The sequence below is a fragment of the Capricornis sumatraensis genome, chromosome 9, assembly GCF_032405125.1.
Source record: "Capricornis sumatraensis isolate serow.1 chromosome 9, serow.2, whole genome shotgun sequence".
In the NCBI taxonomy this organism is placed as follows: domain Eukaryota; kingdom Metazoa; phylum Chordata; class Mammalia; order Artiodactyla; family Bovidae; genus Capricornis; species Capricornis sumatraensis.
In genome coordinates this window covers 5,674,037-5,778,132 of record NC_091077.1, presented here as the reverse complement: position 1 = coordinate 5,778,132, position 104,096 = coordinate 5,674,037, and the positions used below count along the sequence as shown (strand labels likewise).

The 104,096-nt window shown below is 51.1% G+C and overlaps 1 protein-coding gene across 5 annotated transcripts; it reads left to right on the top strand.

The window, feature by feature from the left end:
- Window positions 1–3,189: 3,189 nt before the first annotated feature.
- On the top strand, window positions 3,190–101,695 carry GATAD2A (GATA zinc finger domain containing 2A). Of its 5 annotated transcripts, none has more exons than XM_068979376.1 (13): window positions 3,190–3,317; window positions 43,551–43,639; window positions 65,614–65,882; window positions 88,399–88,531; window positions 88,632–88,763; window positions 89,995–90,084; window positions 90,726–90,857; window positions 90,996–91,163; window positions 92,669–92,948; window positions 95,193–95,491; window positions 96,126–96,200; window positions 96,511–96,706; window positions 98,362–101,695. In XM_068979376.1, the coding sequence occupies exons 2-13, from the start codon at window positions 43,625–43,627 to the stop codon at window positions 98,490–98,492; spliced, it is 1,920 nt and encodes a 639-aa protein (XP_068835477.1). In that variant the 5' UTR covers window positions 3,190–3,317; window positions 43,551–43,624; the 3' UTR covers window positions 98,493–101,695. The 5 variants fall into 5 exon arrangements, with proteins under 5 accessions (XP_068835477.1, XP_068835481.1, XP_068835480.1 ...); XM_068979379.1 differs by lacking the exon at window positions 3,190–3,317 and adding an exon at window positions 17,614–17,677 and having other exon boundaries at window positions 65,619–65,882; XM_068979377.1 differs by lacking the exon at window positions 3,190–3,317 and adding an exon at window positions 17,614–17,677.
- The last annotated feature ends 2,401 nt before the right edge of the window (window positions 101,696–104,096 follow it).

Here is a 104,096-nt window from a genome sequence, read left to right as displayed (position 1 = left end):
TCAATCTGGAAATTACATAGAGTAGCTCTGAAATATTAATAACCTCACTTCATTTGCAATTTCCCTTTGATAAAGTTAATTTAGGTAGTCTTGACCCTGGTCAAGGGCCCCACTTGCCCTTTGCTCTTGAGTCTGGGGACTCTATTAGAACTATTTTCAGAACCTTCTCACAATTGCCTGAGAGAGAGATTAGGCCCAGGGATTTCTGGGTTCTTACATGACTCTGCCTTGCACAACGGATCAGGGGCACAGGTCTCCCTCCTTCTCATCTTTCCTGCACAGAGGCCAAAACTGAGATTAAGACAATGCAAGTTTAGGATTCAGCCGTAAAGTACCAGTGGGATGTGAACAAGTCACAGTTGCCCTCTGGGCCTCTCAGTTTCTCCTGTATAAAATGAAGGGGTTGGACAATGAACTGCTCTTTGATCCCAGTTCAATTCAGAGCTATAAAAGCACTGAGGGATTACTTAAATGAATAAGGCTGTATTCTTGCTCTCAGAAAGCATCCTGGTTAGTGACTGGAATGAAACAAAAAGCTCCCAAGTCCTACTGCACACCAGGTACCACACAAGGCACTTTGAGCTCACAAACCTCAGTGCAACCTTTAGAGAACTTGTGTTCCCTTTTTTGATATGGCTAAGGGAAGTAACTTGGAGTAGGAAATGGTAACCCACTTGAGTATTCTTGCCTGGAGAATCCCATGGCCAGAGGAGCCTGGTGGATTACAGCCCACGGGATCGCAAAGAGTTGGACACGACTGAGCGACTAAGCATGCATGCAGGGGAAATAACTGGCCTAGCTAGAGAGTGACAGGTGTGGGTTCGACCCCAGCTCTGCCAGTCACCATAGTCCAAGGGTTTACTGTCCACCCAGACTGCCTTAGACACTTGTAGAATGTGGCAAGTGCTACAACAGAAGTACAAACAAGGCACTCTGGGAACACGGTGTCTTCATGTTTCCAGAAGTTTCCCTTCCTAGCCAAGGATTCTGTCAGCCTTACCACTTAGATCCAGGCTGAGCTCACTCAGGGAATCAGGCTCCACGGGGCTCTCTGCCAACCCTCCCATCACTCTCTCAGCGTTTTTTTTTTTTTACTTTTCTCCCAGGAATGTCAGCTCACTTGTAACAATTACAATAATCCTTTCTACCAGGGAACAGTGCTTCAAGGTTTACAAAGCACTTTCACATCCATTATTTCATTTAATCACTTCCTCCTCTATATTCCTAGAACCTATTCTTGGTATCTCTTTAGTATAACAGTCTGCCTTATCCAATAGGCCTATTTCCCTTTATTGTGTTCATACCGGCTCCCAAGTTCCATCCTACAGTTCAGGTATCCCAGCATCTTGCATATTTCTGTGTATAGGTTGGTGGGGGTGGGGTGGGAGTGGTAACAGGTTGCCATATTGAATCCTGAGTGTTGTGGATCTTTCTCATGCCTGCCTTCTTCACCCCTTCAATTCAATGGATGTCTGGTTGCATGCAAAGGGTATAACTGGGGTCTTTGGGGATAAATCAGGGGAGGAGTTCGGAAGGGCTGAGGGAAGACAGAGGCGAAAGCCTCAGACACCTGGTAGGCCATGGTGCTGCTACAGCAGAGTTTAGTTACTGCTTAGTTTTGTCTGGGGACAGGTGAGAAAAAAAGGACTGCTTCTTGGAAGGGCCCCACTCAGTAGAGCAGAAAAGTGGAACTGAAGAGCCCAAGAGGGGACAGAATTAGGAAGCACCACAGATTCGACCCTTGAGAAAGAATTGATAGCTGCTTGGAAAAATTCTCATAAAAAAAGAAAAAAGGGAAGGAGAGATAAATGGATAACTCTTCTAGGGCAGAGGAGTCCAATGGTTGCAGTTCTTAGGAAAAGAGGAACTCTTTCTCCAACACTCAAACACTGCTTAGAGAAAACGCAGGGAGCACAGCTCCTCGGCAATCATTTAGTAAAAAGGATGAGGGGCCATCAGTTTCCTGCAATTTCTCTCTGGAGAGAGGAAGGGTGCTTTAAGTTCCAAGTTTCTTCTCTGGTGGAAGGAAGGACTTGCAAGTTATGAATTTCCCGTTATCTTCAGAAATGAAGGCCAAGGACATGCAACACCCACTGCCCCTCACACCAGGGAGGAAGAAGGCCAGTGGCCACCACTAGGGCTCAGAAAAGAGGCGGGGTATGTTCGCTAAATATTCTCCAGGAAAGGCAGTGGGCCCCCAAATTCTCCTTAGTAAAGGGGGCAGGGGCCCGAATCCCTACACGTTTTCTTATAACAAAATCATTCTTATCCTGGCAATTCTCAGAAAAGTGAGCAAGGCAAGAATCGCTAAAACTCTTCTCAGAAGAGGGGCCAGGGGCAAGATTCCTCAAAGTTCTCCTCAGAAGAGGGTCGAACCCGTGACTCTAGTCAGAAGAGAGCCCAGGTCAACGAATCCCCTGGGGAACAAGAGCTGGCCACAGTTCGCCCAGAGTCCTTAGAGCGCGCCTCATGCGGCCCCGCCCACTGCCCGGCGTAACCGCTCCACGCCCGCCCGGCCTAAGCCGCCTCCGGTGCATTGTGGGTGGGGCGCCCCTGCTGAGCACTGCGGGGAACCCCCTGCCCAGACAGTTGTCGGCCGCCGGGTAGCCGGGCAGAACCCCCCGCCAGTGTCCGAGCAGCCGACCACGGATTGACTCGTCCTCACGCCCCGCCCCTCGCGGTGTTCCTGCCCCGAAGCTAAAGCCCCGCCCCCGAAGCGCCCTGACTGGACCTGAGGTCCGCTCCACTCTCCCATTGGCATATCGCATGTCATTCATCTTGTCCCGCCTCCTCGGGCCCGCCCAAGCCCCCGGCGCGATCCCGAGGGCCAGCCGGCCCGTATGCTCATTGGCCGCCGAATGCTGTCCGTCACGAGGCTGGCCACGCCCCCGCCGGGGCGCGGATCCCGGGAACCCTGGCCAGACCTCATTGGCCTGCGGCGCCGCCACTCGGTGAGACGTGCCTCAACCCGGAAGTGTGAGAGGCGAAATCTGCCTAGCAACCGGGGAAGCCGGGCTGCGAAGCGGGCAATTTCAGTGTGAGACGGAGCGGCGAGACCAAGCGGCGGCTTCGAGCGCTGCGCGGCGGCTCCTCCCGCCCGGGGTCAGCGCCCCGGCGCGCGCACGCGCACCCCCGCTGCCCGAACGCGCTCCGCGCCGCCCGCGCAGTCAGTCGGTCGATCGTCCGTCGTCCTGTCGCCGCCGCGGGCGCCACCCGAGGGAGCTGCCGCCGCGAGACCCAAGCGGACGGGATCCGACTTTGCCACCCGAGGCCGTCTGGGGCCCAGCAGCCGCCCGCAGAGGCGCCGAGCAACTTCGGTGAGTGAGGGGCGGACGCCGCTGGTGGCGGGTCCCTGGCTTCCGGTGCCCCGGGCTTTTCTGGGGCTTCCGCTTCTGCGAGGGGGCCGCTTCCATGCGTGGACCCTCTTGTCGCGGAACCTGCTTCTCTAAGGGACCCTGCCTGTCTGAGGGGGGCCTCCCTTCCCTGAGGGTGCCCCATCTCTTTGAGGGACCTCCTGCTTCGTTAACGGGCCCGTTTTCTGAGGGCCCCGCGTCTCTGAGACACCTCCTCTGAACTTCTCTAAGGGGACCCCTGCTTCTCCGAGGGGTTGCTTTTTATGTGGGACCGCCTCCCTTTCTGGGACCGACCCCCATCTTCACTGAAGGACCGCCACTTCTCTGAGGCGATATCCCTGTTTCTAGAGGACCCTGCCCCTCAGTTCTTTGGGGGACCCCCACCTCTGTAAGGAGATCCCTGCTTCTCTGAGCTCTTGTCCCACTGTATACTGTTCCTTTTTTGCCCTTGCTTTTTTGAGGCGTCTCCTACTTTTCATGGGTTCCCCTTCCCCCCGACCTTTCCGCGTTGCTCTCCCTGCTTCTCTGTCCCACTTCTCTGGGTGGCCTCCTCCTTTCCCCATGTGGCCCTCCTCAACTAATCTGAGGTGTTCCTACTTCTGTCAGAATCCTTCTTGGAGGTGTTCCCCACTTTTTTGAGTTGTCCCCACTTTTGATGGGACCCCTAACTTTTTGATGAGTACCTCCATTTTCTTGAGGGGGCCCACTACTCCAAAGTGCTCATATTAATGACTGGACCCTTATTTGTCTGAAGAAATGTCCCCCACTTTTCCAAAACAGTTTCCATTTTGTGGGGGACTCCTACTGATCTATGGGTGCCGCAGGGTTTGGAGGGGTCCCTGGCTTCTCCAGAGGTTCTCTTCCTAAAATGAAATGTCCCACTTTATTAGGCTCCTCACATCCCTGAAGTGTGCCTCCACTCTTTCAAGAACCCCCCTCTCTGATTGAAGAGGGAATGAGTTTCTTCACTTCTCTGAAGGGTCCCCCTCCATTCCCAGGGGTTCTCCTTCCACTTGTCTGAGGACATTTCCCCTTTCCTAAGGTTTCCCTCCTGATTCTCTAATGCAGAAACTCTTCCCTCACTTTTCCTTTGAGACCCCAACTTCAGACCCCTGTTTCTGTTTTTGGTACTCAACTTCTTTCTGTTCTGGAAGGAGAGATCAGAAATATGCCCCTCCCATCTTCAGTCTTCTTTCTGGCCAGATTAGGGGTATTCTCTGAATTTTTACCTCAGCTTCAGGGGACCTGGAGGAATTTGTGGCTGGAAGGGAACTTGGGAGACAGGCAAAAAACAAAACGCTGTTTTCTCTTATCCTTTAAGGCCTGCTAGATTTTGGGGAGCAAGAGCTGTTGTCAGATGACAACTGTGGTTACTCCATGTTTGAGTCATGGGGCTACTACAGTGTTGTCAGGCCAGTGCAGAGACAGGATGGACAGGCCTGGAGCACTGTACCCCATTATCACACCTTCATGTTGTGGGACTGACCCACTTCCGGTCCCATCCTCAGTCCTCCTCTGCACGCTAGAACTCACCCCCCACCCCTGCAAAAGGAGAAGAAAAAAATAACCGCTCATTCAGGTCTTCCTGCTGTGTTTTCTCTCCTGAGGTCGACTCATTTACCCCTTGATCTCTAGTGGATCTTCAGTTTGTGGGACACTCTGGTTTGAAAGGCAAGGCAAGAAGCAGGAAATGGGTCACCTTCGATCAAGGAAGGGAGGAAGGGAGGCAGAGAACAGGGGATTTGAATTCATTTCTCTAAGTTAGGTGACTTCAGCTTGGCTCAAAGGAAGTTTTTACGTGGCTTTTACAAATCTCATGTGTACTTTATTTTAGTGGCCCACCCTGAATTCCAAGTTCACTCCAGTAGCTAATTTTATCTGTTTTGCCGAACGCAGAGCTCTCTGGAGCCCAAGTTGATGAATGCTGGCATTGAGAGATGGTCCAAAGGACAGGAATGAACTCAATTTGAAACCTGAGTAACTTGTAACCACTTCGTGTCCATGCACAAGTCTCAGGCTAAAAACATGGGGAGAAATGTTCCTGAAGTTCCGAAACATAGGCTGAACTTGTTTGGTTTAGCATTTCAACCAGCTCTTCCCTCTGACTCTGCTAGAACTGTAGTTCACTTTACAGTTTGACTTAAGACTGTCTCTCTCCTGTTCATTTCCATCTGGGTCTTGCTTAATTTGCGTCCTTTGTGAAGACTCCTGCCGAGGCTATAATTTGAGTTCTAAATCTGTCGGTGGACCATGTGGACACAAGTTTCAACTCGAGCTATTTTCTTCTGTGGAGAAGGGCTTGGAGAGTTTCCTGGGCCCTCTGCTCCTGCAGTAGTCAAGTCCAGGCAGGAAGCTGTCCCAGACCTGGTTGCTTCTCTGCTGCCTCTTCCTGGTCAGCTGTAGGCACTGCCCTGAAGGGAAAAGGAAGATGGTGGGGAACTCGGGGCTTAAGATGTCCTGAGATAGGACAGAGAAGTGCTGGCACACGTTTATTATTTGAAATGAAGCCCACAGGACCAGCAGGGTTGGGGAAGGGAGAGCTTTGAAGTGAGAAGGACCTGATTCAGATTCTGGGTCTGTCCTTCCTAGCTGTGTGGCCTTAGATAAGTTTTGGCACAAGATCAGCACATTACTAAATATTTGAGGGGGGTCACATCTCCATGAATATGTGTGAAAGTGCCTACAAATGGGGAAGTGCTTCCTAGATGTGTGAATGAATGAATCTAGGGTAATGCACCGGAGGCAGCCAGCACAGCACCTAGCACATGGTTGGTGTGCAATAAAGGTTGGTTGTTGTGCTCAGGAGACTATGGTTCTGGCCTGGACTCTCAGACCAGGAAGTGTTTGATATTTTGCCAAGGCTAAATATGCCTGAAGAGCAAAGAGAAAGAAACTTGTCTCTTGCAAAATCCACTGCCTATCTGGGTCTAGCATATTTTCTGTGTTCAGATAGCAGTTGTGAGATAGATTGGCTTTGTGGCAGGGGTTTGTGTTTACCTTGGCCTTGCTTTCTCCCTCTGTAAAATGGGGTAACCTGTGAGTTAAGGACAAGGAGATATAGTACTATAATTAGACCACAGGCCGGATAGAAGATTATTACAAACTTGAATTGTGGGAAGAAAAAGAAAGTGACCCATATAGGATCCTAGGCCTGATTTTGGGACTGCTTGACTGAAGGATATGCAACCTGATAAGTGATCTCTTCTTACATTAGAACCTTGGAAGATGAACCATTCTTTTTGGGTAATGGATCAGATTTGGGGACAGACGACTGCAAACGTGATGTACAAAGGCATTTGTTGCCACACAATAATAGTACATTGAGTGTATAGCGTAGTGCCCATGAGATCAGAATTCACCTTGAGGTCCCAAATATCCAGAGAACTGTGGAGATGCTAACTCAGCCTCTGCAGATGGGGACTGGAATGAATGGGCAGGATACTTTTTTTCTTCTGAGAAGCTGTTTTTCTTAGCAATTAGTGGAAGCCTTAAAATTGGGCCTGATGAGTTGGGCTCAGCCTTTTTCACTTATTCATGTGGGGACAGATGGCACTTGTCCCTGATAGCTAAACCTGGGTTGCCGGGGAATAGTGAGTGAGAAATCTGAGCTAGGCCTCCACTGCATTGCCCCCAAGTTAGAAGAAAAGAGTTCCCTCCAAAAAATATCCCCTCGCCCTTCCTCTGCCCTCCACTCCCTCTCTCCCTCTCTCTTTCATACACACACAGTGAATTTAACTGTTGAAGCTAAGAAATATCTGCCAATCTTAAATTTCTCTAAATTCTCTTAAGGACATTTATTCCATTATATGGGAAAGGAGCGAAGTTTATTATTTTTAAAATATAAAACACAAGGTTAAGAACTTTAAAGGGATTATTATCCCTTCTGAAATTATGTCTCTTATGTACCACAGACTTCACTTTGGTGGATGGTGGCGCCACCATCTCATCTCTTTTATCTAACAGGAAGTTTTTTAAACCTTTTTTTTCTTTTGAATTGAAAGATCCTTACAGCAATCAAAACCCTTGGATAGTTAGAAATGATATTGATCTAGGTACATTTATTAGATGTAATGTAACGTGGTTATCCGTTGGTAGGCTGCTCTAAAAGGCATGTGGGTCCCAACACTGCCCAGCTTCTAACTCTGGACGATAAACTGTTGATTTATATAACTGAAATAGCTGGGGAAGTCAGGGTTTCCTTCCTGTTGGAGACAGCACTGGGGGCATTAAATCCCTGAAGGATTTTGATGATAAGAAAGAAGCTGACCTCTTTCGAAATTGGGAAGTAACTACTCTGTGGAGTTGTTCCATTCAAATGAATGGATGTTATTTTGAATTTCTAGTTTTAAGTTTGACATTATCCTCTCCGCAGACTGTCTGCCTTTGTCTGTATGGATGTGTTGCTTGGATATGAATTTATCCCTCCAAACTGGCATATAAGGGACGTTTGAACACTCAAGTAAGGGCTTAATTTGCTATGAGTTTTCCTATGTGGCCCTAAGGTAGGGTTTTTGTTTTTTAATGTAACTTAAATTGGATTGGAAAACAGAAAGTGTTAGAACTCCTGGCTCATATAACTTCCTATGCCAGCAAATAATTCAGCAATAAGTGGGCGCCAGTGATGCACCAGGCACACCGTGCTGGGTGCTCGAAGTCTGGCAGTGAGCTGGCTAGAGAGGTGCAGTCAGGCCTCTAGGACCTTACGTCTCTGTCACAGACAAATAAACAAATGAATGAAAGAATATCTTAGGGCTTCTCTGAGACCATCCCTGGATGTTGAGATTTTGGGGTAGAGTTTCTTGAAGGTTTGGAAATGAAACCTTACTACCCTTCTAATTTCCTCACTGGACTCTTGTTTTCTGTTTCCTCCCTCTGAAAGGAGGCAGAAATTATGGTGTTTTCCCAGTTGATTGCTGGCTTTTGGCACTAGTTGATCCAGGATGACTGGGGCTATAGTCTTGGAGAAACAAAAGAGATTTTGGAATGGTTATTTCCCAGAGCATTTTCAGCTTTGCTTCTCCTGAAGCTGGTGGCAGTGTGTTTTTGGAATCCCGTGGTATTTCTTCATGGCAGTGCCTATTATGCAAAGAGATGCATGCATGCATGCTAAGTTGCTTCAGTCGTGTCCAACTCTGTGCGACCCTATGGACTGTAGTCCACCAGGCTCTTCTGTCCGTGGGATTCTCCAGGCAAGAATACTGGAGTGGGCAGCAGTGCCCTTCTCCAGGGGATCTTCCCGAACCAGGGACTGAACCCTTGTCTCTTCTCTCTCCTGCATTGGCAGGGGTGTTCTTTATCACTAGTGCCACTTGGGAAGCCCAGATATGCAAAGAGATACACAACTCTAAATGTCCTCTTGCCTCATTTGGAATCTCTTAAAAAAAAATCAGACAAGGGTAGTACTTGGCTGTTGTTTATGGCAATGGAAAGGTGAGATTTCAAAGAGCTAAGTTGCTTTTTCTTGTATTAGTATTCTTGGCGCAGAGTTCCCTCTGCCCTATGGTTCCTTCTTATACTGGGACTGGGGAAGCACTAGTTTGATTTTCCTGTGTTGTGGTCCAGATTTTATGTTAGTCCACGTAGAGCAGTCACGTGACAGGTGTCTTTCTTCAGTAAGTGTATTTGTGAGAGGTGGAGCCAGAGAGCAGGGGTGAATACTCATTCAGGGCCCAGGTTCCAGGGGAGAAGGAGCGTATTACAAGGAGTTCCTGGTAGTCTTCTTTTCCTTTCTCTCCACCCAAGTACTGACTCCTGAGGTGAAGAGGAAAGCCGAGGCCGGAAGTGGGCGTGGACAAGTATTGCAACTGTGCACGTGATCAGACTCCCACCTCTGGGCTCTGCTGCCCTTGGGAAGTGGATGCTTGTTCTCTCTTCACTTCCTGTTCCCCGCCCTCCAGGCTACATTCTTAGGCTCCACTGTGAGCATAGAAAACATGTTAGGCTCTCACTTTTTGCTCAGTAAGCCGCTGTCAGAGCTGGGAGCTAGTGGACCTACACTTAGCAGGGCTGGGGGCCCAGCACATGTACCCACAGATTCAGGACTGGCTGGCTGGGTGGTTAACAGGACAGTTTCCTGTTGCATTATCACAGGGTTCCCTGCAGTAGCTTGCCTGCAAAAGGCTGCTCTGGAGATGTGTATAGAACTTACGGAAGCAGACAGTAGATAGATCCTTCTACAAGAGTGTGTTCTTGGATAACTGTTTGCTGTTATTTGTCTTTACTGCTTGGTTAAAAGTGCCATGGGAGGCCCTGTGTGCAATAGAAACTTTAGAGCCAGAAAGCCAAATTCTGCCACTTGCTGGCTCTGTGCCCTTAGGAAAGTGGCCTAACATCGGAGCCTCAGTCTCTTCATTTGCTGGTGGGGATGGTAAGCACGAAGCAAGCAGCCAGACTGTTGTAGGTGCCTAGTAAAGGTAGCTTCCTAGGTGGCTCAGTGGTAAAGAATCCGCCTGCCAATAAAGGCTATCCCCTGGAGGAGGAAATGGCAACCCACTTCAGTATTGTTGCCTGGAAAATCCCACGGACAGAGGAGCCTGGCAGGCTACAGTCCATGGGGTTGCAGAGAGTCGAACACGACTTAGCAACTAAACAACAGTAAAGGTAATTGTTATAGAATCATATCAAGGCTGGCTGTTCCTCTTGAGGTTGGCACCCGATGGCTACCAGTGGCAGTTAATACTGCCCAAGAGCAAACCAGTCCGTGTTGGGCCACAGGCTGCTGTTTATGACTGAGGGCCAGTGACCTGGAGCCGCAGTTCTCGTTTTTTTGGCACCAGGGACTGGTTTCACGGAGGACAGTTGTACCACGAACCGGAGGGAAGGAGGATGGTTCTGGCATGATTCCAGCACATTACATTTATTGTGCACTTTATTTCTGTTGGTACATCAGCTCCACCTCAGATCATCAGGCATTCCCAGAGGCTGGGGACCCCTGATCTGGAGGTTCCTGGATTGGCTGACTTTTCCCAATGGGCTCCCTTAGTTCACTATAGCCCTATACTGCCCCTGCCCCTGCCACCACCATTGCACCACCCTGGTATACCCTACGGACTTGCCGTGCCTTCTGAAGCATGACAGGGTAGGGTGACTAGGAAAAAGGCTCAAACTTACACACTATGTGCCTGCAGTATGTTACAGCAAAAACCTTACCTTCAAGTGTGATGGGAGTGCTCATTCAACTTGTTAAGGGTTAGGCGCCTGGCTGGATACAGTGGCCCTCATGTGCCGCTAGGAAGAGAGAGGTTCATGAACTGGAGAGTGCAGCGAAATGCCGCAGCTGGAATGTGGAAGGAGGATGGATTGGGGAGCCTGTGAGGGAAGGGGAATTGGGGAGAGCTACTCTTCAGGTGACTGGGCATTCAGGAGAGGAGCGGCACGGGCATCATCGGGGACCTGGATGTGAAACAGTCTGGTGACTTCTCTTGACCTGAGGTGGCCATGCTCACTTAAAAATCAGTGTTTGAATGGAGCGCCTTTGGCAAGAAAAGCTCAGTTACCTTCAAAAGTAGAGAAAAATGTGTCATAGTAGGATTCAAGATTGAACTATCAAGCTGTATTTAAATTGACCTCTGACTAAGCATTTTCAATCATAAACCAGTGGTGGCTAGTGAAATCAGACTGTGCAGACGCTCTTTGTAATAGTATGCAGTCTACATGGGGGACAGAGAATGGGGGCTGCTTCTGATTGTTTTTTAATATTTATGTGTTTCAGCTGCGCTGAGTGTTAGCTGCAGCACGCAGGAGCTTTAGTTGTGGCATGTGGAATCGAGTGCCCTGACCAGGAATAGAACCTGGGCTCCCTGCGCTGGGAGCGCAGTCTTAGCCACTGGACCACCAGGGAAGTCTCTGCTTTTGAATTTTTTCTTTCCTTTGAGAATTGTCATTTAAAATTTTTTTAAACAAATTGTATTGATTTATTTCTGACTGTGCTGGGTCAGAAACTGCCGCGCAGGCGTTCCTCTAGTTGCAGGGAGTGGCGGCTGTGCTCGAGTCGCAGCGCTCTGGCTTCTCACCGCGGAAGGCGGCTTCTAGGCCCGCGGGCTTCATTGTCGGGGCATTTGTCCCAGTGGTTGCAGCTCCCGGGCTCTAGAGTGTGGACTCAGTAGTTGCGGTGCTCCGGGTTAGTTGCTCTGTGGCATGTGGGATCTTCCTGAGTCAGGGATCGAACCTGTGTCCCCTGCACTGACAAGTGGATTCTCTACCACTGAGCCACTAGGGAAGCCCTAAGCTGGTCTAAAATTCTTAACATGTAGAACAAGTTTTTCACTTGCATGACATTTTCAAGGTTTAGGCTTTCATATGTATAAAGGTTTCAAGTTTGTATTTATCCTCTTAAAGTATCTATACTGAAGGTTGATTTTTTTTTAATTTATTTTTTTTATTGAAGGATAATTGCTTTATAGGATTTTGTTGTTTTCTGTCAAACCTCAACATGAATCAGCCATAGGTATACATCTGTCCCCTTCCTTTTGAACCTCCCTCCCATCTCCCTCCCCATCTCACTCCTCTAGGTTGATACAGAGCCCCTGTTTGAGTTTCCTGAACCATACAGCAAATTCCCATTGTCTATCTATTTTACATATGGTGAAGGTTTATTTTTGACCCAAATTTGAAGAAAAGATTTTACTGCTCTCAGACCAGGAGTTGGTGAAATAGTAGGCCTGACTAGGTTAGCATGGAATAGGGCAAGCTGTGAGGGAGAAAACTAGAAAGACCCACCTCATATATTTTCTACAGTAAAATGCTGGGCACCAGTGGAGGTGGCAGGTACTCATCCTATTAGGAAAACTTTCGGAGGAATGTTTTCCTCCTTCCTATGTCAACTTGGAAGATCAGCCATTTAATAACTGAGAGAGGGAGGTATGAACTGGATAGCAAGGTTTTAAAATATGTTTTTCTTCATGTCTAAACCAAGGATGTTTATTAGCAAATGAACGATGTGACTAACACTTTCTTTGTTAAGCGGGTTTGAATAGATTTATTTCTAGACTTAAGACTGTCATATAGCACTTTTTTTTTTTCCTGGTCGTCTTCTGATTTTTTTTACCTTTTAATTCTTTAATTCATAGAAAACATGGTTCACTGACTAACTTTTCAAAGACTTAAAATAGATCTAAATTAGGTGTGCGCTTTTTTTTTTCTTTTGTCAGCCATGTATAGATACAAAAGAGATACTCCTTGCCAACTGGTGACACATGCAGATGAAGACGGAGTGGGAGATACACTTCCGGTTCCGGTTCACAGTAATACTTCTTAGCAGTTTGTATTTAACCCTTTAGGGAGGCGTTTGTGCTCAGAACCCTGTAATAGAGGGATATCATCAGGGTCACAGAGACTAACTCCGTGTTGCATTGACACTAAGTGTTCAGAGTCGTGGTTAGAAAGGATACTTAACACATGTTGACAAGGTGGCTCATCTCCAGAGAGCTGCACTTCAGAGAGCTTTCCTGGGATGAGGCAAACAGGAGTTGCTATCTCCCACAAACTCCAAGTCTAGTGTAAAGGTGTTGTGATTGTTTTTAAACAGTGACATTTGTTGTAGCAGCTGTAATGTGCTGGGAGTATAGTATTTTCTTAAAGTGCATCCTCTTTTAACTCTTCTGGTCCTTGAAAAACGTACCAAAAATATCAAAGTACTAGGGAAATGGAATTCACATGGAAACGAATCTTTTCTGTTCCCAACCCAATTGCTTTGTATTCTCACCATCTGAATATGAATTTGGGGTGAAATAAGAAACTTAAAAATAATCCTCTTAGAGACTGTGGTTATATTGTCTCCAAACTCAATGAAAATAGTTTTAGACTTTAGAGTACTAAAAATGCAAAGTGTGGAAAGCAATCAGTGCTCTCTTTCTTTCTTTTTAAATAATCTTTTTTAAATTTTATGCTCACATTTCTATTTATGTGTGTTAATTTTCGGCTGCACTGGGTCTTTGTTGCTGCATGCGGGCTTTCTCTAGTTGTGTGGAGCTAACGCCTCTCTAGTTGCGTCGCATTGGCTTCTCCTTGTGGTGGCTTTTCTTGTTGCAAAGCCCAGGTTCTAGGGTTTGTGGGCCTCAGTAGTTGTGGTGCACAGGATTAGTTGCCCCTCAGCATGTGGAATCATCCTGGACCAGGGATAGAACCCATGTCCCCTGCACTGGCAGGTAGATTCTTAACCACTGGGCACCAGGGAAGTCTAGTGTTCTTTGTCATAAGGGTACCTTTTTTAAAAAAAATATATTTGGCTGCACTGGGAGTTAGTTGCAGCATGCACAAACTTTAGTTGCAGCATGTGGGATCTAGTTCCTTGACCAGGGATCCAACCCGGGCCCCCTGCGTTGGGAGCTCAGAGTCTTAGCCATTGGACCACGAGGGAAGACCGCCTTTAAAAAAAACGTTGGCGAGCTTCTTAGAATACAAGTTGGAGCTTAGTATCACTGTTTGATTGTGGTAATCTAAAAACTGGTTAAAGTCTTCATAACTAGGTCTGCTTAGCTTGTGAATTTAAGCATTCTGAGAGAGAAAGCCAACTAGGAAGTTTAAAGGATAATGAATCCACCCCTTTTCAGCCCTTCCTGCGCCAAAGCCACTCCAGGAGTAGCTAGCTCTGGCCCCTTGCCTCTGCTATTCTCGGTGCCTAGGATGTCCATCCATTAAGAGCTGGCTCAAATGTCACATCCGCAGAGATTTCCCAGAGCCCTTCCCAAGGAGGGGAGCAGTCCTTTCCTGTGGGTCCTGTCTTTTCCTACGAATGCATTTTCTGCATTGAAATCATTCTGTGTCTTTCTGTGCCACCAGCCTGTGAACTTGTGGAGCTGGTGCCTCTGGGCTCCCCAGCTTACAAAATCCAGTTCTTACTTATCACATAAGACATCTTAAATTTTTGTCCACCAGAAACTTCAAAGAAATTTTCTGGTGAAAACCCAAAAAGTACAGTACCTTAAACATTCAGTAGGTGATGCTACTCCTTTTCAGTCAGTTTCACACTGCTTTGGAGCCTTTGACCAATTTCTGCTGTATAAACGAGGACACGAACATGGAATTTGGCCCAAATTTCTTTTCGTCAGTCCCTCTGTTGTACAGGAATTTAGCTCAGATGGTGTTTGGAAGTTTATCTAATAGTACATTAGAGAGATAATTAGAATATTTCTTCAGTGGTTAGGGTGGAAGGAGGCTTGGCTATTATTAGCAAGGATCTGAAGGATATGAAGTGAATTTGGCAGAAAATTTTGTTTAACGTAATACCAGAAGTGTTTTTATGTTAACTGGCATCTATAAGTATAAGTGACTGCCTTGTTCTTAGGGCAGAGGGGAAAAACTTCGAGAGAAACATAGCTCTAGCCCTACTTGCCTGTTAGTGTTTTCAGTTTTAGAATGGCATCTGAAGGTGATTGCAGCGTACTTCTTAATCACCAGCTGAACTGTTTGCTGTTAAGTCCAGTACTGTGGCACAAGGCCTCAAAGCCAAGCAGCATCAGCATTCACCCACCTGAGCATCTGGGACCCCAAACAGGTCTGGATTCACTATCACTTTTTCCGTCTACACACTTGGTCCTCTCTTCCTATCACAAAATAAACCATTTCACCCTTTGCCGGCCAGAGAAGTTGGCACTATTCTTTGGAGGACCACCTGTCACCAGTTCCCATCTCAGTCCCTGCGGCCATGTCATTACTGCGTCACAGCTGATGCCTTCCTCTTTAAAACAGGATGGTTGTCACCTGGGTGATTTACGCAGGGTTTGCTCAGATTCTGGGATCCCTGTGTCAGGCTCAAGCCTTGGATCTCCCACCTGACCACACTTTGCTGTGTCTGTGTTTAATCAAGTAGGATTAATCACGACCCAGTTGAGGAGCATTGAGGTAATATTTTGCTTGTATTGCTTTAATATACATCATCTGATTAATTGTTGAGTAAAGCAGTTCTCAAGATACAGAGCTGCCAAATTAGAGTGAAAATCATATTTGCTTTAAACTACCTTTGCCTCTGGGATCAGGGATTTTTCTGCATTCCTTTACCCAGTTACCTGTTTGAGAATAAACTGTTTTTGTTTGGTTTTTGAATTTGAACATTTAAATTTCTTTGTAGCAAAGCAAATTGTTGACAAAACTGAGTCAGGCAAGGTGTCTGCTCAACAACTTGTATTTTGTATCATTTTTAGTTTGAGGAATGCTTCTCTTTTGGCCCTGGAGAGGTTGTACCAGATGTTGGCTTTAAGCCCTTGGAAGATCTTTTGGGTAGGGTTGCGGGTGGAAGCAGCAACAAAAAGTTGCCAGTTAGGTATGGAACTCACAATTAAAGTGGGCTTTTTTGAACTTCTTATTGAGGTGGTGGGGGGGGGACATGGCAGAAAACTTTTTATTTGTAAAACTTACTCTACATTGTTTTTAAAGTTTGGGGTCAAGACCAGTCGTGGGTCAGAATTACATTGATTCTTTTTAAAAAAATGAAGTAGAAAAATATCACTACATTTCAAGTGGTAAAGGTATGTTTGGTGAAACTTTGTTTCACTTGATGAATATGTATCAGGATGTGTTATCTAGGTGTCTCATCATGAATTATTTGTATTAATGCCATAAAAAGAGCTTCCCTGGTGGCTCAGAGGGTAAAGCGTCTGCCTGCAGTGCAGGAGACCTGGGTTCGATCCCTGGGTCAGGAAGATCCCCTGGAGAAGGAAATGGCAACCCACTCCAGTATTCTTGCCTGGAGAATCCCATGGACAGAGAAGCCTGGTAGACTTACAGTCCACGGAATCACAAAGAGTTGACACGACTGAGCGACTTCACTTTCATAAAAAGAACTTGGGAAGGGCCTTTTTTGGTGATTCTTCAGAACTTCCTCTTGGCAGAGAATTCGAATTCTGGTTCTGGTCTGGTCTGATTTCTGGTAGGGCTGAGTTCCAGTCCTCCCTTCTCTGGAGGCCCAGGGAAAAGTCCCATAACGCCTGGGTATCTGTAGGTGGCAGGAGACGTCTGTAAGGCCACCCCTTTCGCCGCCCCCCCCTTCCCGCCTCCTCCCCCTTCTTTCAACCTGGCTTCCTTTCCTCCCTTGAAATCTTTGATGTTAGTACTTGGATCTGAAGTTCTGTGTCTCTATAGGAGGTTTTCTGAGAGACTGTATTCTTGTATTTAAGGGCAGAGGTTAAAGCGTCTGCCTGCAATGTGGGAGACCTGGGTTCGATCCCTGGGTCAGGAAGATCCCCTGGAGAAGGAAATGGCAACCCACTCCAGTATTCTTGCCTGGAGAATCCCATGGACGGAGGAGCTTGGTGGGCTACAGTCCACGGGTTGCAAAGAGTCGGACACGACTGAGCGACTTCACTTTCACTTTCAGAACCTAACCTTGATATTGAGAGCTTCTTGTAATACAAGATATTTTATTTTCTCTAGGAAAATTGTGTTTTGCCTTATGTAGTTGAATATCTCCAAAGCCCATCCTCTTGGGTTAGACTGTTTGCCGTGTTTCCTCCACATCACTGCAGAAGGAAGGGTGCAGATTTGTTTTCTTGGGAGGTTTCACCTTCTCCTCGAAGCACGGGGCAGATTGGGAGGTAACTGGAGAAGAGCAGTCATCTCTTAGGTGTTTTTAAGTGGGTGGGTCTGGCGCTTACTTTGTAGAACTCTCTTTACTGAGCTGGAGGAATTATGGTTTCGCCGATCCCCTGGAGGGGAACTTCTGTGTGTCGACCCCGCGGGGGTGGCATTCTAACCTCGGTTTTCAGAAGCAGTTGCTCGATGTCTCGCAGCCCAGTTGGAGCGAGGTCAGCAGTGAGCGCGCCATGAGTCAGCCCTGGGCGCGGCCCGCTCGGCTGGGCCGCGCGGGTGAGCTGGCGACGACCCTTCGGCGCTGCTACAGGAGCACGCCCCAGCCCTCGTGGGAAACCGGCGCACGGGGCAGAGCGTCCCGTGGAGGGCGGCCGGGAGGGGCGGTGCTTCCGGGGCGGTACCGGTGAGCTGACCCCGCCCACCACACCAGACCCCGCCCACCAACAGCCTGGCCCCGCCCAGCCGGGCGCGGGCGGGCGGCGTCGCCTTTAAGAGCTCCCCGGTGTTTTGGGGGCCGCGGGCCGGGCGCGCTGACCTGGTGCGCATGTCCCGGGCGGTGACGCCGGCGCCGGGCTCCATGTGTGCGGCCGAGGGGCGCATTATCTGGCCGGCGGCGCGGGCGGGCGGGCGGACCGGCGGAGCGAGCGCCGCGGGCCCGGGCGGCCCCACAGGCGGAGCGAGCGCGCGCGGCCCAGCGCCCCCTGCCCCTCGGCCGCCCGGCCCCGCAGGCGACCCCGACCCCGGCCCCGCGGCCCCTTGAATCCGCACACTGTCCTAGGGCCCGGCCGGCCCGCGGCCCGGTAAGTTCCGGACCAAACTTGGCGGGGGGCGGGGGCTGGGGTCATGGCCGGGGTCGCATGAGAGAGACTGGAGCGGCAGGGGCGGTGTGGGCTGGGCAGGGTCGGAAGGTCTGGGGGCTGTGAGGGACCCCGATGCGAGCGTGGAAAAGTAAGAGCGAGCGAGTTCTACTCCTTGTATTCCGGGAGCGTCTTCCTTGCGCTGCCCTGGAAAGTTCCGCGCTACGACGCCGCCCGGGCACGTGGGGGCCGGGCCGGGCGGGGGTCCCAGAAAGTCGCGGCGTCGCCCCTCTTCCTCTTACGCTTCCTCTGGAGGTCAGAGTCGGGGCCAGGTCGTGAGGTGCAGCTTCCGAGCGGCCCGGACGGGGATGGGGGTAGTGGCACGTGGGCGCGCGGGGCGGGGGTCCCGGGCGGGAGACGAGGGTCGCGGGCAGGCCGGGCCGCGGCGCTGAACCCCGCGGCGACGGCGACGGCGGCTGCGGATCCCGTGTCAGAATAAGAGTCCCCGCGCGCCCACGCCTGCAGGGCTGGCCCTCCCCCCGGCTCGCGCCCTTCCTGCCTGACCCCGGGGAGCCACGGGACCCTTCCCCCTCTCTGGATTCCTGCCTTTCTCAGGGCCTTATACTTTAAATTTGCCTCTCCATCTAGGCGTTGGCTGTATTGATATCTTTTTTTCCCACCTGGAAAGGGTTGGCATCAGTGACTAGACAGCAGCAGCTGGCCTTTTAAAGGGATTATTGCCAAGAATCGGAATTGATCACTTCAACAAGGAAAGGCTTATGGGCAGGGCCCTAGCCTAGAGCGTGACTGACACTTGGTGTGTATGTAAACACTGGGACCCAGAAATGAATGGGGACCCCTCCCTTAGGCACCGAATGACTTGGGAAACCTGCGTGCGCGTCTCTCCCTTGCCCTGGGAATTTAATTTTGTGTATTTGACTCTACCTCTTTACGTGTGTGGTTCATCCTTATCTTTAGAGCTTTGGATTCTTTAGATCAAAGTCCGAGTGAGTCACTTGAGCCTTTAATTTTTTTCTCTTCCTTACCCTTTTACTTCTTTCAGTTTTCTCGGAGTACATAGTACTGGTTAAGTCTGGTTCTTGTGTGTCCATTTTACACAGTGACACCTTCTGGCCGTGGTAGCACAGAGAAACTGAGGGACAGGCAGCCTTCTGTGCAGTTGCTTCAGTCTTGGACCTACTGTCCTGTTGAAACTCTTTTTCTTCTGATAGTGGTTACAAGTTTTCTTTGAAGTTCAGTTCAATTCAGTCACTCAGTGATGTCCAACTCTTTCCGACCCCGTGGACTGCAACACGCCAGGCTTCTTTGTCCATCACCAACTCCCGGAGTTTGCTCAAATTCATGGCCACTAAGTTGGTGATGCCATTGAACCATCTTATCCTCTGTCGTCCCCTTCTCCTCCTGCCTTCAATCTTACGTGAAATGTTCGCTGGCACCAGAGTGCTGGTAGCTTGTTAGACCTGACAGCAAGCTGTGGAGGAAAGACCAAACTGGCCCCAATTTGAGTGCCCACTGTATGCTAAGCTTAGTTCACAGACATATTATTTCAGTGCCACTAATAATCCGATTTGGGAAGGGAGAGTATAGTCCTCATATTACAGGTGAGATAACTGGAGGCCAGGACTTCTTGAGGCCAGGCTGCTTGCCCAAGACTGCTGAGTAGTATAGAGCTGGGCTTGTGCCTGCCCTGTGGGGCACCGGAGCCCAGGAATGCTCCGGTTTGCAAGCTGTGTATGAGGATTTTCTGGGAGCTCCCACAACACAAAGCCATGTACTTGTCCAAGCTCCAGTACACCTCTGCTTGGAGTTGGGGGATGATCTGGTAACTCCGTTTCTAGCCCTGCTTTGTCCTTGGAGAGCAGAGTTACCAGGTGGCTTTTAAGAACCAAGCCACAGAGTCACCCCATTGCTTCGCTTCTATAGCCTGTAACTCAGAAAAGTTGGCCCTTTTAGGGAGGAAGCAGTTTAGATTGGGGATTTTGAGAGTGATCTGCTAGACCCTCTCCTCGCTAACTCCCCCACCCTTCGGCTTTCATCCCCTCTGCTGCCCCTAAAATTCTGAGGCTGGTTTTTGCAGAGGATTGCCTGTTATCTTGGATGTGGTGTAGAGAATGGGATTAATGTATTAATGATTTGGATGCATTGTTATTTCCATTCAGATGACATCATTTTTTTTTTAATGTCAAGTCATCTCTATTAATGCAGTATCATTTGGCAGATCCTACAATCTTATATTTTGATAGAGAGGAAAGAAATAATGCTGCTCTTGGTAGAAAAAAATCCTGGAAGAATTTGTAGCAAGATGTCAACAAAATCTTTGGGTTAGGATTAGCAGTAGTTTTTTGTTTTTATAAACTTTTTGGTGTCTGTATTTTACAATTTTTTTTTAAGAACACTTTTAAATTTAAGTATTGAATGATAAAGCACTTAAAAGACTCCAGTTCTCAACTCTTGTAAGTAGTTCTTCTCACTTGTTTTGCATCACTTATTTCGTGACTTTGTGGCATTGCAAGTAGTGATTTCTCTATTGATTTATTCAGTAAATATCAGAGTGCACACTGTGCCTCCGGCACTGTGCTAGGAATCTCTCCCTGCTCAGTGGAGTTTACTGTGAGATTAATGGGAGAGCAGTTGTAACTAATCTCATAAACTTGAGGAAACTTAACATGGGCCAAGGATAGAAGGATGCTGTGAACTGGTAAGCAGGACTCGAGGGGGCCTTCCTTCGCCTGGGATCAGAGGACATGTAGGAGCTAAATAAGTGGAAAAGGGAGAGCATTTCTGGCAGAGAGAGTGTTTGGGATTGAAGGAAGATCAGTGTGGTTGGGGCAGAGAGAGACAAATGGGCAGGTTCCAGGGCTGAGGGGGTCCGGCATTTGCCATAAGAGCAGCGGGACCCAGCTGAAGAGGGCAAGGCAGGGGCCAGTGTGATGAGGGCACATTGAAGCTCATAGCTAGATCTCCTTGGGCCTGAGATGGCAGAGGACTAGAAGATGCACCTGAAGGACGCGAGTGGGAGAGTAGTGAAGCTGGTTCTGAAATGTTGGCATTTTCTGGTGTTCTGTTGGGAGAAAATAAAAAATGACCTGCAGAGCCTTGAATGTGTCAGTTTCCAAGACACAAAAGTGTAATACTCTTACCACTGAATCCAGTTAAGGACTGTCAGCAGGAGTGTGTTAACCTCTGAAAGCATGGGCAACTCAAATACTTGTCTCGAGAACTATCTGGACTTGGGGTGTTTCTGTGCCATCAAATGGAATGGACAAGACTGTTTTCCCTGGGCTTGTTTTTTCCCCCCAATAATTGAGATAATTTATGCTCATTGTAGAAAACTAGGAAGGTTATGAAACGGGAGTAGGTGAGGTCTTCATGAGCTGTCGTCCTGGGGTAATAGAGCATCGTTGGGATTTCCTTATAATAGTTGTCGGGTTGGGAAGTGCCGCCGAACCAGAAGAACGAGTTGGCAGTGTCATAGTTTGAGGCTTACAGAACTGTGCTGCCAGCTAAATGTGGTTGGTTGTTAGAATGGATGCTCTTGAGTTATATGAACTGTTTTAGGAGGTGAGTTAGTCAGTCTGGCTTCAGATTGCTATTTGTTCAGCTAATGAAACTTACTTCATGTGCCAACTGTGCAAAGCTACATCTTTGTCTTGAATTAGGAAGGCAGTGTGTTAAGAAGGTGGAGGTAAAAGGCAGGGGACCTGAAGAGGTGGCAGTGAGGTGGAAGGTGGTGAGACTGTGTTATTGGAAACAAGTAGCAGCTGGGGACGCATCTTGCAGACCTGTGGATTTTGGCAAACATGATGCAGGACTTTTTAGTCAAGAGGAATGTCAGACCACAGGCTTCTTTTCCCTCCCCTTGCTTTCTAGGCTGTATTTGCGACCTCTTTTTTCGTCTGATGAAAATGTAGGTTAGTCTTTTAGAAGACAAAGAAACTTACTGTAATTGAAAACCTGCAGGTCACCTTAGGAAGTGACTGGGAATCCTCTGGAACTCTCCAGGGTATGTGAGAAAGGGTTCTTGCAACTTCAGTGCACTGCACCCACTTTCTCGCTCTCAGGCTTCACAGAGGTACCTGTTTCACAGGTGAGTTTGACAGGGATCTTGCTTTCCTGTTCAGATTCCCAGTTCTTGGATTCCTTATGTGAAAAGTCTGAAGATTTGATATGTGTCCGAGGAAATCTGAGGTAAAATGTGCTGGCTGGGATGGGCTGTACCTGAAAGGGGGCTCTCAACAAAATTGAGGCAGGAGTTTGGAGGGAAGATTTGGTGAGGTTGTAAACTTTGAGGCTGCTTGGCCTCAGGTCCAGCCATAGCTGAGGGTGGGGTAGAGGCCAGAGGCAGAGTCGGAGGCGATGTGGGATTGGAAAGAAAGTCTTCACTTGAGGCTGAAGAATCCTTCAGCTATTCTTCCTGTGTCTCCATCTCTACACTTGACACTACTAGACCTGCCTTGATGGCCAGGTCTTTTGATTTGAACCTTCAGACCTAATTCACCCTAAACGAGGTAATGCCTTTGAGCGCACTCTAGCACTGCTGGGTCACATGCTCATCCAGCTCCTCCTGGGGCCGGGGTGGGCGGGGTTCCGGGCAGCAGGTCCCTGTGGAGGTGTCCTGGGCCAGCCCTGGCGCTGCCTTAGGTTGGGTGTGAGCTCCACCCAGCCTCTTCGTAGTGACTTGACCTTGATGAGCCTCATCCTCTGTTTCCCATTTCTTCTTTTAAACATGTTTGTTTTAATTAATTTATTTGGCTGTTCCAGGTATTCGTTGTGGCCTGGCAATTCTTGGGGAACTCTTAGTTTCCTGACTAGGGATCAACCCCGGGGCCCCTGCGTTCAGAGTCTTAGCCACTGCGCCGCCAGGAAAGTTCCCCGTGTTTCATTTCTGAAAAGGAGGAAGTATTGTCTCCCATGATGACTGACTTGGAAGTGAGATAACACATGCAAAGGGGCCTAGTGCGGCACCTGGTGTGTGCCTGCTCACACACTCGGGGCCACTGAGTGTGCTGTTGTGGCTGGAATCGATGAGGCAGAGCCGAAAAGCTCCCTGGGCTGCTTCTCACGTGTGGAACACCTCCATGCTTGTGGGACGCGTCTGTCTGCCCCTGAGAACCGCAGCCTGTCCGCACATCTGAGACGGAAGAAGGTGAAGCACCTACAGAGGCTGATGCTTGTAGGGTCACCTTGCTGGGCTTTCTACATCTGGGACTAGGCCCCCAGCCTTTCTAATCTCAGACCGAATGTTTCTTCATCAGCCTTGGCCCCTCCCTGGCAGTACAGAATGCCTGGGTTGGTGCTGCCTCATCGGGGCAAAGGGGACACAGCCCCTCTTCCAGACCCTGGGCTTTCCGAACCTCACATTGTGATTTTCAGGGGGCTGCTCTTCCGTTTGTAAGATGTTCGCCAGGCAGATCCTCATGGGGTCCTGCCGTTGAGAACCAAGAGGGGCTTCTGTACTTCTGGCCTTATCACTGAGTGCCCTTTGGGCAGGGATTGGAAGTAGGTTGCTTGATGGTGCTTGCTGTGGCTAATGGGAAAGTTTGGGCCTGACCCTGTCTTTCTTCTGAACTTAGGCTGCTTGGGAATCTGAAGATCTGACAACAACTTACCATTCTTCAGCTGTGGGCAGGTTGCCTGGCCACCTGGCCTCAGCTTCCCCACCTGTAGATGGGCACTGTATCTTTAACCTCATGGGATGGTTGCAAGGACAACTGAGAAAGGTTTGAAAAAGTAGTTAGCGGTGTCCTAATCCTTAGTCCTCCGTTTACTTCTGAGATGCAGCTCCTCCCCTGAGGGAATTCCCTGGTGGTCCAGTGGTTAGGACTCCTGGACTTCCACTGCAGGGAGCATAGGTTCCATCCCTGGTTGGGGAACTAAGATCCAAAAACAAGCCAAAAACCAAAATCCTCCTCTGCCCAGAGGACAACTACAGGAATACCCCCCAAGTTTTACATCTCAGTTATCAAGCACAGTGAAACAGATTGAGGAGCTAGATTTTCTTTATAACAAAATTCTACCACACCCTAACAATTTGGAGGTCTTCAGAACTCATTGTAAGGAGATCTCACCTAAAAAAGTCAGTCAGGTTGCCCAGAAGGGAATTAAAAAAGCCTCCTGGTCTTAACTCTGCATATAATCCCAATATAACATTTTCTCCAATTCCAGTTGTTCTATGCAATTACCCTTTGAGTCGGTGGCTGTTAAACTTGACCCAGCACATTTTTACCTAGGAGGAAGGTTCTCACCAGGATCTTGGAGGTGAGCAGGTTTCCAGGCCAGTTTTTCCTTACTCGAGTTTCCGTTTGTTGGGCTTTTGTGGCAGTGACAACAGCTTTAGTTTTCTTGTGTGTTTTGGGCGGGCTCTCACTGCTAGCCAGCCAGTTCTGAAAATTTTGCTGTGGCAACTTTCATTCATCCGTGGAGGGAAGTCCCCCCCGCCCCCCAAGTTGTTCAGCGCTGTGGGGACAGTAGGAACATGGCAAACAGAATCCTTGGTTTGAAGGTGTTGGTTGCATTGGTTGAGTCACTCCAGACCTGTGATATTCTCAGGGCTTGCTTTTCATTGACAGAACACTTTAACTTCATTTTCTTTTCTTTCCTGTATTATTGTGTATGTAAAGGCTTAATGCATTCCTTCAATGGCAAGTGATTTTTTTCAGAGGATTCTGGAGTCAGATCCCTCCTTGGGATTCTTTTTCGTGCACTTGGGGAGGTTTTGAGGGTTTGGTTAGTGTTTTCCTTGCCACTTTTGTTTGATTAGCTGACCTTTTCAGCAGTTTGTGTGTTGGTCATCTGTCTCCTGCCTCTTTCCCCAAACCTTTTAGGTTTTTGTTGTTGAGGCTTTCTGTCTCTTTCAACCCTACAAGTGACATTTCCTGATACTAAAGTCTGGGGAGAAGGTGGGAGTCTCAGGTGTCAGTAGTAGTTATACCCTGGTCTGCTTTTGAAGTTTTCTTGGTTAAGGATATTAACAGACTTAAGTCTGGATTGAAATGTAATTGCAGCCTACTGTCAATTTCTGTTTGTCAGGAAGAGCATTAGAAATGTAACTATTTTTGGTCCTTGGGCAGCAGACAAGTTTAATATTCACCTGGGACTAGCTTCTGTGTGCTGTTTTGCTGAACCCAGCAGGCGGCATACAGTCTTCCAGATGAGTGGGGCGGGGCTTGATGTTACAAACTGGAAACTGAGGCCTGAGAGGAGGTGTGGCCCGCCCTGTGTTACTTGCAGAAGAGAGAAGGACGCAGAGCTCTATTCCCTCCTGGAACCTCCTGGTCTGATCTGTTATCCTTACTTCTTTATGGCTTGGTTAGTTTCACAATTTTTGTTTTGTTTTAGGTTTCTCTTCCCTTTATTTATGTAGTGTAGGTCCGCTGGCAGATTTCCTTCCTCAGGACCTTGTCTTTTGAGGTCATCACGGTATCTAATGTGAGGATGGGACAGGACACAGGCAAGAATTCAAGCTGCTTCTGGAGTCTCCGGGCTGCATTTAAAAACCAGCAAACGAAACAAACTGTAGCTATGTTTCTTGTTCTGGAATTGAGTGGTTGATGGCTTTTAGTTTTAAGAGCATTAAACTGCTTTTCCCTATCTGTTAAAAAACAAGAGATGGCACTCATTATTTAGGCATCCTCCATATGAACCATTTTGAGTGACCATTTCAGGATTCAGAAAAGCTGGACATCAGATCCTGTATCAGGCTCTGCTTGTCTAGGGCAGGAGGGATGGTCCTTAACACTCAGGTAAGGGTGAGTCTAGAACAGCACAGGCTGGCTGCTGAAAAGCTTTGAGAGAGGTTATTTCTCACTTACCCTTTGTATGTAGGGGGAGTCCGCTCTGCCTGCTGAAGTCATCTTTAAGCTGTTTCACAGGTGAACTGGTTACAGGGATTGAATGTGTTCTTGGACGAGAGAAGATAGGGGTAAGGGGTGCTGAGGGATTCCAGGAGGTACATTGATGGTTTGGGAATCTTGCCTCAGGATTGGACAGTTGTCCTTTCCTGCTGCTGGTGCCATCAACATGCCCACTCAGCCCCTCAGGGAGGATGGAAGGGGCTCCTCTTAACTTTCCAGAGATAAAATCAGGTGGCTCTGCCGTGACATGCAGCGAAAGTGGAAGGTCCCTGGGAAGGTGCTCTGCATTGGGTGAGCCCAGAGAGGCCTGCGCGCACCTTCTGTGAATTTAAGATGGTGGGAGCATGCCCACTTTGTTGCCTTGGTTTACTGCAGAAAGGAGAAGGAAACTTAAATTGTAACCAGTCTTCTGTGAACCATTGTTGGCTGCAGCTTTTTCTTTTTTTATAAGTTATTTTTAAAAAAGTTAGCCCATTGGTATTTAAGAGCCTAAGTTACTCTAGTAGGTGACCCTATGGGGTGAAATGTAGTGCAGGCATCTCACTGCTGCACTGTGAGTGGGTGACTCACACTTGGGCACACACTCAGGCCACGGCACGAGCTGCAGGCTCTGAGATTCCCTAAGGAGAGACGCTGAGCTGGGTGACAGAGACGCAGAGATGGCCTCGGGCCCAGGTAGCCCCAACCCAGCTCCTCAGCGAGCTGCCCGCACGTCACTGAAGTTCGCTGTGCACATATAGTTTTTGTTACATGTCACGACATGAGAGAGATGGGCCACCTGATCTGTGCTTGCCATGCACACTCTTCTGAGAAGAGATGGTTTCCTTGGTCTCGGGGGTCTTAACAGCTATTGTGAAGCAGGTTCGTTGTGTGGGACTGGACTGTTGGAGGGAGTGTTCCCTGCACTGGAGTGTCAGGGAGGGATGGCACTGGCAAATCACTGTCCTGGACCTCAGGGTTTATGGAAAGTCTTGGTGGAAAATAAGTTTGAAAAATGATTATCGTCGATGACCTTAAATGGAGGGCTGTTGACACTTGATACTAAAAGCACGGAGAGCCCTCAGGTTTGTGAGGAGGAAAATGCTGACTTGAATTGGGTAGGGAAGCCAGTGAGGTAAAAGGGCCACTGATAAGAGGCAAGCATGAGCTGACACGGCCTTGAATTTGCCTGATGGGGAGTAAAAAGCAGGGACAGGTGCCAGAGATCCTGTGCGTGAAGATCGGGTAGGGATTAACTGGATACCAGGGACTGAGGACAAGTCATCTGTTCATTCAGCAACTGGGGTCCCTTCTCTGCCTGGCCTGTGCTGTGCCCCTGGGTTCTGGTGATGGGTGAGATGGCTGGCTCCTGTCCTCGGGGGTCTCAGCTCTTTGTGGGGAGACAGGGCACAGTGCTCTGGGAAAGAGGAAGGATGGGCAGGAGCGTGTCCAGGTGGTGGCTCCCGAGTGGGGACTGGAAGGTGGCAGAGGCCCTGAGATAGGGGGCCTTAAATTTTCAGGGTGCTGAGTTTGAGCAAAGGTGGGGTGAGCTGGGTCCTAGAGAAGCGTGGTCTGAGATTGTCTCTCCTTCCTGGGAGAAGCCAGGCATTGTGAGACAGCTCAGCCTGTGGGCCTGGATGGCCGCTCTCTGCTTCACTGGGATTCATAGTGGATTGAGGTATGAGGGGTCGTGTGTGGTATCAGGACCCAGGACCCTCATGAACTGAGGGGTGTGTGTCTTTGACCCTTCTCTGGGGGCTGGGTGCAGAACTTGATTTGTCCCTGTGTCTCCTCCTCCCCAAACTAGCAGTGCTTTGTGTTAGATGAAAGTGTGGTAAATAACAGATAAAAGAATAAAATATCTGAGGGACCGTCCCGTATATGAACAGTTTGTCCTGCTCTGTTCCCAAGAGTGAAGTAGTGATGAGTGGATTGAAATTAGGAGGACACGGCCCTTAACTTTGCCTGAGAAAGAGCTTTGTAGTAGTTAAGAGGGACCAAGAAGAGGCTCAGTGTGATTCCTGTGCCCCGGGAGCTGGTTGGTAATCAGCATTTTCTAAAATCTGAGAATTTTCCAGCTTGAGGCTTTGGACACTTTTCCAGACAGACCTAGAGTGATTAAGACACTTCCCTGAAACATCCGCATGAATTTTTCCAACAGCTGCTACTTTCTAGTTTGAAAAGTTACCCTGTTTCATGCATTGCTCAAATGTTTTCAAATCCTAACTCTTTTGGCAGAGTTCAGGGAAGAAGACAGGTGGATGTCCTGCCAAATGACAGTACGGGTTTTGAGAGTAGGGAGGGGTTGTGGACACAGGAAGGAAGGGGGCCTTGGAGACCTGGCCCTCGGGAAAGAATGACTTGGTTCTGAGAGTGGCATCTGCCTGATGATGGCCAGGGGTCCCGCTGTGGGAGTGAGGAGTCAGGAGAGCTAGGCTGAGGGCAGCAGACTGGTACCTCGCGTGCAGAGCTGGGTGGGCCAGCATGCTTCCCGGCCTCCAGCCACCTCAGGAAGCCCTCCCTTCAGGGCCTGGGCCGCCCCCAGCTCTACGCTCCGTGGCTGGGGAGACTGCCGAGTCAGAGGCCAGGGGACCTGTCTCCTCCCCCGGTCTGCGTCCGCTCTGTCTCCTGCCTCCTGTGAGCACTTTGCTCTTCCGATGGAAGGAGAGCAGCTCAGTCTGCACAAGTCCTTGCCCCGGGCCCCAGGTCTGCTTGGTGGAGTGCTGAGTGTGGTTGGCATATGTGTACATCTCACACAATGCAAAAGGGTCTTCATTTATATTTATGGCCCAGGCTGGCAGTGTTGATCAAGTCCTCTTCCCTTAGCTTGTATGTACCCTGGCAGGTGGGCACTTAGAAATCTGTGCTTCAGCACCCTCCAGCATTTTAGTGCCTCTCACAGAAGCTGAAGACACTCATGAGTCCCTGAATTTGCTCTATGGTTCGTGGAATGGGGGTTTGCACAGCGAGGTTTCCTGAAATTCAGAAAAGGGTTAAGAAGGCAATGGCATCCCACTCCAGTACTCTCGCCTGGAAAATCCCATGAATGGAGGAGCCTGGTGGGCTGCATCCATGGGGTCGCTAAGAGTCGGACACGACTGAGCGACTTCACTTTCACTTTTCACTTTCATGCATTGGAGAAGGAAATGGCAACCCACTTCAACGTTCTTGTCTGGAGAATCCCAGGGACGGGGGAGCCTGGTGGGCTGCCGTCTGTGGGGTTGCACAGTCAGACACAACTGAAGCGACTTAGCAGCAGTGTGCTCTAATCAGAGGTTGTGCTGACCTTTGCTTTAGGAAGTTCTCCCAGAACCTTGGGAGGGATCCAGCCTTAGGATGGCCTTAGTTAGAGACAGGCTGCCCCACAAGGTGTCATGGTTGAGATTGGAGCCTGGGTCTGGATCCCCATTTAACCCTGTAACTCTGGCTGGTCACCTTGACTTCTCTCAGCCTGTTTTCTCACCTGTCAAGTGTCCCCGTATGCAGTGTGGGTGGCGGCGGCATCCCCCCGTGTGCAGTGTGGGTAGTGTCAGCAGTGCCTGTGTGAAGCATGGGTAGCGTTGGTAGTACCTCATTCTGTGGTTATGAGGATTAGATGAAATCAGGCATGTAAAGTACTGGCACCACGCCTGGCACCAAGTAAAGAATTTAATAATTGTTAGCCACTGTTACACTTTTCTTTTCCTCCTTTAGTAACAAAATCTCTTGTCAGTGTGCTAAAGGTGATTCTCTGGATGTTCTGGGCTTTGTCAGCAGTGGGCTTTTTTTTCTGCAGCAGTTTGAATCTGTGTGCCCAGCGGTGGTTTTCCCAGTGAAGAGTCAGGCCCTCCCCTTCCCATGCCACCAAAGCTTGATGAGCACTGGAAGAAGTCCTGGACCACGGGGGGCTGCGGAGCCCCTACTTCCAGCAGTCGTGTCAATGGGGTCTTGGGGACAGACCTGCAGTGACTGGGGCCTAGGTCTGTGTGAGGCGGCTGGTGACAGAGCATGGCAGTGGGGTGGGCCGCAAAGGAGGCCAGAGGGGTCCTGCAAGGCGCGCCCAGTAAAGGTGAGGTGACTGGACACCTCACTCTGGCCTCCCTGGCACTGCTCCTCCTCCTCCCTCTTCACCCCTTTTGGTCTGGGAGGGCTGGTGACCTGGGACTCGAAGTGACTTCCCAGAGGATTTCTTGCTTGAGTTGGGTTATGTTGGCAGGACTGTGCCATTGGGACGAGATGGACTTTGTGGGCTACTTGGGGGCACTTAGCACCGTGTTGCTCTGGAATGTGTGGTCTGCGCTCTCAACAACTGACAGCTTCGAAGTGCACCTTTGCCTGGAAGATAAAATGTGTGCTGGCTGGTGTGTGCCCACGTGCTCGTGCGCCTGTGTGGTGGCCCTGTGTGTGCTGTGTGTGCCTGCTGGGATGTGGACTTTGTGTGGCAGAGTCCTGCCTTTCGTGGGGTCCCTGGCTTAGGCTGGGGTGAGTTTCAGGTATAGGCCAAGTCCCCCTGAGGGCACACCCCACAGGTTTCTTCGGACTTCATATCTCAAGGCAGAGATTCACATGGCGTTTGCGTCGTACCCCACAGCCCATCAGTGTTGGTGCTACAGTCTGCCACCAAGGAGAACTCCGATCTGCAGCAAAGGGCAAAGCAAAGCATATTTCAACATTCTGGTCTCACCTGCCCGCACCTGGAGGCAGGCCCTCCTCAGAAGCCCTGGTGGGGGCGGGCTTGGCCCCTGCTGCCTCTCTCCTGGAGCCGCGTCTCCAGGCGTCCGAGTCCCTAGTGCAGCTCCTTCCTGTCTGCTCCCCAGATGCTGGCTTCTTGGCCGAGTGGAGCAGGACTCTTTCCAGCCAGCAAGGCGCTTGCTCTCCCCATTGGCCCTTCTGTGAGGAGGAACACTGACGGCCCACGGAAGCTGGTGTTGCCCACCCTCCCTCTTGCCCGCCTCCTCTAAGACCTTAGGGAGGCTCTGCTTCTCCATCTTGGGCTCAGTTTACCCTGTAAGGGCTGCGGGGAGTAGACAGTTGGATGGTTCCCTGAAACACCCTCTCTTAGAAACCCTTCTGATCCTGGTGTTCTCTGATCATACCTTTATTGTTGGGTACATTGTCAGGAAGATGTGGTGTACGTTCCTGTCACTTCTCAGTTTAGTTTTAATCGGCTTGTGTAGTGCAGGCTTGTGTGTAGGACTTGCCTGGTGGCTCAGATGGTAAAGAATCTGCACGCAATGCAGGAGACCTGGGTTTGATCCTTGGGTTGGGAAGATCCCCTGGAGAAGGGCATGGCAACCTCCTCTAGTATTCTTGCCTGGAAAATCCCATGAACAGAGGAACCTGGTGAGCTGCAGTCCATGGGGTTGCAGAGTCGGACACGACTGAGCGAGTGAGCACAGCACGGTGCAAGCCACAGTTTACTGAGGGATGTTGCCATTGTGGTGTCTTTTTTGAAACTTTGCAGCATTTTAATCAGTCGTGCAATTTAAAAGATAATTTTTCTTTATGGCTGCGCTGTTTGTTGATGTGTGTGAGTTTTCTCTAGTTGTGGCAAGTGGGCACTACTCTCTAGTTGTGATGCTTGAGCTTCTTATTGTGGTGGGTTCTCTTGTTGCGGAGTGTGGGCTAAGTAGTTACGGCACATGGGCTTAGTTGCTCCGTGGTATATGGGGGTCTTCCTAGACCAGGGATCAAACCCATGTCTCCTGCATTGGCAGGTGGATTCTTTACCCCTGAGCCATCAGGGAAGCCTTTGCCAGTATTTTTTTGTGCAGTTTATTTGGGGAGTGGAGGGAAGGACTGAGTGATAGTGAAGCATCTCAGGGACATGGGCCCGGTCTGAGAAGCAAGTTTCTAGAACCATGCTTGTAGCTGGGTGTATACCAGCCCCATGGGATTTGTTCTGTACACAGGCCTCAAAATGTTAGAATGATCTGTTATTCTGCCTCGAAGAGGCATTGTGTTGAGTGAAGGAAACCAGACAATAAAGGACAAAGACTGCATGATTTCTGCTTAAATGAGATGCCTGGCGTAGTCAAATGCATAGAAACAGAAAGTAGGAGGGTGGGCGCCTGGCTAGGGGTGTGGGGGAGGGAAGAATGGGGGATTAGTGTGTCATGGGGACAGTTTCAGTTTTGCAAGGTGAAGGGGTTCTGGAGATGGGTAGTGCTGACTGCTGTACAGCAGTATGAGTGTACGTAATGCCTCTAAACTGGACCCTGAAAATGACTAAGACCAAGAAAATGACTCAGTCAGTAAATGTTATGTATATTTTATTAATACCACATTGAGGAAGAAAAACAAAAGGGAACCTTTGTGAATTTAGAAATATCCTGCATCTTTATGAGAGCATGCATTTTTAGCCTCCAATGTTAGCTTAGAGAGAAATGAACAAAGACACTCACAGTTTGATGGTCTACCTTCTGTCAGATACTAGGGGCTTTTTGACACAAAAAGATAGGCATAGTTCTAGAAGGCTCATTGTGACATCATCTTGGGGTTCTGATTCCGTGGGTGTTCTTCGGTTCCTAGGAGGGTGGGGCCTGGAGGCTCTTCCTCCCCTCCGTAGCGTGACACAGGCCAGGAGTCTGCAGGAGGCCTAGGGGAGCAGTGTCCTGGACACCTGAGGTCTCCTCCCAGTGCCTGAAGAGACTGCCGGTACCCCTTGTTTCCCTGTGGCCCTTTGTCAGAGAATCCCCTTAGGGTGGCACATACTTACGGGTGTGCACAGAAGGGGGGGACTCCGGTTCGTAGGTCCTCGCTACTAACACCAAAGTTATTTCCTCTTTGTTCTGACATTTTCTTCAGGGTGTCCTTTCATAATGTAACACACTAACACTAAACCCTTCAAACACTTACCAAAGTCTCAGGTCTGTCTAGAGGTGGACATTTGATTCCTGTGCGTTTTAAATATGGAGGGAGGTGGTTTCTCTGACGTTTTGAATCCACCTGCAAGGTAGATTGCTTGGGCAGCTGTTAGGGAGTGAGCGTGAAGACACTGAAAGCAGCCTCATTATAAGGAGGCTTAGGATTTTGAGGAACAACAGGAATCATAGTCAAAGAAAGAACTAGCTGCTGCTGTTGGAGAGCCTGCCTGGAGCCAGGCTTTGTCGCTTGGTCCTCAGAGTGATCTTGAGTCCTGAGGGGCTAAGCGGGCCCCCAGGGGCACAATTGGATTTGGCCCCAGAGTGTTTGAATTGTCAGGAGGGTCGTGGCCGAGCAGTTGGGTGTCTGTGACTCATCGCGAGGACTCTGTCCATCATCCTCAGGATGGGCTGGTGGTGTGAAAGGGAGGGATACCCAGAATGCTTAGGAGAGGAGGGGGAGGTGGAGTCAGGTCTTCAGGAGGGCATGGGTCTGTTGGAAGGATTGTTGATGGTATTTTTTCGGGAGGGATGCAAAAGGAGAAGGGGACGGCTGAGGGTGAGATGGTTAGATGGTATCATTGACACAATGGACGTGAGTTTGAGCAAACTCCGGGAGATGGTGGACAGAGGAACCTGCCATGCCGCAGTCCATGGGGTTGCAAAGAATTGTATGTTGACTGAGTGACTGAAAAACTACAACAAAATAGACTTTTGGCCATTGGAAAGAGGGGGTACTGGGTACTGGGGTAGCTCTCATTTCTCAGCAGTGATAGGGAGGTGCTTCTGGACACAAGGCTGTTGAGGACTGGGGGAGTCTCCAAGCACCTTTCTCCAAACGGCCGTGTGAGGGAGTCGGGGGAGCCCCTCCCCCGAGAAGCCCTGGGCCCCCCAGGGACTGTGGTGATGCTGTGGCCTTGCCTGCCTCCATGTGTCATTTATTCCTTATGTTATTTATATTGTTATGTTTTCCCATCAAGTTGGTGGTGAAAACAGGCTTCCCAAGTGGCTCAGCGGTAAAGAATCTGCCTGCCAATCCAGGAGACATAGAGACGTGGGTTTGATCCCTGGGTTGAGAAGATCCCCTGGAGGAGGAAATGGCTGCCCAGTCCAGTATTCTTGCCAGGGGGCCGCGAAGAGTTGGACTCGACCTGGCGACTGAGCACAGTGGTGAAAGCACGGTGGCTGGGCGTTGATAACTGGCAGAGGAGGCCGCGTTGTCGTTTCTTCTCCATTCCTTGTTGGGCCTTGGATAAGATGAAGAAGAGCCCTTTCTCCTGTGGAACATGGAGTGTTTGGGGGAGAGAACTGAGTGGGATGCTTGTCAGATGTCAAGATCAGCCATGCCAAGTGATGGGGTTCTAACCCTTGGGGATGAAAGGGAGAGGGTTTCTGAGTAATGCGTGTTTTGAGTCTGACAGGTGAGTAGGGGAGGAAGTACTTTGCTAGGAGTGAGAATAGCATGTGCAAAGGCTGGGTCATAGAGGAAGGCAGATATGGTGGGTAAAGGACACCAACCAGCCCGGTGTGGCTGGAGGCAGGAGTGTGGTGTGTGTGCCTATACATGCGTGCATGCCTGCGCGTACATGCATGCCAGATGACTTCCTGGGGTCGCCTGCCAAGAGGCGGGGTCCTAAAGGCTGTGGTGAGGTGTTGGGAGCTTGAAGGAGCTTCAGGAAGGGACGGTGTGGGGACACAGTCCGTCTCTTGGTGAGGCCATGGTTACTGTGGCTGAGTGGGACAGGCAGGGGCCCTTCAGGGGTCTGGGGGCCATGTACTGCTTGTTACCCCAGTGGGTGCTCTGGCTTGACATTGGAGATCGGCCAGCTCTGGTTGCCAAGGATAGGCTTGTGCAGCTGGCCTCACTGTCAGGTCCGTGGCCCTCTTGGGGCTGAGCCTCCCTCTCCAGCCTGCCTAGTCATGCTCTCCCTGCCTCTGGGGATACAGGGTTAATGAGGCTCTGGGCCTGGGGGAGAGCAGGTACTGCTTGGTCCTGGGGGACGTGGAGCCAGAGCACACCCTCGCTGCGCCTGCGCTCTGATCTCGTCTCAGGCAGGCAGCTCTGACTGAGTCTCCTCTGTCCCGGGAATACTGAGCGGAGCCCGCCAGCTCAGTCTTGTTGGCTTTGGGGGCCATGTTGCCTTGTCACTACTGCTCGGCTCTGCCCTGTGGCTGAGAGCAGCCCTAGACAGGCTGACCTCGGGCAGACGTGGCAGTGTCCTAGGAAACCCATTTCCTAGAGCAGGCCCAGGCAGGAGTTTGCGATCCCTGGATTAGGGAATTGACTCTGAGCCAAGTTAATCTTTCCCTAGCCAGCCAGCACATGTTGGAGCAGTGTGACCTTTGGGCTTCCTTGGGGTAATCCACTGTTGGCCTGCCTCAGTTTCTCCCTTTCTCATAGGGCTGGCGGGGGATTTCGTCTCCTTGACAAATAGCAGTGCAGTTGCTTCGATTGTTGGCAGAAGGGTCTAGGGTAACCCCTTGTTTCTGGAGGGGGTGCCCCTTGTGTCTAATAAGTGGACTTTGTGGACCTAGGGGTGGGAGAAGGTGAATGGGATTGTTGGGTTTCACGTTGGCGGTTTTTTGGGTTTAATACCATGTCCTTGGGTCTGGATTGGAGCTAGGGTGGTTAAATATTCGGATGCAGAGAAGAATTTTAGAGACAGCACAAGGGTTTGAGTACAGACAGTGCTGAGGAGAAGGCAATGGCACCCCACTCCAGTACTCTTGCCTGGAAAATCCCATGGGTGGAGGAGCCTGGTAGGCTGCAGTCCATGGGGTCATGAAGAGTCGGACACGACTGAGCAACTTCACTTTTCACTTTCATGCATTGGAGAAGGAAATGGCAACCCACTCCAGTGTTCTTGCCTGGAGAATCCCAGGGACGGGGGAGCCTGGTGGGCTGCCGTTGATGGGGTCGCAGAGAGTCGGACACGACTGAAGCGACTCAGCAGCAGCAGCAGTGCTGAAGAGGAGACCAGAGGCATGCGTAGGGCCAGGCCTTGGAAAGGATGGTGTGGTCCTCGGGGGAGCCCCTCAGAGAGCCCAGGCTTCCCCATCAGGTGCCCTTGGCCCCTGAGGGCTGGCTCTGGGCACTGCAGCTTCAGTGTGTCTCTGAGGAACACTGGAGCTCCCCAGACAGTAGCCAGTGTCTGGCCGCGGCCTCCTCACCTCAAGTTAAGAGGGCACGGACCTCACTTACCTGAGCTGCAGAGGATGAAATGGCAACAGGGGACTTCTGTTCCCCGAAGTGCAGCGGCTTGATTCCATGTAAATCACCAATCCCTGCCTCCTCGCCAAGCGTGGTCTCCCTCAGACTGGGAAATCGTTGTTTGGGTAGGTTGAAGATTTGGGGTGTTGAGTGTGTTTGCATGTTAAGTGGAGTACCCAGGTGCAGGGTCAAAGCCAAACCATAATGATTTATTAAGGGAGCGGAAGAGTCTCTTATGAGTTGGTAATTGTGTACTTAAGGGTTACTCGATACTGTTTTAAATGTATGTGTTGGAAATAAAAATAGTAAAAACTCTCTAAACCTTGGCCACTGTGGGGTCGATGGCACAGCAGCCCAGATGATGTATCAGTGAAAAGCGATTACAGTTTCTTTTAGAGAGGTGCTCCCAGTTCTCTTGGTGCTAAGGGGTCTCTGCTTGGTTTCTGCTCCTTCCTGAATTTTGCACTAATTGTATCAAAGGGTGGTTGCTTATCAACTCCTCAGGTTGATTGCTTCTCCCTTAGTGTTAAACCATCTCTGCTTATTCATTCCATAAACATTTATTGAGCCCCAGACATGTTGTAGGTGCTTGAAATCAGGCCCCAGGCAGATACCCCTTTCCTTGTGGCATCTTTGTTCTTCCTGGGTGAGAAAGTCCATAGACATGGTAACCATGTTGTGTGGAGTTTGAGGAGGGTTTGGGGTGCGGGAGAGAAGGGCCAGAGTGAGCAGGGTGGGCCTCTTTGAGGGAGACATTTGAGCAGTGATTTGGGGGTAAAGGGAGGAGTCAGCCCTCGGAGGGAGAGTGCTTGAGGCAGAGAGAGCAGCTAGCTCAAATGGTCTAGCGACTACAGTTGGGACCGACTGTGTACAGACGTTCTGAGAAATCGTGTGAAGCTGAATATGGACTGGGCATTTGTTGACATTTAGGGCTTATTGTATGGTAGTTATGTCTTCAAAGGTCATTTTCAATTTGGGCTGCAAACTGAAGAACTGATTGTTTAAAATGATAGCGTATCTGGGATTTTGTTGAAGACCTTAGAGGACCCCAAGGCGGAAGCGTGTGTGGTGTGTTGGAGGCCAGCATGACTGGGAGGTGGGGTGAACATGAGTGGGAAACCAGGGCCTTTGGACGGTTTTGAGCTGAGGAGTGAAAGCAGGAGGTCCAGTTTGCAGACTTCGCCCTATTACTGGAGGATGGTGTGGCTAGTGGAGGTGTGAGAGGTAGTTGAACCTCACATGTGTTTGACAGCAAAATCACTAGGATTTCCTGAGGACTGGATGATGGGTAAACCGATTAAGAAGGTAATGCCAGATTTCAATCTGAGCATCTTGAAAGACTGAATTTGCTGTGAGCTAAAGTGGGGAATGACAATATGTGGTCCACTGGAGAAGGGAATGGCAAACCACTTCAGTATTCTTGCCTTGAGAACCCCATGAACAATATGAAAAGGCAAAATGATAGGATACTGAAAGAGGAACTCCCCAGGTCATTAGGTGCCCAACATACTACTGGAGATCAGTGGAGAAATAACTCCAGAAAGAATGAAGGGATGGAGCCAAAGCAAAAACAACACCCAGCTGTGGATGGGACTGGTGATAGAAGCAAGGTCCGATGCTGTAAAGAGCAATATTGCATAGGAACCTGGAATGTCAGGTCCATGAATCAAGGCAAATTGGAAGTGGTCAAACAAGAGATGGCAAGAGTGAACGATGACATTCTAGGAATCAGTGAACTAAAATGGACTGGAATGGGTGAGTTTAACTCAGGTGACCATTATATCTACTACTGCAGGCAGGAATCCCTCAGAAGAAATGGAATAGCCATCATGGTCAACAAAAGAGTCCGAAATGCAGTACTTGGATGCAATCTCAAAAACAACAGAAATGATCTCTGTTCATTTCCAAGGCAAACCATTCAATATCACGGTGATGCAAGCCTATGCCCCAACCAGTAATGCTGAAGAAGCTGAAGTTGAACGGTTCTATGAAGACCTCCAAGACCTTTTAGAACTAACATCCAAAAAAGATGTCCTTTTCATTATAGGGGACTGGAATGCAAAAGGAGGAAGTCAAGAAACACCTGGAGTAGCAGGCAAATTTGGCCTTGGAATGTGGAATGAAGCAGGGCAAAGACTAATAAGAGTTTTGCCAAGAAAATGCACTGGTCATAGCAAACACCCTCTTCCAACAACACGAGAAGATTCTACACATGGACATCCCCAGATGGTCAACACCGAAATAGACTGATTATATCCTTTGCAGCCAAAACTTCCCTGGTGGCTCAGACAGTAAAGCGTCTGTCTACAATGCAGAAGACCTAGGTTCGAGCCCTGGGTTGGGAAGATCCCCTGGAGAAGGCAGTGGCACCCCTCTCCAGTACTATTGCCTGGAAAATCCCATGGACAGAGGAGCCTGGTAGGCCACAGTCTATGGGGTCGCAAAGAGTTGCACACTACTGAGCAACTTCACTTCACTTTTGCAGCCAAAGATGGAGAAGTTCTATACAGTCAGCAAAAACAAGACCAGGAGCTGACTGTGGCTCAGATCATGAACTCCTTTTTGCCAAATCCAGACTTAAATTGAAGAAAGTAGGGAAAACCACTAGACCATTCAGGTAAGACCTAAATCAAATCCCTTATGATTATACAGGGGAAGTGAGAAATAGATTTAAGAGCCTAGATCTGATTGATAGAGTGCCTGATGAACTATGGGCAGAGGTTCATGACATTGTACAGGAGACAGGAATCAAGATCATCCCCATGGAAAAGAAATGCAAAAAAGCAAAATGGCTGTCTGGGGAGGCCTTAAAAATAGTTGTGAAAAGGAGAAAAGAAAGATATAAGCATCTGAATGCAGAGTTCCAAAGAATAGCAAGGAGAGATAAGAAAGCCTTCCTCAGCGATCAATGCAAAGAAATAGAGGAAAAGAACAGAATGGGAAAGACTAGAGATCTCTTCAAGAAAATTAGAGATACCACGGGAACATTTCATGCAAAGATGGGCTTGATAAAGGACAGAAATGGTCTGGACCTAACAGAAGCAGAAGATATTAAGAAGAGATGGCGAGAATACGCAGAACTATACAAAACAGATCTTCACAACCCAGATAATCACGATGGGGTGATCACTCACCTAGAGCCAGACATCCTGGAATGTGAAGTCAAGTGGGCCTTAGAAAGCATCACTACAAACAAAGCTAGTGGAGGTGATGGAATTCCAGTTGAGCTATTTCAAATCGTGGAAGATGATGCTGTGAAAGTGCTGCACTCAATATGCCACAAATTTGGAAAACTCAGCAGTGGCCACAGGACTGGAAAAGGTCGGCTTTCATTCCAGTCCCAAAGAAAGGCAATGCCAAAGAATGCTCAAACTACCACACAATTGCACTCATCTCACATGCTAGTAAAGTAATGCTCAAAATTCTCCAAGCCAGGCTTCAGCAATATGTGAACCGTGAACTCCCAGATATTCAAGCTGGTTTTAGAAAAGGCAGAGGAACCAGAGATCAAATTGCCAACATCCGCTGGACCATGGAAAAAGCAAGAGAGTTCCAGAAAAACATCTAGTTCTGTTTTATTGACTCTGCCAAAGCCTTTGACTGTGTGGATCACAATAAAGTGTGGAAAATTCTTCAAGAGATGGGAATACCAGACCACCTGACCTGCCTCTTGAGAAACCTGTATGCAGGTCAGGAAGCAACAGTTAGAACTGGACATGGAACAACAGACTGGTTCCAAATAGGAAAAGGAGTACGTTAAGGCTGTATATTGTCACCCTGCTTATTTAACTTATATGCAGAGTAACATCATGAGAAACGCTGGACTGGAAGAAACACAAGCTGGAATCAAGATTCCCGGGAGAAATATCAATAACCTCAGATATGCAGATGACACCACCCTTATGGCAGAAAGTGAAGAGGAGCTAAAAAGCCTCTTGATGAAAGTGAAAGAGGAGAGTGAAAAAGTTGGCTTAAAGCTCAACATTCAGAAAACGAAGATCATGGCATCTGGTCCCATCACTTCGTGGGAAATAGATGGGGAAACAGTGGAAACAGTGTCAGACTTTATTTTTTTGGGCTCCAAAATCAGTGCAGATGGTGACTGCAGCCATGAAATTAAAAGACGCTTACTCCTTGGAAGGAAAGTTATGACCAAGCTAGAAAGCATATTGAAAAGCAGAGACATTACTTTGCCAACAAAGGGCCGTCTAGTCAGGGCTATGATTTTCCCATGGTCATGTATGGATGTGAGAGTTGGACTGTGGAGAAAGCTGAGCGCCAAAGAATTGATGCTTTTGAACTGCGGTGTTGGAGAAGACTCTTGAGAGTCCCTTGGACTACAAGGAGATCCAACCAGTCCATTCTGAAGGAGATCAGTCCTGGGTGTTCACTGGAAGGACTGATGCTGAAACTCCAATACTTTGGTCACCTCATGCAAAGAGTTGACTCATTGGAAAAGACCCTGATGCTGGGAGGGCCTGGGGGTAGGAGGAGAAGGGGACGACCGAGGATGGGGTGGCTGGATGGCATCACCGACTCGATAGACATGAGTTTGGGTAAACTCCTGGAGTTGGTGATGGACAGGGCGGCCTGGTGTGCTGCGATTCATGGGGTCGCAAAGGGTCGGACACGACTGAGCAATTGAACTGAAAGTGGGGAAGGTTGTGGTTCAGGGTGAAAGTCTGAGATGACCTTAAAACTCCTTATATGTTACATAATGTCCCATTATGCACTGTATGCATTATTATAGCAGATTAAGGTGACTTGGCATTAACCCCTTAGGAGAATGTCCAGTGTGTCTTGTGGTTTCCGAGTTAGGGTACTTGGTGTTGCAAGTCATCTGTCCGCATGAGCACGGCCGTGTTCTGTTCGTTAGTCTGCTCCTCTGCTTTTCCGTGCATGTCGCACTCTTGGTTACATACTTGATGGTCTGTCTCCAGATTTGTTTCGCTTTCAGTGTTTCATTATTCTAGGTCTTTTGCATTTCTATATAAATTTTGGAATCAGCCTGTTTTTTTTTTCCCCCAGCAAAACTTGCTGGCAAATTTTTAATTGGGGCTTTGCATCAATTTAGGGGAGAACTGACAACTTTCTGATCCATGGAAACGTCATCTCTCTGTTTGGGTTTTCTCTCACTAATCTTGGTGATATCTTACTGTAATTCAGGTTACAGGTCTTGTCCATGTTTTTAAAAATCAGGTTTATCCTTGGGTATTTTACATTTATGCTGTATTAATCATTACTATTTTTTAGAGCTTTGAGTTTGTTTTTTTCCCCAAAGCTTGATTACCTCGTTTCGTCTGTGGTGGGTCTTCGTTGCTGTGCACAGGCTTTTCTCTGGTCGTGAGCAGGGACTCCTCTCAGCTGTGATGCACAGGCTTCTTCTGTGCTGACTTTTGTTTCAGAGCATGGGCTCTAGGCTTGCAGGCTTCAGTAGTTGTGGTGCTCGGGCTTAGTTGCTCCTCGGCGTGTGGGATCTTCCTGGACCAGGGATCGAACCTGTGTCCCCTGAATTGGGCGAATTCTTAACCATTGGCCCTCGAGGGCAGTCCGAGCCTTGGGCTTTAAGAAACTATTTACTTATTTGGCTGTGCAGGGTCTTAGTTGTGGCATGTGAGATCTAATTCCCTGACCAGGGGTTAAACTTGGTCCCTAAGAGCAGGGAATCTTAGCCACTGGACCACCACAGAAGTTCTGAATTTTGATTGTTTGTTGCCATTGTGTGGAAATACCTCTGACTTTTGTATATTGGCCATGATCCTGAAGAGAGCAGGTGCTTGGAAAGCGCAGGCCTACTCCTTCTGAGGTTTCCCTCCCTGAGGCAGAGAAAGGTGTTGGCTTCAGGGAATTAATGGCATCTGCTGCCTTTCCCAGCTGAGTAGGGTCTAAAAAAGTGACAGGAAGGGCCCCTCTCCCTAGGAGCTAGCCCTAGTGGTGGCTGCAGCCAGCTCTGGGCCTCACTGGGGAGGGCCCTGTGTGCTCCTTGGGGCCCAGAGATCTTTCCACAGATAGCTCTCCATATGATATTTGCTTATTTTGCGAGTTCTCCTGTGGGAGTGTTTCTCGACATCCATGATTCATCCATCTGTGAATTGCTGGGAACCCAGTTTAAATATAAAGGTTTCATACCAGAGCAAGCTCCTGGTAGTCATGTGGGTGCAAAGAATGACAGCAGAGGTGATATTGACAATATTTGGCAAGCTGCAACTGACAGCTGCCTGGGAGGCTGAGATTTGGCTGGTTCACTGGCTTGAGTATGGCCATTGCACTGGACATCTAACCTCACAAAGGAGGGAAAGTCATGCTGTCTCTGTGACCTTGGGAGAGTTCCTGAACATTCTTGAGCCTTAGTTTTCCTGTCTGTAAAACAAGGCAGCCCCTTTTTGCCTGGGCCATGTAAGCCTTTTGGAGCTGATCCCTGGGTGAAACTTCTAGTTGCCCTGTGGCAGTAAGGCCACTTCCATGTCGGAGATGAAGTTTATCCATCCTTGGGTACATCATGTCCCCAGCTTCATGAGGGCAAACTTTACCCTGACTGTAATAGTGGGTGGTTTTCTTGGGGTCTGTGTTTGGGTGTGGGGACTGGAGAGGGGAGAGGTCACCTCGAAAGAGGGAGATGTGGTGACCTTGAACAAGTTTCTGGACATCAGACATCTCAGATCCCTTACCTGTCAAATGGGAATGATTTTGTAACTTAACCCTGAGACTGTCCTGGGGATTCAGAGAGGTTACTGAATTTTAACGTAAAACCTGGAACTCACTGCTAAACGCGTATTAAACGCTAGTGTGTCTGTTTTTGCTGTAATGTCATTACTGTTATAATCACAGCCTTGAACCGTTTTCTGTGCTCTCAGTATGTTGGCTTGTGGTCGTCTCTGTCCGTATTGTTTAAGATGGGATCTTTCGTGTCTGAGGTCTTTGTGTTTACTGGTTAGTGCACCATATTGGGTCATACGGTCAGAGACTGATAGAAATTGATTTCTTCAGCTTGCCCTCCTGTGGAAGGGTGCATCACAGAGTTCTGGCTGAAATCTAGAATTACGCTGTGTAATTCCAGGGATTGGAGACATTTAAAATTGTCAGTATGTACCAGTAACTTTTTTTTTTTTTAATTTTTACTTTATTTTACTTTACAGTACTGTATTGGTTTTGCCATACATTGACATGAATCCACCACGGGTGTACATGCGATCCCAAACATGAACCCCCCTCCTACCTCCCTCCCCGTAATATCTCTCTGGGTCATCCCCGTGCACCAGCCCCAAGCATGCTGTATCCTGTGTCGGACATAGACTGGTGATTCGATTCTTACATGATAGTATACATGTTACAATGCCATTCTCCCAAATCATCCCACCCTCTCCCTCTCCCTCTGAGTCCAAAAGTCCGTTATACACACCTGTGTCTCTTTTGCTGTCTTGCATACAGGGTCGTCATTGCTATCTTTCTAAATTCCATATATATGTGTTAGTATACTGTATTGGTGTTTTTCTTTCTGGCTTCGGCTCCAGTTTCATCCATCTCATCAGAACTGGTTCAAATGTATTCTTTTTAACGGCCGAGTAATACTCCATTGTGTATATGTACCACAGCTTTCTTACCCATTCATCTGCTGATGGACATCTAGGTTGTTTCCATGTCCTGGCTGTTATAAACAGTGTTGCGATGAACATTGGGGTACATGTGTCTCTTTCAATTCTGGTTTCCTCGGTGTGTATGCCCAGCAGTGGGATTGCTGGGTCATAAGGTAGTTCTATTTGCAATTTTTTAAGGAATCTCCACACTGTTCTCCACAGTGGCTGTACTAGTTTGCATTCCCACCAACAGTGTAAGAGGGCTCCCTTTTCTCCACACCCTCTCCAGCATTTATTGCTTGCAGATTTTTGGATCGCAGACATTCTGACTGGTGTGAAGTTGTACCAGTACCTTTTTTGGGAAACTCAGTGTTTCTTCTCTGTTCTTTGTTTTAGGTTGGCCAGCACGTTGACAGAAGTTGCCTTTTGACATAGCTCCCACCATGGCTGGCTGGTAGGACCACCGTCCCATGCCCAGAAGCCAGGTGAGTGCGAGGTATCTAGTATCTGTGGAATGGAGGCACTGACTTACCCAGTAGGCCTCATTCAGGTCCTTGGACGTTGAAACAGCACTGCTTCGGAAGCTGATGGCCACCTCCTAGTGAGGGAAGAAGGCCAGCACCTCTGGTTTTGCACACTGGGTGATCTCCTCAGGGCTGCCCAGGCCCTGCCTTCTCCGGATGGCCTTTCGCTCTCTTCTTGTGTCTCACAGGTCACTCGTTTGAAAAACCCAGGCCCCAGGAGAATGAGCCGTCCTCTGTGAGGATCAGGGGCAGAGGATAATCCTGGCCAGGTGGCCTTTGCCCTCTGGCCATTCCTGTGGTTTCCCAATGTGCCGGAAACGATTAGAGTTTATCCTTAACCATCCGTGCTTGGAGCGCATTGACCTTACCGCACTCTGTGCCTGTGGGGAAGCTGAGCCATCCCCCCACTGCTTTGGGGTCTCAGGTGGAGACTGTCCAGGGCTTTTAGGACCCAACAGGACCGAGCCCAGAACCAAGTGGTATTTTGTCTGTTACTGTCAGGGCCTGGCTGGTGATGTTTTGGGCAGGGCCTACCTAACTGGAGAAGGTAGGACTGAGAGACGTCTTAGAAGATGACACCTTGGAGACCTCCTCCTGGGTCAGTGAGCCGCTTCCTCTTGTAGGCCAGCCGGCCGGTGACTTCCAAGGGGTGTATGCCCTTGAAACAGTGGGACAACTGCATGGGGCGAGAGCTGGCTTCAGGGACTCCCCTGCTGGGCTGAACATGGTATGTGACAAGGGTTGGCTGTCAGTTTGTGAGGTTTCAGCTCTTACCTGCATAGAGCAACAAAGTATGGGAATGGTCAAGTAATCCTGGGGTCAAGAAAAGATTTCCAGAATGTTTCCCCAGCAAAATAAATTTTACTGGTGTTTAAAATTTTTTAATTGAGATAATTTGTATACCATATAATTCACCCATTCATAGTATACAATTCTAGACTGATTTTTTTTGTGTGTTCAAGAGTTGTGCAGATGTCACCTCTGTGTAGTTATGGAACACTTTCATCACCCCCCAAAAAGCCCCCATACCTATTAGCAGTCCATCGCCAGTCCCTCTTCCTCAGCCCCCAGCAGCCACTCCTCTACTTTATATCTCTGAGTTTGCCTGTTCTGGACGTTTCTTATCAATGGAATCATTCTGTATGACCTGCATCATTTTACACCCCCACCCAACCCCCCGGCCCTACCCAGGGACCCTAGAGCTCTGGTGAAAATGTCTCAGGGTCTGTGCCGGTTTGTTAGAGCTAGTTGAGGATCATTGGTGTTAATGGTGCTCATTGCCTGGTGCTGGTGGCAGCGTGCAGTAGGCCAGCCACCTAGAAAGTGGGTTTGGCCCGTGGTTGTCAGCAGGCTTTCTCTGAACATTAGCATTTAAAATTCATGGTAGTTTATGTCTAGAAAAGGTCTCATTGCAGCCCAGGGTGGGGAGAGTGACCATCACTTGTCTAGTAGCCCAGGGCATTGTCTGAAGGCAGAGGGCTGGCTCAGGATTCTTTGAGGCCGTGGATGACCTCGTATCTGTCTGGCCCTTTGTTTTATTTTGTTTTAAATTTTGACCACAGTTCGGCGTGTAGGATCTTGGTTCACTGACCAGGGGTGGAACCTGCATGCTCTGCAACGCGAGTACACAGTCTTAAACACTGGACTGCCAGGAAAGTCCCTGCCTGGCCCCTTGTTTCCTGGGAAGTACATGGTCCGAGCAGTAAGTTATGGTGAGAGAGTGAATGAAAGAAAACTCCTCCTTTCCTATCACAAGGCCAGCAAGGAAGACATAGCCATGGCATTAGAAAGCAGTCAGTTTGGGGGTCCGGGAGGGAAGTTCTGGAAGCCACCTCAGGTGTTCCCTGTGGTCCTGCCTCTCTGTACCTGCTGTGTGAAGGGCTTGATGGGAAAATATGGTCTGCAGATGGCGGTGGCCGGTGATGGTCAATGTCAAACAGGCCAAAGCACCCTTGAGCAATTATTTTTTAAAAATGTGTAAGTACGTCAGCTTGTGTACTTTTGGTCGTGGGTGTAAGTCAGCCGAGCAGATTGATTGATTGATTGTTCCACTTTCCATTGAACCGTGGCCTGTGGTCAGCTGGGGTCTCCTCATTCCTGCTGCCCAGGACTCAGTGGGCATGGAGAAAGAGCAAGGCGGGAGAGGGGCCGCGTCCTGGAGAGCCTTCCGACACGCACACAGCTGGCACACGATGCCCCGCGTTGTATGTGGTTGTCAGTGTGCATACTGAGGGTCAGTCTGCTTGCTTGGGCTGACGGAATTGACGTCTACCCTTGAATTTTGCCCGTCAGGTGTCTTCGTTCAGCAGCTGTAGACACTGCTCGCGTGCTCAGAGCCTGGCCTTGTGCTTGGTGTTAAGGACCAAAACGGGTATGACTTGTCTAAAAACAAACAGGGAAAAGCAAATGCAGATGGCCCTTAAGCAAGGCAGGAAAGAGACTCAGTCTTTCCCAGTACTAAGAATAGTGCTCACTGGAGCTTCCCTAAGACATTTCTGACCCTTAGTCTCGAAAGGTGGACACTGTTCTCTTGGTGGGAACCGTGCACCCCCGTATGTTGCTTTGGGAGGTTCGCAACACCTTAGAGAGGGATTTGCTTACCCTTTGCTCCAGTGAGTTCACTTCTCAAAAAGGATCTTGAAGATGCTGTCAAAAGTACGGATTGTGTCTGGGCTGTTCTCTGCAACATTCTGAAGTAGCAAACTGGAACTAACCTAGCTGTTGTCAGTTGGGGCCAGGACTGATGGGGCTTGATCTGCCAGTGGGGTGGAGCTGAGCCCCTGAGTGAAAGAAAGGGTGGCTTCATGTCATGGTGATGGGATTTCTAGGGTGAATTAAGCAGAAACAATAACAAACTGAAGGGTAGATGCATTGTACTCACTTTCATGATAAAAGGTTAGGGGTGGGATGGAGGCATAATGTGTATTTGTTCTTATTTTATTTTTTAGAATGGATATACAATCCATAAATGAACTACATGGTCACCTCCAGAGGCATGATGAAAAGAGGGTAGGATTATTGGGAGACTCCTCCAGGTTTCCTTTCTGTGTCGCACCAGATGCATGTTTTATATAATTAGAAAATAAAGTTATGTCATGTTGAGGGAGTGGAAGCCTAAAAGCCATGTGCAAAAGCAAGCTGAAATGAATGAGTCTGGGTACATATCAGTTATTGCTCAAGTGGGTAATTTAACCTCTCAGAGGGTTTATTTTACATGGCTTTAAAGCATAGTAGTTTGGGGGACTCCCTGGTGGCCCGGCGTTAACAGTCCGCCTGCGAAGGCAGGGGACACATGTCGCAGGATGCGCCACAGCCACTGACGCCTGTGTGCCTGGAGTCCGTGCTCTGCGCTGGGGAAGGGCTGCGCGCAGCAACAAGACCCTGTGCAGCCGTAAATAAACACAGTTGGAAAAATGGTAGTTTTTGATCATAAGATATGAGATAATGCCATAAAGGTAAGAATTAGGGAAAAGAAATCTTCAACTGCTTTTAGGAATCATATTTTTGGTTTCAGGTCAGCAATGCCAATAGTCTTATTATATATTGTAGGAGAAAACAAGTAACCGATGTCTTTAAGAACCAACATTGGGAATTCCCTGGCTGTCCAGTGGCTAGGACTCCGTGCCTCCGTTGCAGGGGGCCCAGGTTTGATCCCTGGTCAGAAAACTAGAATCCCACTAGCCCTGCGGTGTGGTCAAAAAAAATTTCTTGTTGTTGTTTTTTTAAGGACGAAAGACATGTAAGTGAAAGATCAAAGCACTTAAGTGAAAATGTTTTAACTCTAAATCTGCAGTGGGAATGTCCCCATTGTGAAAGATCCTGCCAGGGTTGTATCAGAAGGACCCACAGGACCCTGCTCCCCCGCTCCCCCCCAACCCCTGGCCAAGGGTGGGGCAAGGGAATGTGAATGAAAATTAGTTCCCTGGGTTGGAGCATCAAATGTGTTTAAAAAAAGAATCCAGGGTTTGTATTGATGATTAGAGGAAAGGGAGAAACTCATGAGTGCCCTTCAGAAAGTGTTAGGGAATCAACTCATTTTGAAAAATTGGCAGAGTGAAGAAGCAAGCACTTACCTCTACAGCTGAATTTGCAAGGAGCCAAATAGCGGGTGAGGGCTAGTTTCCCTCGAAGATAAGCTCGAGCTGCCAGAGTTTCCCAGTTGCTTTGCTTATGCTATCTGATGTGGTACCTGGAGTATTGTGATTGAGAAAGTCAAATTTTAGTTTTATTAGATACAAGTCTTTTTAAATAGCCACATGTGGCTAACAGACAGTGTAGCTATTGACGCTCTGCTAATGAGTACGGAACACGAAATTATAAGTTCATACATTTGCAGACACCTAATAAAATGGTGGGTCTAGACAGTGGTCCTCAGTAGCTGCCAGCCCTCCACCCCCACCCCCAAGGAAGGGTGCATGTGCTTTCAGAGGGATATATGCTTGATTTGGCCTCAAAATCTAGTTTATAGGAAACGGGGGTTGTGTTCCTGGTGTGTATCCCTGGTGACTCAGATGGTGAAGAATCTGCCTACAGTGCAAGAGAACTGGGTTCGATCCCTGGGTTGGGAAGATCCTCTGGAGAAGGGAATGGCTCCCCACTACAGTTTTCTTGCCTGGAGAATTCCATGGACAGAGAAGTCAAGTGGGCTACAGTCCACGGGGCCACAAAAAGTCGGATACGACTGAGCGACCGACAGCTTTTCACGCTTTTCATTATACCACAAGGAGGCCACTTGCAAAGCCCAGTCAAGGGGAAGTGGGACAAATGACCGGATTTCTTCAACATGTGATTGAAAAGAATGCAATGGGGTAACCTGTGTATTTTAGACAAGTGTGACTTTGACAAAGATTGAGGAATAATTGTTTAATTGTTGATGGTATGATCATGGAATTGTGATTTTGTGTCCTGTAGTGATAAATACTGAACTGTTCATTCATAAATACATGTTGAATGGTATTTGCTTCTTAAAGAGCCTAGCAGACGTGAGATGGGTGAAAAACTGTGGTTGGTTGTCTGATGACTGTGGGATTTGGGTGGTGGGCATGTGCAATTTATGCTGCTGCTTTGGATATGTTTGCAGTTTTCCATAAAATAATTTATTTTCCATAAAATAAATTTGGAAGATGAGTGTAACCCAGGCCTTCCTTCAGGGAGCTTTATGATGCATGTGACCCACCCAGAGCAGGAAAAGTCCCGCTTATAAAAGTGAGGATGGTGGCCGCTTGTGTTTAAGTTCGAGCAGAAAACCTTCAGCAGAGGTTCTGGCATTGCGGTGGGGAGCTGTGACAGCGGCCCGTCAAGCGGTACAACTTCCTTAAAGCATTCTTACTTTCTGTAGTAGCACTTTCAGTGCCTTCGTGGAGCTATGGTGGTGGTAAAGTGGGTGTGTTCCCATTTCACAGGTGGGGAAGGTGAGGGTGTGGAGGTGAGCCAGGCATTCTGGTTTCGGCTTAGTGGAGTGTGGCGCTGGTAGCCTGTCTGTCCTGTGTGCACTCCCCCCGCCGCCCCCAGAACCCAGAGCGCGTCGATCACCGCGTGTGCCGCTTCGCTTCAGTACCCTGATGCTGCAGTGCCCCATATGTTGTTTTCTGACTCAAATTAATATATTATTCATTAGAAATCAATCTCGCCTCTCCATTGGTGGTGTCTGTCCAGAGCAGCCATAGCCAATTAGTCTGGATGAAGTAGGTAGCTAGCTGGTCTTCAACATGACTCTGTCTTATAAAAAAAGAAGTGCTTTATAAATTTGAGCCTTAAGTGTGATCCAGGGTGTTTGATAGCGCCCTTGTGGGAGGGACCTCCACCCTGTGTCTCAGCCTGCTGTGTTCACTGCCCACCCCATACATCGGTGTGTGTCCCCAAGGGCTTCCTCTGACTGCTGCTATGGATGGGAGGCCTTTTGTTGGAACCCCCAAGCATGTTGCTGGGGCCCAGTCAGTCCCTGGTCCATGGTAGAAGCTAAGCAAGTGTTAGGGTGAATGAGTGAGTGACCTGTCTGTGAGACTGAGGCATCTGACCCAAGCCCAGTGTGGGGCCAGGGACAGGCCTGACTTCAGTCCTGCTCCACACTGGTGGCCTGGCTTCTCACAGAGTTGGTTCCCTTTTGGTAAATTGTCCCATTTGTGTCCCACGTGGTCACACTCTGTATCACGGGCTTGCTACGGCCTCCTTGGCTGCCGTGAGAAGCTGACGAGGGGCTACGGCCCAGTGGCTCTTGGGTTGTTGGCGATCTTGTTACACAAAGGAGTCTTTCCTTGAGGACCCTTTTCAAGTCCTGTTGGGATCAGAGTAAGCCTGCTTTTCCCTTTTAGTAGTTAAGCAGCTCTAGAGGGGCTGTGGCTCTTGAGGTTAAGATTATCTTGTTTTTGTTTTCCTGCCTTAAAATAATAAGGTTATGTTCACACAACATGAAATTCACCATTTTAACCCTTTACATTGGCATTTAATGTAGTCATAATATTGTGCAGCTGTCACCTCTAATTCTAGAACATTTTCATCACCCCAGAGAGAAACCTGTGTGATTAGCCTATACTCCCCCACCTCTGTGCCCCCATTCCCCAGCACCCATTAATCTACTTTCTGTCTCTAGATTTGCATGGTTCTGGGCATCTCAGAAAAATACAGTCATGTACTGTATGGCCTTTTGTGTATGCTAAACATGCTAAACACTTACTATGTTTTCACAGTTCATCTGCATTGTGACAGGGATCAGAAATTTGTTCCTTCTCATGTCTGAATAATATTCCGTTGTATGGATATACCACATTTTGTTTATTCACCCATTGGTGAACATTTGGGTTGTTCTTGTTGGTTGTTGTGAATAGTTCTGCTTTTTAACACTTGTATACAATTTTTTTTTTTTTTTAATGAACACATCTCTTGGATATATCTAGGAGTAGAATTGTTGGGTCATAAGGCAATGGCACCCCACTCCAGTACTCTTGCCTGGAAAATCCCATGGACGGAGGAGCCTGGTAGGCTGCAGTCCATGGGGTTGCTAGAGTCGGACACGACTGGGCAACTTCACTTTCACTTTTCACTTTCATGCATTGGAGAAGGAAATGGCAACCCACTCCAGTGTTCTTGCCTGGAGAATCCCAGGGACGGGGGCACCTGGTGGGCTGCCGTCTATGGGGTCACACAGAGTTGGACACAAGTGAAGTGACTTAGCAGCAGCAGCAGCAAGGCTAATTCTGTATTTATCTGTATTTAACTTTGCAAGGAGCTGCCAGACTTTTTCACATCACAGCAACATTTTACATTCCCACCAACAATTTATGGTGGTTCCAGTTTCTTTATGTCCTCAACAACACTTTTTTTCCTTTTTTTCTTTAAATAGTCATCCTAATGGGTGAGAGCTGGTTTTGATTTGCGTCTCCCTAATGATTGGTGATGCTGAACATCTTTTCATGTGCTTATTGGCCATTTGTATGTCATCTTTGGAGCAATGTCTTTTCAAATCTTGTGCCTGTTTTTTTGAATTGGGTTTGTTGCTAAGTTCTAATAGTTTTTTTATATATTCTGGACATGAGATCATTATTAGAGATATGATTTCAAATATTTTTTCCCCACTCTGTTGATTTTTTTCACAATCTTTTACACCGAAGAATTTGATGAAGTCTGATTTATTTTTTTTCCTTTGTTGATATTGAGCTTTTGGTGTTGTGTCTAGGAATTTCTTGCCAAATTGAGGATCCTGGTTTTACTCTCACGTACTCTTCTTCTAAGAGTTTGATAGGGTTTAGCTTTTAATACTTCGGTCTTGGCCAATTTTGAGTTGGTTTTTCATGTATGGTATGAAGTAAGCATTTTGCTTTACTAGTTTTATTTTTTTGGGCTGCACTGGTCGTCGTTGCTGTGCTTGGGCTTTCCCAAGCTGCGGCCAGTGGAGGCTGCTCTTCATCGCAGTGTGCCGGCTTCTCATCGCAGTGACTTCTCTTGTTGCCAAGCGCGGGCTCTAAACTGTGTGGGCTTCAGTAGTTGTGACTCCCGTGGTCTAGAGCGAGGACTCAGTAGTCGCAGCTCACTGGCCTAGTGCTCTTGAGTCCTGTGGGATATTCCTGGACCAGGGATCAAACCTGTACTCCCTGCACTGACAGGCGGATTTTTAACCACAGGGCTACCAGGGAAGTCCCCGTTTTGTTTGGTTTTGATCATTTTATTTCCTATTGACATGAAGAGTTTTTGACGTATTTAACAAGGGAGGGGAGTGCCATAGTTGAGAGTACTGAAGGTACTTTTTCTCGTCTGTTTAACAAGTATGTATTGAACACCTATTCTGTCCTGGGCCCTAGGCTAGTATCACTGAACAAAGAGATAGTCTGTATTCTTGTGGGGGTTGAGAGGAGGGGGACACACAGATGGAAAGATGAGTAATTAGCATGTCTAGTGGTGATGAGGTGGGAAAGAGGGTAGATACCCACCAAGTCGCGTATGTGGGGGGAGATTCATGTCACTTTGCCGTTTCTGCTGAAGGAGAGAATGCTGTATAGAAATTCCGGGAAAGACCTAGCAGGAAGGACAGAGGCCCTGAGGTGGGAGTGAACTTGGCTTTCAGAGGAGCAGCTGGGATGTCTGGGTGGCTGGAGCTGAGAGAACAGGGTCGAGGGGTAGGGGGTGCGTGAGAGGGGTGGCGGTAGCCAGGTCAGAGGCACTCTCAGGGCCTTGGCTGGGGCGAGATCTTGCTTGTACCTTGAGTAGCATGTTGTATAAAGTGACCACTCATGTGATATCCTTTAGGTCAGCCTGGCTATTTCTTGGAGGTTGTGGTAGGTGTCTGTACCCAGAACAACCCTCCGCCCAATCTTCGTACAGGATGGGGGAGAGAAGATTTCTGTTCCAGCTCTCACAGCTGTGCAGGAAGTGCTGGAGGAGCTGTTCATCAGGAGGAACTGTTTCTTAGGCCCCTGGGCTTCATTGAGACCAGAAACTTACTTAGTCCCAGACGTAGGTTTCCCTGCTGGCTCTGATCCTTGTGGGGCTGCCGGCCCTGCTGCTGCAGGATGTGTGCGGGGAGGAGCTGGCAAAGGAGCCCGGGCAGGGCCTCCAGGCCGTGCCACCACATTGCTGGGTGCACGTTTGGTTCTCCCTCTTTCCACTCCCATCTCCTCCTGAGAATGCAGAAGGCTTTTCTGGCCCTTCCTGGACATTTCTGTGTAAAACCTCCTGCCTTTTCCAGCTCGGTGGAGCTGGTGGTCAGGGCTGCTTTCTCAGCCAGGTCCTGAGGGAGGCGGCCCTGGAAGGGTTAAGGCCTCCCATTTGGTGATGTGACGCCCGCTGGGCACATTGCAGATGGCAGGGAATTGGCAGGCGTAACCCTTTGTGGGCTGAGGAGGCTCAGTGGCAAATCTCTCAGTGACGTCCTGCGCCAGAGGGCCCCTGGCCACCGCTTCCCTGTGGGTATCTAGTGTCATTCACGCCCCTCATGGGCCGCCTTTTCTTCTGGTAACATTTGTTTCTCTCTCTGGGGTTGCACTTGGGCTTCAGGCGCAGGCCCCAGCCTTTAGAGGCTCAGACACCCCTGTGGGGCCACTTCCAGGTGGGCAGTGTTGGGTAGTTACTGAGCACTTCTGAGAACAGAAAATCCAAGCTCCCTTCTCCAGAGTGAGCCCCAGGGTGCTATCAAGTTTTAAAAACATTTGCTGCCAGTCCCTCCCCCTCTTAAAGCGTGGTCAGTTTAGGTGGACTTTCTCCTGCTGTATGCTTGAACATGGAGGTGTGGACAGGCTCTCATCTCCTGTCACTGGGAAGGGATACTCAGGCCAAGGCATGAGGCTGAGGTGCAGACTGATCTCAGTGGTGTCTGCATGGCCTGGCTGGTCAGTGGTGGTCCCTGTTTTCAGAAGTTTCAGGAGATGGTCTATGTCTGGGAAAGATAAAAACATACTGCCCACCTACCCCAGCTTCCCCGACAGGACCTGTGCTTTCTCTGGCTGCCCCGCCCCGTGACTCCAGGGAGGGAGGAAGGTGTTGCGGTCTGGGGACTCAGCTGTCCCAGGCCTGGCCCTGCGTGTGCCCAGGGTGAGTCTGAGTGGCTGGGGGCGCCACCAGAGGGCTGGCTGTTACTGTGGCGTTGCCCCACTGAAGGCAGTGACCATCGATTTTTCTGGAGATGACTGGTCCCCAAACCTGCTCTGTTCCCTCAAGTGGTTCTAGGGTAAGGTGCTGCCACCACCTTTCTCCAGGTCTGCATGGCATTGGCCTTTAGGAATCTGAAGACCGTTGAGGTTTTATTTTTAAAATGTTGGTGGTTGCTACCTGAGTATATTAAAATTTCTGCTTTCCGGATTAATTTTATTAAATATATCCCCCAAAAGCATTATTCCAGAAGCTATATTTACATGTCCTCCTCCTTAAAAAGGCTTCCCTGGTAGCTCAACTGGTGAAGAATCTGCCTGCAATGCAGGAGACTCTGGTTCGATTCCTGGGGTCAGGAAGATCTCCTGAAGAAGGGATAGGCTACCCACTCCAGTGTTCTTGGGCTTTCCTGGTGGCTTAGACAGTAAAGAATCCACTTGTAGTGAGAGAGACCTGGGTTCCATCCCTGGGTTGGGAAGATCCCCTGGAGGAGGGCATGACAACCCCAAAGTAATCAGATTGTAAATGCGTGTTTATTTGTAAATGTAAGAGCCCAGGGTATTGTATATATGGTTTTTTTTTTTTTTTTCTTTCCAGTGTTAACAGTCTACATACCTACATATCCAAGTGGTTCTTGAACCAAGGACTGAAGGTGACCTGATAGGATGGCTGCCTTGGTCTGACTTTACCTTGCCTGATTCCTGAGTGGTGATGGCCTTATATTTGACGTGTCTTTATTATTTCAGATGGATGTGGTGTCTGGGCACGCTTGGCATGAAAGAAGTACCCTGTTAGGAGGAGACTAAGATGCTCCTGAACTTCACCTTCACCTTTCACTCCTGAGTCTGAGTTGAACCCCGCATCCTTAAATGTTGTCTCGTCCCTGAAGGGTTAGGTAGCGCAGGCCTTTGGGGACTGGGGTCAGAGAGTCCCCTGTGGAGAGCATCGGTGCTCAGATTGATTAGTTTGATGGAGTGACTTGATTTAAATTGTGTGCGCACTTACGCCTTTGGGGGCACACTCTGTGCTCTCAGCACTTCCTCCCCTGTCTTTCAGGACCTAAGTAAAGGTTCCAGCCCTCCTTGCGCTCACAGGCTGATGGCCGACCAGGACCTCCGCCCCATCCCATTCCCAGAGTCCTGCAGCCTGGGAGGCCCAGTCATCACTGCTAGCCTATAAGTGGCCTTACTGTCATGGGGGAATGTTTTTCCTCCTAAGCAACCTCATTCCATTTTAAGAAGTTGTGAAAGGTTTTGATCCCCTTTTGTTTGTTTTTATGTACTCACTTGGGAGATGGGTTTTCACATGCCTGCATATTTCTGCCACCTCACCTTTTCTGCCACCATTGCTTTCTCCTCTTCCATCTCTGCAACTCCAGATTCTTGTCAGGGGACCTACCTCTAATGAAGCATTTCTAGACACTCCCGCCTCCCGCTCCGGACCAGCAGAGCGGATTTCTTTTCCATTGTTGGCTTGTAACAAAATGATGATCGACATATGTACCTCACAATCCTTACTGGGTCTTTGCTCTCATGAAGGCCAGCCCCAAGCTGCTGCTCCTGCCTTCCACAAAGGTGGTACCCCCAAGTCACTGGCCCCTTGGATGTCACTGACTGGCGCAGAATCAGTGTTTGATATCCATGTCCTGGATCAGACAGGCTGTGAACTAGGAGAAGGGTATCCCTGGTTGTTAGTAACTGACCAGGCTCCTCGGTACTGCCGAAGTTCCCTTCCAGGTTCAGGCCTCACTCAGATATTAGCAGCAGTAAATAGCAGTTGGTTCTTTGCCTTCTTTGGAAGTTTAAATTACTGTGTGCGGAAAGTAGTAGAAATGAGCACAGTTGCAGGTGCTAGTGATTTTTAAAACGCTCTCTTGTTCTACCCAGGTGTGAAATTATTTGTCTCAGAGGAAGTGTGGGTTGAAGAGGTGGAGATGTGCAGGGGTCCACATAGAGCCCTGAAGGGATTTTGCATGGCTTGTGGGCTCCTTCATTTGCTTCAGAAGTTGGTGGTTCTGGACCCTGTGTCTCATCTCATTTTCAGAATGGTTTTCCTTCCCGACAGTTGGTTCTGGAGCCCAGCGGACAGTGATCACACATAAGAACTGCTGTTCTTTTGCTCATAAATGAATTACACAGAGAAGAAAGACCTTTTCTAAGATGATTGGATAAGATTTGGAAGTCAGAGGAAGGGATGAAAACTGTACATACATGAGTGTGTGTAGGTGCATGTGTCTGAGTGTGGGTACACACGTGTGTATTTGTGTGTGTGACACAAGGTTGCTTGGTGTTCAGCTAGCCTGGTGTATTGCATTTTGGGGAACAGGGAGGTATCTGCTGACACCCCAGTTTCCTGAGTCCCTCCTCTGCCAGTAGGCTGTCCATCAAGTAGGGTCAGATGCTCCCAAGCCTGGAGCACCACGTGTTCATCTCTTTTATGCCCTTCTCTCTGCCTTCCCAGAGACTAGGCACCACAGGCCACCGTTTGGGGCCAGTGGTGACATTACCCACCTTGTTGAAAAACCTTTAAAAGAGCAGGTGAGCTCCTTTAATATGACAGAAGTGTTTGCTGGTCAAGACTTTAATTTTTGTAAAGTGGTTGTTTATCTGGCAAACAACGCTGGCTTCTCTTAACGTTAAGCAGGAGGCTCAGAAAACCTGCATCAAGTTCCCAGGTCCAGGGAGCTCCAGTGGGATGGACACGATGCTGTCAGGCTGGAAGTGAAGTGGTGTGCCTACCAGTCAGGCCTAGCATTCACATAAAGGTCAGGAGACTTGAAGGACCCAGGTGCTGACTGGGTGAAGGCTGAGCTCAGCGGCTGTTCCCGAAGCTGTCGTGGCCTCTCCAGGCTGGGGCTGAGCTGTGGAAGTGCGGCTGCAGGCAGAATGCATCGAGGTTCATTCAGGGTGCAAGGAGCAGGCTGTGATGGCATTGCCTAACCTGCCCTGGAGTAGGACATCGGGGGCAGTGTGGAGTGAACCTGTGTCCTCCTGCCCGCCCCCCCACCCCGCTGCCACCAAACCAGTTGAAGTGCCCTTCTTGGGGTTTCTCTGACACAGATGACTGCACCCACCCCCACCAGGCCTCAAGGGCAAAGTTAAGTCGGTTACCTGGAGAGAAACCTGATCCTGAAGCTCTTCCCAGGGACCCCTCCCCTCACCACCCTAGGTCTCTAGTGACTCAGCCCCAGTGTACTTGATTTGCACTTTCTTTCCTGGTGGCTTAGATGGTAAAGCGTCTGCTTGCGGTGCAGGAGACCTGGGTTCAATCCCTGGGTGGGAAAGATCCCTTGGAGAAGAAAATGGCAACCCACTCCAGTACTCTTGCCTGGAAAATCCCATGGATGGGGGAGCCTGGCGGGCTGCAGTCTATGGGGTCGCACAGAGTTGGACACGACTGAGTGACTTCACTTTTCTTCTTTCCCTGGCTTGATCCTCCCCTGCCACCCCCGGTCCTCAGCCCCTGTGCTTTTCCTTAGAGCTTTGGTCTGATGCTCAGGCACGTGTGCTTAGGAACCATTTGTTTCTGTAACTGGGTTAGTTTCATCTGCTTCAGTAATTGAGTTTATAGCATGTAATTTCCTTCTGTGAGGGGCCTATTTGTCTTGAGAGTGTGTAGGGCTTTTAGAATGATGTAAATTTGACCCATGTGGTTGGGACAGACTGACCCTGCAGTAACCAGGATGCACTTGACACTTCTTGAAACTGAATTTCTTCTGATTTGTCAAAAGGGTTAACCTTGAGTTCTGGACTTGGATTGAATTAACACATTCACATCCTTTTTTTGAAACCAATTTTCTCTGTAGTCACTTCTGCTGTAATGCTTGTTTGGAAAAGCAGATTTGTTCTAACACTGTTGGTATAAGGGCACATGGTTTTGTTACATGTGATTTTGTCCAGAAGAAATGCTAGGTCTGAGGGGTTGGGAACCTGTGGCCCACAGGCTGGTGGCCTGTTGGGGTAAATAAAGTTTGACTGGGACATAGCCACACCCATTTGAGAACAAACTCTCACAGTTGCAGGGCTTGAGTGACTGTGACTGAGTGGCCTGTAGAGCTGAAAATATTTACTGTGTCTCTTTAAGAAAGTTTGCCGACTCCTGTACTAGATGAATCCAGAAAACTGCTCCCAGCTAAAAGAGCACCTGCTGGGACCCCAAAACAAGATGCACGAACCTTAGATGTGCATCACACCACACCCATCCCCTTCTGGGTTCAGACAACCTCCTTCCTCCTGAGTTACTGTCGCAGTAGCTCAGAAACCGCACGCCACCCACAGTCACAGCAAATACCCGGTCTTCCCCCCAGGTGAGGCATAAGGCTTCAGGCAGCATTTGTGTATTTCTTAGCTATTTAACACACTACCATTTAAAAATCAGGTTCCAGACTCTCTTAATGTTACTGATGAAGTTTTGTGGTATCGTTCCATCATTTCTATAAGCCCTGTGTTTTTATTGCATGATTTTGCACCATGTGGCAATTTTTAGGAATGCATATCCTGTACTCCAGCAGAATTTCTGTGCTCTGAAAGCAAACAGCAAAAGGTGTGGTCTCACTGATAACACTCAATAAAGTTGTAAACATTTGATATCTCATTTGGACCTGGAGGGGCCAGAGCGAGTGGTCCGACCCCACTTCCTGCTTGTGAGGAGCTTCCTGTGTCCTTTGGAAAGGACACGCCTGACTGTGGGTGGTTGATGGGGGAGTTTCAGTGGGCACTGTGCAGAGGAGCCTGGGCTTCCGTTCCCAGCGCCGTCCCTCCCACTTGCTGTGTGACTTTCACCTGCCTCAGTTTCCCTTCCTGTAAATCAGGGGCTGATGATAGCACTCACCTTGCATCTGAGATGACCCACGTGCAGTACATAAATGCCCAGTCAGTGTAAGCTATCTTGTCTGTGAAAGAAGACCCCACATTTCTGTTCACAGAGGAACATTAACCTTGGGTTGAGATCTGAGAGTGCCAGTGTTGGAAGGGAGCCCATGTTCACCACCCCCACCCCGGCCCCTTGGGGGGTCTCTTTAAACCTCATTTGTCCATCTGATGTTTGGCTTGCACCTGCTGTGTGGCTGGCACCCCTCTGGAGCTAGGGACACACCATGCAGGCGGCAGTGATCTGACGCCAGGGGGCTCAGACCTTGCAGTTGCGGGGTCTTCCTGGCCAGACCTCCCCACGGGTGCTTCTGTAGCCGCCGGCAGGGCAGGTCCTAGTTCTCTGAAGTAAGGCCGCCGTGGAGGCATGAAGATGGCTGTTCTGTCCCTACTGGTGTCATTTCAGCCCCACATGTGCCTTTCTCTCCAGGGTGAGGGGGAAAAAAGACTTAAGCATGATTAACAAAAGGCCTTTAGACTGTACGATGGAATGTTCCACGGTGGGCAGCTGATAAGGATGCCAAGTAGAAAGAAGAGTGTTGAACCTGGTTCCAGGCCCACTGCACTCGGATTTCCCCACTGTGGGATGACTGGCTGTTCTTCTACCCACAGAGACTCTTGGTGAGTGGCACCTGCCCTCACATGTGTGGGTGTGGTCGGTCCCCACCCGAGTTCCTGGACTGCGGCAGGGAGAGTCTGTTGTCCTTTGAAGACCCATGGAACTTTTAGCCAGGTGGCTGGGCCAGGGGCCCTTCTGATGATATAGAAGAGAAAACATTTACATTTTTGGAGTGTCTTTAAGCTTTCAGACCACTAAGGGTTCAGATGCTTTTGAACTGTCGTGTTGGAGAAGACTCTTGAGAGTCCCTTGGACAGCAAGGAAATCAAACCAGTCAATCCTGAAGGAAATCACTCCTGAATATTGATTGGGAGGGCCGATGCTGAAGCTGAAACTCCAATACTTTGGCCACCTGATGCAAAGAGCTGACTCGTTAGAAAAGACCCTGATGCTGGGAAAGATTGAAGGCGGGAGGAGAAGGGGACAACAGAGGATGAGATGGTTGGATGGCATCACCGACTCAGTGGACATGAGTTTGAGTAAACTCCAGGAGTTGGTGATGGACAGGGAGGCCTGGTGTACTGCAGTCATGGGGTTGCAAAGAGTCCGACACGACTAAGCAACTGAACTGAAGGGTTCAGAACTCAGCTTCAGTCAGTGAGCAAGACTCCGGTTTCTTTTGGAGGATATCTTTTGCACAGCACTAACTGTGGCCCCTCTTCCTCTGTCTGAGATTCCTGGTTCAGCTGCTTTGGCCTGTGCTGTTCCTCTACCTGGACCAGCTCCCTGGATTCCTGTTCCTGCCTTGGCCTCAATCTGTGAGGCTCCATCTCTGTACAGTCGCCTTCCAGAAAGTCAGAATGCGGGGTTTTTAATCAAAGCCCTTGACTGACTTGCTACATTTTGCCATGTAAGCCATCTCCAAGAGTCACACCCTTCATGAGGCTGATTAACAGAAATGTCGGTCTAACTCAGCAGCCCATCCTGACCCAGACTGTTTGCTCTACACTGAAGATGAAGACAGATGGGGGATATCTGCCGTGGGCGAGATGACAGTGTGGGATTTGCGGCAGTGGGCTGTCTCAGTGAGGGGTCCTCTCAGGGAGAGCAGGCTCTGATGCCGCGGCCTGATGTCCACTGGGGACAGCTGGTGACCCAGGTGGAAGGTGGGCTGTGAGGATGAAATGATGGGCTCGGGTTTACTGCTTAGAACTCAGAAGTTGCTGTAGCAAGTGGTCCAGAAGGTGGACTTGAAAGCTGCCAGTAAGAAGTGGGAAGGTGGCAGCGGCACCCTCTCTCCATCCGCTGAAGGTTTCGGTTCCTCTTGGGCTCTTTGTTTGCCTGTTGGAGGAGCTGGGCGCCTCCCTCCACAGGGACCGTCTCCCCTCACCGCACCTCATGCCTCCCGTTCTTTCATTTCTCACCCTCTGCAGTGGGAATGTTGGTTTATCTAGCTCTTCTTTTTATCTTTGTTTTCTTTGACTGCAAAGAAACTGATTGTCGCTGTTAAGAGAAAGAGTTTAGTACAGAAATGCTTAATATAGACAGTGAAAGTTTCAGAGGGTGAGTGTTGTGGATTTTAGTCCAGTTTCTTTCAGTTTTGATTTTAGTGAGCTTTCAGTATCTTTTTCTGCAGGTTGTAACTAAGCCGTTTAAAACTGTGGATGGTATCATACCATTCTGCAACTTGATTTTCTCACTCAAGGTTTTACTGATGTCACTGTTTCTCTTCACCCAGCACATCTGTGAGTTGTGGAGGGGAAACTGAGGCTCAGGGAGTAACAAGCTCCCCTGCCAGTTGCTTGCTAAGGTTCGTCCTTGTTCTCTGCTGTATCTGGTGGGGGCTGGCCATTGGGATCCATTTTTTATTTCCCAAGTTAAATCACATCCCTTACATTTGGCCTGAAGGAGGTCTGACATTACTTAAAACTCGAGAGCTGGTGTTTTGGTGCGAGCTCCTTCCAGAGCGCAGCCGCTGCATCTCTGCCACTGTCGCTCAGAGACAGGCATCAGGAAGCAGCTCAGGCCAAGAACAGTGAGGTCTGTGCTGGATGGGAAGACGTGTGCCTGTCAGCCAGGGGTTGTGGAGCGTGTGGAGCTTGGCCGGTGCCCAGTGCGGCTGGCATCTGGACCCTGTCGTCACTCAGCCGCATGGCAGTTGCTGCACAGCTCAGCCCCTCCTTTCCACACCACCCGAGGCCAGCGGCTGTGCCGTGCGCAGGCCCCCACCTGTCCGCACGCTCCTAGCCTCTGTGTGTGCCAGCCTGTCTCACTCCCGCGCCCTTCCTCCAGATCTGGTCCATCTTTTCTCAGCTGCTCAGACAAAAATTAAGAACAGCAACAAAACAACTCTCTCTCGCCCCCTGTCCAGCTGTTGGTTTGTTATGTTGTCCAGATCCTCTGAAGTTCACCCATCGTTCAGTCATGTCTCCCTGCTGCTTTGCCCCCGTGTGTCCCCAGATCAACCACATGATCCTATAGAACAGGTTGGACCCCTCTCCCCCTGACTTGCCCTGTCCTCTGTGCGCCACCCGAGGCCAGTCTGCACTCAGCACCCTCCTCCTGCTGCCGCCTTGAGCTCACGCCCTTCTTTGGGCTCTGGGAAAAGCACCCCACGTCATCTGCTTTTCAGAGCATCAGCTCTTGTCACTTCTCCCAAACACATATTCCTAAGCCTCACTTTCCTCGTGCCTGAAACGAGTATTACTAGTAGTGTTTTTGCTGTTATGTTAGTAACAGTATACATAGCATTTCCTAGTACGGAGAGTATTAATGATAGCCTCAGGGTTAAGACTCCGTGACTTATGCCTCTCTAAACCTCCCCTCTCCCCAGTGAACCAGCCTGTGTGGGGTGCTGGTCCCCAGAGTCCTGTTTAAAAATATTGGTTCCTGCCATAGCACAATCACCCTTTTGGAGTTATTTTAGAATAGATTTTCCACCTGAGGTCCTCAGACCAGTTAGAAGGTGACATTTAACTCAAAGCATCTTTTGGTAGAAGCAGTTGACATCTGCACCCCTCCCAAAGCCCTGTGTTAGCATTCTGCCTAGGACTTGGTGTAGCCCTCATGCTGGGATTTGTCTGTTCTGGGTGCCTGGGAAGCCTCTGGTGTAGCTGGAGCTTGTCCCTCTTGGGCCCGAGGACTACCTGGGCTGCGTCCTGCTGACCAGCCAGGTTTTGTCTGGAGAGAGTGAGAAGGGGGACGGAAGCCTCCTGGGTCCCGGCCCTGCTCCCCAGGTGGCAGCCCGTGCCCCCGCAGCCTTGGGCCCTTTGGTGCCTCTCTTTCGCCGGGCTGGCTGCTCTTGGGCTCGGCCCTGCAGGCAGCAGCTGGCTCGGACCCTGCCTCGGTTAGAGGGGCTGCTTTCTGCGGGCCGGCGGGTCTCCTCCTGCCTGTGGTGGAGCTCAGCTGCTCGCTGCTGCTCTGCTGTGCCTTCGTCCTCTCCCGCTCACTCTCTAGGAGTTTCGAAGCAGATCCTAATTTGCCGGTTGGGGCGATATATCCTTTTCAGCTGCTCTTCAGAAAGGACCCTCGCTGGTCTTGCAGAAATTGTCTGTCCTGCTTCATTCCTAGGTCACACTTCATTCCTCAAGGCTGGTTTCTTCCTCACAACCTTTTTTTTTTTTTTTGCTGTGCCTGCAGGGCGGTGGCCGCCAGCCCTGATGTGCTGGATTGGGTCACAGGTCCTTCCTGCTGAGAGGAGGGTGGGGCCCCTCCTTACTCGCACCTGCCCTCCCCAGGAACAGTTGCCTGGCGGGATGGAGATTGGCTGGCGGCAGGCCCCATGTGGGCACTAAGGCAACCGCCTTCCTTGTGGCGGAGGAGGCTCCACCCAAGAAGGAGGAGGTCAGAACCTGAGACTTCATCCCCCTCCACCCCCCTGCTGTCCCCGCCCCCTCCAGCTGTGCACGTCCTTCGTGTCATGGGGGAAGGGTGCAGCAGCCGGCCCCCCAACCCCAGGAGCCTGCCAGAGGCCCAGGGAGTGTCTGGGGTTGGCAGAGTTCCAGCCCCTCAGCTTCCAAGTGAGCTGCCCTGACGCCGCACGCTGAGCACAAGCAGATGGGTCTCCCAGGTCCTCGGCTGGGGACCCTGACCAGATCTGAGTCTGGAGGGAGCAGCCCCATGGGTGTGAAACTCCACTCTGGCCCCTTGGGACCACTTATCCCACACCAGTGATGGTGAAATGAGGTCACTGGGGCACTGCCTCGCTGGTCTGATGGCCTCATGCAGTGCGACCTCCTTGTTCTCACTCCCTAACCCTCCCCCACCCCAACCTTGTTCTTCCTATTGACAGTTGAGAGGAAGGGCTTCAGACTGAAACGGGTTCAGATGAGCTTCATGGATTGGAGCCTGGGGCTTACCACTCTAGAGGCTGTCCTGGAGGGTTCCCCCTCTGGGCTGGCCAGACTGAGAGCTTCTCCCTAAGGGACAGAATTTTCTCTAACAACAGTGGGGGACTTCCTTACCTGAGATCCTGGACTCCCCACATCTTTTACGCCCAGTAGGCTCCTCTCTGGTCCTGGAAGTACAGGTACCCTCTATTCAAAGTGACCACTGAAATCACTGCTCTCATCCAATTCTCCAAATGTTGGAGCAGCTGCTGTTGTTTAGGCAGTGCCCCAAAGGAAAGTGACCGGTCCCTCCCACGATGAGGGAGAGGAGGGGAGGGTGACTTCCATTCAGGGCATTGACTTGTCTGCAGCTCACAGGGAAACAGGACAGACTCAGCAGTCTGACAGTTTGTGGGACCTAGGGGGCTGAGGTGGGGTGGCCGGTGTAGGCTGCAGTGCCAGGAAGGTTTGGGGGCAGATCGAGGCCCAGCTGATAGCCTGTGCCCTTGAGCTTCAGAGTTCTCAAGTTCTGCCTGGAATGGGGAGCACCCTGGGGGTGACACGGCTATCGAGAAACCTTGATTCCACCCATTTGGACTGCCTGTGGGAGCAGATGTCTGAGTGCCCAGGCTCGGCCACGCTGGCCTAACACGTGTCAGACGGACGCCCTGCCTCCTGCGCCAGGAGCATGGAGCAGCTGTCACTTCCCTTCCTTTCCGTTTGAGTCCAAGGCAGTGCCTTGCGCTGTTGCTCATTTGTGAAGTCGGCTCCTTTAAAGAGGTGGCAGATGATTTGCCTCAGGAGTGTGCCCCACATACAGTGATGTGGCTCCTTCACTGCCCTGTACCACCCCCCAGATTCCAGAAGTTGGGCTCTGGACTGTTTCTGCCTGGCCCTACCCAGGACAGGCCTCCCAGGGGTTTTGCCTGGGAGAAACCCAGGTGCTGGGTGCCCTGCCTGCATGGAGACAGCCAGGAGGTCTTCAGTGTGGGCACACTGAGGGGAGTGGTTGGGGTTCTCCAAGGGGCTACCGTGTTGGTAGGTGTGGGCATTGACTGTCCTGTGGAGAATTGGTACTTCGGGAGTTCAGGGGCCTGGCAGCCAGATTCTTTTTCGTCCTGTGATGACCTCTTGCGTGGCTTCTTAGATCCTGACCATTGGAACTCTGGTTTCCAGTGTCCTGCCCTGTTGGGACATCAAGGCTGGTCTCTGAGCGGCCCCTTTAAGAGCAAGTACCTGTGTGCCAGACTGGGTTGTGGAATGCCAGCAGTCTCCCTGCAAACAGCCATCACTGCGGTCTTCCTTCAGTGTCTCTGTGAGGGTTAACAACACTTCAGCTTGTTGTCTGGAACCGGTTCAAACTGGTTTTCTGGAAAGTGCTTTGTCTCTCAGACTGAATCCTGGGAAGGGTCATGTGGAGCCCAGTGATGTCATGGGATCAAAACCTGACTCAGCGGTGTTTTTTCCCCTTCTTTTCTTCTTTCAATCAAGATATGTGTGTGCTGCAGGTACAGGGTGCTGGGCCAGGCCTCAGCCCATTCAGAGTTCACTTTGTCAGCAGGCAAAGGGTTAAATGTGATCTCCACCCTCCACCCTGCTGAGGCAGTGGGGGGCTGCCCCTGGCTGAAGGGTCAGCCCTCATCAGGGCAGGGCAGGGCTGGACTTGGGCTGTGGCCCTGCTTCTGGGACAGCGTGGTGCCCCCTTCTTGGATTCCAGATCGCTCACATCCAGTGTGCACGATCCTGCCGGAGGGGGTCAGACCTAGAAGTTTCCTCTATTTGCTCTTGAGTCTGGAATGCAGAGATTACCCCCTTCTTTGTGACAAGCAGCCACCCTCCCTTGTTCCTGCCCTAGTCCTGGTAGGTTTCTGGCCCCGGACAGGGTGACACATAGCTTGGCCTCCCAGATTCCCTGTTGCTCCTGCTCAAGCCCGTGAAGAAATGTTCTGGGCATGCTTTGTGGGCCCTTCATTTGCTGTGCCCACCTCTGCCATTGTCACATGGTGAGGCAAACACTTCAAGCTGACATTGTGAAAAGTTTCTGAGAAGATAGCTGCTTGGTCATGCCAAGTTTAAATGTCACGTTTTCCCCTTCTCCTAAAGTTCAGAATGACTGAAGAAGCATGCCGAACACGGAGTCAGAAACGAGCACTTGAGCGGGACCCAGCGGAGGACGATGTGGAGAGCAAGAAGATAAAAATGGAGAGAGGAGTGCTGGCCTCGGATTTAAATGCTGACGGAGACACGCGAGTGACGCCTGAGTCGGGAGCAGGTCCTGCCCAAGGGCTGCTGAGGGGGACAGAGGCGACGGCCACGGGCAGAGGCGAAGGGCAGGCGGGCGACGGGCCTGTGGACATGCGGACCACGCACAGGTGAGCAAGAGGCCCAGGCTCCGGGGCCGGCCGGGGTGAGCAGGTGGAGGCGAAGCTGCCCGTCGGGCCTGGGGAGGCAGCTTTCAGTGCGTGGCCGTGAAGACGGCTGTGGGCTCCAGCTCAGACACCTGCCCACTGTCTGGCCAAGGAGCCTTCGTCCTGGGTCCCAGCCGCCTGTAGTGTGGGTGGCTGTCACAGGATGGGAGTGGCAGCCTCTGTCGGCTCCCCTGCTTGGCTGCAGGTCTCAACTGAATGCGTGCCTGTGTCCCACTCTCTGCTTCAGCTTTGTAGGGAAGCGTGAGTTTTTCCTTTAGTCCTGCCTCCCTGCTTTTCACGTCTAGGGCACCGGGGGGGGGGCCAGAGATGCTGCCGCCCCCTGCCTGGGTCACTGGGCTGCGGGCAGTCTGGAGCCACCACTCCTCCTAGGCGGTGGATATGGGAAGGGAAGCCCCTCTCTTCCCAAGTTCGGTACCGTGTGCTTCACTGGTTTCCCCTTAGTCAGTACTGATGGCCTCAAGAGTGACTTTCCCAATCCTCAGCTTGAAAGAAATAAGACTCGGTGTGCCACCTCATTTCTTTTCTCCCTGTGAAAAGAATTGCAGCGCCCTCCCCCTCCCCCAGCTCTCCCGGGTCCTCCCTTGAGCGCAGGTGAGCGGTGTTCAGCCCTGCTGTCCCTGCTGCCCAGTGAGCCAGCAGCTGGGGGGCATGTGGGCATGGCCACGGCCTCCGGGCAGCCCCGAGGCCCCCCGCGTCCTCTGCCCACTCCCTCCCGGAGTGTAGGTGGGAGGTGCAGCTCTGGAGAGCCTGGGTGCTCTTCCTTTTCTTTCGCTGACTAATCCCACAGAGGGACCCCAGCCTGCAGGCTTTGTGTTAAATTCACTGGGGGCCCAGACGCTTGGTGATCTAAGAACTTCAGAGATTGTCTGACTCGGTATTTCTCGGCTTTAAAAATTTTACCTCAAGATAAATTGAGAACTTGACCCCCTCCTGCTGGGGAAGCCCGTTAGTTGGGGGAGTGTGTTTGTGTTCTTGCTACCCAGAAAGGCCTTTCTATCTGACTCTGCTTTCTGCCTTCCCTGTTTTAAAACCAGAGGCCTCTTTTAGAGTTCTGGAAATTGTGAGTTTGGGTCTGCTTTCCCTTCAGCAGTGTCAGATGTGGGTGAAGAGAAGGGATGGCCCACATTTGTGGAGATTCGCTGGGTCCCTCTTAAGTTCCTAGGCGGCGGTGGTTTAGTCGTTAAGTTGTGACCGACTGTTGCAGCCCTAGGGACCGTAACCCGCCAGGCTCCTCTGTCCAAGGCATTTCCCAGGCAAGAATAGTGAAGTGATTGCCATTTCCTTCTCCAGGGGATCTTCCTGACTCAGGGATCAAACCTGCATCCCTTGCGTTGTAGACAGTCTCCTGCATTGTAGCTGGATTATTTACCACTGAGCTGCTAGGGAAGCCCTGTTTCTAGCTGTCTGGTCTGCATTTTTCCCCTGTAATCACCATGCTCCCCTGTAGGGCAGGCCAGTGAATTGTGAGGTTCCGTGAAGGAGCATGGACGAGTGTGGAGTGCAAGCGGCAGACCAGCCCCGGCACACAGAGCAGGGCCCTCCTGCGGGCCGAGACGCGCCCCGGTGTCTCCAGACGCGAGGCAGTGTGAGACTGTGGAGGGTCTGGCTTTGGCAGAGTGGGGGTCAGCCCATGCTCCCTGGCTGACCTTGGGTGGGTGACCTTAGTCTGTGCTTCTTCATTTGTAAAATGGGTGATAATGTCTGCTCTGCATCTCTAGGCGACAGATGTGTACACAGAAATTGGCCATGGTGCGTGGCATGAGAAGTGTTGGTGACAAGTACTCTTAAGTTTTAAACTTAAAATTAAAATAAGGTGTCACATATAGAGCTTAATGTTTCCTTGAGTGCCCACACAAAATGTTCTGTCTGGTTTGTTGGAGAATTTTGACAGAATACTAGGATCAAGTCTAGCCCAGAACCATTCTAGAACTAATCTTTTTTGGGGTGGGTGGCCATGGTTTCTGTGTTAGAAGCTGGCAGTCTTTGGATCCTCATTGAGAGCCTCTGGGTCATCCCTTGGGAACCTCCATACAGAGAATTTCATTTGATGGAGGTGGAGCACACATGATAAAAAGTAGACATGTGCCTCTTGGTATACTTCACAAACTAATCTCTTTCTTGTAGCTCGAATCAAGAAATATAATACTATCCAGCCCCTGCATGCCCTCTTGTTGTCACTCCCCTCTGAGTAACCACTCTTTACTTCGAACAGCAGAGATTAGTTTTTCCGCTTTAAATGATTGGAATTATGTAGTCTGTAGCCTTTGCTTACTTTCATTCAGCATAATGTTTGTGACGTTTACTTACGCTGTTGCCTTTAATATTTATTTTTGAGTCTTAGTTGCGCATGTGAGCTCTTCGCACATGTGCCCATGTGGTGTGTGGGCTTAGTTGCCCTGCAGCATGTGAGATCTTAGTTCGCTGACCAGGGATTGCACCCATGTCCTCTGCACCGGAAGGCAAATTCTTAACCAGGGGACCACCACGGAAGTCCCAGGTTTACTTGTGTTGTTGAATGTTGGAATAATCTTTTTTTCGGTGCCATGTAGTATTTTTCTAGATTTTCTGTTTGGCTTTTTTAACTTTGTTAGTTAATTCTTATTGCAGTATAATTGCTTTACAGTGTTTAGTTAGCTTCTGCTGCTTAGTGAGATGAGTTAGCCACACGTACACATGCATCCCTTCCCTGTTGGGCTTCCGTCCTGTTCAGGGCCCCACAGTGCAGTAAGCGGAGTGCCCTGTGCTGGATCTCATGTTCCAGTTAGCTGCCTGTTTTGCATAGCATGTCGGTAGTGTCTGTGTGTCAGCCCCAGGCTCCCACTCCGTCCAGTGCACCCCTGCCCCTTGCTCTGGCTCTTTCTGCTCGGGCTGCTGCTTTCTTTCATGCTGTCCTATTCTTATGATCCAGTTTAGGCATATTGAAGACTAGAGGGAGTTTCTGGTGGCTTCTAGCAGAGAATTTCCTTTTTCTTTGAGGAAGTGGCTGGTGAATTTCAATCAAGATACAACTTAAAAAAAAACCTACTTTGGGGGATTTCGAGCATGCGGAGATTGGTGAAGAGGCAGCAGGATGAGTTTTCTCTTTCTCTTCAGTTCCTCTTTTCATCTCTGGCATTTTTTTTCTGACATAGTCTTCCAATGTGTATGTTTTATTTTCAAAATGAGTCAAGACTGGAAGGCAGCTTCCAGCAGTGATTGAGTAAAGAGAGATTGTCAAATCCTTTCCCCCCCCAAAATAGCTATAAAGCAGGACAGAATTGACAGCCCAGCCCTCCCTCCTTCCCTGAATCAATTATTCCAGCATCCTGGAAACGGACCACAAGCACGCAACAATCTGAGAAGGGCTTATGCATAAGAAACTGCTGAAATGTGAGGTTAAAATGGTGACAGTCTGTGTCACTTCACCTGATGCTGCTCTCATGCCCTCCGCCCAGCTCCGTTCACAGGGAGGCTCTGCCTGGCCAGTGCAGGCTGTGACGGGTGAGAAGGGGCTCACTCAGTTGAGAGTGGTGTTGGCTGAAGTGACAGTTTTGAAGATGACGTGGGGAGGGACAGTAGCTCTGTTAGCCCACGTTTGCAGGCATATTTGGGGCAAGAGAGAAAAACTGTTCGAAGGAAGAATCCCTAGAAATGTATTTGAGGAGAAGCTTATCCAGGAAGCTCATCAAATCTCGAGTAGCATATATGCAAAGAGATCTGTACCTAGCACATCACAGTCAAACTGTTGCAAGCCACAGAAAAAGAGAAAATATCAAAAGTAGCAAGAGAAGAGCAACTCATGACATATAAGGCAAGCATTAATATAATTAACAGCTGACTTCTCACCTGAGACATTCAAATGGAAACCGAAAGGGAACTAAATGCATTCAGAGTACTAAAAGAAGACAACTATAAACCCAGAATGCTCAGTGCATCAGAACTGTCCCTCAGAAACGAAAGCAGAAAGACATTTTCAGATAAACAAAGACTGAGAGGATTTGTTGCTGGCAGAGCTGCTGGTTCTTCAAGCTGACAGGAAATGACATGTTGGTAACTTATGTTCACAGGAAGAAATGAAGAGCTCTGGAAAAGGTAAATGTGGGCTACTGTAAAAGACTTTCTTCCCCTCATTTCTTCTTAGTTAAAAGACATAACATCATCTAAGCATTAACTATAACTCGGGGTAGAATTGACAGAAACGACCATAGCTCTTTGGCAATTGAGCTAGAGTATATAACAATTTGTTGTATTTATAACATATATAGGTATATAATATATAGGACAACAGAAGTACAGAAGGAATGAAATGGAGCTGTATGGGAATAGTTTTTCCATTTTACCAGAAAGCAGATTGTGATCTTAGTAAAATGCTTATTGTAATCCCTAGAGCAAAGATCCCCTGGAGAAGGAAATGGCAACCCACTCCAGTATTCTTGCCTGGAGAATCCTATGGACAGAGAAGTCTGGTGGGCTACAGTCTATGGGGTCGCAAGAGTCGGACACAACTGAGCGACTAAGCTCTGCACACAGAGCAGCTATTAAGAAAATAACTTTAAAATATTGTTTAAAAAATCAACAGAAGAATTTAGTGGTGCATTAAATATTCGACGCAAAAGAAAGCAGTCAGTGAGGAAAAGAAGAACAAAAAAGAAGGAAGACATGTAAAAAACCAATGGCAAAATGATAAATGTGTAAATCCACCCAGATCAAAAATATATTAAATGTGAATGGTTTAAATACTTCTATCAAAAGGCAGAGATTGTCAGACCAGATTAAAAGGTAAGATAAAGCTTAATTATATATTGTCTATAAGAGACACCCCTTAGATCCTTACATAAAAGGATAAGGAAGAGACACCATAAAAAACCATAAGAAAACTAGAATGACTGTATTAATATCAGATACAATTAACTGGCTTCCCAGGTGGCACAGTGGTAAAGAATCCAGCTGCCAATGCGGGAGATTTGTTAAGAGATGCCAGTTTGATACTTGGGTCAGGAAGATCCCCTGGAGGAGGAAATGGCAACCTAATATTCTTGCCTGGAAAATTCCGTGGACAGAGGAGCCTAAAGGGCTACAATCCATGGGGTCACAAAGAGTTGGGATATGCCTGAGCGTGTGCACATACATGCACACACAATCGACTTTAAGACAAAAAATATTCCTAACGCTAAAGAGGGACTTTTTGTTTTTTTTTTAATGTGGACCATTTTTAAGTCTTTGCTGGATTTCTTACGATGTTGCTTCTGTTTCATGTTTTGGTTTTTGGCCACGAGGTTCCCCGACCAGAAATCGAACCCGTACCCTCTCAACCGGAGAACCACCTAGGAAGTCGAAAAGAGCGTCTTTTTTTTTTTTTTTAATAGCACAGCAGGAAGTTGTAACAGTCACCAATGTACATGTACTTAACGATAGAGTCTCAAAATAGCTGAAGCATAAACTGATAGTGTTGCTAATAGAAATAGATAATTCATAAATTGTAGTTAGAGACTTCATACTTTTCTTTAAGTAATTGGTAGAGCAACTAAGCTGAAAATTGGCAAGATTCTGAAAGACTTGAAGAGCACTGATTCTGTTTGGCTACCGCTGCTAAGTCACTTCAGTCGTGTCCGACTCTGCGACCCCATAGACGGCAGCCCACCAGGCTCCCCGTCCCTGGGATTCTCCAGGCAAGAACACTGGAGTGGGTTGCCATTTCCTTCTCCAATGCATGAAAGTGAAGTGAAGTCGCTCAGTTGTGCCGGACTCTTAGTGACCCCATGGACTGCAGGCTACCAGGCTCCTCTTTCCTTGGGATTTTCCAGGCAAGAGCACTGGAGTGGGGTGCATTGCCTTCTCCTCTGTTTGGCTAACGGGTGTCTATAGAATCCTGGGAGATAACATCGCATATGCACGTGGCTCAGGGTGGCTCATAGGCTAGGCCATGAAACGAGTCTCAAGGGTGGCTGTATTAAAAGAGACAATAACAGGTGTCGGCGGGGATATGGAGAGGTTGAAACCCTTTTATGTTGCTGGTGGAAATGTAAAATGACACGAGCAGTTTGGGAGTTTCTTAAAAAGTTAGATGTGACCAAGTTAGCACATGACCCAACAATCTGTCCAAGGAATGTACCTGAGAAAGTACATCTGCACAAAGACAAGTGCATGGGCGCCCGTAACAGCATCATTTGGGGTGAGGGGCGTGTTCTGAGCTTTGCTTGTAGGGATGGTTGCACAACTCTAAATTCACTTAAAAATCATGAGTTATACTTTTATAGTGAATGAATTTCGCGGTATGTAAATTATGTCTCAGTATGGGTGTTTAAAATTTAAAAATGAGGTTAAAATAGTTCAGTTTCCCTTATGGCATCCATAAATGTGCTCATGGAGAAACAGAATCCCACAAAGGTGGTAGTCGAGCCTGTTGGTCTGAGACCAGCCCAAAGGTCATGAGCCTGTGCTGCCCTCCCCACCCAAGTCCGGACTGTTGGATGCGGCTGGAGCTGGGACAGACAAAGCAAGCTGTTTGGGGGTTCTCTCTCTTTTTTCCTTTCTAAGATAAATAGACTCCATTCCTACACTTTGCTATAGAGGAGACTCTCTGTCACAAATTGATCTTCAGAAGTAATCTAGGCCCACACAGGTGAGAATAGCTTTGTTTTTCCTCTCTTGGGTGGAGATACATTTAACTCAGTAAAATAATGAACCTCTTTGCCAGGCCTTCTCCACCGGAAAGGTTAGGACGGGGTCCCTCGGCTCCCCTGGGCTGTGTGAGGTGGGAGCTGCATGCTTACACTCCCATGCTTCACTGAAAACATTTGTGTGTGCCTTTTTCTGAGTTGCCAGTTCTCCCTCGATTCTCTGGCAAGCCCTGTGCTGGCCCTTGGGGGCAGAAGTGATGGGACAGGGTTTTCTAGGGTACCATAGTGTTGTCAGAGAACCTGCAGAGTTGTTGGGGAGCCTTGATTTTAGGGGTGTGGCTCACAAGGGCTGAAAGTCACTGGGCACCTGAGCAGACCATCTCTATTTCCTTATTTTACCTTGGGGGGAAACAAAGCTAGGGCTCCTAGGCCTCAGGCACAGCAGGGGCAGACTTGGAGCCCCATTTCTGCTTCTCACCAACCAGCCCTGTGGGCCTTGAGTGGATGTGTGGGGCAGGTGGCATGATAGCTGCCTTTGCTGGCTTCCATTGGGTATGTGGTCTTCAGGCAGCTGCTTCACCTGTTCTTCCTTCCCCATTTTGTGTCGTGTGTCTCTTTTGCTCTGGAACAGAGCTTTACTTGGACCAGTGGTGTGCCCTGTGGCGTGGATGGGAGGCACTCTGATGTGTGTTCTTATCCCCACCAAGGTGCCTGCAAAGCAGGCCACCTTTGAAGCAGATATCCTTGATGACAGAATCACTGCCCTGTCCTTCTTTGGGACTCTGATAGTGGTGGGTGACACTCTGTATAGAAGCCAGGGTTCTCAGATCATTTGCCAGTAAGACAGGACTTAGCCACTCATAGTGGTGAGCGGTTTGTGGGAGCATGTCATCCACACCCTGGTTCATGCTCGAGTCCTCTTCCAAAGTGAACGACTCTGAGAGTAACGTGGTGGTGCTTCCGCCTGCTGTCTACAGCGTGGGCTTGTGTGGATGGCCTCGCTCTGTTCGGAGTAGGCATTGCGTCCACAGGGCCAGGTGTGTGTGTCACTTGCTGTTCGTAGGTTGTGGGGCCCTTGTTTGTTTGCGCCTGCTTTACCAGCAGTCTGCGGGAGAGGATGCACGCAGCAAACACTGGGGTTGGCATTGCTCTGCCGGGAGTGCTGCTGGTACCGGCTGCAGATGCTCTCCTGCTGCGGTTTTCACAGGTGTATCCACCTGTGTAGTCCAAAGGCTTATCGGGGTACAGACCCTTAGCACCCCAGATGGTTCACTGGAGCCCTTCCTGACGGGGTGTATTCTCCCACTTTCCATCAGTCTTGCTTCTTCTCAAACCTCCTAGAAAAAGAGAGTATGTGCTTGGTGGGGTCTACCGTCTCTGACTCTGTGTGATTGGGATTCATCCCTGTGGTGTGTATCAGCATCTCACTGAGCAACTCCTGTGTGGATACGCATAGTCGCCCACTCACCTGTCCACAGATACCAGGCAGTCTCCAGGTTGGGGCTGCTGGGAGCATTTCTGTGGAAATCTTCACGTGAATAGGGATCAGGCTGGGGTCACAGGGTAGGTCAGTATTGAGTTGTTTTAAAAGAAATTGCTATACCTTTCCTCTAAAATGTCTGAGTGCTTTCACTTGTGTGTGGAGATTCAGCTACTTGATCCTCACTGAGTGTCAAGTCTTCACAGTTTTAGCCATGAGGTCTCCAGGGAGGTCTGAGCCCACGTCCTGGTCTGCGTGTGTGACCACCAGCCCTCTGCCGTCCGTGACAGGGTGAGGCCAGCGCTGTTGGCATGCCAGCAGCTGTGCAGGGTGGTGGGGTTCCTCCATGGCCGTGTTCAGCCCCGACCCCCTCCTGCCCTGTCCTCCCCACCGTGCCCCACTGCAGCTGTGCCTGACCCTCCTGCCAGCTGTCTGCTGGAATGTGCGTTCTTGAGTGATTTGGGAGAATGTGACACGGCTGGGGGCCTGTGATGGCTCTGGAGAGGGCTCTGGTTCTCACAGCCCAAGTGGGTGTGGTGGCCCTCACCTTGGCTCCAGCGACTGACCCCCGTCTCCCCTGCACCGTGTGTGAGGGCTTTGGGAGTCCTGCAGCCAGGAGCCTGTTCTTTGTGGCCATCACTTCCCATAGGTGGGGGCTCTGACACACCGAGGAGCCTAGCCCCTCCCCAGCCACCTGCTGTGGGCTGGCCTTTCATTTGCTAATTCTCTGTCTGCTGCTGGGTGACTTCCAGGAGAGGCCAAGCAGGCTGGGGAGCAGCTCTGTCAGCTTCAACTAGAAGTCCATAGCTTGCTTGCATTTCAGCACGTGGAACCGAGGGGTATGCTCCTTCAGAAACCAGTTCCTCATTCTGTACTCCTGGCCTCCGCTGCTGCCTCCCTGAACCTCTGTGACTTCCCCCCATCTCTTCCTCGTCCTCTGCTTCTCCCCTCCCCTCGGGGCTGCTCATCCCAGTTCTTCTCTGTCCGACCACATCTTATCACAGGTTTGTAATTGAAATTTGAGGGAGTTCACCTGTACTTCTAAAAATCATTATTTTTGGATGGCAGCATGGCAGACTTGAGGTGCCTTGTTTTCTAACTCTCAGAGTGACCTAGGGGCATATTGTGAGCCAGCCTGGTCAGGTAAGGAGCCCCACAGTTTTGCCACTTCCCTGTTGCCTTTATTGCGCCCTCCTCTGCCTGTGGTGGGGATGGCTTCTCACTGGATAGTGCCAGCCTTCTGGGGATATTACTGTGTGACTGCCCCACCAGGAACCAGAGGCCACTGTGTACCGTCATCTAGGTAAGCAGCTGGGAATTACCAGGTGGTGCTTGTGTTAAAGAACTACTTGCTGATGCAAGAAATGCCGGCTCGATCTCTGAATCAGGAAGATTCCCCTGGAGGAGGGCATGGCAACCCACTCCAGTATCCTTGCCTGGAGAACCCCATGGACATAGAAGCCTGGTGGGCCGCAGTCCATAGGGTTACAAAGAGTCAGATACGACTGATGCGACTTTGCACACACAAGGAACTCGTGGCTTCACACACGTGTGAGTTAAGCAGATCGGATCACTTCCTTACTTTGGAATTACGCAGTCTGACTCTGCAGCCCCAATTTCTGATTTCGCTCATGGTGTGGTTCCTGTTGGACTGGCGTCCTCGCAGCAGTGGTCGTTGAAGCATCTACCTACGGGGGTTCATGACACAGGGCCTCTGACCAGCCCTCTGCTGTGGAGGCTCTGCTTTCCTATGCATTGCTTTTTATCTTGCAGCCGGTATCTCTGACATGATGAAAACAGGTGTACCAGAGCCTTAACCAGCCCTGGGGGTGGGGATGGTGAATGTGCCAGCCTGACCCTCCAGCCACCTAACCCAGTGAAGAAGTGTGCTGAAGGGAGCTCTGTGTGTGACCCCAGGCCAGTGGGGGTGACACACCCGGAGAGGAACATTTCCCCAGCAGAGTGTGCCCTGCGGAAAAGAAGAGCTGGCCTGATTGCAGGAGATTTCTGTTTTGTTTTTTTTTTCCCTTAAGATGAGCATTTGAATTGTAATTTGTGAGCCTGAAAGGCAGTGGGGATGGCAGGTGGTTTAAAAAAAAAGAAGGTGGGGTCTGACGGCTCGATTTCACTCACACCCCTGGGTAGCCCAGGACAGGCCTCTCCACCCTTGGAGCCTACCCTCTGCTCTGAAGTGAGGTTGGTTATACTCAAACCTCAGAAGGTCCAGGATCATTCAGTAAGGTTTGTCCCAGTGCTGGTGGGAAGGAGCCTTGGGACTCATGGGTATCCAAGAATGAGGGAGGGGGAACTGAGTTCTCGGTAACTCTGGGCCCACCTGAGGGAGGAGGAGTGCAAAGGAGGCAGGGAGTGTCTGATGGGTGGGAAGATGGGAGACATACCGGACGTTGCTACGCGTCCCCTTCCTTAGGTCCCAAGCTGTCAGACTGCTTATTTTTAGAGCTTAAATCTTAAAAATAGTTTAAAATAGTTGTGATGTAATCACACGGAAAAGCTTTGGGTCTTAGGGCTCTGAGACCTGGTGACATACAGAGTTTCTTGAGGAGGCCCTTCCTTGGCTGCTTTCAAAAGCAGCTTCAGCACAGCAGTGCTCTAAGGAGGCCAGCCAGTCCAGGCATGCCGTGTGCCCTCCCTTCAGGAGGACGTGGGCATCCATCCATGGGCAGTGTGGGCAAGAGCAGTCCGGGTGGCATGCTCTGGGAGCCCAGAAGTAGGGGTGCTCAGGTGTCCAGGTCCTTGGAGCCCAATGGGTTTGCTTGGAGTCAGGGCCAGAGAAGGCCCGTGGTGGTAGGAGCAGGGTCGGGTTGTTGGGCTAGAAGTGCAGGCCGTGGGCCACCCTCTGGAGCAGGGAGAGTTGGTGCTCTGGATGTGGGTGAAGCTCAGAAGCGTGCCGGATGCCTGCTGGTGAGAGCAGAGCTGCTGGAGAAGGGAGGAGATGCCTTTGCCTGGAGGGCAGCGTAAGCAGGGAGTGCGGCGTGAGATGCAGGGTGGTTTCCTGGCGTGGGAACTGGGGTCCCCTACCTGCCTCCACAGGACGCCAGTGCTTCGCCTGCCCTGCCTGCCCCTCCGCAGATGCAGGGTGTCCCAGCCGCCCTGGGCAGTGGCAAGTTCTCTGTGACCTGGCTAACTGTGGGGCCGATACAGTTGCTGCTTTTCAAGGCCACAAGGAAAAGGTTACCAGTTCTTATGAGACAAGCATCCTTGTCTTATAACTGAATAGGTTTTATAGAGAAATTACAGTGTTATATGTGAAGTGAGTCCTATTAAATTTTTAGCACACCTTGCTTTTCAAAACACAGCTTTGGCAACAAAAAAACACATGGGTTGTGGCATGTCAGGAGGACTCCACCTGGGGGGGCCTCTGCTCAGACTGGCTGGCATCTTCCTTCGATGGGGACAGAAAACCCTTTGCCGGAAGCGCTGACCTGGCCTCTTTTCCATCTCTGGACCCCAGAGAAGCTTAGTTGTATGGAAAATATGTTGACATTTACTGTGTTAGAAAAATTTGAAAATACTTGTTTCTTTTTAAATAAATAATAATGAACAATAATGAGCCAATTCCATGTTAGCATAAAGAACATTTTTCATTTAAAAAAAGCTATTTTGCAGCTCTGATAAGCAGACAGCTGGATTCTCCATTTAGTCTCTTGTGCTAAGTTGTTAGGGGTGAAGCATGTGAAGAAAATCCAGCCTCACACAGACAAGCAGGTTGGGGCAGGGAGGAGTGTTTGCTTGCCATTTTGCATAATTGTGTGTTTCTTCTTTAAATACAAGACACAAAGTGGCCATTCCCAGCAGTTAGTTGCACTGTGGACTCTGAAACCTTGATTAAGTTTTTGTACTCAGTTACATTAAAATCTATCAGTCCCTCTTGTACTTTGAACAGAAAAAAAGTTTTAAAAAATTTTAGGATTGCTTTAGACTTAACAGAAAAGTTGCGAAGATCATTCCTACACACCCCTTCCCAGTCTTCCGTTGCTAACAGACTTCTGTGGAACATTTGTCCTAAGTAGTTACTACTCACCACAGTCTATTCTGATTTCCTGTTTGCAGTTTTCACCTTCTCTGTCCCACGGTCCCGCATGGCATTTTGTCATCATGTCTCCTTCATCTCCTTTGGGCTGAAACAGTTTCTTAGACGTTCTTGATTTTCATGATCTTGACAGTTGGGAGTCAGGTGTTCGTAGGGTGGCCCTCAGTTGAGAGTCGTCTGGTGTTTTTCTCATGGTTGGACTGGGTTTTGGAGAGGACCACAGAGGGGAGGTGCCCTCATCATACCCGTGTCCAGGGCACGTCCCATCAGTGTGAGTTGTCGCTGCGGTGTTGATCACCTGGGTGTCTGTCGGGTGTCTTCACCATAAAGTTACTTTCTTCCTCCCTTTCTGTGCTGTGCCCTCTGGAAGGGAGTGACTGTTTACAGCTCATAAAGGGTGAAGCATCAGGGTGTTCTGTTTCTTCTCTCCTTGAATGATCCTTTATTCATATTTGAGTGTGTAATCATACATTAGAAACATTCTTTCTAATGTTTCTAATGTTATTCTAACATTAGAAAATATTAGTTGACTGAGTTACAGAGATCTTTCAAAGTCTGATACATATTTCAGTATTGCAGAAAATCAGATTAGTTAATTATCTGATCTGCTGGGAAGCTGTTGGGCTCACAAGTTATCCAGATTCTACATCTTGCTTGTTGGGAGCTCAGACATTACCATTGGTGATGCATTAGTGGTTGTTTTCCTGTCAGTGAACCAGCTTTGCCCTAACCATTTTGGGGACAGTGCATGCCAGACACCCGCATCCGAATATCTACAGCGTGTCTGTCCATCCTTCCTTCGAACATTGCAAATGCCCAAACGTGTGATTTTTTTTTTTTTTTCCTACCTGGCTCTTCTGCTTTGGTATGCAGCAGGAATGCTTTATGTTGTCACAGAATATTAAAAAGACATGTGTACTCAAATGCTGAGTTTTAATAAAATCAATAGCTTGTACTTCATCCAAGGCATTGCCTACAGTGTGACGACAATGTGAATCTTGGCACAGTTTGCTGCAGCTGTTCTGACTTGGTACAAAAGGCAAATGTCATCTCCATATTACGACAACCTGGCAGAAGCCCCGAAGGGGTCCTGAGGCCCACTCTTGGGGGCCCCTGGCGGGCTCTGCAGGGTGGGCACAGGCACAGATGCCTGGCAGGACTCCGAGCTCCCATTGCAGGCAGGACAGTGGTTAACAGCCTGATGGGGTCAGAAAGTGGGAGTAGGAAAAGCCCTCAGCTGGGGACCCTGTCCCCAGAGACCTCGGATTACAGGGCAGGTGGCCAAATGAATCGATTCAGAGCTACATTGTGGCAGAAAAGGTGATGGGAGCTGCCCTGAGTGTGCGTGCACCGGACATTCTGTGAGCCTGGAGGAGAGGTGGGGTGGTCATCCGTTGACTGGATGCACTTTGTGTGGCCACTGCGCTTCACAGCATCCTCTCAAGGTCAGCGGCATCCCATTCTGCAGATGAAGAAACGACAGCTCTGTGAGGCTTGGTAACTGGCCCAGGTCACTGCAGCCACTGAGAAGCGCCCAGCCCCCCACAGTCCTCATGGCTGACCTGGGTGGAGCCTCACAGCAGCTTTGCTCGGAGCAGCTGGAGCAGGTCTGTGGGGGTGGCGGACTCCAGAGCCTTGCTGGGAGGACATCCCCTGGGGCTTGCCAGGGCACGGTGGGGGAGGATCCAGCAGTCCCAGACACATATCTAAGAGGGGCAAGAAACTTCCAGGCAAACAAAGCACTTTCCATTTATCACAAGAGTTTGTGGACGTTGTAAGCTGGAAAGCGGTGTTTGCTTCTCCAGTGTGGTTTCATCTGTGTACAGCTGGCTTTTTTCTTGCTGTGAGTTGGTTAGGAAGCTGGCATCCTAGGAGGTGTGTTTGGGTTCATCTGCTGTAGGGAGTCCCTCCATGCTGGAGTGCTCCTGAATTTCTCCCTCGAGGAAGGTTGGCCTGGCACATGGGTACAGTGACAGAGGAACGAACAGACGCTAGTGATGCTGTTGGGGCTGGCAGAGGGGTCCCACACTCCTTTGACTGTCACTCCCCAGGCCCAGGCCCCTTGGAAGCGCGAGTTCCCGAGTGCTGAAACATCACCCAGCTTCCTTGAGTAGACAGCGGTCCACATGTAGCAAGAGTTGTTTCTCAGATAAGTCTGAGGGCCACATCTGTGTCCTTGCTCTGTTATCTCTTTATCACCTCAGGGACTTAGCATACAGATGCTGCTGACTATCCAGGATCTTGCAGGTGTAAATGAAAATATTTTCCCCTTTAACCTAGTCCAAAAATGGCATTTGATAACCTGAGTAGAGGCCTCACTTGACGGTTGTGTGAAGCCCGCCCTCTCTCACCCTGTACCTTCTTTTCTAGGGTGCCATTTAGCCCCCTGCAGGCTCCAGGGGTCCAGCTGCTCTGAGCAGACGGGGGCTCGGGTCCCAGTGCAGTGTGGGGTGCGCGTGGCAGGCCTTGGGGTGCCAGCGTTGAGCAGAGACCTGCTGTGGGCCCAGGTTAGCTGCAGGCCTTGGGGCTGTGACCTCAGGAAGTCACTCTCGAGACCCCCTCCTCACCTGTGGGTACAGGTGACAGTTGAGAGGATCATACAGAGGCATCCGTCGTGGTGGTTGGCACAGAGGCGGCCACCATAAAAGGTCAGCAAACGTCCAAATCTGACACAGGCCAGCATTTCAGTTCTGTGACTGTGGTTGTTTCCTGACAAGTGACCCTTCCCAGATTTCTGAGCAGAGCGCGTGCTGAATCAAATTTAGCCTTCCTGGTGGTGCCCCAACTGGAGCGTGCTCCTGGCTGGCAGGCCGCGCTGCAGTGACTGTGGATGGGCTGACCCTGCAGGCTGCCCCGTTGCCGTTTGGAGGTCAGGGTCTTTCTGTGGGGCCGCTGCCGGTTGTGGCTCAGGGAACACTCCCTTCTGCCTGTCCTCGGCTTGTTTCTCCAGTGATTTTTCATGCCCCCGACCCTGCTTCCAGTCCCAGGAAGGTCCTCTTGGCTCCCCTGGCCAGACTGTGTGACTTCAGGGGCTCCTGTGTCCCTAGAAGGAGCCCCCAGCAGGACAGGCCGGACCCCTCCTGGCTTTGCTGATGACTCAGTGCTCTTCGCTGCAGCTGCCTCTGCCCCGCTCTGCTCTGGGGGCCCGGGTGGGGGATGGGCTCTTGGGGCCAGACCCTGGTCACACGTGTTCCCTTCCTTTCTTCTGAGATCTTGGCCATAATGGAGTCCCGGAGCAATAGCTGGACCTGGAGTCTCCAGGAAGAATTATGGCTGGGTTTCAAAACTCCCATCTCAGCTGCTCACCTCCGTGGCCTCTGTGGCCTAGAAGCACGATGTAGTCTGACTTCCTGCCCCCACAAAGCGGGCTCTGGGCTTTTGTCTTGACATCCCAGCCAACAGGGTGTCAAGTTACAGGGCTGGGAGAGGTGGTAATGGATGCCAAGAAGGGGAGCTGATGGAGTCTCAGAAGAGCTGGGGCAAGCGGGGAGCAGGTGGGCTCCGGGGGTGCAGCAGGGACCCCGCACTCGTCAGTGCCCGCCAGCCCCCAGGGCAGGCAAGTGTCCGGCTTCAGGGCGCAGCCTGTGTCTGCATGTGGCAGTTCCCTCTCTGATAACACTGAGCGTGTCTGAGTGGATGGGGTCTCCTGGGAAGGGAAGGTGCCGTGTGGTGGGGTCCCAGTGAGTAGCTCTCACGCTCAGATGACTGTGAAAGATCCCAGTGGTGTGTGTCCACTGAGACAAGCAGTGTGCAACTGGAAACTGCCAGGGAAACGTTACCAGGCAGTAGGACTAACCTGGAAACTGGTGATAGACGTCTTTTCTCTCTTTAGAACTTTCCTAGAAGTGCTTCTGAAATAGGGGTGCTCCCTGGCTTAAGTGTATGGAATTGCTTTCCAACGTTGGCTCAGACAGCCCTCCCAGCAGTGCCTGAAGCCTCCAGTGGTGGCTCCCAGGCCTGAGGATGGCCCCCTGCTCTCCTGGGACTCCCCATGCACCCCCTTTCTCTGTTGGGCCGGGCCGACCCTGAGCTGTACACTAATCCCCTCCTGAGTGGGCGTCTGCCCCGGGGCACCCTCTGTGTTGGGAGAACTGCTGCTGGTGCTTTCAGGGGAGGAGATGGGCCTTTGAGGTTCAGCAGGGGTGGTTCCTTGGATAAGCCCTTTCTTTCCTGCCTTCTCGCTCCCAGGGTAGTGTAGTGTCTGGAGTGGCCAGCCTTGTTGAAGACAGTCTGCAGGAGGCCGTAGAGCTACCCTGGCACTGGCTAGCTCTCGGGGGCAGAGCTGGGCTGCCAGCCCCAGGAGTCGGGTGGCGTAAAGTACCTGTGATGGCATAGCGTCGTCTCTCCGCTCTGCTGGCTGACTGGTCCCCGCTGAGTGTAGCTTCTTGGGTTCTCCTCTCCAGTGGCTTTGTTGCTCATGTGGGGTGCCGGGGCCATCTCTGTGTCTGTCTCTGTGACCCTCTAGCCAAACAGCTGGCTCGGCGTCCTTCTGTGGGGGGCAGTCTCTCAGCATACGTTCTTGGGGCCCAAGGAGAACCTTTTGAGGCTGTGACCTTCAGAAGCTCGCGTCGCTGCTTCCTCTTTGCTCCTCACTGCAAGCCGCAGGGCGCGCTGCAGCCTGAGTGGGCGGCCTCCTAAGGGTGTGGTGCAGTGGTCCTCTGCACAGCGTTCTGTCAGCTAGGAGTGCTGGGACTCCTCTTAACATCCGCCAGCGTCCTGAGCTCACGGGAAGTGGATTTCTAGGGCTTGGTGCTTGAAAACACATAATGACGCGATTCAGGAATCCTTTGATTTCTGAGTTGAGCTTGCACATCTTTGAGCAGCGTAGTATCTGTGCATGTGGAAAGAACTGCCCACAAGCGCACAGTGATCAGTCTACAGGCATTGTGGATTCTTCGTGAACTCAGACTCTCCTGGAGCTAGGTACAGGGAAGTGGGGGAGGTTGGTGCACACCAGGGACGTCACCTGAGCACCCAGAGAGCAGACTCAACACCTGTCCTCACTGGGTTTGGGAATATTCAGCTGTTACCTGATTGTCCACTCTCTGCCAAGTTCACCTTCACAGCGAGCAGCTCCTTACTGCCTCGGGAGGTTGGGGCCCAAACTGCCCCAGTGACCTCCTAGGGCATCTGAACCTTCTTGGCACTGAGGTCTCACCTCACCCAGCAAAGCTGAAGGGCAGTAGGGCAGGAATTACTGTCCCCAACCTTGTAGGAGGCACAGAGAGGGAATGTCCTACCCTGGGTTTCTCACTTGAAAGAGGCAGGACCAAGTGGGGCAGTTTTGCAGGCATGTGACCCCCTCCTTCCCTCAGCACGTGCAGGCTTGGTGCACCATGCCTGCTCTGGGAGGAGGCCTTGTGGCCTGTCCACCAGCCAGCGTGGTGCCAGGAGGAGAGTCCTGCCCCTCTGGCTCAGGAGGCCTCAGCCCCTCTTCCGGGGTTGTGGCATCGCACCAGGGCAGGACCCCTGTTTCTGCCCTTGTCACAGCGCCCTGGGAACATCCTGGCCATCACCGGGAGCTGCAGTGCCCCACCCTTCTGGAGAGAGGGTCTGAGTGGGAACACCGGTCCGTGGCCCCAGCCCTGGGTTGGGGCACGCCCCTGTCGAGTGGGCAGTGGCAGCGTCACCCTGGGAGGCTGAGGGAGGGTGGCCCCTTGTAGGAACGCCAGGGCGCTGGCCTTGGACGAGCTTGTGGAGGTGAGGGGTGAGTTAGCTGGGCTCTGGCCGGGGAGGGCCTCTGCTCAGGCTTTTGCCGCCTTTCAGTGAAGGCCCCAGTGTTTTGCCCTGAGCTCCCTGCTGAGCGTGGGCAGTTTGGGGGTAGAACTAGGAAGCCTTCCCCCGACTGCGTGCCGCTGGGGGACAGGTCCCCTGAGTGCAGTGGGGTAGTGCTGACTGTGCTTCCAGGGGGCTGTTCAAGAAGTGCCTCTTCCAGCGTGCATTGGGTCTGTCACAGGGGAGATGAGAATATGATGGAGGGACATTCCTTGCAGTGGGTGGTGGTGAAGGTGGGGGCAGCTCAGGAGCAGCAGGAGTTTGGGGTTCAGGGGTTGGGGACTGGAGAGACCTGTGGGCCTGGAAGGTATGAATGGGCTCTAGTGTGAGGAATGCCCTGGGAGAGGGTCTGGTGGGGCCAAGACAAGTGTTTGCTTGGTGCGGGGTCTAGCAAAGCCTCCCCCACCCCCCTAAACAGTTAGCAACTACCTGCCTCTCCTCACCCAGCTGGGGCCAAAAGATGGGGGGAAGAGGGAGGGTTCTGGCAGGGACTAGTTGGCTGCCAGCCCTGCTTCTCTCCCCCTGGTTAGCCCCGAGGAGCAGTTTGTTGTCCTGAGGCCTCATTGGGCCCACAGTTGTCCCCGACTTCGTTCGTGTGTGCAGGCATCTCAGGGATCTTAGAAAAACGCAGGCTTTGGTCAAACAAGTCTGGGGCAGTAATGGCCTCTGGTGAAGCCGGGTGGGCGGTGGTCTGCTCCCGCGTGCCCCTGTCCCTCCTGGCTGACCCTAAAGACAGAACTGCTGTTATCCAGGGGTTTCTCCCCGCTGCTGGACACGGCACCCACTTCTTAGGTTGGCTTCCAGCAGCTAGGAAGGAGTGAGAACATGGATGCATGGGTGTGGGTCAAGTGTACCTTGCCCAGACATCAGGCAGGCGCGTATGGAGAACAGCAAAGGTCAGGGCTGCGTTCCCTTGATGAAAACTGCTTCCCCTGGCACAGGCCAGTGAGACACTCAGTGTTAACCCCACACTGACCACTGCTGGGTAAGCACCTGGGATGGTGGTGCTGTGAATGGAGGGATCTTGTTGTGAGTTAAGTTTTAATCTCCAGGAAACTTGACGGAAGTTCCGGGCACGTAACAGAATTTTTGTTTGTTTAGCCTCGGGTGGCATACAAGGGAGGGAGGTAGTGAGAACGTTTTCACAAACAGCCTGGCTTGCTTCCAGGTCACATAAAATCTCTTCTGATCATAATAATTTATCTCAGGATTCCCAAGATGGGCAGGCTAGGCTTAATGCATTTGCCCTGAAATCATAGCTTTCAAATAAATGTGGTGCCCTGGCAGCCTCCCTGGACCGAGATAATATACACGGCCACTACACTGCTTCCCTGGCATGTTGGGCTAGATGGTTTTATAATTTAGAACACGTTTTTTTAGAAAAAGAATGCCCACGATAATTTTGAGCCTTTGTCAAATGAGTATCCTTTTCCTTGAATTAAAAGAGCTCTCTGGGAAAGTTCTGAGAAACTTGAAGTACCTTTGTGTTAAAATTGAGCTTTAGGAAAGTTTTCCTTGTTGGAAACTAGTGGGAGCTGGTGGCCCTTCTGCGTTCGGAAGAGGCGACCCAGGTCCCTGTAACAAGCGAGCAGTCCCCTGTGGGCCAGCGCCACACAGGAAGTGCCTGCAGCCCTGCAGCCCCAGGGCGAGCTGGCGCCTCCATTTCCTGACAGCACCTGAACCCTACCTCACTTCTCAAAATGAAGGCTGCATGTCACAAACTGGTTAGAACTGGCTGTTGCCATGGTTTTCACGTTGGAAGGCACAGTTAAAGGGTCACATGACCAAAGAGGGAAATGCCTTTGTCACATGACTTTTTGGTGGCCTGATTAGCATACAGGAAGTTCACTCCCTGCTGGCTGCTGGGATGCTGAGTGATCACTGATGGGAGGTGATGTCATCTCTTGGACGAGTTATTGATTAGTCTTGTCCAAGATGGGACCTGGGAGAGCTATGGTCACAGTGGTCATCTTAGGCAGCTTCAGCTTCCATGTGGTCCAGCCCCTAACCCTGCCCTCTTCCCTCAGGCAGATTTGAGCTGTATTAGGCATCTCACCTTGGAGATGGGCACATGCTCCATGAGATGGTAAAAAGTGATAAATCCCTGTAGGTTACCGTTGCCCCTGTTCGCTCTTGCTCAGGAAGCACCGGCAGTCTGTAACTCTAGACTTGGTTCTGCCGAGGCTGCTGCTCTGCTGTGTGGCCGCCTGGGAGCCTGCCTGGGCTGCGACCAGCGGCTGCAGCTCCCGTGCCAGAGCCTTGTGTCTGCTCAGTGCCTGTGCGCATGCCCACAGAACCTGGGTTGGAGCCCCGGGGTCATCTTTGATGTGTATCTTGGGCAGAGTTGGCAGCCAGCAGGGAGACACAGACTTGAAAGAGTTCCTGAACTGCATTGGTTTTTGGTTTGTTGAGGCCCTAGTGAGACATCCTGGGTTATTTTATAGACAGCCAGCCAATTCCTGGACTTGAAAATGTGGGCTGCTAACCCCAATGAGGGAGTTCTGTACCTTGAAATGGGCGCCTCCCGATCGCTCGTGGAAGCCCACGCAGCAGCTGTGCCTGTGGTGGTTCCATCGCATCAGGGCTGCGCTTGCTGCAGTGCAGCGGCTGTGCTGCTCTGAGAGCTGAGATGAGGGTGGGCCAAGGGAGAGCGCTGCGGGGTGAGGGGTTGGGGGAGTCAGTGAACCCGGTGTGTGGTCCTCTGTGCACCCCCCTTCCCTGAAGGCATAGCTCACTCTGGGAGTGGAAAGGGCAGTTCAATGGGCTGTTAAAATACCGGTTTCCCATCCCTAACTCTGCTTCCCCACTCAGCTGGAAGGAATGGGATAACTTTGAGTTGTTACTACTCCCAGTTAACTTAGGCGAGTTTGTTCTCTGGGTCATAGTGCCACCTAGCGGGCGAATTCAGTCCTTGGCTGGCTTTCCTGCTGATTGCATTCTTTCAACACAGATACTGAGGCTAGATCTTAAGGGAGAGTTTACATTAGGTCCTCAGCAAACAGAGCTGCTTGGCTTGGCGCTAGCACTGTCTCTGAGACTCGTTGGTCCTTATATACGTGGTCACCAATGCCATTAGCGGAAGCCTAGCACTTCATGGGAAATAGATGGGGAAACAGTGTCAGACTTTATTTTTTTGAGCTCCAAAATCACTGCAGATGGTGACTGCAGCCATGAAATTAAAAGACGCTTGCTCCTTGGAAGGAAAGTTATGACCAACCTAGACAGCATATTGAAAAGCAGAGACATTACTTTCCGTTTAGTCAAGGCTATGGTTTTTCCAGTAGTCATGTATGGATGTGAGAGTTGGACTGTGAAGAAAGCTGAGCGCCAAAGAATTGATGCTTTTGAACTGTGGTGTTGGAGAAGACTCTTGAGAGTCCCTTGGACTGCAAGGAGATCCAACCAGTCCATTCTAAAGGAGATCAGTCCTGAGTGTTCTTTGGAAGAAATGATGCTAAAGCTGAAACTCCAGTACTTTGGCCACCTCATGCGAAGGGTTGACTCATTGGAAAAGACTCTGATGCTGGGAGGGATTGAGGGCAGGAGAAGGGGACGACAGAGGATGAGATGGCTGGATGGCATCACTGACTCTATGGACGTGAATTTGAGTGAACTCCGGGAGTTGGTGATGGACAAGGAGGCCTGGTGTGCTGCGATTCATGGGGTTGCAAAGAGTTGGACACGACTGAGCGACTGAACTGAACTGAACATTACTAGATGTGCATATATGTTCTGAGGAACTTGAGTGGTAGGATTGGGAAACGAGGGCAGAGGATAATGGGCAGGGGTGGCTGGGAGCTAGTCTGTGAGCAGATTAAGTGGCTGGGTAGTACCCTGGTATGTGAGAGCAAATATGTGCCACGTTCCAGTCAGTTTCAAAACCTGCAGCCACTACTGCCACGTTGCCACTGGCAGGATAGAGAGCCCACCTGTAGCCCAGGAAGGACCCCACAGCAGGCTGCCTTGGCTGCCTCCTGAGGTGGTGATGCCCCACTCTGGGGACTTGGACCGTCGGCTAAAAGTGTATGCCTCAGCCCCTCTGTCACCTGGGGAGGGGTAGGTGGGCTGTCCAGGCGTGAGGGTCGTTAGGGAGTCTGGGTTCAGCAAAGAAAGGCTGATTCAAGTGGGGCTGGCCTCCCCATCAGGTGGCTTCCAGCATGGGCAGGTAGGCGTTCCACCAGCAGGCCCAAGATCCAGGAGCAAGTGTTCTGGTTCAGTACTGAGCCGTATGGTACGGAAAGGGGCTGTGGTGGGTTCCAAAATGTGATGTTTTCCCGCAGACACATAGGTATCCTTAGCCCAGGGGACACAGAAGTAGTTATCGGGAACAGTCCTGACTTTCTAAAGGGCTCAGCTGTAAACTGGCAGGTTCGAGGGCCACGTGGTGAGTGCAGTGAGAAAAGGCAGCCTGGGCAGGTGGTTGTGGGGAGGGGTGGGGAGGCCAGCCTGCTCGCTTCCACTTCACTGTGTCTGCGTCTGAATCCCAGCATCCGTGGGAGTGCTGCCCACCACAGGCGGGGTGCTCGGGTAACAGCCCTCTTCCCTGCCCCACAGTGACATGAAGTCTGAAAGGAGACCCCCTTCGCCTGATGTGATCGTGCTGTCTGATAACGAGCAGCCTGCGAGCCCGAGGGTGAATGGGCTGACCGAGGAGCCCCCGAAGGAGACCAGCACCGAGGCCCTCATGGTGAGCTCTGTCCCCGCGCCAGGGAGCCGCCTCGCGGTGGGGCCAGCTGGTGCTCCCTGGCCCCAGCCCTCCCTCAACCCATGTTCTCTTGACCTTGTAGAAAAGCAGTCCCGAAGAACGAGAGAGGATGATTAAGCAACTAAAAGAAGAGTTACGGTTAGAAGAAGCGAAGCTGGTTTTGTTGAAGAAGTTGCGGCAGAGTCAAATACAAAAAGAAACTCCCACCCAGAAGGTATGTGCGTGGCTGTTCACTCCTCAGGGGTCAGTGAGAGGTATTTAGGACCAGGGACAGAAAACCGTGGGTGCTTCTTTGGCTCCCTGCTGCCCCAGGAGCTGGGTCTGTGAGGAGTCCGGTTTCCTCGGGGGCAAAGGGGCAGGGTCCGAATTGGAAATTTGCAGGCTCAAGTTCGTGTTTTGGATTTAGCTTAGAGGAGATTTCAATCTAGAATATTCTGGATCTGAGTATGAGAACCTCGTTCCCTGCAGACTCCCATCAAGGAAATGGAGAGCAGACGTCTCTGAAGGTGCTGGAAACACAGCTCTGTTCTGAACCCCTTTCAGAGGGGCGTCCTGCCCTGTGGGTGCCTGTGTGGCCGGCAGGGGCCTCTCTGGATTTCTGGACAGACTGCTGAATGCCTGCTTCAGGGTGCCCATACCCAACCCCGGAGGCCACGTCCCAGGGCTTCTGCCCCTGCCACCTCCCCACGCCTCACGCTCCTCGTGCGGCTTCTAAACGGGGCTTATCCTGTAAGGCAAGGTCAGGCTGGTTTTGTGGGCCTCTTTTGTTATCCCATTCTGGAAAGGTTCCTGGTCCGTGACATGGCTACCCTTCCTTACATTCTGATGACTCTGAGTGAACCAGAAAGGAAATGCATCTTGGGCAGTACAAGCAGACAGTGTGTAGACATTGCTTCCACCTTAAAGGGAGCAAGACGGGAGGACACTCGTGGTCTGACTTGGGGATTTGCTTGAGCTCCCACTCCACACCTAGTAAACAAGTGGACCAAGCCTGGCATCTGTTAATATCCTGATGGATGAGCCTGCTCGTTACTTGTTTCCTGTTGATTGCTGAAAAGTTGATGATGGGGACCAGGTCTGTCACTGTCCTTGGTGGACTGTATGCCTGGACCAAACAGTTTCTCACCAGGGTGGGGATTGATATATACATATATAAGCCTCAGCCTTTAACGCCAGCCTTTTTTTGTCCCCTGGAGGGCAGAGAAGGCACCTGAATCTCAGTGATGCCAAGCACCCTGGGGCAGAGGGGTAAAGGGCCCTGGAAAATCCGTCCTGTGTTTTTCAAACATGTTAATTCCTGCTGCACTGAACATGGCAGGCAAGCAGAACCTTTGAGAGCCTGATGCTTCTTAAAGAAGAAAAAAAGCAATGCTCCTGAGAATCGTTTGTGGGGAGGAGCATGGTTGGTAGCCTTCTCATCTTCTGCCTGTCCTGACCTCTTGCAGCCTGCAGGCTCCACTGGGAGCTCCGTGACCACCCCTCCCCCGCTTGTACGGGGCACCCAGAACATTCCTTCCGGCAAGCCATCACTTCAGGTCAGTGTTTACTCTGCATCACGCTCCTGAGCAGCCGTGATCCGGTTTCTGCAAAAGGCTGCTCATTCCTTCTCGTAAGACTAGAATGAGGCCTTCCAGTGGGAGCCCTCTTGCCAGTCACATTTGCATCCCCATACCCAAACCGGGCCCCTGTTCATCATGAATAACACAAACGCTCGGAGGGCCCCTCCCATGGCTGCCTCTAGTGAGACTGGAGAGACGACCGAGATCCTGGACACTCTGGGCCCCCACTGCAGCCCGGCTCTCTGAGCCTGTCACAGCCTCCTCTGCCCACAGGGTGCGATGGGCAGAGCTCCTGCTTCAGCCGTAGGACAGAGGTCAGGCCAAGCCCACCTGCCCGCCCTCAAGCCAGAGACCGCAGCTCAGACCAGCAGGCGGGCAGTGTTGATCCCAGTTAGCTAACTTCTTACCATGGCGGTGCCTGGGTCCTGAGCGAGTCCAGGTTGGCATAGCTCTCGGTGGGAGCCTGTGTTCCTCGTTCTTTTGTTTGTCTAGAGTGAGCAGTCACTTTAGCTTTTTTCTACCACCACTGTTCTGGTGGGTGTGCGTCTGTGCCTTTATGAACACAACACACCTGTTTACAAAGCTGTGTGAGATCTGAGAGTTGCTGTTGTTGACAGGCCTCTGCAACTCGGATGCCTGGCAGTGTCATCCCACCACCCCTGGTCCGTGGCGGGCAGCAGACGTCCTCAAAGTTAGGGCCTCAGGCGAGCTCCCAGGTCGTCATGCCCCCACTCGTCAGGGGGGCCCAGGTGAGCATGGGCTTACGGAACAGCCCCAGGCACCTGTCTCTCTCGGAAGAGTGACCCCGGTACTCAGACTGGGGCTCTTTCCCCGAGTCTCTCTTTATTGTCCTCTCATTGTCTTGTCTCTGCCCCACACCCCGACAGCAAATCCACAACATCAGACAACATTCCAGCACAGGGCCACCGCCACTCCTTCTGGCTCCCCGGGCGTCTGTGCCCAGTGTGCAAATTCAGGGACAGAGGATCATTCAGCAGGGCCTCATCCGTGTCGCCAACGTCCCCAACACTAGTCTGCTCGTCAACATCCCACAGGTGAGTCGTGCGACAGACAGCCCAGTCCCGTGGCCCGTGGTCCTGTAGCTCCTGGGACCTTGTTGGGTCGTGAAGGTTGTGGACAGGAGTCTCCTGTTGCCTCTGCTGAGAGGGTGAGGGTGGGGTCACCAGAGGCTCCCCCTTCCCCTCCACCCACCCCTCCCTCTTCACCACCGTGGCCAGGCGCAAGCACGTGAGGGGAATGTCTGCAGATGTCCCTTCAGCGCCAGTGCGTCTATTTTTAGCCACGTGTCCCTTCACCTCTGTACAGAGCCTCTGAGATGGTGAGGGCTTGTTTCCACCTAAGAGTGGGGGAAGATGGAGCCAGGGGTGGCAGGCTGAAGCTCCTCACTGCCAGATGAAATGGCTAGGTCTGCAGGAGCTTCTGTTGCTGTGCGAGTTAGCTTCTCTTCCTCCTCTGGCACCATCCATGTCTGCCTTTCTCAGATAAGATCATGGCCAGCAGTGCTCTTCTGAAATCAGGCTCAAGGACTGTCCTGCTGCCCGAATGGGGATGTCCTGGGCAGGCCCTTCCATCCACCCCGTAGGCGCTGGTCAGATCCCTGCTGTGTGCCACCTTGTCCTTGTGTCAGAAGGGTAGCAGCCAGGCAGGCAGTGGTGATCCTGCGGCTCTGCTCCCTGGGGGGCCAAGGGAGCCGGCGAGGGGGGCAGCGAAGAGCTGGCCGGTCAGAGGCCAGGCGGCACCCTCGTGCTGGGGAGTCTCGCTCCCCTGCAGAGACCCCTGGGCCGGTGTCACGGGCTCCCTGAGGCCCACAGCATGCCCGTTGTCAGGTGCATGCATCTTCCTGGAGACAGCTTTCCTATTTCCAGAAGGCTCTTCAGCCCCGTAAAGCTTAAGGGTACTGGCATGGTCCGCTCCCGGTTTGAGGGAGAGCATTTGCGTGTCGGGTGGCAAGTGAGCTGGAGTGAGGCGGTGGTGGAAGGCCAGCCACCAGGGTGGAGAAGACAGTGACACAGGAGCCGTGAGGGTGGAGAAGAGCGACGGGCGGGGGCGCACAGAGGCGCTCGTGACGGAGGTGCCGTTGGTGCCGTAGCGCGCCGCCTTTGCAACCTTTTGGGGAAGGGGCCACCTGGACCCGTGCTGGAAGGGGAACCAGGCTGTAGTGACAGCACAGTGGCCGTGCGCCTGGGTGGGGGTGGTTGCCAAAGGGGTGCCCGCTGTGATGCTGATGGCTTCATGGGTGGCCTCAGCTGATAGAGTGTAGCAGGTTACAGATGTTTAAGTTTTCTGGGTATCAGCTAAACCTCAACAAATTATTTGTAAGATTGGTCATCTCAGAGCAGTTGAGTTTAATGTCTCTTTTTCTGTTGCTTGTTGATGGCAGGCAACTCTGAGTTACTTTTAAGGACTTGTTAGTGTAGCTGATGGTGCCGACCTGGAGTTAACTTTTATAAGGACTTAGCATAGCTGATGGTGCAGACTGTGGGGTTCTCCTCAGGGTGGGCCCCTCAGGCACCCTGACCAGGTCATTGCCTCCCCAAAGCCCTCCCCAGCATCGCTGAAAGGAACGACAGCCACCTCTGCTCAGGCCAACTCCACCCCCACCAGCGTGGCCTCCGTGGTCACCGCTGCGGATTCTCCAGCCAGTCGGCAGGCGGCCGCCAAGCTTGCACTGCGCAAACAGCTGGAGAAGACGCTGCTTGAAATCCCCCCACCCAAACCCCCTGCCCCCGAGATGAACTTCCTGCCCAGCGCTGCCAACAACGAATTCATCTACCTGGTGGGCCTGGAGGAGGTGGTGCAGAACCTGCTGGAGACACAAGGTGAGCAGGCCATGGGCCCAGGGCTGTTCTCTGTCTTGGAGCTGAGGTTTCCATCATGTGAGTTGTTTCCGATGCGTAGCGCATGTGGGCACGTCTGCTGTGTACGTACGGCTGTCTTGGAGCATGTTATGGATGATCTTTTGCCATCAGTTCTTCACTTGCTCTGCGGTTTAGATAAAATTTTTTTTTTTTTTAAGTTTGTTGTTCAGTGTAGTTGATGTACAGTGTTGTTTTGGCTTCTCTGCTGCACAGCAAAGTGGATCCGTTACACACACATCCACTCTCTCTTAGATTCTGCTCCCATGAGGGTCACTGCAGAGGACTGAGTCGTTCCCCATGCCGCGCAGCAGGTCCCTGTTGGTTATCGCTGTATATAGAGCAGTGTATATATGTCAGTCCCGGTCTCCCGGTCGATGACCCCTCGCACCCTGGATCGTTTCTTACATGTGCAGCAGGCAGCTTCTTTCTGATGGGGCCTCCTCTGAGAGCTGGGGAAGGGTGGAGCTTTGCCGGGCACTGAGTCCCCATGCTGGGGGAGGGGCGCCTGTGCCTGGGCTAGCTCACGTTATCACCCTCTCCGGAAGTGGTCTGGAGAGCCACCTGCATGTTAAGAGGTTTTAGGAACGAAAGCGCACACACGGGGTGGTGAGGAGAAAGGATGCTGGAAAGTAGGAAGTCAGGTTTGCCCCGGGAGAGTTGCCAGCAGATGCAGAACTGAGGGCTCTTCTGTCCTTAAATTGCGCGCATGGTGATGCCAATTGGCCAGCCAGCCTGGATCTCCTCCCTGCGTGGGCTCATCGACGCTCCGTGCTGAAGCGGAGACAGTGCTCCTCAGGGCCAGGGGTGGCTGGGTGGACTGTACCGGAGGAGCTGGGGGCCTGCGGCCGGGCCCAGGACAGAGAGATGTGGGCTCTGACACAGCCCGGACGTGTCTGGACTCCTTCAGTGACTCCTTTAGGATGAGGTCAGGTTGGCAAAAGAGCTGCCACCAGGCCTGTGTGGTGTGGCAGGCAGGAGGCTGTAGTGCCCGCCAGTCTTGCACTGGCCTGTGCTGGACTCCTTCTCTCCCAGACTGGTCTGTCTGCGCTTGTTCTCGTCAGGGGTCAGTCTCCATCCCCTGTCGTCAGGAAACAGGCCCTAGCCATGAGAGGAGGCCCTGAGTCCTGCCTGAGGTGGCTCTGACACGGAGGGCAGCCGCCGCTACCTCCTCTGGGGGTGGGTGTGTGGAAGGAGAAGCTCCAGGCTGGGGACCGGAGCTGGGGCCCACAGTGGACCCTGGGGCCTCCGGCAGCTTGGGCAGGTGGCGTCCTGTCTGCTCTGTGGAGCAGCAGGAGCCCCCTAGAGTCAGATCCCCCCCTGCAGCCCCTCACCAGGTAGAGGCAACTCAGCCGGGAGGATGGGGCGGCCGGGGTCTCTCCGCATCACGGTCCATGACATCAGGAGGCTGTTGAACTTTGAGTGCTGCCCATGGAAGAGATAGGAACAAAATGCAGTTACCCCTTAATGCACATTGGATGGCACATATGTGTGTGTATACACACTGAAGAAAGCAGGACCCCACACCTCAGCAGGCTCTTTTTGTGGCTGCCCTGTCACCCCTCCGGGAGCTGGGTGCCACCAAGTTCTCGTTCCCCGGGTCCGGCTGTGTGTCTGGGCAGCCATGCACAGTCACTTCAGCTCCCCAGGCTATGTCTTCTTGAGACAGGGCGCCTAGGGGTGTCCCCTCAAGAGCTTGTTGTGCAGCCCGGACGCCCTGCTATGCACAGGACTCCAGGCACAGTGTCTGTTGTGAGCACTTTCTAGATGTGGTTACCTCGCCCCCGGGCAAGGGTGCCCCATCACCTTACAAGGTGGGGCCTGGAGTGGCCACCGTCTCCCCGACAGGTGGTGCAGTGCAGGAGGGTGGGAAATGCCTGCTCTGTGGGCAGGAAGGATGGCCGGGAGAAGCCAGGTGTCTTTGAGAGTTGGTGTCGAGGATGCCGAGCCTGCAGCTTTCTAAAGTGCCCCAGCGTTGCTTCTCAGCAAAGCTTCTGCAGGCTGGCCCTGTGTCTGCACACAGTTGGCACCCATGTGTGTGCCGAATGAAGAACGTCGGGGCCTCAGTGTCCCGATGCCAGTTGGGCCCCCTGGCCCAGGGCACTGCCTGGGCTCTGCCAGCGTGCACATCCCTCCTGGGGGTGGTGCAGGCTCTGGCTGTGCTGCTCCCGCTCCTCCGACATGAGTCACGTCTGTCTCCCCCTGCAGCGGGCAGGATGTCGGCTGCCGTCGTGCTCTCCCGGGAGCCCTACATGTGTGCACAGTGCAAGACAGACTTCACGTGCCGCTGGCGGGAGGAGAAGGGCGGCGCCATCATGTGCGAGAACTGTATGGCGTCCAACCAGAAGAAGGCGCTCAAGGTGGAGCACACGAGCCGCCTGAAGGCCGCCTTCGTGAAGGCGCTCCAGCAGGAGCAGGAGATCGAGCAGCGCCTCCTGCAGCAGGGCGCCGCCCCCGCGCAGGCCAAGGCCGAGCCCGCCGGCGCCCCACTCCCTGTGCTGAAGCAGGTGAGAGCCGCGCGTGGGGTGGACACGGCGGTGCCCTCCGGGAGAGGGATCTTGTTCCTCGCTCCCTCAGCAAGGAGCTGTCGCTGGCAGGCAGGATGCTCCGGCATTCTCTCCCTCACTCGGCGATCATCTGCCTGGTTGTTAACTGTGCGTCTAAATTGCATTTAATGGTGGCTTTTGGTGGTGAAAATACTAATTTGCAGTTTCTTTAGATTTTGTAGCTTTCACTCGCAGTGTGCCGGCTGACAAGTACTTCTTGTCTAAAAGGACTTTTCTGAAAGCCACATTGAGCTGCAAAAGGGGCGCTGGAAGAAATGTTCTAGCTAAATTAAGGAGAGGAGCAAGTTTGAAATCAAGTTTTTTTGGCTGCCCTTTTTTTTTTTTAATGTTTTGTTTTCCCACCCCTTGTAGACAATTGGCAATTTTTTGTGTCCTTGGAAGTCATTGATAATTCATCTAACAAACTCATCTTCTCAAGATCCCTGCATAGTGGGTGGCGGTGCTGCCTCAGGAAATTGCTGTCCTTTTGGGGACTCAGCCTCGCACGACCATAGCTGCTGCCCCTCGGTCACGTGGTCGCCTGAGGTCAGCCTCTGGACAGCGCTGACCTCGCTTTCAACCCCCGTTTGTGTAGGTCATAAAACCCCGGCGTAAGTTGGCGTTCCGCTCAGGAGAGGCCCGCGACTGGAGTAACGGGGCTGTGCTACAGGTCAGAACTAGGGCGCCGGGAGCCCCCCGCACCGCACAACCAACCAGCCCTCACGCCCCCGACCGTGACCACGTCAGTCGCCGACTGTCACGCTACCTGCGTCCGTCCGTCTGTCTGTCTCTCGCTCTCTCTTTCCCTTCCTCCTTCCCCTCCTGCCTCGGTGCAACTTACCTAGTCTCCTGATGTTGGACTTCCGGGATCCCGTGTGGGTGGGAAGAGGTCAGCTAGATCAAGGAGAGGCTGCGCTGAGCACCGTGCCCTCCGCGGCCCCCTTCCTTGTGTGAGCTGTGGCCCTCTCTCTCCCCTGCAGGCCTCCAGCCAGCTGTCCCGGGGCTCGGCCACAACACCCCGGGGCATCCTGCACACATTCAGCCAGTCGCCCAAACTGCAGAACGCAGCCTCGGCCACCACCCTCGTCAGCAGGACGGGCAGACATTCCGAGAGGGCCATGAGCGCTGGCAAGGGCAGCACCACCTCCAACTGGAAGAAGGCGCCCCTGAGTACAGGTGGGCAGCCCTGGAGGGGCTCAGCGGGGACCTCCCCAGGGGCGGGCCCTTCCCACCCTTACTTTTAAGAGAGGCGTGCACACACCCAGGCTGTGGCACCAGGGTCCTGAACCCGTACTTGCTTTCTTAAGAGCAGCTGCCTCCGAGACTACAGCCTCACCTCTCTGTTCGCTGAGTAGGACACCCTGAACTAGTGGTGGCCCTGGATAAATGCTAACCACACTTGGCGTCTCTACCCCCATACCTCGACTCTCAGCTCTTGACCCAGAATGTGGGACGGAACCAGTTCAGGCAATGCCCGCCTCAGCCCTCCTCCTTCCTGCCACAGAGAAGGCTTGTTTCTGCTGTTACAGCGTACCTTTCACGGTGTGCTGACCCAGTGTCCTTCATTCCCCGCTCTGTGGGGACCCCCTGCCCGCTTGGACAGGTCAGATGGTACAAAGTGCAGGATAGAATGAGAAGGAGGCAGGAGGAAGGGGCCCCTGGGGAGGTGGGCAGCAGAGCCCTGTGAGGAGCAGGCATCTGAGACCCAGCTTGGGGAGGCAGAGACCCTCCGGTGGCCGCTCCTGTCTGCCACAGCTCCCCCTTCCCAAGGTTGTCCTCTGGCTGTCCCCCGACACCACTTTCCTGCTTTCCCTTATTCTTGTGCTCGCCTTGAGATGAACGTTAAATATTTCTTGTGTCCATCAGTAAGTGGAAAGTGAAGTCTCGGCACAGAGGGCCGAGAGGAGGAGATGGGTGAGAGCTCTCTCCCGTCTCCCTCCCCAGCCCACCCCTGGGTCCCTGTAGGAAGAAGAGGCGCCATCGTGAGAGTCCCTCTCAGTAGTCAGAACTGGGAGAGGACTGTCAGTGGGAACAGCACAGGAAAGCCGGCTGTGCGTACGGCTGATGCGCGTTAGAAACGCGCCCGAGGAGCAGAGCCTGCTGGAGGGTGGGGAGGGGCCAGCCGACTGCAGCAGAACCCAGCCCTCCTGGAGAGCAGAGAGCGTTTGTGAACATGCCATACTGAGATACTTTTGCTCAGCACGTTTGAGATGGCACCAACTCATAGGCTGGTCAGAAAAGTCCTTTTTTGGGAAATTTTGAAAGTATATGAAATAAGTGGGAAAAGTCAAACAGGAGACTACATACGTGTGCACAGTGGTAGCGCCCATGGGGAACCTGCACACTACAGGCAGCGTTTGAAACAGAACACCAGGGAATACATAGTTGCTGTCTCCAAAGACTTGTACGACTAGATACGAAAGTGTCCTGGCTTAGGAGCAGTGCTCCTGGTTGCCCTGGGTTTCTGGATGGTAGTTTGAGGAAGGCTGGGCAGGACCTGGTAGGACCTCCAGGTTTCTGGAGCGCTGGCCTTGAATGCGCATGGAGGGTTCTGTGGTGCATTCAGTTGGGAAGTCTTGTTCCACAATAGATGAACCCACCCGGAATACCTGGTGCTGCAGCGACTCGGGTCCCTGCTGCTGCTGGGGCTTCACGACAGTCTGTGCTGCATGCCAGCCCAGAGCCCAGAGTGTGCTGGTTGGAGGCTTTAGGGGCTTCCCCAAGCTGGCCTTTGTGCCCCCTGTGCCCAGTGGGCCCAGCCGAGGCGGGGGTCTTCCCCGGAGCCTCCCCTGACCGGGGCCGTTGTGGCCTGTTGCTCTGTCCTGTCGCAGGCGGGGCCCTCGCGTTTGTCAGCCCGAGCTTGGCGGTGCACAAGACCTCCTCAGCCGTGGACCGCCAGCGGGAGTACCTCCTGGACATGATCCCGCCCCGCTCCATCCCCCAGTCAGCCACGTGGAAATAGTGCGCCAGTGGAGAACAGGCTCCCTCCCTCCCACCTGGCCCAGCACCCTCCGCTCGGGAAGACACCTCGTTCCCCAAGAAGGCGAGCGCGCGCAGGCCACGCTGCAGAAGTGAGAGCTCCAGTCTTGGCTACCAAGTCTCGTCGCGTCACGGAGGGATGCTTCACAGGTGGACCAGGATTCTTACTGGGGGACCTTTCCCGTGGGCTTCCTTCCTTTCTTTGCCTTTAGTTTGCCCAACACCAGCAGAAAAGCGGACCTCGGGGCCGGCTCTGCTCCTGGCCCTCCCCTTCAGCCCCTGGCAGGGCTCGTGGACGGCACGCCCAGACACTGTGACACACTCGGGCAGCGGTGCCCGGCGCTGCAGAAGTTGAGCGGAGCATTGTTTTGTTTTGCTTTGCCCCCGTCTTAGCCTCCTAATTTCTGACTGCCTTTCTTCATGGCAATCCCTAGGTTGACAGATTTTTTAAAATCACCTCACAATGATGGAGTTTAATGTAAACGGTGCAGACCCAGGGTTCCCTGCCAAGCACGACCCCGGTGCCCTGGGGGGTGGGCCGCTCACCCCCCAGCCCTCACTCCAGCAGAAGGCCTCTGCTACTGCTCATCCCGGAGACACCCTCCGACCTTCCACACTTAAGCAGAAGAGCAAACTGCAACCCAGACCCAGCCAGAGAGCCTGGGACCCTGGGAGCTGAGTGCCGCCGCCTGAGTAGGGAGGGGAGAATCGGCCGCCACACCCGGAGCCGGAGAAGGAAGTCAGAGGGGCCGGCTGTTGTGTTTTTTGTTGTGGTGGTGATTTATTTTATTAAATCGTTTCCTTTTCTTTTCCTACTTTGATGGACTCATCCTAAGCCCTGGCCTGTGCTCCTGTCGAGTGTGTCTGCGTGGGGAGGCCCCCCCACCGCCCCAGACTTCAGGGTTTGCGTTTGGGTCTAGTTTAGAACCTCCCTTACAAAGCAGGGCCACGCGGCCAGGGTTTGCCTTCAGACTTTTTTTTTAATCCTCTAGCGTCTACAGAAATGTCTCACAAAGGATCAGGTCTGCTCTTAATTGTGTTCTGGTTTGTTTTCTCCCACTCCTTAAAAATCAGTCCATGAGGAAAGGTAGAAGCTGTTGTGCGTGTGCTGCACATGGGCCAGCTCTGTGCAGGTGTGAGGGTGTCACGTGTGCCCGCACACACGTGTGGAGATGGGGTACGCTGCTCCTCACTTCAGCCCCAGCCCTGGTTTTCCTGTCCATGCAGTTAGGGACTTAATTTAAAATTCTTAATTTGTAGGGCCACCTTCCTCATATACACTGCTGCACCGTTCTAATAAAGGCTCATTTAACCCCCCTCATGGTTGTGTGAATATCCGTGTTTAGAAGACATTTTTGACATGCAATAGAAGACCTAGTTTTGCAAAGCGTTTGAATTTTTTGTCTAAAGCCCTAAATTTCTCATTGATTTTTGTTTTGAGTGCATAAAGAAGGTGGCCTGAAGGAGGGGAGGACTGGAGAACGGTGGCTTTCATTCCAAGATCCAGGGATTTGGGGAAAAGGGGAAATTGACCTTTTGGGGGGGGGTAGTGGGGAAGGGTGTGTTTTTACACCAAAAAATCAAGAGTATGCAAGCATTTCTATTCCTCGCATTTTTCTGTGTGCCTGGCAAATAAATACCTGTCTTATACTACTCTGAGCTGTTAGCTCTCTCTGTTCGATGGCATGGGCCAAAATTCCCAAATCCTACGAGAAGGAGTGCCCAGCTGGCTGACTCGGGCAAACTGACCTCAGTGCCATGCAGCAACTCAGGCGTCTCGGCCAGGGTCACCTCTGCACTGGGGGTGCCCAGGGTTGCTGCAGCCCCACAGGGGTTGACTGGGTCTGTGACTCCGGGGCTCAAAACCAAGCCACTCGCATTGGCCCCGGATCCTCGCCCCATCACTCTCCACCATGCTCAGGATCCACCTCTCCTCACCTCATCCGGCCGGACTCCTCCAGGCTACTGCCTGGACCTCGTGAGCTGAGTACAGACTGACCGCCACAGGCAGAGGGCATGGTGGCTGGGCCCTGACCCGTTCTCTGCCTCCTCCAGCCCAGCATTTGCAGGAACATTCCCATGGGTAGGACTTACTGTGACATAAATGTAGCTTTTTAAAAAGGGATCAAGAAAAAAGGGGGGATCCAGGAGGTGAGATGCCTTAATCTTGATTCATTTCCCCTGTCTCAAAACTTCTATCCCCCTCTTTTTCCCTTTAGTTTCCCCTTTGCATTGTCACTCCTATAAGCCTCAAGTGCATGGTTCTGTGCTAAAATTTATAATGTTATTAAGAAAGGGCATTAAATACCTTTCAAGTATGGGAAGGGTGTTAACATTAAAGGTATTCCCCCAGCCCCAAAGCCCACCCCTCAAAATGGGCCGTGCTTCTGGGAGTCTGTAGGCTGAGAGGATCTGATTCCCAGGAGAACCAGAGAACGTGGGAGCCCCCAGTCCCAAATGACTATTGTAACTGCCCAGTAGTCTGCAACAGGAGCCCCCAGTGACACCTGGAAACTTAAGAACACTGGCTGTTACGTGGACTGGGGTGCAGGGCTCACCAGGCTCCCTTCCCCATCTGAAATGCCTGTGTGCAGAGGCCCACAGGTGTCCGTGGGTGCTCGCACAGGGAACTCTGCGTCCACTCAGAGCTGCCCGTGGGTCTGGCCATCCCGACTGTCGTGGGGACCCTAGTCCTCAGTGTCCCGGGTGTATCTGTTGGGACCCACACCTTTGACAAAGTCAAGAGTGACTGCCCTGCGAGGTAGGGGTGGGTGGCGGCTGTGGTCTGGAAGCAGAAGGTCACTTCTGTACAGAGGGAAGGAAAGAGGCGACAGGACACCCCTGCATGGCTCCCGAGTGGCCCACAAGTCACTGCTGTGGCTGGAGAGACACGGGAGTCTTCTGTATGAATCATACGTGCAGGCGTGGATAATGGAAAGACGGCCCTTGCTGCTCTGCCGTTGGGTTTTTCTTTGATGCCTGGTTATGCTGCACATGGCGTTTGCCTAAAGAAGCTGGAGTGAGTTTTTTTTTTTAAGGACAGCTAAAGTTTTATAACCCTTAAAGAGTAATAGTCACACCAGTGTAGGGTATTTGGGAGGTGGTTTGTTTTGATTGGGGGAAGGAGGTTGTCACTTGTATTTATTGTGACTATAAGCCTTTGATGATAATGTTAAAAAACAAAGTGACCACCAAACTGGCATAGAAGTTCCAATAAAGACGCTGGAATCAATGGCTATGCGTTGTGTCGTGAAGTTTTAGAATCTGAAGGATAATAAAGAAACGGATGATGTGTTTCCTGTGTTTTCTTTTTGACTGCTCGGCTTTGGGGTCTCATTGTTTTTCCTCCCAGCTTTGGGGCAGCTTGGAGACTTGGGATTTCAGGGTGATCCTTTCTTAACAGGTAAGCGAAGGATCGGACGCTTGTTTCCTGGGCTTCTTGCAGATCTCACTTGCTGCGGGGATTTAGTCTTCCCCAGCTGGATGCTTCAGGTGAATGGCTCAGTCGTGTCTGACTCTGCGACCCCGTGGACTGCAGCACGCCAGGCTTCCCTGTCCACCGCAGTCGGGTACGACTGAACAGGACAGAACGGAACTGGATGCTGGGGCTTCCCAGGTGGCACTAGTGGTAGAGAACCCATCTGCCAGTGCAGGAGGCATGAGAGACGCGGGTTCGGTCCCTGGGTAGGGAAGACTCCCTGGAGGAGAGCACGGCAACCAACTCCAGTGTTCTTGGACAGAGCCTGGCGGGCTATATGGTCCATTGGGTTGCAAGGAGTCACGTGACTTTGCACACAAGCACGCACCCACCTGGATGCTATAGCCTTACCTCTGGGTGGCGCTTTGTGGCCTGTTTACCCACAGGGCCATGGGGGTGCATGCGGTGAGAATGCAGTGAATTCTGCCCCTTGGCTTGGGTTCTCGCCATCAACAGCCTCCATCCCAGAGTGGTGGGCTTTTCTGGCTCAGCATTGGGTGTCTGCTGCAGGACAGTGCTGGTGCAGTGTGGGAGCCACCTGGCTGGCTTTGAAATGAACAATTTCTGGTGCAAATTTGTTTTCAGAGGTTGACACACTGTTTCAAGGTTTTACTCACAAAATGAAACCTATGAGCACTTTGAACTCCAGTCTGCATAAAATGTCCCCTTGTTTTCCTAGGTGCTTTTGTTCATTTATCTATTTATTGCTGCCACTTGTCACTGGGGCATCTCTGCCTCCAGCCTGGGGTCTGACTTCCCTCCCCTGCGGCCATGGCCAGCCTGGTCTCACCTGGGCAAGGCACAGAACTGGTACAAGACACTGCGGGCCTGTCACCTCTGACACGTGCTGATTGCGCCCACACGCCCCAGCACTGAGAGAAGGCCACTTCTGGGGTTCCACAGCTCCTCTTCCAGTGAGTCTGCTGGGTCAGGCACCCAGGCTCCTCAACGGAAGGGCAAGTCTTACGCATCTTCTCCAGATAATAGATGGGAGACCAGGCTGCTGCCTGAGACCCTGTTTCCTCATAACTGAGTCATGGGTGTGGCCATAAGGGGAACGACCTCAGGCCCATTGCTTACACACAGTAATCAGAGGGCACAACAAGGCATGTGCCATGCCCCAGCCATTGGGATCACACCTTGTGAGGGGGGTGAGGAGGGAAAGAATGGCACCTCGTGAGAGGTGACCTTTTTAGGCCAAGTCTCGCATGAAGAGAAGGGAAAAGTGCTGGGGATGGTGTCAGCCCGTGCAAATGCTCAGAGGTGAGACCAAGCAAGGCAGGTTGAGGACAGAGGAGAGCGGTGTGACTGGACCTTGGGGCCAAGGGGAAAGGATGTGGGCTTTTTTCTGAGTGAGCAAGACATTTCCCTCTTCTCACCCTGTTTCTTGCTCTGTAAAATGAGGTGGTTGGGATCACATCCTATTTGAAGGGAGTGGAGGGAGAGCTGGCGCATAATCAATCCCCAAGGTACCTGAGAGCCGTGGAGGGTGAGGGAGCAGAAACTGGCCACTCTCCTCAGGGACCTGGGCTCTGGTGGAGGCAGACAGGATGAGCACCGAGGGAGGTGTTTCCCGTACACCCAAATGACAACAGCCGCTGTCACTAAATTCAAAAACCTCATCGCAAGCAAAATAACCCCCAACCTTCCCCAGACCCTGTGGGGACAGCAGACACATACCCCTCTCTACCTCCATTCCAGCAACGGGAATTCGAGCGTTCCTGACACACCAGCTCCATCCTCTCCTGGAGGCGCTCCTGTTTCCAGTGTTTGGTTCCTTCCCTTCAGCCCCTCCTTGCTCACCCCCACCTGGCATTTAGCACGACTCACAATTATTTTATCTTCACGCCATTCTTAGACTTTCCACTTGCTCCCTCGCTGGGAACATGGATGGATCCAAGCCACTTGGCTGTGTCCCAGTGCCTTGCACACAGCAGTTGCTCAAAAAAATGCCTGAATGAACAGAGCATGAATGAAAGCGCGAGTGGGACGGGGGCACAGGAGGGAGGGGCCGTGTGTGTACCTATAGCTGATTCATGGTATGAAAACCATCACAATATTGTGAAGTGTATTGTAAAGTAACTGTTCTACAATTAAGAATGACTGCCA

Excerpts from the sequence above, each read along its gene's own strand:
- GATAD2A (XM_068979376.1), top strand. Across the intron at positions 92,949-95,192 it reads GAACCTGCTGGAGACACAAG|CGGGCAGGATGTCGGCTGCC; the intron begins GTGAGCAGGCCA and ends CTCCCCCTGCAG. Across the intron at positions 95,492-96,125 it reads CACTCCCTGTGCTGAAGCAG|GTCATAAAACCCCGGCGTAA; the intron begins GTGAGAGCCGCG and ends CCGTTTGTGTAG.